The sequence below is a fragment of the Microcebus murinus genome, chromosome 2, assembly GCF_040939455.1.
Source record: "Microcebus murinus isolate Inina chromosome 2, M.murinus_Inina_mat1.0, whole genome shotgun sequence".
Classification (NCBI taxonomy): domain Eukaryota; kingdom Metazoa; phylum Chordata; class Mammalia; order Primates; family Cheirogaleidae; genus Microcebus; species Microcebus murinus.
In genome coordinates, this window is record NC_134105.1 from 77,806,149 (window position 1) to 77,950,327 (window position 144,179).

The 144,179-nt window shown below is 34.7% G+C and overlaps 1 protein-coding gene across 4 annotated transcripts; it reads left to right on the forward strand.

Annotated features, from left to right (window-relative positions):
• The first annotated feature begins 31,627 nt into the window (after window positions 1–31,627).
• PTBP2 (polypyrimidine tract binding protein 2) lies at window positions 31,628–108,229 on the forward strand. Of its 4 annotated transcripts, none has more exons than XM_012791007.2 (14): window positions 31,628–31,753; window positions 33,427–33,457; window positions 57,761–57,836; window positions 69,914–70,086; window positions 71,035–71,178; window positions 76,532–76,696; window positions 76,788–76,898; window positions 80,504–80,699; window positions 98,700–98,854; window positions 100,312–100,345; window positions 100,763–100,855; window positions 105,911–106,127; window positions 106,231–106,308; window positions 106,485–108,229. In XM_012791007.2, exons 1-14 carry the CDS (start codon window positions 31,746–31,748, stop codon window positions 106,615–106,617), a joined length of 1,614 nt encoding a protein of 537 aa, XP_012646461.1. In that variant the 5' UTR covers window positions 31,628–31,745; the 3' UTR covers window positions 106,618–108,229. The 4 variants fall into 4 exon arrangements, with proteins under 4 accessions (XP_012646461.1, XP_012646463.1, XP_012646464.1 ...); XM_012791009.2 differs by having other exon boundaries at window positions 31,653–31,753; window positions 106,488–108,229; XM_012791010.2 differs by having other exon boundaries at window positions 31,653–31,753; window positions 98,715–98,854.
• The last annotated feature ends 35,950 nt before the right edge of the window (window positions 108,230–144,179 follow it).

A 144,179-nucleotide genomic window follows, 5' to 3' on the forward strand; every position in this document is an offset into this window, starting at 1 on the left:
AGGAGCATCATAAATTGATTATAGGTAATAAAGAACACCTCGATTAATGATTTCATCATCATATCCCTAAATGAGATACACCTAAAGAAGAGAGAAAAATCTTTTAGGATAGTTTGAGAGAGGCACATCTAGACTAGTATCAGGTTTCTTTCATTTGACTGCCTTTTCGTGAGTCTCTATTATGTCCTAAGTGCCACAGAAGATACACAATAAATAAAGTACCAACTTTATTCTCAAAAAGTTTACAGTCTTCCAAGGAGCCTAAAATGCATGCAAATAGCTATAACATAAATGCTTGCATTAATAAGTATATCAGCAGTAAAAAGCCCTTGTCAGAGTTAGAGAAATGAAAGGCTATTTCTGATTAGGGACATAAAAGTATTTGTACTGGTGGGGGATGTTTTAGATAAGCACTAAAACAATGTTTTCCACTATTTGGAGAATAGTAATCCACAACTAGGTCAAGGAAACAATTTGATGGGATGAGACTATCATTTTCTTTTAATGAAATAAGATGGGAGTGAACAGAATACAATAAAGAAGAAAACATGAATGTACATAACACAAAGTAAGAGAAAATGTACTTTCATGAAAATTTTGTTCCATTTTAAAATTTATGTTTATGTGTATGTGTTAGGTTACAATGTAAAATATATTTCTTACAGTGGGTCTCAGTAAAACAGAACAAAAACCATTTGAAAGATACTATGTTAAAAGATGGAAAAGATTCCAAGAAGAAAAAGGAGGTAGGAGAATGAACACATTTTTGGCAAAGGAAGAGGTCAAATGATGAAAACATGTTGAAGGACAAAGTAGCTCACTATCTGAAAGAGAGAGTTCACTAGAGGAGGGACATAAGGCTAGAAAAGTAAGATGAGATGAGGAAAGTGGTGGACTATAGGGGACTTGAAATGCAAGCCAAGATTTCAGGTGTTCCAACACAGAGGGGAGACAATGAAGACTTTTGAACAGGGGAGTAACAACATCAGAGTTATGCACTAGGAATATTAATCTGTCAGTGATAGATGCAGGAAGTAGAAATTAGAATTGAGTGAGAGATTAGTGGCATATTATAATACTGACTGAGCAAGGATGATTTTTATTATTTCAAAAATAAAATATAAGGCCGGGCGCGGTGGCTCACGCCTGTAATCCTAGCTCTTGGGAGGCCGAGGCGGGCGGATTGCTCAAGGTCAGGAGTTCAAAACCACCCTGAGCAAGAGCGAGACCCCGTCTCTACTATAAATAGAAAGAACTTAATTGGCCAACTGATATATATATATATAAAATTAGCCGGGCATGGTGGCGCATGCCTGTAGTCCCAGCTACTCGGGAGGCTGAGGCAGGAGGATCGCTCGAGCCCAGGAGTTTGAGGTTGCTGTGAGCTAGGCTGACGCCACGGCACTCACTCTAGCCTGGACAACAAAGCGAGACTCTGTCTCAAAAAATAAATAAATAAATAAAATATATATATGAAAAATATAAACTTTCAAACACTAACATAGGATAAAGCATCATTACTCTAGTCCCAAATAGAGATGTGCTTTCTTATAAAGAAATAAGGTTATAAAAAACTTTCTCTTTGTGTTCTTTCAAATAGGAAGAATGAAAAATTACTCTATAGCAACACTATTCCATCACTACATACAAACGTAAAAATTGGAAATTAAATTTGTAGGCCTCTTTGCTGTTGTCTTAATATTAGCATTAGGCTTTTTTTTTTTAGTCATTTAAAAATAATAATTTTAAAGTTATTCACTCTCATAACTGTATACATATACAGTATACAGGTGGCATAGAGAACCAGCAGGCCCTGCTCAATAAGGAGTCATAAGACCTGAACCACAGTCTCTGATAAAACAGGCGGCAGTAGAGAAACCGGCCCACACCAGCTAGAACCAAAGTGGCCAATAAATGTCCTCACATTAACCTCACTGCTTATTATACCCTGCTTATAATGTATTAACATGCTAAAAGAAACTTCCACCAGCACCATGACAGTTTGTAGATGTCATGGCAACTCCTGGAAGTTACCCTACATGGTTTAAAAAAAGGGGGAACCCTTGGTTTTGGGAACTCCCCACTCCTTTTCCAAAAATCTTATGAATAATCCTCCCTCTGTTTAACATAAAATTAAATAGAAGGTATAAAATCAGTCTCCAGAAGCTCGCAAAGGGCTACTCTCTATTGCTCTGAGAGATAGCTGCCGCTCTGTCTATGGGGAAGCCACTTTTCTCTTTGTTTTTTTTTTCTTTCTGCCTCAATAAACTGGCTTTTCCTTATCTTGTCAGCAGACTCCTGAATTCTTTCCTGTGTGAAGCCAAGAAAAACTTGGCCTTCGGGCCAGACCCCAGTTTTGGGGTCCACTTTCTTGTATCACAGGCAGAATTTAAATTGCTAATATGTCTAAGAAAGACCATAACTCAAGCAGACCCCTCAAAGGCCAGAATCATGTCTGTGTCTCATTGTATTTCAGTCCCTAGCACAGCGTCTGATGTATAATAGATGAGGTTGCCATAATTGGCAAATGAAACTATAGGATTCCCACTGAAATTTGAATTTCAGAGAAACGATGTATATTTTTTGGTATAAATATGCCCCATTTCAGATCAACAGCAAATAATTTTAGCATACCTATGCCCCAAATATGACATGGGACATATTTACTCTAAAAAATTGTTTCTGAAATTCAAATTTCACTGAATATCCTATGTTTTATCCAGCAACCCTAATAGTAGATGTTCAGTAATGTTCAATGAATGAGTGAATGCTTATGTGTATGTGCGTGGTTTCTTATTGTGGTAAAATATATATAACAGAAAATTTAATACTTTCATCACTTTTAAGTGTACAATTCAGTGGCATTTATTAATAGTACAGTCACAATGTTGTACAACCATCATCACAATTCATCTCCAGACTTTTTCATGATCCCACACTGAAACTCCGCACCCATTAAAAAATTACTCCCCATTCCCTTTGGTAACCACTATTCTGTCTCTGTGACTTTGAGTATTCTATGTACCTCATATAAGTGGAATCATACAATATTTGCCTTATCATGTCTGGATTATTTCACTTAGCACAATGTTTTCAAAATTCACTAATATTGTATCATGTATCAGAATTTCATTCCTTTTTAAGGCTGAATATATATCTATCTGTTTTTATCACAGCATCTTATTAGCCTGCTGGCATAAGGACTCCTTGTATTCCTCACATAGCCTTTCAAGCTTTGCCCTAATCCCAGCCCTTTGTAGGCTGGAGCTGCAATCCTTCCTGTTGCCCATCTACAGGCCAACAGCTTTCCACCGCCTGTAAGGAACATAGAGGGATAAGAGGGCAACATTCTCTGCAATAGCATCATGCAACAAGCTCATCCCTTTGTCTGTCCTCAGGTGCTACTATATCCAGCTGCCACAGTTCCTCCATGTCCTGGACTCTTCCAGAGCCAGCCACCTGAGTCTTTTGGCTTTGGGAATTTCCTGAACTTCTAACACTTTGACCATAGAATCCTTCCAAAGCTTCCTTTCCAACTGTTGCCATGTGCTGGGGTGATAACCCATTACAGTATATTCAGTAACCAACTGCAGTAAATATTGGCTAAGATGAATTCAATTCTTTTAGGTAATTTTGAAAAATTTACAGTCACTGACACATGACTGGGCATTTTGAAATCATATTTGGTGACTGTACCTTTAAGTCCTTGGTAAAACTTTTAAAATATGTTTAAAATATGTATTTCTTTTGAAATATGTTTATGTAATAATATTTTGATATAGCTGAGATTTGTTTAATTCTTAGCTCTATTAAAGCAATTTTATACCATTCTCCATATATATGAGATAGTTGCTAAGGAACTACTCAATGTAAATATCAAGTAACTCAGTTTTGGGCTTCAAAGGGCAAAGATCTAAATTTGAGAGATCAGAGGAAGGTAACAGCAGTTTGTTTTCTTCTCTTTCTTTTTTCTTCCCCACTTGTAAATGCAGAGAGATATTCTAAAGTCTCCTTTGTTCCTGTGCAAGATGAGTCAACTATGGCACCCTGGACCTCACCCATCACAACACTCATCACATTTTATGGTGATTGTTTAACAGTTTTCCTCTGTGCTATGCCATGTACAGCGTGAGGACAGCCTTGTGTTCCCTCTTATTCTCTCTTCAGTTCCCTGATATAAATCCAGATCCACTGTATACTCTTTTTTTAGTTTTTTTTTTCTTTTTATGCCATCATATTATGGGGGTACAAATATTGTTAAGATTACATATATATCCTCCCCCCCCATGTCAGAGCTTCACGCGTGTCCATCCTCCAGGTGGTGCCCATCGCACTCATTATGTAAGTATACACCCATATCCTCCTCCCCCTCCCTCCTGCCCACCACTCGATAAAGGTTTTCTTTGTTTTGTTTTTGACAATTTGGTTACATTTTATATCTTTGCCTCTCCCTAAGAAGGGTTAGAGATTTTCCCTTCCTCTTCACAATGCTCACCACATCCCTAAGATGTGGGTCTCCCCTGCACGCCCCCATCCCTGGTGAGCACTACCACCATTTGAACACCATATTTTTAATCAGCCAGTACCAATTTGATGGCGAGTACATGTGGAGCCCATTTTCCTGATCTTGTGTCGCTTCACTTTGGATAATGGGCTTAAGCTTAATCCAGGGCCCAGGCGGCCTCAAACTACCGCCACAGGCCACACACAGGCTGCCTAGCACATTTATCCAGCCCTCCGGGTGTTTTTGCCACCGCTGCCTGTCCTGCTTAGCAGCCAACTCGTCCAGGGCCCACAGTGTGCACTCTCCAAAGGTCTGAGGGACAGTGAACTGTCCCCAATTTAAAAAGTTTGAGGACCCTAGAAATGGTGCTAGCTCACTGTCGTTTCTTAGAATTGAGTAATATTCCATTGTGAGCATATACCACATTTTGATTATCTACTCATGAATTGCCAGGCACTGTATACTCTTAATAAATATTTCTTGTTTAAGTGAATAGAGGGAAAAAATGGCTAGACAAACATAGTAGTGTCTTGGATTTTTCCCAACTTTGCTCCTATTTCTCTTTCTTCTAGAAGCAACACCTAGGTGTACAAATGATCTAATGCTGGCCAATCCAGGTAATCCATCCTTCTGACCTCACCCTAACAGTGATTAGCTCAGGAATGGGGCTATTATCCAAACCTGCACAATCAAAATCAATTTTGGATTTTTTGCTGGAGTTTGTGGGAAAAGGGAAGCTTTCTTTCTCTAGGGTTGCTAAACTAAGGGATGGTAAGCCTAGAGCTTCAAGGGGCCACTGTGTGAAGGGCAACACAGTGTAGAACAGAGCCGGCAGCTAGAATGACTGGTACTTCCTGACAAATCTTAAATCCATTAATCCAACTCTGCCTGACCTTTTCTATCTTTGTATTTTCAGTTTCATTAGCCAATGTATTCCCTTTCACTGTTTAAAAGAGTTTGAGTTTTCTGTTACTTGCAAATAAGAGTCTTCCCTGAAATAGCAAGTTTTAAACTAGATGACCTATTTGAAAAATCATAGTAATTCTGAGCAAAATTCCTCATTGTCAAGGTAATTTTAAATAACTCTCAAATTTGCCTGTTTTTCCTGTTTGTTGTTGTTGTTGTTGACTGCATAGTAGACATTGTTGGTTTCGTTCCCAGAAAATATTACATGGCTTCACCCTGTGAAGTTTTTTGTTTTTTGGTCCTCACTCTGTTACCTGAGTTAGAGGGCAGTGGCATCATCACAGCTCACTGCAACTTCTAACTCCTGGATGTACACAATCCTAATGCCTTAGCCTGCCTAGTAACTGGGATACAGGTGAACACTATCCTGCTTGGCTAAATTTTTTTTATATTTTGTAGAGATGAGGTCTTATTATGTTCCCCAGGCTGGTCTTGAATTCCTGGCCTCAAGCAATCCTCCTGCCTCTGCCTCCCAAAGTGCTAGGATCATATGTGTTTTAGCCACCATGCCCAGCCTAGCCATGCATTTTTAGTAGAAGTAATCTCACCCCCTACTCCTACTCATGTAAGCACATGGAATTCTTTGGCTACAGTGATTAGTTTGAGGATAGGCATGTGATCTTAGTTGGTTCAATCAGAAGCAAAAACCAGAATTTTCTTTCAATGATTGTGGGAAGAAAAACTGCCTCCCCTTCTAAATGATATGGTGTGCAGATATATGGCCTCGAGTTCCTGCAGCCATTTTGCTACCATGAAGAAAACCAGTCTGAGGACAGAGTTAACACATAGAGGAAGAAGAAGCTATGAAAATCGGAGAAAAGAAGAGTGTAATTTCTAATCAATCCTACTCTACCTTTGCGCTTTTTAGTTCTATGCACCGGCATGTTCTCTTTATTGGTGAAGCCAATTGAATTAAGTTTTCTGCTACTGGGGTTTGAAAGTATTCTATTACCATGTCTTAATTAAACCCCCAATCAGTCAACTAATAAAATAAACTCACCACAAAGTGTCTTATTTTGCTAAAATATCTCTTTTGCTGAGCCAAAGAATCAAGTACAGGGCATGGCACATAGTAAGTTCCCAATAAATGTTGATTGAATTAGAAATGAGTATCATTTTTAAGAATAGCTATCATTTATCAAGTTTTGCCAGGCTATGCTAAGAACTTGACATGCTTTTTTTTATTAAATCCTCACAGTTATAGTCTATTATTAATCCTCATTTTATAGAGGAAAAGACTAAGGATTCAAGAAGTAATTAGTCAAAGATATTCTGATTTCAGAGCACTTGTATTTAATTTTTAAGCTATTACATGCCATTTATAAAGGGCTTTTATGTTCTGAAGCTTGGCTGAGTAATACGAACTCATATTTGAACTATAAGAGCTTTGAAAGCCAAAGAGGGCATATAAATTGACCAATGCCATACAGCATATTTGACAAAGGGTCCAGATATTTTAATAAGTAGGATCTACTTTCATTTTCCCAAAGTCTTTAGACCACAAAGGAGAGGGAATTAAAGAGAAGGAGTTTACTGTCAAAGAAGTTCCTGAGTACAGTGGTAGTGAAATGTTACCAATTAAATCCCTATTGCTTTCCTCTTGCTCCTCCCCACTGAAGATTCTGGCAAACCCTAGACAAGCGGTTGTGGGCTGATTAGGTGAGAGGAAAAGAGACCTGGAGTGGAAAGTGGCATGGGATTTATACAGGCCAGTGTTAATAAAACAATAAATAAATAAGAAGCCTTGCTCCTAACATGCAACTTGGGAGCACCTTCAGAAAGCTCTAGCAGTTGCGGTATGTTTTCTGCTAGCTTAAACATGATGTATATAGGTTGCTGCTTTTCTTGTAATCTCACCTATCTTTGGTTACTGACTTTCTTTTATGGTTTTAGCCTCCTTCCCGACACTCATTCCTTTGGAAGGGAAAATAGTTGTCAAAGTACTAAACATCATTAGAGCATAGATATGGATGTACAAATTGTGGTAGACAGAATAATGCCCCTCACTCACTCAAAGATGTGCATGTCCTAATCTTTGGAACCTGTGAATATGTTGCCTCACATTGCAAAAGGGACTCTGTGCATTTGATTACGTTAAAAGTCTTGAGATAAGAAAATTATCCTAGATTATGAAGTTGGGCCCAATGTAATCACAAGGGCTTGTTTAAAAGAAATACAGGAGTTTTAGAGACATATAGGGCATGCGGGTGGAAGCAGAAGTTGGAGTGGGGTGCTTTGAAGATAGAGGAAGTGGCATAAGCCAAGGAATGCAGGCAGTCTCTAGAAGCTGGGAACAGCAAGGAAACATCCTCTCCTGAAGGCTCTAGAAGAAGCACAGCCCTTCCAACACCTTAGTGTTAGCCCTTCAAGACTCATTTTGAACTTCTGACCTCCAGAAATACAAGACAATAAATGTATGTTGTTTTAAGCCACTAAATATGTGGTAAGACATTAAGTTTGTAGTAATTTGTTATAGTAGCAATAGATGACGCCAACTAATCTTAATGGATGCTGATCATAAACATCGACAAGGCAGTAACAGTAGGTACTGGCTGAATAAAAGACTGTCTGGGGGAACACCAGTCCCTATTCCAGGAATGTGATTCATGCCTGAGCCAATGACCACATCAAACTCCAATAGCTGCAATGATTGTTTTGGGGATGGTCACGTGACCCAAGCCATGCAATCAGAGTGAATCTCAAAACATTTGCAGGAGCTATTGAAAAGAGGTTTGCCTTTTTTCCATTGGACTTGAAGTTATAACATGAGCCAGAATCATTTTCAAACACCTAATGAAGTTTCTGACTGAGAATGGGACTAATATGGAAGAATCAGAACTAAGAAATGAAACAAAGGAAAAGCAGATCTTAATGTAACTTTAAAGTTAAGGTGCACAAAGTTTTCAACTGTGCTATACCAGTTGTCTGCTGTGTAAAAACAACCTCAAAATGCTGTGGCTTAAAACAATAAGCATTTATTATTGCTCATGAATGTATGGGCCACCTGGGTAGTTCTGCCGATCTAGTCAGGCTGGCTCCTTTTGACCAGGCTTACTTAGATGTATGTGGTAATCTGGGATCTGAATGGTCTAGGTCTAGGATGATTTCATTTACATTAGTTGCCTGTAGGCTAGAACAAAGAGGACTACATTTGTTCTTTTATCGTCTAGCAGGCTAGCCTATGCTTGCTCACATGACAATGACAGTATTTCAAAAGAGATAGCAGAAGTATACAAGGACTGTTTATTCTTGTACAGGGATTCCCAGTTTTGCCAAATCCTATTGGCCAAAGCAAGTCACAAAGGAGGCCCAGATTAAAGTAGTGCTGAAATAGGCTCTGTGTCTTGATGCAAGGAGCTGCCAGGACATATTGGAAAGGGTGTGAATCTCTCCTTTAGGGAGAGATGAAGAACTGGGGAAAGTTTTTAAATCAGGCTACCACGTGAGCCTAAAGTGGGCTCTACTCTTAGATGTTTCAGCTATATGAGCTGATAAATTCACTTTTTAATTGAGCTTTAGTTTCCTATCTCTCATATCCACCAGAATTCTAACTGCTATAGCAATTTTCTGACCTCTGCTGCCAGATTTTGGGTTCCTATGGCTGAGGGTCATATATACATTTATGTCCCTCAAATTTATTATTGGGGCTGGGCATGGAGGCTCATGCTTATAATCCCAGAACTTTAGGAGGCCGAGGTAGAAAGATTTCTTGAGCTCAGGAGTTTGAGGTTACAGGTTACAGTGAGCTATGATAGTGCCACTGCACTCTAGTTTGGGCAACAAAGTGATACTCTTGTCTACAAAAAAAAAAATATATATAAAATAAAAAACAAAGTTACTCTTGGTTGGTGCTTGGAAATTTTAGAAATTTTACTGTTTTAAACTACTGTAATTAGAGAAGTATCATATCAGGACTGCCCAATAGTAGCCAGTAGTCACATGTAATTATTGGGTAGTAAAATATGCCTAATTTGTACAAAAAAATTCATAAAAGTGTTTAATTTTAATGAATTTAAATTTAAATAGTCACATGTGACTAATGGGTAGCCTGTTGGATAGCATATCTCTAGACTTTAAACTCACTTGTGTCCCTGGCTAGCTAAATGACTATGGGCTAGGTGTTTGAGATTTCTAGTCATAGTCATAAAATAAGTCTTATGACTTATTTTTTAGATGAGCTGATTAAACAAACTGTTACCTAAAAATTCTCCTAACTTTAATATTGTATGATTCTAAGGAATTTAGTAATTTTTGCTTTAAGTTCTTCAGGAAATTTGATATTTTGTGAGAATGTACAAAGGTATGAAAGATTTGTTTTCTTTTTTAAAGTAATATTCTAGTCCTTTTTCCTGCATTAAGAGTAGTATGTGCAGCCAGGCATGGTGGCACACATCTGTAGTCCTAGCTACTAGGGAGGCTGAGGTGGGAGGATCACTTGAACCCAAGAGTTGAAGGCTGCAATAAGCTATGATTATGCCACTGCACTGTAGCCTGGGTGACAGAGGGACACCCTGTATTTTTTAAAAAAGAAAAGTAGTATGTGATCATGCTATAGATTGAACATTTGTGTCCCCCCCAAAATTCATATATGAATATCATCACTGTGATGATATTAGGAGGTTAGGCTTTTGGGAGATGATGAGATCATAAGGGTGGAACCCTCATGAATGAGATTAGTGCCCTTCTAAATGAGATCCCAGAAAGCTCCTGTACTCCTTTTGCCATGTGAGAACACAGTGAGAAGATGGCCATCTATGAACCAGGAAGTAGTCTCTCTAGACACCAAATCTGTTGGCACCTTGATCTTGGATTTTCCAACCTCTAGAACTGTGAGAAATAAATTTATGTTATCTGTAAGACACCCAGTCTATGGTATTTTGTTATAGAAGCCCAAATGGACTAAGACAGAGCATTAGAGAAAATTGGCAATATAGGGAAGAAGAAAATAAAACTCACCTATAACTAGGATGACATTATTATTTATTGTCCAAACTGAAAACACTTTTGAGAGTGAAAAGGGCACTAATGACAATTACAGTGGGACAACTGGTGGAAACCAGAACTGTCCCAAACAAACAAGGGTACATGGTCTCTTTGCATAATGTACAATGTGCCTTAACATTAACTAACTGCATAACATGAGGCCAAGATGATGTGGTCTGGATGTATCTACTCACTGATGTCTGAATGGCATTGCTTTCAGTCAATTCTTAAAAATAACTATTTCCTCTGGCCAGAGCTTTGAAAGTTATTGAATAACAGTAAATTGAAGATTAAGACATCAGAAGAGTAACTCTGTTGAATATTACAGATTAAAAACAGACCCATGGGTTTTAACAGTCAGTCAGAGAGGGTAGGATTTGCATCTTCTAGCAATAGAATTAGCAATGTCTTGTGAAATATTTACTATCACTTTAATTATAGGAAAATAGAAAAAAGTAATCTCATTTTTGTGAATGATAATTTGCAATTTGCTTATGAATGAAGGTAGTTTAACTGTGACTTAATAAAATGGTGCTTTATATTGTTTCATTATAGCATTGAAAAACAATTTTACTTGAAAGATAAAATAGATTTTAAAACATTAAAACATTAGATTTTAAACAATAGATTTTAAAACATTAAAATATTATCATTTTTATGTAGCATTTCAACCAATAGTAACTACTTCCTTTTCTTTCTGTTCTGAACCTGTCAGTGTCTTTACATTTAAAGATTATTTAAATACAAACTGCTTATATACTGGTGAACATAATTGGTTCTGCTTTCTATCCAGACTGGTAATATCTTCCTTTTTTGGATTGTTTAGAGCATTAATATTTATTGTAAGTATTGATATAATTGGGTTTAAATCTATGACCTTACTTTTTTGTTACTATTTATCCCATTTGCTTCTTCACTTTTTATTATTATTTTCATTATTATTATTTTCTTGCTTTCTTTTGTATTGAGAATTTTTATGACACCATTGTGTCTTCTCTTTTGGCTTTTTGACATAACTCTTTATCTTTATAATGGTGGCTGTAGGTTTTACAGTATGCATCTGACTGATCACAATTTCCCTTTAAATAATATTATACTTCTTCACATATAATTTGAGACCCTTACAACATTATCTTGTCATTGATCCACTCCCTTTCCACATGTTATTGCTTTCATATATTATATCGACATACACTATATTTTTCACTATAACATTGGAAAACAAATTTGCTTTGAAAATGAAAATGAAGATGAAAATATCATGTTATCATTTTTATATAGCATTTCAACCAATATTAACTGCTTTTTTTCTTAAAACTTAATAAGTTGTTATTAATTTTTCTTTAAATGATCAATCATCTTTTGAAGAAATTTAAAAATGAAAAATAGTTTTTCAATATATCTGCATATTTTACTTTTTCCAGTACTCTTCTTTCCTTGATGAGGATACAATTTCCTATCTATATAATTTTCCTTTTACCTGAAGAACATTTTGCTTATGGTGAAGATCTTCTGATAAATTTCCTCAGCTCTTATTTATCTGAGAAACAATTTATTTTTTTCTTAATTTTTGAAAGATATTGTTTCTGAATATAGAATTCTGATTTAACAGGATTTTTTTCCCAACACTTTAAAGATGTCGCTACATGTCTTCCAGAATGCATTTTCTTTTTTCTGGTGAGAAGTCTGTATCATTCTTATTTTTACTTTCTTTAGTTGCAAATAAGGTTTTTTATTTTTTTTATCACTGATTTTCAGCAATTTGATTGTAGTGTAGCTTCGTGTAGTTTCCTTTGTGTTTATCATGCTTGATGTTAGGTTACGTTCTTGGATCTGTGGATTTAGAGTTTTCATGGAAAATTTCATCATTATTTTTTTCAAATTTTATTAACCCTTTTCTCCAACTCCAGAATTTCAATTAGAGATATTTGAGACAGTTTAATATTGTCCCATGGAGCATTGAGGCTCTGTTCATTATTTTCAATCTTTTTTTTTTCTTATATCAATTTAGTTTCTGATTGCTGTCTATAAGTTCATTGATTTTTTCTTTTGCTGTGTCTAAACTCTACTAAGTTCATCCAGCAAATTTTCCATTTCTGATATTGTTTTTCTCAGCTCTAGAATTCTCATATTCTTTTAATATTTTAGTTATATATGTATAATAAAATTGTATCTATAATAACATATCTTATATTTCTGTCCTCATTATGTTTATGTTTTTCCTTATATCCTTGAGCATATTTATAATATCTGCTTTAAAGGATCTGTTTAAACCCATCATCTCTATAATATAATTTCAGGATATATTGCTATGGATTGATATCTCTTTTAGTTGAGTATCATTTTTCTGCTCTTGTAATTTTGGATGTCTTGTAATTTTGTACTGAGTTCTGGACATTGCAAATGTTATGTTGTGTTTCTGTGTTTTCTTTTTTTATAAAGAGTATTGATTTTGTTTGGTAGGCATTTAAGTTACTTTTGGATCAGTCTGACTCTTTCAAGATTTGTTTTGTAGCTTACTCAGGGGAATCTTAACACTAGGACTACTTTAGCCCTACCATGAAGGTGTGGCTTTTCTGAGGTCTCTGCTGAATATCCAGGGAGATTAACAAGGACTCTCTACTAGGGCTTGTTGAAATTCAAAAACCTCCCAATCCTGTGTGAGCAATGGCAATTTCTCAGCTTACAGCTCCTCAATCACTTTTTACTATCCTTGTGGAGTTTCACCCTATACATGTGCAGTTCATTATTCACCAACAGACTCAAAGGTAATCCTTTTAACAGATTTCTGGAGCTCTTTTTTCACTCACATTCCCTTCCACTTCTTGGTACTTCAAATTTCAGGTCACTTAGCCTCCCCTAAATCTCACATCTGATATAACTCTGCTTTGCTTAATTCTCTCCTCACCATATTCCAGAAAGCGCCTCACCATATTCCAGAAAGCGCCTCACCATATTCCAGAAAGGTGGAGAGATCAAAGAACTCACCTCATTTTTTCCCTTTCTCTCAGTACTGCATTGTTTGTTGCCCAAAGTATGAAAACAATTGTTTTGTTACATTTTTTCAAGTTACCTAATGTTTTTAGTCTTAATGTTTGGAAGAAATTCTGATCCCAGTCACTCCCTAATGGCTAGTAACAGATTGTACAGTAGAGCAGATAGATTGCTCATTAGAGTCTAGCCCAGATTCCTTTCTGGGATCAACTTGTCCTAACTATTTAGTAGTAAAAATTCAATTTTTCCCTTTAGGTGCTGCCACCATATTAGTTGAGAACCCAGATTTCGCCATAAAGAAGTATGTTCAGTGTGATCTACTTCTGAGAGCTGGAGATAGGACATAGAGATCTTAGAAGAAAAAAAATATACAACAGCCTACTCCCTGTGACCATTATTTCTGCTCTAGCTCAAGGATCTTGTCCCTACCCGAGCTGGGCCAGATGCCCAGACTGTGGGGAGCCTTATTGCTACTAGGGACTCACTCAGGATCTTAGCCATTATTTTTTAACGTAGGTGGTATCAATTTAATTAATATTCTTTAAATATTTATATGTTGTACATATGAAATATTTCACAATAAAAATTAAGAGTTTTGCTTACAGGAAGGTTGAAATTTTGGAATTATGAAGTTCACATTTTGTATTTAAGCCTTTGCCAGGTGAATATATTCCTGTGGACACAGTGTTACCAGAAAACAAGAAGCAAGCAAACAAATAAACCAAGAAATAAAAATCTATTTGCCAACGTTTCATCAACAATAAAGACAAGATAGCCAGAGAAAATTATATTAATAATGCTATGAGGAACTTGATTCAATATATTTCAGTATTGCAATATAATAAAAATTTGGCTAATATAGGTGAATAAAGTGAAGTTTCTACACTCAAGGACCTACAAAGAATGTGTGGCAGCAGAGTCAAGAGATGCAGGGAAAGCACAGGCTTAAAGAGATAAATAGAAAATAACAAATGAGAATGAGCGATGGAGAACCACAGGATATTGTTACAGCACAAAGGGAAAGATTTTTAGGTAGAAGTGACACATTAACTGATTCCAATAAAGTAAGCAGAAATTAATTAGGCAAAAGGCATGTCTGATGTGGTGTGGTGTACTGCAGTATGGGAAAGTTGGAATGATCATAAACAAGGGCACTACAGCAAGAAATGAAATGGTGGGTGCAGGAACTATTGATGTTCTATTCACTGGAGCATAAAGTAAGTAAGAGACTGGGAGTGCCTAGAAATGAAGCTCAACAGTATAAAAAGTTTGCATACCTTGTTAACAGGCTTCAACTTTACCTATAGTGAAGGGGGGTCATTAAAATACTTTTAAAAAATTAGTCCCATAAACAGATGTGTGTTTTACATACAATGGAGTGTGAAGTTAATATGGACAGGAACAGGGGATAGAAGAGTCGAAAAATCATTATAATAATTGAGTTAAGAGATGGTGCCTGCCCCTAAGCAGTGGTTAAGGATAGAAGAGAGGGAGTAATTGATGGATAAAGGACACAGACTTGCTACTCAAGTATTACAAAAGCGATCCGTGTGATCAAAAACATTTGTACCCCATTAATATTTTGAATTTAAAAAATTAAATTGATTTTTTTTTAAAGGGACAGATTCTACACCACCAAGGAACTGAAAGAGGTACCACCTTTCATTTTCAAGACTAAAGGAAAGGAGTGTGAATGGTTTATTTTTCAGGTAAGAGATCTGCAAGTTAAGAGAGATTACTTAATAGCATCAGTATTCTCAATGAAAGCAGTCTGAAATAAGTGAAGCATTTGATGAGCTGTGTGCAGATTTAGAGTAGTAGTTGAGGGAGAGGACGCTAAGTACAAATCAAAGAATTAATGGAAGCTGAGGATACAGCTGAAGTTTGAAAATATGACTTTATGGTGGCAGCATTTCTAAGACCGGGAGATTTTTCAGTAGCGGCACTCGACTGCTCAGGTGTAGGAAAGAGAAGGTGACAGATTAAAGCCCTGATTGGGGGTTTTGCTGCTCTGAGTTGGAAGGACAAAGTTTCAGAGTTTCTCTGACAAGTAGTCAAAAGCTTTCTTTAGGCAATCAAAACCTACCTTTTAAAACTTATCTCCAATACTTTTGCAATGAGGGGGAAATTGTACTTTTCAGAGTTCCTCTTGGGAAGAACAATGTATAGTATTATTCGAAAGAATCATTTCTTGGAGTTGAGGGTGAACCCTTCAAAGGCATGTTGAAGGAAATAAATAATGTTCACTAAAATGAGATGCAAGGGGTGGGGGGTGTTGCTCAACAGAGAAGGGAAAGAGCACAAAATCAAGAAAAATAGAAGAGAAAGAAGGTGCAGAATTCTGACTCCTACACAGTATAACTCCTCATTGTCACCCCTGAGTATCTGGGGACAGCCTCATGAATACCTATATAAACCAATTTTTCATGTAAACTAGGCAAGGGACTGAATTTCACATGCAAGGTACACAGATGCAAGATACACAGATACAAGGGAAACCGTCTAAATGAAAAAGCAAATGTTAACCTCTGAAAATACAGACTTTGAATAGAAACACGGCTAACCACTAACCTGCCTGCCCTTTCACCCACTTTCTTGTAGTTATTTACAGCCTGCCCTTTAGCCCTTTTCCTTACAATTGCCTACTGCCTATAAGTCACATAGACCCTGTCACAAGGCACTAACTTACCTTCATCATTTCAATAACATCCCAAATGTTAAAAAACGTCAGGTTTCCCATTTGAGATATTTTCCAGATCCTGCATTCCAATGGGTCCACTGACACCAGCCAGTCTCAAGACTCCTGCCAAGGAACCTATTCAGCATAGGTATCTGGTTTCTTCATCTCCTTGTCCCATAGCTTCACCCCTCACCTCTTGTCCAATCAGCAATGCCCAACTCCTCACTCTTTTACCTGCCAAAATTCCCTTAAAAACCCCAGTTCAGGACTCCTGGGGGAAGGTGGATTTGAGGTTCCCTCCCACCTCTTCACTCGGTGGCCGATTGATTGTTAAACTCTCTGGTACAACATCTGCTGTTCCAGTGTATTGTTCTGTTACTGTGCGACGGGTAATCAAAGCTGGTGGTCCTGTAACACGGGAACTGGAGGCAGAGTGGATCCTGACAATTTAAGCCCCCGAGAGTGAACATTGATCATTCACACTAAGTTTATCTCCAATGGTAGGAAGGCCCCCACTACAGCTTCTCAAAAACAGGATTCAAACTGATAACTTTCTCAATCCCCTGGCCGCTTAGCATATGCCTTACACAAAGAAGCATTCAATAGATGAAGTCTATTTTGAGGCATCCTTTCAAGGATGCATGCTACCTTTTATAAGAGGAACTAAAGAAAAGAGTGACTGGATCTCTGACCTTTCACTGCCTCTGAATAAACAACTCAAAGCACAGCTCAGTACTGTCATTTTCATATAACAAGGGCATGACTTTTTCAAACATCAGAATGCTATGATAGCACATGAAAATTTTCCGAGTGAGATTGAATAACCGAAAAAATACGAGCATTCAGTAACTGTTGTACCCTCCTGTGGCTGGGCTACAAAGTCGAGTTACCCTAATAGCAGCTATATACCAAAAGCCATAGGCGTGTGTTCCTAAAAGTAAGCGTTGCCTCTCAGGTCTCTTCTGGCTGGTCCAGGAAGTTCATTGAAAAAAGTTTGTCAGGTTGGTAATTATATTGGCTAATGTTGGATTAATAACTAATCAGGCTAAATTTGTGCTTAGGATGCCAGCAAAGCGGAGCTGCCACATTTTTATTTTTCAATGAAAATTAGTCACCATAGGGAAATGTGTTGGGCAAGGAGAATTCTTTTGATTCAGGATTATTGTAACTGAGTCCAAACTCCTGCCACCCACTGCACCACAGTCAATAAATTGAGAAGACAAGGTGTTGGAGCTGGAAAAGTGACTTTTATTCAGAAATCCAGCAAACTGAGAAGATGGTGGACTAATGTCACAAAGAACCATCTTAAGTTACTTTGAACTTTAGGCTCCTTTTTACGTTAAGGGAAGGGGGAAGAGGTGGTGACCAAGGACTGCAGACATCTGGGCATCAGTGAGGGTCTGAGGACATTGTGAAACTTCTTTGTTCTTATTCAGTTAACTTTGGATGACGCAGGCCGGGTCATGATTTTCCCATAAATCTTTTTATAACATTGTTACTTGTGTACATACTTTCCTTATCTGCCCAGGAGTTAGTTTTGGGAAAGGGATGATTATCATTTTTCTTCTAAAGTTGAACTGCAGACTAAATTCCTTCTATAATTAGCCAGCCTATGTGCAGAGCTAAGCAGAAGGTTTTAACTTAAGGCATATTGCTGCCGAGGGTCAGAAGCAAATATGGAGTTAGTCATGCTAAGCCTCCCTTCTGCTATTACATTATATCAGGAGCTGGACTGATAGAAACTATACTTTTGTCTGTAATTATATCATCAAAAATTATTCTATGGCCTCTGTAGGTGGAGATTATCAGCAGACATAACAGTGTTGCATCCTAAGCAAAGAGATATGAAACAAGTTGAGACAGTCACTGAGGAGGAAAGGGGAAAATGTTCAAGTTCACCTGATGAGGATGAAGGGCAGAAAATATTTCACAATTTTGCCTTCCTCATTCAGCTATCCAGTCTTAAGCAACTCAAACTCTTAAAGCTAACAATATGTTGACTAATAGAAGTCCTTAGGGGACTGATTTAATGAATGGATAATAATTATTCATAAATTTATTGTAATTAGCATATCAATTGTATGTAAATCCACTACTTCTGAAGTACTTGACAGTGTTAAAGGTGCTTAGAAACACTTTATAGGCTGCATTATTTTAAACATTCTGCTTACAATTAAATTATGTTATCTGTAAGCAAAGAATTATTTTGGCAAAGATTAACTAGTCCAGGTGAACCTCAGAAATTGTAAATAATCATAAAATCTGAATATTTCAGAGTTTTTAAAAATGATTTTATTGTAGCTTTTAAATTTTCTTCTTCTTCCTCTTCCCCTTCCTACTCTTTTTCTCCTTGCTCTTCTATTGATATTGGGAAGAAAATCCAGAACATGTGCCTATGCTTAACATGAGTAAAAAATGGTCCAAAGATAATTTATAAAATTATAAATTATTAACATCTTATCTTAAAATATACCATAACTGGTCATTTTGCATTCCATATCAGAGTGGTTGGGCTGGTATTTTCTATTTAGCTATAGCCGTGTGACCAATGGGACAAGGTTCTGCTTGTTGATGCCAAAACCTAACAAACCTCTCTGTATTCAAGAAAAATATGAAAAAAAAGAGATAGCATTTGATGAGATATAAATAAGCTGTGTTTCTTATAAATATAAAAAAGTATTAATCCATTCTATTAACTAAGGTAAAGTTATTATAATAGTATTAACTTTTTTGTTTATTTGTTTTTGAGACAGGGTTTTGCTCCATTGCCTAGGCTAGAGTGCAGAGGCATCATCAGTGTTCACAGCAACCTCAAACTCCTGGGCTCAAGCCATCCTCCTGCCTCCACCTCCCAAATAGCTAGGACTATAGGCATGCACCATGCCTGGCTAAGTGTCAGCATTAATGTCAGTGGGGAAATATCCTATTGGCCTGTATAGAAACTTCGCACCAAAGATTGTTTCCGGGCCATACTAAGTATCCTTAAAGAGCAACTAACATAAATGTCTTGGAACTTAATAGTCTCTATTCTTATTGACATTAAAGAGAAATTCATTATACTGCACACCCCTTCTTCTGAGTGATCAAGTCTTAAGTAGCCAACTGTTTTATGAAATAGTCCTGTAATTTTAAAAAAAGTTAAAATCCCAAGTGTCTACTTTGAATCTCTACTTAAATATCTCGTATACCTCCTGTTGTCCTACTGCTTAAAATCCTCCAACAACTTCATATTGCATATTCTTTAGGATAAGGTTTAAATTTATTAGCATGACATATGCAGACAATTAAGGAACGGGTTTCCTGTTCATTCTCCATTCCTTACACCAAAATCTTCAACACCATGATTATCTCTCTATCTATGGATTCCAAGCACTTCATCCTCACTCATGACTCCCTGTCTTTTCAAATGCTGCTTTCTCTACCTGTAATGTTCTTCCCTGCCCCACCTACTGGCAACCTGACAGTTGATTCCACATCCATTCATCAAAACTGATCATGTATTCCCAACCTTCTCGAACTCGTATTCTGAAAAAATTGCATAAGTGTTCTCCTTTGTGCTTTTCCTGATTGTACTGGTGCTACACTGAATTACAATCATGGATTTTCTTATCTTTTCTCTTTACCAGAAGTTGAGTTACTTAAGGTTGAAGACAGAAGGGCTTGTTGTTGTTTCATCTTTGTAACTCTAGTACATCACACAGAGATTGCGATATGGTAGATTTTTAATAAGCATATGGTAACAAACTTAATTCTCAAAAATTTTGAATAGCTACAGTTGATTTATTTCCATATTTTTACCAGCCTGGATTATTACTTACCAGCCTGGATATTATTTACCAGCCTGTAGTCTCATACTATTTTCTTTATTTTTCATTAAGTCTCTGCTTAAATGCCACCTAGTCAGAATGGCCTTTCCCAGCCTTCCTATTGAAAAAACCATTCAATTCTCACTAAATTACCCTCTTTCTACCCTGTCTGGTTACTTTTATATATAGTAGTTATCATCTCCTAACATACACAAACTCATATATATTAAGATATATATTTTTTTCCTCCTGATTTTCCGTTTGGAATGTAAGATCCTTGAGAGCAGACAAGAGTCTTTGTTTTGTTCTCCGTTGTATCTCTAATTCCTAAAATAGTATTTGAAACACAAAAAGTATAAAGTTCATTCATTTAGGAAATATTTATTGAGATCCAGGTTCTGTTCCATGAGTTTGTGATACGCTGGTGAGCAAAGTAAGCACTTGCCCTGTGGAGTTTACATTAAGTGGCTGGAGTAGGGGAGTGATGAGAAAGGAAGATAGTAAAAAGTAACATAATAAATAAGGTAATTACGAACCATGTTGGAAGACATTGTGAAAAAAATGAAAGTAGGTGACGAGGAGCAAGTGTACTAAGGGGGCAGATTATATCATTAAATTGGGTCAAATAAATATTTAGGAATAAATAATGTTTGTTGAATAAATATTTATTATTTGTTTAATGAATGAATATGTCTCCTATTTGGCCAGTTATTTTATACATATATATATATATTTTTTTAACTTGAATTAAATAACATTGGATCACTAACAACAATATGAATGGAAACTTCTGGAATGCAAACTTAAGTTTTGTTTGAACTGGATATTTCAGGTTAGGTTAAAATAATTTGGAAATTTATATTCTTAAATAAGGTAACCTGATCATAGAACCAAGTTAGAGGTAACTTTGTATACCTCCTTGTGATGTCATATCATGTCATTTCTTTTAGTGAAGATAAGCTAAGTTTTGGGTATCACTCACTTTAGGCAGGTAGGAAAAGCCAACTCTCCAAAACTACCAATCTAGTGTTATATCAGTCTGATTCAAATCAAAACTTTCATAGCTGAGTTGACCTACTAGCCTTGTATAAAGGGAACACATGTTATGTCTTTAGTTAAAATCAATTAATTTTCTGTATTTCAGTCTCTACACTATAAAAAAGGATAAGGAAGAAAAGACTTGCCATCTGCTTTGCAGGCATGTCACCAGAAATAATGTTCCTAAGTGAACTTTCCTCCAACTCCCAACTTTAGCTCATTTGTCTTTATATCTAATTACTTATTTCATATATTCAAACATTTTTATTGAGTACCAATGCTGGCCCAGGAACTGTGCTAAGCAATGAGTCATAGAGATTACTAGGACTTGACAATTTCACAAATTATATTCATTAACTCATTCCATAATTATTTGTTGACTGTTTACTTTGTGCCAGGCATTGTTCTAGGTGTTGGAAGAAAAGCAAAGAATCAAAAATGCAGTCAATGCTTTCATGTAGCTTGTGTTTTGGGAGGTGAGAGGCAAGACAAATAATTATCAATTAAATATATACAATAATAACATGATGTTAAGCTGATAATTCCTAAGAAGAAAAATAAAGTAGGGAAGGGGATGGATAGTGATTGGATTGCTATTTTAAAAAGAACCATCAGGAAAGGCCTCTCTGAGGAGTCACTGGTGAGCAAGACCTGAATGAAATAAGGAAGAAAACCTTTCAAAAATGTGAAAGATGGGCATTCAAGGCAAAAAGTATAGCCAGAGGCTGACCTGCTTGGGCAGCATGTTCTAGACATAACAAGGTGGCCTATATGAGTGGTGTATTGGATCCAATTTGTATATACCCATGAGGGCCAATTTCGTGCACTTTTCCTAACTTCATGATTAGTCAAATTTGTGGCTGGAAATTGGCCATGGGGGGAGTATTTATATTATGCAAATAAGCAAACACAACAAATCAGTGCTTTTTTTCCGCAAAGAGGCAGTTGTTAAATTTTTACCAGCATACCACTGCCTCTGGTCCACTGCAGTGCAGCGGAGAGTAGAAGAGGTGAAATCATCTCCTTAGGAGCTAGGTCTGACTGCTGTGAGCTCAATTCACATGGTAGAGACCTGGTCAAATGGTTGTGTCTGTTTCCTCATGTATCCTTACAATATCCCACACACCAATACTTGAGGTTAACTTAGTAACTGCTCCTTGTAATTGGCAAATGGTGTCAAAGAAAAAGCTCTTCTTCTTCATTCCTAAACTTATGTGCCATTCCTGCTTTTTAAAAAATGTTTAATTATCACATTCTTAATATCACCAACATCTGAACTTGAAAGAATGAAAGGGCTAGGAAATGGCCAGGAAACAAAAGTACTAATACCCCCCAAAGTGAATAGGACATAATGATGGTTTTAAGCTATCCAAATAGAAATGTATATATGGTACATTCGTGAAATCCTCAAATACTCAACATTGTAGACTGTTATAATTTTTTTAGAACTTTGTGTTAGGTATTAGTATGATGTTAATGATGGTAAAGCAAGTAATGCATTGCAAGAATTATCATATGACATTTTTTTCAATTAATTTATGGTGTATGCAGTTACAATTAATGTGTAGAGATCTTATTTTTCCTCTTTTTATATACATGATAGAAGATTTCATTTATCAACTCAGATCCTTAAATAAAGATAAACAGAGGCTAAAAGCACAATAAAATGTTTCTTGGTTGTGACTTTTTGGTTGCAAGTAACAAATAACTTGACTGGCATAAGGAAAAGAGAGAGAGAGAGCAAAAAACAGAGACCGAGACAGTGAGACAGAGACTCAAGGGTAAGATTACCCCTGGGCCTTAGGAAATACTGGATCCAAGAACGGGAAAGCCATTATAGGTAGCCAGACAATATAGTCTCTGTTATGTAGTTTTGCTCTTTCTTTGTGTCAGCTTCATTGTTTTATTTCTCCTTTAGTTCTTTCCCCTCTTAGCCCACATTGTAGAGGAAGGCTGCCTATTACTTCTGAGGCAAGATGTTACCTTTTCAATCACAAAAGAAAACCAACTGAGGATCTTTTCTTTTATCTCTAAATTTCTGGGTGGCAGAATCTGACTGGTACACGTTGATAAACTACCCATTTCTGATATAATTAGCTATGACCTAAGGGATTGGGGTGACCTAGTACTAATATGGCTACTGAAAGCTCCTCCATGTGGAGAAGGTCAAAGAATCAGGAAAGAGATGATTCATACAGAAAGAGAATTTGTTTATGGGCTACGTCGATATCCCCTAAATAGCCACATCAAAGTACTTCATAACAGATTCTATAGTAGAAAGGGACTCAAAAAATTACCAAGCCCAGTCTATTGCCCAGTAAAATGATCTCTCCTGCCATCTAAGAGGAGCATTCAGCTTCTGCTTGAACACTCATAATGGCAGAGAGCTGACCAAAGCATCAGGCAGCTCATTCCAGAGTGAGGCGGTTTTATTGTTAGAAGGTTCATTCTCAAGCTGAGCTGAAATTTGCCTCTTTGTAATTTTAATGCATTCTGCTTTGTAGAACAATAAATAACATGCCTTATTCTCTTTTTATAAGACAGCTCTTTATTTATTTGAGGATAACATGTTCTTCACTGGTTTCCTCCACAGTAAACATTTCCAACTCCTTCAAACATTCTTTCTCTGATACTCCTTATCCTTCACTATTTTAGTATTTAGTTTGCTATCAATTGTCTAAAAACGATTTTCCTATTCTAGATGTATAAAGCATGAAGGAATCACCTTGGCTCACATCAGAGTCAATCTTCAGAAAGCGGATGATCCAGCAGCTCAGTTACTCATTCATCCTTTAGCAAAGGTGTAGGGAGCATCTGTGCCAGGTACTCATGCCAGACACTTCAGATACATCAGGGACAGAACAAACTGCCCAAAATTCTAGAGTTTATATTCCAGTGGAAGGAGACTGATAGTCAACGATAAATGTAAAAAAAGAAAGAAAACTCCAAACCCCAATTACATAGTATGTTAGAATATAATACATGCTTTGAAAAAAAGAGTAGAGCAAGGAAAGGGGGAGTTGAGATTGTCAGGAAGGAATAGCAAGTGGATTGTTAAATAGTACAATCAGGGTACCTGCCATTGAGAAGAGGAGCTTTAATAAATGCTTAAAAATGAGGGAGTTATCTGGGAGGAAATGGGAGCAGGGACATCTGAGGGAAGAGCCGAGAAAAAGCTTAAGCAAAGGCCCTAAGGTGCTACAGTGTCTGGCATGTTCTAGGAACAGCAAAGTAGGACAGCATGTTGGTGAGCAATTAGTGAAGGGGAGAGTCCTTAGGGATGAGGTCACAGAGATGACAGGGGACCAGATCACATAGAGCTTGTAAACCTTTGTAAATCATTTTAGGATTCTGAGCAGAAGAGTGATGTGATCTTACATTTTAAAAGGATTTCCCCGGCTCTTCCTATTAAGAATAGATTGTTGAGACACAAGAGTTTCTTTCTGTCTTTCTGCAGGCTTTCTGTTTAGGTAAGCTCCTTTTGCATTTTAGTGTGGCTGCCAGCATTGATCAGAGCTACATGCTTCCATTGAATACATCTGTGTCCATCATCAAACATAGATTTCATGCTTATTGACTCACCTCCTGGGTTCAAGGGAATGCCAAGCTTTGATTGACTTTAGGTCTGGATTAACTGAAACTATCCCTATGGAAGAGGATAATTACTTCAATTGTCTTACCCCTGGAGCTGGGAAAGAGGGTCAAACCTACCCAAATTGTACGACTGCTCCACAAAGAGAGAATAGAATGAACAACTAAGCTGCAAACCATAGTGCCCTCCACAATCATCCTGATATAAGGATTATTGTTTTCTTAATATTTATTTTAACTAAACAAGATCTGTGGTCAAAATTTGAGTACAATACAATGGGACTTTAATTGAACACTTTAATTTTATTGATAAAACCTAAGATTCTTTTGGGGTCAATGCCTCATAATTTCTTTAAAGAAACTGAGCTACACATCCCCTTATATGTAGAGTATTTATGCAGCTACATTTTTTTAGCATAAATGAGAAAATTTACATTTATATTCACCTTATACCCTTTGCAATATCATTTTGAATGCTGATTCTATTTTCCCAATATAAGCTGTCATTTACAAATTTGGTAAACATACTTCATTGTAAGTATTAAATAAGAACAAAATCACATTCCTTTCCCCTTTCTTAAAAGGATTCTCCCTCCCTCTCTCCCTGCCTCCTTCTCTCCCTTCTTTCCTCCCTTCCTTCTTTCCCCCCCCCCCTCTCTCTCTCTCTCTTTCTTTCAAAATGGGGGTCTTGCTGTGTCACCCAGGCTGGAGTGCAGTGGCTCACCCCATAGTAGTTCACTGCAGCCTCAAACTCCTGGGCTAAAAGAATCCTCATGCCTCAGTCTCCTGAGTGGCTGGTACCACAGGTGCACATCACCACTTCTGGCTAGTTTTTTCTTATTTTTTAGAGATGGGGTCTGGCTATGTTGACCAGTCTGGTCTCAAACTCCTGGCCTTGAGAGATCCTCTGCCCTCAGCATCTTAAGTCACTAAGATTACAGATGTAAGCCACTGTGCCCGACAGGATACTTTATTTCTATAATTGAAAATGAGTGTAGGGGGTGAGGGGATCATAGACTGAAGTGGCAATGCTCCAACAGATATCTATTGCAAAACAATTAAGAGAAATTAAATAAGAACTATTTTCAGCTCTCATTTTCCTTGATTTAAATTCTTCATTGCCATTGTTAAAGATTCAAACTATTTTGAACATTTTAGAAATATTTACAAATAATTCTTCAGTGAATATCTTTGTTTCTAAGCCATTTTCGACATGTGTGAATATCTGCTGGATAAATATATAAATAAAATTACTGGATATAATTTATTTTTAATTTTAAAAGATGCTATTAAATTACCTTTCATGGGGCTTGAGTCCCATGAAATATTAAAAGATTTGGAAAAGAATGACAACTTATATTTGTTATGTGGTTCCTTTCTTTGTGAAGTTATCAAATAATTTAATTTGGAAGAGTTACTCATTCCAGGTATGAGCTTAAAATCTGTATGTTGATTTAAACTACATAATTTGCAAGCCATTTGTCCTTAGTTTTCATTTATGTGTCTATTTGCCTAGGGCCACATACATTATGATGTGGATTTTATAACATTTTTATATTTCATATTTTGTAATATTATAAAGCAAAATGATATTGTTTCCTTTGTATTTAGCATTTTTTTCATCTTTTACTTTTCTGTGTATTTTTCTTTACTTTTCTCATTCTTTCCCCTAGTTTAGGTCTTTATGTATGATCATTCTAAAAACTGCTGATCCACTCAAACTATTGTGTTCTCTTCCAAGAATAATCTTTATTATGTGCACAGTATAGGAAGGACAGCCAGCTATGCTGAGCTTTTTTCAGTAAACATGTAGATAAGCAGTCACCATTGCTGAATACAAAAGAGGCAATGTTTGTGCTAAAACATTCTTTTGCTCACTGCCATCTAATCCCTTTTTAATATAAATCTTTTAATCTTTTTTAATATAAAATTTATTTTTATCAAAGTTAACATGCACATAGCTTAAAAAGTAAATAGTTCTGGAAGATTTATCATGACATAAACAAAACCCAAAACTGTACTCTTCTGTCTCATCCTTTCTTATCCTTCAGTACCATGCCCCAGAAGCAACCACTTCAAATTCTTCTCCCTGATTCTCTCGGTATTTACCTCCATGCTTCTAAACGATATGCTCATTTGCCATTTCCTCACCTATCAATTCTAGACATTATCTATTGACTTTCCTCTTTGGAAAAAGATGAGAATTTATAACCCTACCAAACACACGTGCACTCATCCATACTTCTATTCTCCTACAAAACTGTTTCACAATCTTAATTTTATTGATATTCAGTGCTTACATTATTATGAAGATGCAACTATTTTTACAACTGAACCACAAAGTATGTTATAATTATATTTCTTTACAACTTTTTATTTATCCTGGAGTTAATATTTTAAAAGATTTCCATGTATTTTTGATTAATTCTTTTCCTAAGCTTGCCAATAGCACCATAAACATCTGCTCAATATATTCAGACTTTTTAAAATGCATAAGTACCATATTTTTCTTGGTGAAATCTTTCCTGGAACCCTCTAGCCTCATATTCCATTGGCACTCTAGGCCTGCTGCATAGCTGTTGGCTTGGGGCTTTTGTCACCAACATTCAACTTCCTTCTCTATATTGGATCTCTCTCTGGTTTCCTGGATCCTATTTCTTCTTCTTTCCTGATGTATTCCCTCATTTGGAACTATGTCTTCCAGAAGATTCCAAAGAAAAAAATGCATAGGAAACAAAGGTTTTGACATTTAGTGTATATAGAAGTATCTTTATTCTACTTTCACATGTTATTGATAGCTTGGAAAGGAATCCTTTTTCTCAGTACTGTACATAGAAACTGTGCGCTGTCTGTTGGAGGGGGTGTTGACAGGTGAGCAAAAGTGTCTTAGAACAATTTTACCTTGAATTTCTGTGAAGTGAGGCTGAGCATATGTTTTTACTTTTCTGTGATCTGTTAATATTTGATTAATATATGCTTTATCCATTTTTCTATTTGGTTGTTGGCTTTTGACTTTTGTATTTGTAGGAACCCCTTTATTTTAAGCAGTGTCCTCCTTTTTTTAAATGATACGAATTGCTAATATTTTTCCCCAAGGACTCAAGCCCCATGAAAGGTAATATAATAGCATCTTTTAAAATTAAAAATAAATTCTGTCCAGTAATTTTATTTATATATTTATCCAGCAGATACTCATACATGTCGAAAATGGCTTAGAAACAAAGATATTTACTAAAGAATTATTTGTAAATAGCAAAATCATAGGCAACCTAAATGTCTATCAATATGATCTAATTAAATAAATCATGATCTACTTAGTGGACTACTATGCAGCCATATTTAAAGAATGAGGAAGTTCTAAATGTACTGAAAATCCCTAAGATATATGTTTTAAGTTAAAAATAAGTTGCAGGCTGGGTGCGGTGGCTCACGCCTGTAATCTTAGCATTCTGGGAGGCTGAGGTGGGCGGATTGCTCGAGGTCAGGAGTTTGAAACCAGCCTGAGCAAGAGCGAGACCCCATCTCTACTATAAATAGAAAGAAATTAATTGGCCAACTAATATATATAGAAAAAATTAGTCGGGCATGGTGGTGCATGCCTGTAGTCCCAGCTACTCGGAAGGCTGAGGCAGAAGGATTGTTTGAGCCCAGGAGTTTGAGGTTGCTGTGAGCTAGGTTGACACCATGGCACTCACTCTAGCCTGGGCAACAAAGCAAGACTCTATCTCAAAAATAAAATAAAATAAAAGTTGCAGAACAGTGTGTGTAGTAGGTCACCCGTTTTGAACCAAAAGAAAAACTATATATGTAATCAATATATGCGTCAGAACATCTCTGAACAAATCTGCAATAAACTGGTAAGATGGGTTGCCTCTGGAACATGGAACTTAGTAGCTAGGGAGCAGAAGTAGAAGATATATGATTTTTCTTTTGTAACAGCTTTATTGATATATAATTTACATACTCTGAAATTCCCCAGTATTGTTTAATTTGATGAATTTTGATATATTTACAAATATCACAATCTGGTTTTGAAACATTTTCATGATCCTAAAAAGAAACTTGTGCCCATTTATGGTTATTGCCCATTCCTACTCTCAGCCCTAGGCAAACACTTTTCTAGTTTCTATCTCTACATATTTGCCTGTTCGGGATACTTTGCTTTTACACTTTTTAAATTTTTTTTTTCTATTTTGAATTTTTATCACATATTCAATAATAGAATATTATCTAATTGATCCTATTATCATTCTCTCTTCTCATAAGAAGAAACTATAGCTTGAAAAAATTAAATGATGTGTTTGATACTATATGCAGACAAGAGGTGGGGTTAAGAATAAAATCACAATATTATGAACAAGATCCTATTTCCTATTTTTATCACATAAGTATTAGACCTCATTTTGGCTTAGCATACACTGAAATTTAGGTTTAATCATTGTTCATATAAGTGTAAATCTCTGTAAAAGGTCAAAACATTTGCCATTCAGATGAGAAAGAACCTAATCATTATACTGCAAAAAGATATTGGTATGAAAATAATACTGTACAGGCACTTCACTTTTTATTGCCTTATTTTGTTAGGAATCCATAAACACTAATATAATCTTGTCATATATTACACAGGTTGGCCATCTGCTAATGTTGAGATTAATAATCTACCCTATGGTTAACTCATAAAATCATACAAATTAAGATTTGTATGGGGCTTTAGAAATTTATCTATGACATTTTCCCAGATTTATTCCTCTAGATACCAGCCAATCTAATTACTTTAGTGACATGTTTAACCTTTGTGAAAATCTGTACATAGAATTATTTATATGAATATTGTTGGCTTTTAAAATTCAAGGGCCAAATTTGTGGCCTATTTTTTCTCAAATGAATAATAATAGTAATAACAAAAATAATAAGGATGATGATAGCACCCTTCATTAAGTATTTACTATGGCCAGTTAAGGAGGTACTTTACATACATTAAGGCATTTAGACCTCAGAGCAATCCAGGATGAAGGCCCTATCTTTAATCCTATTTTCAGTAAAGGGAACTTTTTCCAGGAAAGGTTAATGAATATGCCTAACTTCACACAGCTATTAAATGAAAGAGCTCAAATATGAACCCAAACTTGTATAAAATATTCCCTGTATCCCTCCAGTTGTGTATATATTGTTGCATTAGCCTCAATCCTGACTCATTTTATGCTTTGTCCTCTTGTTGTATTCTTATTTCACTTCATTTTTTAACCTAGGACTTTATGTGCCTTAACTTGTAAACTCCCTTACATCTTTTCTAGAAAGCGTTGGCTTACATAAACAAGCATAGTAACTATTGCATGTTTGTAGTCTCGTACTTTATTAGAAGAAAAAAAAATAAAGAAAAGTGTATTTTTGTAAACACTGTAATATCTTCTGCCACAGAAGGACAGGCTTCCCCCCTCATGGAACAGTTTGTCTTTGCCAAGATAGAATGAGAACCAATCAAAATCGATCAAGTGAATGTGAGGAATACAGAGAATTAATGCTATAGTTCCTGCCTTTTGGTAGCTTACATATTTGTTAAGTGAAAATACATGTACAAGCAGGGCTTGGCGGCTCACACCTGTAATCATAGCACTTTGGGAGGCCAAAGTAGGAAGAGGGCTTGAGCCCAGGACTTTGAAGTTAAAGCTATGATGATGCCACTGCACTCTAGCCTGAGTGACAGAGAGAGACCCTGTCTCAAAACCAAACCAAAACAAAAAAGTACAAAACCACAAATATGTGAGAAGTGATTACTAATGGCACTGAAAACAGGTCCTTTATGTATCAGAAGTCAATGGTGAAGGTGAAGGGGAGGTATTGTAGGAAGTTTGTTTGATTTCTTTTTAAGGACAGTCTGTGGGGCAAATCAAGAATTGTAAACATTTGGGTGCTTCGAAGAGTTCCATACCCAAGTATTTAGGCAAGATGCTCTTCAAGGTTTTGTTCAATTTAAAGTAATATTTTAAAAATTATACAGACACTACGATTTAGTATGGTGACTTTCCAATTAGTCAGGAGTAAGAGGTTTGTCTGAAGGAGATCTGGGAAAACAGAGTGGGTAACAAGAACAACTGGAGAGATACTGCGAATATTTGTAATTCCTCACGACTGGAAACACTTTTGTGTGTTGGGAGGTGGGTGAAAAGTGCATAAAGGAAGGGTGCTGGCAAAGAAATCACTCACTGAGCAAATTTTCCCAAAATGGTTGCCTTTTCAAATTTTGTTGAGACTCTAATAAAAATGTTAAAGGAAAATGTTCACTATGCTATTAAAATTAAAATTGAGACCGTGACACATTACAGAAAGGGAGTCAATTTCCGTAGCCCATTTTAATATTTCTACCCTCTCTCAGCAATGAAGACTCGATTGCCTCCACACCCACCCCCACTTTCCTTTTCAAGCCCCCACGTTAGCCTCTAATAGTTGGTTGTATTTTAACACATCGTTCAACCTCTCTGTCCGTTTCCACCCAGGGCAGTGTGCATATTTTCTACTGGTGCACAGTAATCATCAACTGAGGTGAGAAACCCATTTTTTTCTATTTGGTGTGGTACTACTACAGGTCCGGAAGCAAAAGCCTGTATTTCAGTCTGATGAGTTCTACCAGCATTAGAAAGTACTGTTTTTACTAAGCAGTGGTCTTGTTCCATCGGATAAAGATTTTTGTTTTTGTGGATGGAGTGGGTCTGCATAAAATATGGCATAGGAGGAAACCTATGACATTTTTTTCCTTGGCACACTTAGGTCGAAGGTAGCCAAGCTGGGACTTGGAGGGAAAAGAGGAGGCTGCCTGAGGGCAATCCTGTAGGGCCACCGTCCTGCGGTCCCAGGCAGACGGGAAACCCAGGACGCCACGCTCTGCAGCAGGAGCAGGCCAGGTCCCAGAGGGCGGAGGGAGCCAGGCGCACGGCGGCGCGGAGGAGGCGACGACGGCGGCGGCGGCGCCCACTCCCCCTCGTCCACGCGCCCAGCCGCTCGCCTCCCGCTGCTGGGCGCCGGCGCGCTCGGCTTTTTCCGTCGCTGCCGCTGCCGCGCGCTGCCCCGTGCGCCTCGGCACCTTCGGCAATTTCCGTCGGGCCCTGGCCGCCATTTTCTCGCCGCTTGTGTGGCTCGCTGGCTGCGTGGCTCGGTTCTTGTGAGGGAAGCTTTGTCCGGTTCGGCAATGGACGGGTATGTAATCGGGCCGGCGAAGAGGTGTGTGTGTGAGAGGAGTTGGACCGTCCTTCGGTCCCGTCCGGGATCGGGCAGAAACCCTCCAGCCGCCCCTCCCAGGGTTGGGCTGCCGTTACCCAACCCCCGCCCCATCGCACACACCCCTCCCTTGGCTTCCCCCGGCGAGCTGTGGCCGAGAAAATGAGGAGAAAGCGGGCTTGGAGGCAGGGGAGGCGCCGGGGCGATGGCGGGGTGGGACGACCCCGGAGAGGGAGCGGGCATCGGCTTGGTGGCGGGGGTGGGCTGGGAACCCCGGAGCGTCTCTCATGTCCCTGCCCCCCTCTCGGAGCCATTTCGATCCGTACCCTGGGACCCGAACCCTGGGGTGGCGGCGGCTGTGGGAGCGAGTGAGGTGGGCAGAGACAGGCCTGTGGCGGGGAGGCCCTCGGGGAGGAGGGGAGGCACCGGCCGTGGAGCCCAGCCATCCCCTAGCCTGCCGGGCCTCGCCCGGCCCGCCCCGGCCGGGAGAGATGCAGGTGGCGGGAGCTCCGGGGAAAGCCAAGTGGGAGCCGCTGGGAAGTGGGGGGAGGGCGTGCGGCGGCGGGAGGAAGGGGGAGGGCAGATGTCATACTCCTTTGTTTTCATTTGAGTCTGGTAGTGGGGGCGGGAGGCAGAAAAAAATGCCTTTTTGTGGGGCATGAGAACATTGGAGGCTTGGCAAAAGGGCCCAGGAATTAAATCATCTAAAAACCGAAGTGTTTGAGGTCCACATGAGTCACATGGGCAAAGGCCAACGGCCATGGCAAAAACAAGAGCAGATAGTCAACACAGGGCCATCTTTTTTAGCTACTTTGGCCAGTTTCTGGAAAAAGAGAAACTACAAAAGCGAGAACCATGCTGCATCTTTGAGAGCCTAAGAGTGAAGATAGAATGCTGAGGTGAGGCTAGGGCTCTGCGAAGTGATAGGGACCAACGTCTCCCTGGTGCTCACGCTCCACATCTGAACACACTCAGTAATTTAACTCATCCTTAGAAAGGGAGCAGTAAGCCCCTTTGGGGGTATACAAACAGTACCATTTAACAAGTACATTTATTAAAGTCAATGACGGTATTTGAAGAGTCAAAAGTAAAATGAGTTTATTTTGCTTAAGCGTTGAGTTTGGTGGTGTTTTTTTTTAAGATATTACATGAAGATCTTATAAAAGTAAACAGACTTAAGGACTTTAAATCTTCCTAGAGGTTATCTAGAGATTATTTTTTTGGTGACATAACTCCAGAGAAGTTGTGTATTCCTCCTTATCAACAGAGAAATTGATTACCCTGGAATTCATGTTTCCTGATTCCTAGATTCTATCCAGACTACTAAAGAGTTTAAGTGTTGAATTATTAATTTAAGTGTATTAGCATTGTAGAAAAGGCATTATAGTGTGTTGGGTTTTGTTCTTTTTGCTTTTGAAAGTGTCAAAAAAAGATAGCATGAATTTACTGAATTTCATTTCAGATTGAAAGTTATTTCTAGAAAGTCAGGTTGATAATAGTACTAAGAAGTGTCACTGACCATCTGTGTGGTTTTTTCCATCTGTGTTGTGTCTGAAGATTTATGAACGGTGAGAGCTACCTAAAAAGTTTTAGAGTCAAACAGTGATCAGTAAAAGAATAATGAGTTCAAACTATTTATTTTTTCTTTTCAGAATTGTCACTGAGGTTGCAGTTGGTGTGAAGGTAGGAAAAGATTATGTTTGAAACTAATGTGAAAACTGAATTGTTGGATCTACTCTTATAATTAATGGAAAATTTCAGTTAGCTTTTGAAAACTATAACGTAGCTAATAAACCCAAGTGTAAAATATTTCCTGTAATTTGTAAAGTTGCCTGTATAGTTAATAATCTACATAAACAACTAAGTTTCTCTAGAAGTAGTAATCTGTAAGAACATTTTAAGAAAAGTATGAATGGTGTTCAGTGAATTAACACTTTTCACACATGGCTTCTTGTGAACACAAAATGATGCCCTGGTTTTCTGAGTGGAAACAATGGATTTTGAATGGACAATAAGTGGTTTGACTTAAATCATATAATTTTGTTAGTCTAAGATTTTTTTTTTACTCTTTTGTTGTGAAAATGAAAAATATTTTTGTCAATAATAAGGCACATTAGAAACGAGTTGTCCTGACCCTTAAAAAGAAAAGAAAGTTGTTTAGGCAGTTACCTTCAAATTTGAGTCAGAATTTAAGAGTTGGTTTGTCTTTCTATCAATGAAAGGATAGACTTTATGGTAGAGATCCTTTGAAATCCTTCCTCACTCACTTTTTGGCTAGGAAAACTATTCATCCTTTAAACTTTAGTTATAATGCTTAGGTCTTTTGTTTTAACATCATTATATATTATAATTTTTTGTTTGCAAGCTTGTCTGCTCTAAGAGGCTGTGAGCTTAGTCCAGTGATGTTGTCCAGTGATGCTGACTGTTCAGAATATTTTTTGGAATTCTTAAAATTGCATTCATAGTGGTGTGATAATTCTTTAGAATACTTTTGGAGATATTATTGTGTTTTCTTGCTTATTTTCTGTCTTGCCATATAGTGAACTAAATACTTGTCCATCCTTTAATATTTAGCCTTGTTTTTGAGTTCATATTTTGCATACTGGGAGAGAAATAACAAACTCTGTTTTGGGGAAAGCATGTTTAGTTTTAGTTGGCAATTATATTTTCCAGGTTGGGATGGCTGTAGGATTAGAAATCAGGAATAGCTGAAGAGTACAAAATGTAGATGTTGTAGTTACCATCCAAACATTTCCTCTGTGAATTTTGTAAAAGAATAAATGATACAAGTCTAAGTTGTCCACTGTTAGTGGATAAGGAGAGAGAGAGTTTATAGACAAGACCTAGAATGAGTAGGCAGAAAAAAGTGAGGAGACTCCAAAGAGAATGTCCAGATACAATGATGTATTGGTTATACCAATTTTGTATATTAGTTCTTTGAGGGAAAAACACTAGAAAATGATAAAAAAAAATTGCTTACCATGTAAAAAATCCATTGTTAAAGAGTGTGAATAAGTTTTATTTAATTTTCTAGGATAATGATTAAGAATTTTTGCTGTGGTACAAGTAATTATAATTATACAGGCCTATATTCAAGTAATTGAGCTTGCTTTAAAAAAGTTTTTAATTTGGGGGAGGGGAGACAAGGGCAATGTATGCAACCTTAACGTTTGTACCCCCATAATATGCTGAAGTAAAAAAAAAAAAGAAAAAAAAAGTTTTTAATTTTCTTTAAAGAAAGTAATACATGTGTATATTTAAAAAAATTTGAAGTGAAAGATATTTCTCCCTGACTTTTTTTTATTTCTTAGGTATAGATAATTGTGTTAAAATTTTTTGTGCATTTTTTCTGAAATTATTGATTTATGTATTACCTCACATATAAACACCTTTGTTTACACAAAGGATTCTGACTATTTGTTCTGGCTCACATTTTGCCTTTTTAAAAAAATATCTTCACATAAACTACTCATTTAAAGTATATATTGTTTTGACATATGTACACATCCATCACCACAATCAAGGTAATGAACATCACTCCCAAAAATATCATCTTGCCCCTTTATAATTCCTCCCTTTTGACTTTCTTCCCCCAAACAACCACTGATCTGCTTTCTGTCAATATAGATTAGTTTGCATTTTGTAGAATTTTAAATAACTGTAATTATGATATATACCCTTTTTTTTGTCTAGGTTATTTCATGCAGTGTAATTATTTTGAAATTACACTGTGTATCTCTAGTCCATTCCTTTTTATTGCTTAATAATATTACACTGTATGGCTACATGGCAATTTGTTCAACTCTTGATGGATGTGTGTATTTTTTCCAGTTTTTGCCTATTAAAATATAGTTACTGTAAACAGTTTCGTGTAAGTCCTTTTGCGTATATATGCTTTCATTTCTTTTGGGGAGGCCTGTGATTAGAATGGCTGAATCATATGGTAGGCATATGTTTAACTTCTCAAGGAACTGCAAATTTTTTTTTAAGTGGTTGTACCGTTTTATATTGCCTTCGGCAGTGTATGAGATTTCCAGTCCCTCTACATTGTCTCCAGTGCCTGTTATTGTCTTGTTTATTTGGTTATAGACATTCTAGTGGGTATGAAGTGGTATCTTACTGTGGTTTTAATTTGCATTTGTTTGATATCTGTTATATTGGACAGCTTTTTTTGTGCTTTTGGTCAACTATTACCTTTGATGAAGTGTCTGTTTAAATTGCCCACTTTTTATGGGTTCTCTTTTCTTGAGTTTTGACAGGTCTTCATTGTGGTTACAAGTCCTGTGCCAGATAAATGGTTTGCAGATATTTTCTACCACTTGTCTTTTCTTTCTCAGCAGTGTCTTTTGAAGAGCAGCAGTTATTCTAATGGATTTTGGCTTACCAGTTTTTTCTTTTGTGGATTGTGCTTTTGGTGTCACATCTAAACTTTTTTTGCCTAACCTAATAAATTCACAAAGATTTTCTCCTTTGTTTTCTAACAGCAGTTTTATTTTTGATGTAACATTAGGTCTCAGTACCATTTTGAGTTAATATTTTGGCTATGGTACAAGGGGTCAAACGTTTTTGGTTTGGGATGTGGACATTTAGTGTTTCCAGCATCATTTGGTGAAAAGACTATCTTTTCTCCATTAAATTGTCTTTGCAACTTTGTCAAAGATCAATTCCCTGTACATATTATTGTATTTTTATACTCTACTCTTTTTCCATTGACTCATTTTTCTTTACCTAGATGTCAAAAACATACTGTCTTATTCACTGTAGCTTTATATTGAGTCTCCCCCCCCCCCTTTTTTTTTTTAGTCCCAGATGTTACTACTGATACATTGAGTCTTGAAACCAGTAGATTTTGGTCCTCCAATTTAGTTCTTTTTCATAGTTGTTTTGACTGTTCTGAGACCTTTGTATTTTCTTATGAGTCAGTTTTTAGAAAAACTGTTGGGATTTTATTGGATTTGACTTGAATCTTCAGAGCAATTTGGGGAAAATTGACATCTTAACAATGTTGAGTCTTATCCATGAACAGTTTATCTCCATTTACTTAAGTGTTCTTTAATTTCTTTAAGCAATGTTTTTAGTTTTCAGCGTATAGATTTTGTACATTTTTTTGGTCAGATTTAACCTTGGGTATGTGGTGTCTTTTAATATTGTATATAGTGTTTAAACAAATTCAAGTTCTGATTATTTGGTACTAATGTATAGAAATAAATGATTTTTGCATATTGCTCTTGTATTCTGCATCCTGGCTAAACTCATTTAGTAGAGCTAATAGATTTTTTAAATATAATCTATTGGATTTTCTACATAGACAGTTTATATCCAGTTGTCTTTAGACAGTTTCCTATCTGGATGCCATTTTTTTCTTTTTCTTGCCTGTGGCATCTAGTAGTACAATGTTGAATAGAAGCGATGAGAGTAGGTATCTTTACATTGTTCCTGATTATTATTATTTTTTTTTTTAGGGTGAACACTCAAAATGGTATTTATTATTTCTTCCTTAGTTGTTTGGTACAATTCACCAGTGAAGCCATGTGAGCCTGATATTTGTTTTCTTTGTGGGGAGGTTTTAAACTACATATTTAATTTATGTAGTAGATACAGGGCCATTCAGGTTATCTATTTCTTCTTGGGTGAGCTTTGGTAATTTGTGTCCTTTGTAGAATAAGTCCATTTCTTCTGAGTTGCCAAATTTATTTGCACAGAGTTGTTCATGATACTACCTTTTTGCACTTTTGATACCTATAGTGATATCAACTCTCATTCCTGATATTGATAACTTGTTTAATCTTTTTTTCTTGTCATTCTGGATAGAAGTTTGTTGATTTTTATTAATGTCTAAACGGTGAGCTTTTGGTTTTATTGAGTTTTCTCTTTTGTTTTTTGTTTCCAATTTTATTGATTTCTATTTTTATTTTTTTCTGCTTTGTGTTTAGTTTGCTCTTCTATTTCCACTTAGTGTCATTGACATGTTAACCTTTTCTTATAGAGGGGTTTGGTGTTATATATTTCCCTATTAAGTATTGCTTTCATGGCATCCCTCACATTTTGATGTGTGCATTTTCATTCAGTTCAAAATACTTTCTAATCTTTGCTTTTATTTCTTTGACCTATCAGTTATTGGGATGTATGTAATTTAATAATGCTTGGAATTTTTCTCAAATCTTTTTGTTGTGCATTTTAATTTTAATTACATTCTGATCAGAGAACATATTTTGTAAGACTCAAATCTTTGTAAATAAGAGATTTGTTTTATGGTCCAAATATAGTATGTCTTGTTAAATGTTTTAGGTGCCTTTGATAAGGGTATGTAGTCTCTTGTTGGGTGGTGGTCTATAAATACCATTTAGGTCATGTTTATTGATAGTGTTGTCCTCTGTCCTTATTGACTTTTGGTTTATTGTTATATCAGTTGAAGAGACTATATTAAAATTTCTGCCTATACTGTGGATTTGTCTATTTTTCATTGCAGTTTTACCAGTTTTTGATTTATGTATTTTGAATTTTTATTATTAGTACATAAATGTTTAGGATTACTATATCTCCTTGATGCATTTATCATCTTTAATATTGCAGTGACAATATTTATCCCTGAAATATTCTTTGCTTTAAAATCTACTTTTTCTAATATTAATACAGCTATCTCTGCCTTATTTTGAATAGGAGATGTCTATTTCCATTCTTTTATTTTAAACTTAGTTTTATCTTTAAAGTATGTTTCTTGTAGGCAGCATAAAGTTGGAAATTGCTTTTTTCCTACATGTTAGGAACTCTTTTTTTGGTTAAGACCGTTTACATGTAGTGTTGTTACTACTATGGTTAATTTTAAAACTACCACTTTGCTATTTTTTATTTGTTCTTGGTGTTCTTTGTTCCCTTTTTCCTCCTTTTCTGCTTTCTTTTGTATTGAACATATTTTATTCTGTTTTTTCTCTTGTTAGCTGATTAGCTATAACTTTTTGTTATTTTGGTAGCTGCTTCAGGATTTATAGCATACATCTGTAATCGTATCACAATCTTCCCTCAATGGACATTTATACCACTTTCTATATATGTGTGTGTGTGTGTCTATATATATATATACACACACACACCCACACACACTATCTGTTTATTATAATAGTATGTTGTGTTATTTACTTCTATTCTCTTGGCCTTAGTGCTATTGTTATACATTTTATTTCTGTGTATGTTATAAATTACACACTACATTCTTTTTGTTTGAATAGCCAATTATCTTTTAAAAAGATATAAACAATAAATGTACTTTCTACATTATCTGTAATACATACAGTTACCCACATTCACTGAATACTGGGGTGATCCTCTGTTGATTTCTGGAGTTCTCTGTGCAACTCTTTTTTGCTGGTACTTTGACGTGCAAACGCTGGTTGGTTTAGTGTTCTTGAACTCTTGGTTCTTTCTCAGTTCAAGGAGTGTTCAAGGCTCAGCTTGATTTCCTTATAGCTTTGCTATGGCCTGGACACTCCAGGGAATAAGCTAAGGTATACATGGATTCACCTTATTTGTTTTGTGACTTTCAGGGATCATTGTTTATCATTGCCTGATGTCCAGCGTCTTGAAAACCTATTGTTCTATATGTTTGCTTGTTTTTTTAGTTGTTTCAACAGGGCAAATCTAGTTTATATTACTCTGTCTTGACTGAAAGTAGAAGTCCACCTTTTAAAAAAAAAAAAAGATTTGCATAATATGGTCTCAGCCATTGTAGTAGACGTCTACTTCATACTTTGTTAATGATAACAGAATACTCTTGTGTGTATTCTACACTGTAACACAGTGTAGTTACTGGACATAACACAGTTTAGTTCCTATGTTGGATATTTTGGGTTGATTTCCATTTGTGGTTATAAAGTGTGTTTTCTTAATTTGTTTTCTTAATTTAGTTCTAGGCATACTACATTAGGGGATAAGGTGTTGAAGTAATATTTTTACTTTTAAAGTAATAAGGTGTCACAAATGTTAGAATAAAAGTAAATATGCTACATCAAATGAAATTTATACTTAAAAAGTTACTTAAAAACCATAATTCCATAACACTCATTTGTTTTCCATAACTGTGTATGGGAATGCCTGTTTTTCCATACCCTTGCCAATTCTAGGTTTTATCAAAATTTAGAATATTAGCTAATTTTAGATTTAAAAAAGTATTTTGTAATTTATATTGTGAAATGAGTGAGATTTTTTAAAATTTGGCTTTTTGTTTTATTTTCTATGAACTGCTTCTGTATACTGAACCTATTTCAATGGTAATCTTTATTTGTCCTAGCTCTTTGTATAAGACAATTGATTTCATATGCATTGTAGGTGTTTTTCATTTAGTTTTCATATTTTTTTTACATTCTTTGTTAATCTTCAGCATGATACATACTTTTGAATTACTATAATTTTTAAAAAATCTATTTGATACGTAAACATTTTTAGCTTCAGTTTCTTCATCTTTAAAATGGGGTTTTAGTAATTATGAAGGTTAAATGTGATTATACATAAAAAGTATTTTCCTAAGTTAATGTACACTACATATAAAATATGCAGTTTATGGCTTTAGGATATGTTGAAATTTCATATTTAATTTTTTAAAAATAAAGTTGTACTTATTCAACTCTTATTGTTTTAGACTCTCTTAGCTTAGTGAGACTAAGTAAGGAAGTTGAGTTTTTAATATGAGATGAGTTGCTTTTCTTTAAAATGGCTTTTTCTTTGTAATTTGTAAATTTAGGGGGTTCGTTTCTGTACTTTTATTCATTTTGCTAATGTGAAATCCTTGCAAAATAATGGGCCTATTGGTAAGATGGAAATGCATGAAATGATTGCGGAATAATACACGGGTACCCAATATGGTAAAATGTTAACATTTTAGATGCAGATTTTAAGTATGGTGAAATTTGTAGCAATTCTCTTTAGCAAGTTAACTAAGTCAAGATGTTTTATCTGGACAACTAATAAAGGACCTATTTGTTAAAATAAGTTAGCTTTTTCCAAGTTGGGCTTTATTAATATTCTGAAAGCAGTGGTTGTGAATGAGTGAACTCACAATTTAAATTGTAATATGGCTATTGAATTTAGTGTCATTGGCTTGCTTAGATAATTGCAATTAAGTATTGCTAAACATAGCTTTTTGTAATAGAATAACTGGTTTGTTATAGTAGATATGTTACTCAGAACTTTGTGTTGTTTGGGTTTTTATTTATTCATTTACTTGCTTGAACCCCCTTTCAAGAAAAATGGGTTTTTAGATTTTGATTTTTCTTAAAATGCTTTTCTTAAATGGTACATAGTGCTTGCTAGGGTATTTTCATTAGAATTTCAGTTTAGACATTTTATAATGTCTACTAAGTGACAGCACTGTGTTAGAAATTGATTCCAAAACACTCAAGACAGAATATATGCTTCTGGAGGTCAGTGATCCTACTTAATTAATATTTAATGACTAGAAGTGTCATGGCCTTCCATATGAGCCATTTAGCAACAAAGATAAATGCCAATTTTATTGTACAACATTCCTTTTGCTGGAGATCCAAAAGAGTTTGTCTTTTAAGACTTACCTAGCTGGAAAGATAAGGACCCAAGGTTTTAAGTACCATATTTCTATAGTAGGAGAGATTAGTTTCAGTCGATAGGATCAGAGTAGGTTTTATTAAAGCAGTGGGCTGTGATGGGTGCTTTGTAGCTAGGTTGGGGGATGTGGAGTGGGAGTGGAGGGCAATGCACATTGAGAGAATGACATGACCAAAGTTGTATCTATAGGCTGGTACAAATTCACAGCCATTGAGCAGTGAGTTGAATAATTTGACTTTTATGGCTAAGGGTTTGTATAAGGCTACAAGAAGAAAGGATGGCAGATTATAGTAGACCTCAATTACAGGTTATGACGTTTGTGCTTCATCTAGTAGGTGCTATTCTGTATACCTGTAAGTATACAGAATACATAAAAGTAGCTCATTGTTCTACTGTCTTCAGAATATGGAGATAGCTCCATAAAAGATTGATTTTGGTATTACATGGAATGCTGTGACTTATAATAATGAATTTCTGTAATTTTTAATTGTTTTAGTCTCTTGGTCTGTTTGTGTTAAATTGTAATAGCTTTCTTAATTTAGTTCTAGGCATACTACATTAGGGGATAAGGTGTTGAAGTAATATTTTTACTTTTAAAGTAATAAGGTGTCACAAATGTTATAAGAAATATTTTTTGAACAACAGTTCTGTTTATAAGTATTGTGGTCAATTTAGACATAGTAGTATCACAATGGACACCATTCATTGTGTATCTATCACTCTCAGCAATCAACAACCCACAGCTAAAGCTATGCTATCCACACTCTACTTTTCTCCTTCTGTTATTTAAATAAATTCCAGATAGCCATATTGCTTAATCTATAAATGTTTCATATGTATCTATGAAAGATAAGGACTCTCTTTCTCTTTTTTTAAAATATAACCACAATACCGTTAGGACACTGAAAAAATTAACAATTACTTAATATTATCAAATGTTAAATTTGTGTTAAAATTTCTAATTGTCTCCTAAAACTCAGTGTTTATAGGGTTTTTTAGTGGGGAGGGGATCGAGATGATAAGACAAGATCAACACATTTTTTTAGGTTGATATTATGTCTTAAAAATATCTTTTAATATTTAAATTCTCCCTCTACCCATTTTCTTTTTTCTTTTTTTTTTTTTTTGCCATTGTTGCATTTTTATTTGTTGAAGAACACTGGTTGTTGGTTGTATAGAGTTGGCCATAGTCTGCGTTTACTGATTGTGTGCTGATGTTATAATTTAGTATGTTCTCTATAATTATGGTTAATTGGTTGTTGGATCTAGAGACTTCCTCAGATTCTCTCTCTCTCTCTCTCTTTTTTTTTTTTTTTTGGTAATACTATTTTTAAGTGGTAGTGCATTTTTCCATTAGAGGACATGGTATCTGATTTTTTTGTGTATGTGATGTTATTCTCAAGAAAATTTCTTACACTTTTCCTTCACCTTGTTTGTTCTAGGCATAGTCTGTTCTCAAATAATATTGATCAGTATTCTTAAAGGATATCTACAAAGAAATGTGTCTTAAGGTTCACTTAATTCATATAATAGAAATACTGTACAATATTAAAATACAATGTAAATTGGAACTATTGATGGTGGAAAGTTTGTTTTTTTTTTTAATTAAAGGTCTTGTCAAGTTAAGAACATGTGGTTTAGGATTAACAGACTAGGGTTTGACCTCTAACTTCAACAAGTTAACTTTGGAGCCTCAGTTTTACACATTTTTAAATGGGCTTAATTCTACCTACCTTCAAAGTTATTTTGCAGATTAGATAATGTGCAAAAAAAATACAGCACAGTGTATGACTTATAAGTGCTCAAGTGATGGTTATTATTGTAGTTCTTTGTTTTGTAAATCTGAATATGGAAGAAGCACTTTAATGGAAATCAAGTATGATAAATTAATTTCTAAGAGGTCTTGGAATTCATATTAAAAATAGCTGCCAGGCAGCACTAAGGAGAATTAGTGAACTAAAAAATAAAAATAACTCAGAATTTACCACAAAGTAATAAAGAGATGAAAATAGCAGAAGGGTTAAAAGATGAGAAAAGGAAGAGAAGTTCTAATGAACTAATTACAGTTACAGACAGAAAAATTAAAGATACAGTAGAGAGGCAAAATTTGAAATGCTAAAGGCTGATAATTTTCTAGAATTGATCAGCTTCATGAATTCTTAGATTTAGGAGGCATGAGAAAACCTAGACACATCAGAGTGAAAGAGCAGAACACCAAAGACACAGAGATCTTTAAAGAAGTCAGAGAAAAATCAGATTCCTAAGAAGGAATAAGAACTGTTAATAGAAAGATACAATATGCTTCATCAGCAGTGTGGGGGATCCAGAAGATAGTGGAATAAATTCTTCAAAGTGTTGATTGAAAATAATCATCTATTTATAGTCAGCTAAATTATCATATAAGGATAAAAACAAAATAAAGATGTTTTCTGAAACACTCCATTCTCCCTCCAAAAAAGCAATTGAAGAAATTTGTCAACAGACCCACTGAAGGAATTACTAGAGGTTGTACTTCAGGAAGAAGGCCAATGACCCCAGAAGGAGGTCTGAAGTAGAAGTAAGGCTAACCAAGAAATTGATAAGCCTCTGGGTAAATCTAATTACTAAATGGTGTAAGAATGTAATAGCAGAGATTGATGGGGTTTTAAAAAGTAGAACTAAAAATATTTAAGCATAGCAACATGTAGAGTTAGTAGAGTGACTAGAGTCTTAGTTCCAATGATCTAATGTTGATTGGAGCTGTGTCATCCATTACAGTAGCTACTAGTCATGTGGTTGAGCACTTGAGCACTTGACATGTGTCTAGTCTAAATTGATCTCCTTTAGTTAAAAAATGTACACAGATTTCTAAGGCTTAGTATAAAAGAAGAATGTAAAATATGTCAATTTTTTTATATTGGTTACGTGTTGAACTGATAAAATTTTGGTATTCTGGGCTAAAATATGTGTTTTTACTTTTTAAGTTACAGTGAATAGAAATTTATGAGATTATATGTGTGGCTCATATTACATTTCTTTTGGAAAGTGCCAGTCTGGAGGGTAGAGATTTAAAGTTCAAAGTGATAGATAATACATTTGCATTTTAAAATTGTAAGGGTGAACATAGTGAAAATAGAGATGGAGTATATAACTTCTAAAATAATGGAGAGTATGTGACTAAAATTAATGATGTGTGATCCTAAAGAAAGCAGAAAAAGAAAAAGAAAGAATAAGACACAAAGTGAGCTCGTATTTTAATGGTGTCAAAAGGCTCTATGAATGATTTCTTTTAACCTTTAAAAGTAGAATTTTCTGGTTGTCAGGTTAGGAGCAAGAGTGGAATCATTCTTTGTTCATTTCAGGTAGAGAAAGCTACAATAACAAAAGCAATGAGAAGGAAAAGGGACATACAGAGGAAGTAAGTAGTTTGTTTGTAATGTAGGTTGCATTAGAGTAGTAGTAGACAAATTTAAATAGTTTTTGGTAATATTATGGAAAGCTTTGAATACAAGGTATTTGCAGTTGAGGACCTTTGAAAATTTGAACTGCTTTCTATTTAGTATCAGTATTTATGTTTAAATAAACTTAATTCTTGAGTATCATTACATATAGTAGTAGTTTTTTGGGTTTTTTTACTAACCTTTAAGTCCACCCTGTTGATTAAATATTTATGAGCTATTTTAAGGCCTCTAGTCATCATTTTTGGTGAACTTTTGCAGAGTGAGATTTTATAAATGTCAAACTTCCTTTAATAGTTCTACTTTTCTTCTCAGAAAGATACTTTGCAGTAGTCAAACTATTTGTCTAGTCAAAGTATTTCCAGTGATTTATGTAAGATGCAAGTATTTATTGGCTGTTTTATTAAGAGAAATATCCCCTTATTTATTTAAATTGTAGCAGACATATACTACACCTATTTCTACTTGTTTGTTGTAATAGTTGCACTATTGTAAAAAGGAATGGTATGTAAACTCTTGCTTGACTTTTGAGTGAATTTATAAGGTAGTTTTAAAAAACACTTTGTTTTACATTGGTTGCGTTTGAGCCCTTGTTTCTTCGTGTGATTATGAACAAATCATTTATTCTCTGAACCTGTCCTCATTTGTAGTATAAGGATAATAATTCCAAACTCACATGATTGTTGTGAAGATTAAATAAGACAATAATGTAAGTAGAAGCATTTTATAATCTTTCTCGTGGGCAATGCAAATATATTGGGGGTTTAAATAGCAAAATGCCACTTTAAAAAAAAATCTAGACTGAAACGGACACTTCTGATACAAGAGTAGTATTTAGAAACACATAAACTATATAATGTCTTATAACTTGATAGTATAATGGACATTGAAGTCTTTTATAGCTTAGTGAGATTTGGGGACTTTCAAATGGTCTGGTTTATTTTTGATTTTTTATTAGGTTTTCACAATGCATTTCTGCAGTGAAACACTCAATTTGAGATTGTTGTTTTATCAATAGACCTTTATGTGCTTTAGAAAAGAATGTTTTGTTTCATATTTTTGTCACAGTCTTTTATGTCTTGTAAGGAAAAGATGATCAGATAAATGTACACGACCTTTTCTTTGTGAGCCACCATCTTGCTTTGTGCCTCACATGACCTTTTGTTTGTGAGCACTCTGAGGGTGAGGGTAACAAGCTCTCTGATGTTTCCTCTTATAAGGATATTAATCCCATCATGACTGCCCCACTATCATGATCTCACGAAACCCTAATTACCTTCCAAAGGCCTCCATCTCTAACTATTGTCACATTAGGGGTTAATGCTTCAACACATTCAGTCCATGACACCCTGCATATACTTTACCCCTACTTTTAACCCAGTAACAACCATCTGAAGTTTGGTGTTTACCATTCCTATAAATTTTTCTTTCACTACATTTGTTTGTGTGCTTTTATCTCAAGCAACATATGGCTTTGTTTTGCGTGTTTGAACTATGTAAATGTACTCTCCTGCCAAATGTATTCTGTACCTTGCTATTTTTGTTTTTTTAATTCATATGTAGCTCTTGATTAATTTTCATTGGCATATATATTATATCATTACCCTACTGACAAGTATACCCTACTGACAAATCAAGGTTGTCAATATTTGACAAAGTTTATTTGCCAAATATTTCTAATTTTTTCCCTTAAAAGCTACTGCTCTAAACATTCTTATGCATATTCCAACATATATTAATATTAGAGTTTCTCTAGAAGTATAACTGCTGGGTTAAAGGGTGTATCTGTTTTCAAGTCAGTCAAATATTGGCATGTTGCTTTCCTAGGTGGTTGTGCTAATTTATTCTCTGTTAGTGGTAGATGTGAATTCCTATTTCTTTCTACACATGTTTTCTGAAAATTGGCATTGTTGGACTTTTTAAATGTTGGCAATCTAATATGCATGGGAATCATATTTTGTGAGCTTAATTCGAATTCTCTATTGATATATTTTAATGATGTTTTACTAGTTTATTGGCCATTAATGGTTCTCCTCCATTAAAAATGCCTGTTTATAAATTTTGTCCATTTTGGTTTTTTATGTGGTTTTTATCTTTTTTAAAAAATTGATTCCTAGGAGATTTTATGTACTGTAGATACTAATTGTTAGTTATATGTCCTACAGATAATTCCTTCCTCTCTGTGGTTTTTTTACATTGATGAATAGAAGTTGCAAATATTAATGTAACATTTTTCTTTTAAAATTTTTTTCTTTAACTCAAGGTCTTACATGTAGGCTTGTGGATTTTATTTTATTTAAAAATTTTGATTTTCACACTTAGGCCCTCAGTCTACCTGGAATTTAGTTTTTTGTGTAGTGTGTGGTATAGGTTTATTTTTCCTATATGGATAACAATTTTAGTACCCACTCAGTTAACTAGTTCATCTTTTTTCCAATAAGCTGCATTCTCAGCGCTTCAAGCGTATATTCATGGAACCATTTCTGGTATATGTATTCTGTTTTATTATTTGTCTATTTCTGTACCAGTATCACAGTGTCTTAATTATTATGGTGTTAGAATAGATCTTGGAATCTTCTAGAGTGAATTTCAAAACTTTGTTCTTTAAAACTGGGCCTTTTCTTTACTACATGTATTTTAAGATCAGTTGGCTGAGTTCTGTGAGGACTTTCTGGATTTTGTTTATAATTGTATATAATTTGGTAGTTCAGTTAACTAATTGGGAGACCATTGTATTTGCATTATCAATTAAAAAAATGGCAATGTTTGAGCTAAAAGACAGAGAACTATAATATTTCTTTTAACTTTTTTTCACTTCTATACAATATTTTCTCTAATGATAAAAGACATGCTTAATGCAGAAAACTTAATTTAGACAAAGAGGAAAATAAATCACCAATAGTCCTATCTACCACCAAAGCTAGTCAGTCATCTCTGAATGTACTTCCCATTATTTTCTGTATATATTACAATGATTTTACATACCTTATATGTAAGGGAGGAGGAAACTGGGATATTTTCACAAGTAGTTCAGCTTTTCCTGAATGTATTAGTTTATTCAATTATTCAGTACTATTCTAGACATTTATCTGTTTTATTGAGAACTTCAAATTTCCCAAAATTGTATAATATTTTTAATTTTTTATTATTAACAGTGAGCATTTATGGTTTCTCCTATTTTTTGATTTGTCATGCCACAAAACTTACTTTACTGGTCTTTTCAAATAACCGGCTTTTGTGCTTCTTTTTGTTTCATAATTCACTAATTTTTTTTTTTTTTTTTTTTGAGACAGCATCTCACTCTTTTGCTAGGGCTAGAGTGCCATGGCATCAGCCTAGATTGAGCAAACCTCAAACTCCTGGGCTCAAACAATCCTTCTGCCTCAGCCTCCTGAGTAGCTGGGACTACAGGCACGTGCCACCATGCCCAGCTAATATATATATATATATGTATATGTATATACTTTTTTTTTTTTTTAGTTGTCCAGCTAATTTCTTTCTATTTTTTTAGTAGAGACAGGGTCTTGCCCTTGGTCAGGGTGGTCTTGAACTCCTGAACTCAAACCATCTGCCCACCTTGGCCTCCCAGAGTGCTAGGATTACAGGTGTGAGCCACCACGCCCAGCCTCATAATTCACTAATTTTTGTTTTTATCTTTTTCTCCCTTATACTGGATTTATTTTGCTGTGTTTTGTACACTTTAAGTTGATCCTAGACTCCTTTATTTTCTTGTTTTAAAAATGCATTCATGGTTCAAGATGGATCAGTTGATTGCTTTGGCAATATGTGACTTTTAGAGTTCTCTTTTTCAAATTTTTAAAACCTTATAAAAGTTTCAAAATATACAAAAGTAGAGGGAATGGTATAATAACAATTTTTTCCTTTTTCTGTTGGAGAATATTAAATAGCAAATCTCAGATAATTTCATATCGCCAGATACATCAGTATGTATCTCTTAACAAATATCTCTCTCAAAGGTGATGTTGATACTATTAATATACTTAGTAAAATTTAAAATAATTTCTTAATATCATCTTATCTCCAACAGTATTCAAAATACTTTTTTTCCTTTCATTTTCCTTGACTATTCTTAGAGAAACTGAGTCATTGGTACAGTTTCTACTTTCTGGATTTAGGTGATTATACCTCCATATTGTCATTTCATGCATTCCCCATGTCCTCTGAATTTCCTATAAAGTTGTAGTTAGATGAGGTGTGATGTGATTTGGGTTTAATTTTTAACAAGAATATTTTGTAGATGTACTCTGTGTAATTCCTATTGTATTTATCACACTAAGAGGAACAGAATGTTATCTCTTTGTGATGTTAACATTTATCAGTAGGTTGAAGTGTCAGCTTTGATGCATCTATTATAGAGAGCTGCATCATCCTTTCAACTAATAGTTTTTAGTAACTAATGATTGCATAATTTTATTGGGTACTGCAAAAATGACGATATTCTTTTTTTTTGCATGTATTAGTTAAAATTCATCTATTAAGAACTTTATCAACTGTTTGGTCACATTATACCCTGTTTATAAGAAAAGCAGGATAGATTTTTGACTTTTTAAAAACTTTTCTTGAGGAGTTGTACGGTAGCAACCTCCACATAGCCAATATGAGTTCCTTTTTGTTGTTAGTATCATTATAAAAGCAAAGATTTTAACATTTACTTTTCATTCTGTTGCAGTGATCATTGTTTTTTAAGTGCTTAAATTGTTTCATCTTGGGTCTGCAAGAGCTCAGAACACCAATAACTTTGATACTTGCTTAAAGTATCATCTTTTTGCTCCAGACCTTTAATCAGGTATTTCTTTAAAAAGTCCTGGTTCCTATGGGTAGCGAATGGTCCTTAGAAACCACAATAATACGAGTACCAAGATGGTAATTGCTTTTAGGTTGTTGTTATTTCAAGGCCCTTTCAGTGGACAGTTAGTTTTTTTAAAGATAGAAATACATTATAAGCTCATTTGTAATTTTCAATTCATATTTAAGGTTACACAGTCTTTACTTCCATCATTAGTAGATTTTGTATTTTATATTTCTATCTCTGTACACTGAAATATCTTGCTAGCATTGACATTTTTACATATATAAACAAATAACTAGTTTTTTAAAAAGCAACATCAATATTATACTAACATTGTAATTATTGAATATAGTTTAAAATTTTTTGCAGTCACTTTTGTCCTTAAATTATATTCCACAAAGAGTATACAGTATAGTACAATTACAGAATTTTAAAATTTATTGAAATAATTCTCTGTGTGGTTCTACTGCCAACTTGGTAGTTAGGTTTGTTTTCATTTTGTTTTTAATTTTGAGGGATTTTTTAGTTTTACTTTAAAATAAATTTTGCAAAGTCAAAATTATAGTACAAGCTATAGTTTCTCCGACAAGCTTTGTAATACGCTGTTTTTTACAGAGAAATCTAACCTTCCACTCCTGTCTAGTCTACTTGTTTTTTCTCTGCCTTTATTGGTATCTGTTTTTATAAATTTTTGGTTTATCCCTCTTTTATTCAATACAGTGTGAATTTCTTCCTACTCTCTCCCTCCCGCAACATTAGGTAAACCGTGGCACAGTATACAGAATGTTTTATAGCTTGGTTTTTTTACTTAATGATAAATATATCCTGGAAATCACTCCATGGCAGTATATGGAAAATTTTCTCATTTCTTCCTGCTGCATAGTTCTTTTTAGACTGTTCTTTTCCCAGTCTCTTACTATTACAAATTATGTTATAGTGAATAGCTTTGTGCATATGTAATTTTGCTGGTATAAAAAATTGCCAGTATGTCTTTCAGATATACTCTTTGAAGTGAAATTGCTGGGTCAGTGTGTACATACATACTTTCAGTAGCTATTGCTGAGTTCTTTTTGTTGTAGGAATTGTATTTGCTATCACAACAGGTAAGTTTGATTGCCTATTTCCTAATAGCCTATCAGAGTACATTGTCAAAAGTTTGGGGTTTTGCCAGGCAGATAGGTGGGACAACATCTACATGTAGTATTAATTTTCATTGTCTTAATGTGAGAAAGATTAAACAGCTTTCCAATTTAAAAATAATTTCTGTTTCCTATACTGAAAGCTATTCTTATCTCTTACCTGGTTTTCTGTAGGATAACTGGTCATCTTTTTCTACATTTTTGTAAGTCTGTATTTGAAGTTTAGGTTCCCTTTTTGGTCCAGTGCTTTAGGGATTATTTCAAAATTTTATCTGATTAAATTGAAACACTTGATGATTGTTCTGTTTTTTTCTCTGTTCTTTTCATTAAAGTGTCTTACTGTAGTTGACCAGATATTATAGTCTATACTTCTTTATGGAATTCATTGACATATTCATTATATAGTATATAATTTTCTTTTGTGATTTCTCACGGACATTTAAATAGAACGGGTAAAGTGCACGTAACTGAAATGTACATCAATAGGGGATTTTAAACTATGATATACCAACATAGTAGAATGCTGTGCAGCTGTTGAAAGGATAAAACAGATTTGTACATGATGATTTTAAAAATTCTAAGCTGTTTTCTTAATTGAAAAGAATGTTAAATAGTTTTTATCATGTGATTTTTTTATGTGAATATTAAAAACATGTACATATGTCAGTTTGGGGGGAAGGAAGTGTATGAAACTTAAGGATAATTCATTTTGGGGTGGAAGGGAACTTCCATTTTTCATTTTTTACCTTTTTGAATTTTCTGAGTTAATTGAATTTGTTTTAACTTTTAAAATGTTAACAGGGGTTATATGGGCAGAAAGATTATGGTCCATGTTTTTTCTTTTTGCATATATGCCTGTATTTAAAACACGCAATAAATATTATTTTTTAAAAGTCTCCTTCCATAACTAGAAGAAATGATCAGAATATGAGACAGAATTCTTTGATTACCTCTTCAGGTCTCATATGTTGTCACTGAAGATTAGAAAACAAAACTACTAAAGCTATGTGGGAAATGTCATGTAGTTTGTTATGTACCAATAAATATTAAGTCATTGTAAAGTCTTAAAAGAGTATATAATCTTTTTTTGTAGGTAATAACATTGGCTATCCATTTCTTAAGTTTCTTAAATTATTTTTTCTATACATTGCTTATGAAATAATGTTATATCTTAATCTACCATTTTGAGTACAGTTTGATTAAATTTATTTACTGTTTCCACTTGATAGTGGAGCCTTTGTACTTACTAAATTTTGGTAAATATGAATATTATAACACGTCTGGTTTTAGGTGAATGTCTTATTTAAACTTTCTTATTGCCATTTCTTTCTTAGGTTTCTTATTGTCATGGTTTACATCTATTTTCAGGTGTAATTGTTCTTCACATAAATGTCCCTTTTTCGGGTGATTAAATAGTCGCCTTATCCTTATTGTTTTCTTTCTAGAATCTTTTGTTATAGCCCACAAGATATATTTGTGAGGATACTGTGAAATAAAATGAACACCATGTATCTGCTACCCAAATAAAAACTTGAATGTTACCAGTATTATTGTATATATCATATGTACCTTTTTATCCCCCCTGCCTTCTTACCCTACCATGGGTAGAAGACTGCCATAAATTTCTTATTCTTTCCAGTATGGTTTTATTATGCAAATGATAAAAAATACATTTAATTTTTTTGAGCTGCATGAAAGTGGTATACTCATATGTTTTCTGTGACTTGTGTTTTAATTCATAATGATTCTAATAGCTACCCATATTTTTTTGTGTGTAATTATGTAATACTCAATACTTGTCTATGAAAATGCTCAATTTATTTCTTTTCCTGGACATTTCGGTTGGTGGACATTTGGCTATTTAAAGTTTTTGACTTTAAGAACAATACTGCTGTTCACATTTTTGTATTTGTTTCCTGGTGCATTTATGCAAAAGTTTTTTTAGCTTATATAGCTAAGTGTATGTATTGCTAGGATGTGGAGTATGTTAAACTTTACAAGACAGATTGTTTTCCAGTATGTAGTTCCAATTTATGTTCTCACCAGTGGTGCTTAAGAATTCTTGTTATCCTCACTAGTACTTGGTTAAATATTTAATTTCTTAATTTTTGCCAGTCTGGTGTGTAGTACTTCCTTTGGTCTGTCTTCATCTTTCCCTGATTATTAAGGAGGTGTTACATCTTTTCCCCCCCACATTTGTGACCACTGGTGTTTCTCTTTTGTGAAATTTTATGAAATGTCTTTTTGTGTATTTATCTTCATAAAAATTTCAATTTATTATTTAACTGATTTTGTAGTTTCTAAAACTGTGTTATGATTGCTGATTTTCTGCTGATTGTATGTTTTGCTGTTACCTTCTCCCAGTTTGTAGCTTGCATTGTTACTTCTCTGTGCTGTCTTTTAATGAATGGAAGTTATTAATTTTAATGTATAGAGTTTTAATATGGCCACAAATTCCCTTTGCATCTTGGATAAAAATCATTTATGTGATCCCATCTTCATGTTAATTGTTGGAAGTCTTTAAAGCAGTCCCTAACAATAGTTTTTAGGTTTTCAACTGCTGTTGCAATACAGTTTCTTACATGGAGATTATGTAGCTATTTTGTAGTATAATTTATCCATATTTTCTTTCATGTTTAATTTTCTGGTGTCTTAATATAAAAAGTCCTTACATACTCAGTGTTCATAAAGATATTTTCATACATTCTAAAATTTTTTAAAATTTTGCTTTTTACATTTGTCTTTATCAGAAAGTTATTTTTTGTGTTTTGTATTAGGTTAGGGATGCAGTTTCATTTTTTTGCCATTCTAGAGATAGGCTACTAAATTGAAATCTGCAGTGCCATTTTTTCCCTCCACATTATAGGTATATATATCTTAGGGTAAAGGCTGAGTTACTATAACTATTAATAAATGCAGAGCATAGTAGCATAAACAGACTAGAAGCTTATTTCTTTCTCATAGCAAAATCTTTCTCATGGTTTAAGAAAATGTTGTCAATGTGCTCCATAAGATTATTCACTGGGCCAAGTTACTTTCATCTTGTTGACTAATCTCTAGGTTTTTGTCATTGCTGTGGGATCTGTTTATGTATAATTGTGCTGTCCTAATTTTTTTTTTTTATCTCCTTGTAGGTTTGTCTATTTTGTTGTCTTTTTTTTTCTTTTAAAGTTAGCTTTTGGTTTATACTAAGCAGATAAGACATATATTCTTCAGTGTATTACTGTTTTCTGTATTTTTATTGGTTGTGTGAGTTAGTGTTTTCCCAGCCTTTAATAGGTAGGTAGCACTCAGTTTATCTGTTCATTTCCTTGGTAGCACCTCTATGTTTAAGGAGTCCAGGATAATCATGTTGGTGCATATCTTCCTTCCTCTTGGAGAATATGGTTTTCCTTAGGAACTTGATACTCATGTCCTTGCCCATGTTTTTCTGTTGTGGTTCCTTAGGTTGACATCTCCAGAGGAGAACATGTTTGGTCAGCTCTCAGTCCTGAACCCTAGCAGAGCCCGAGGACTCTTGTCAACCTCAGCCATCAGTTGCTTACCTTCCTGGCAGCCCTAGCAGCTTTTCCACTTGGAAATGATAGCTGGTAGTTGGACTAGATTATTATGATGAAAAGAATATTCAGTAACCATGAGAAGAAAAAATAAGACATTTGTATCATTGGAATGAATGCCAAATGGCCTTTAATCTGAACTTTTGCACTTTTAAAAAAAGTCATTTCTTTGACTTATTGACCTACAACTTGTATCTTCCTGTGTCAGCATTTTCCTAATTTCTCTGGGACACTGACTTCTCCAAATGGTCATTGATATTATACAGGAAGAAAAGTTTCTGTGATTAGATTTAACAAGAGACATCAATGCCAATCTAAACATTTAATTTCTTTTTTTAGGTTGAATTCAAGATCAATTGACATTTATCTTAGATGAATTAAAATTTTTAAAAAATATATATTCTTAGTACAAATTTTGATTCTGAGTTTAAGTACCATTAATTTGATTTGTTTCAATAGTCACTAATGTGGAACAGCCCATCAATCACTACCACTGATCATTCATTTTATATATTTTCCAAGTTAAACAACTAGGCTGAGATAATTCAAGTGAAATTGTTCCATCAGTCAGTGTGGTAATGTTAACATTTATCAATAGTGCAGAATCACTTCTTTTGGGCGCAATAATGGAAGGTTTTTACTCAATGGAAAAGCAAACACAGTTGGTTTTGTATAAATGTAATTTATAAAAAATTTACTGAGTAATTTTGATAAAATCTTAAAATGACAAATAATTTGATATTCTTCTGATGCACTTACGAAGGCTATTAGATCTACTCTTAAGAGCAGATATGAAATCATTTGAAGAAGAAAAAAGACCACAAATACAAAATTCAAAGAAAAAATTAAACACTTTGCCATGTGTAAAGAAGTATTGCAGGAAGGAAGAAGAGAGCATCTTGCACACTACAAGTCAGAATTAGAGGTTTTGTTTTATACTTGAGTAGACCCAAGATTCCCCACCTATCATCTTCCAGAATTATTTGTGATCCACTGTAATCACAAGTATTATTACAGGGAAGTATGTATTACAGTAGACGTATGGAAAGATTTTGATTCTGCAAACATTTAAAAAATAAACTGATAATATACATTCGAAAAGAGGTCAGATGTACTTTTGAAAACTAGAGGAATTAAAAGTATTTTTGAAAACTAAGGAGATAAGAAATTAAAAATATTTTGAATAGTTACAAATTTTGTGCGGGTGACTAAAACATTAAGGACCTCTTTACGGTTTTATTTGGTTTTTACTTTTAGCATATCTGATCTGGAGTTCTGTTGACTTACAGAAGGGCTGATTTTATTTACTTCCTCATCCTGTGGTGGGGGCTGACTTTGCTTCTGTATGTGGAGTAACTTGAGTCACAGTTTTTTGATCAAAGAACAAAGACCAAAAAATATGTAGCAGTTGTTATTAATCAGCATTGGTTAACTTATTTAGTCAGTAAATATGTGTAGAAATTGTATTTGATTGACACTTGGGAATATTATAGTGAACACTATGATGTGGGCCAGGTACTTTGCCAGGCAATCCCTATTCATGTATTATCACATTTAATCCTAAGGGCTGTGATGTAGGTAGATATTACCCAGTATTACAAATGAAGAATAGTTTGGTTTAGAATGGTTAAGTACTGTTAAATAGCTGATAGTGGAAGCTGAGCTCCAGAGCAGTTTTACTTAAAACCATATTGTATATTTGTCATGAAAACATAGAACCTAGGCAACATTTTCTGTTGTGTATAGTGGACCAATATAATATATATCAGTGGTCTTAAATGTTAGCATACATCAGAAGCAGCAAGAGGATTTGTTAAAATTTGAGTTATTGGACCCCACCCTCAGTTTCTTATTCAGTAGGTCTAGGATGGACCTGAGAACATGTATTGCCAACAGATTTCCAGGTCTGTTGCTGCTTTAGGTCTCACTACACTTTGAGAATCACTAAAATATCTAATTCTGCTCATTATGTCCTTATACAACTAAGCATGGCATGCCAAATCTTCCATATCTTGATTAGAAATTGGATGTGCAAATATGGTATTAATATGGTATGAAACTATGCTTTGATTTTTCTGATACTAGTATTTCTCTGAACATTTGATGCTGATGAGCAGAAAGCTTTTAAAACATTTAAGTGAGATGGCCTAGAATATGTTTACCATTTTCATATTTGTTGTAATATGAAAGCTTATTAATTATGAGTTTAACATAAATTAGCATAAGGCTTATGGTTAGTTTGGATTTTCTTTGACTTTCTGAAATGCTTCAATAAATTATGTCTTTTATACATTTTTTTCATTTTGATGGTTGCATTCCACTTTTTTATGCTGATTGGTTGTTTTAGATCAGCCAGTATTGATTTAGCTATTTTAAATATTAATACCCATGTATGTAAATATATACATACTTAAAGTAGGCAAAAGAGTTGATTTAGCTAGTTTAAATATTAGTCTACTCACACATATTTTTTTAAATACACAGATTTGCAAAATAACTAAAGCATCACTGGTTTGAACAACTGTGCAGTTCTAAAACGTACATTTTTAACCTTTTCTTTAAAAGATGGTAGGGTATGATGCTATCTCTTTTTATTCTAACAGAAAGAAATTTCTCATTCCGTATTTTGCTTTTGCTTTCAATGGTGTAGCCCTATATACCTGTTTTATTTTTTTTTTTTTTATTTTTTATTTTTTTTTTTGAGACAGAGTTTCGCTTTGTTGTCCAGGCTAGAGTGAGTGCCGTGGCGTCAGCCTAGCTCACAGCAACCTCAAACTCCTGGGCTCAAGCGATCCTCCTGCCTCAGCCTCCCGAGTAGCTGGGACTACAGGCATGTGCCACCATGCCCGGCTAATTTTTTTATATATATATCAGTTGGCCAATTAATTTCTTTCTATTTATAGTAGAGACGGGGTCTCACTCTTGCTCAGGCTGGTTTTGAACTCCTGACCTTGAGCAATCCGCCCGCCTCGGCCTCCCAAGAGCTAGGATTACAGGCGTGAGCCACAGCGCCCGGCCTATACCTGTTTTATTTTAATAAAGATGATGTTGTCCAACTCACCAATATGAAATTCTCATTTTCTTAAGACTTGAGTTATCTCAATGAACAAAGGGATCTGAAGAGGCTCTTGGGATGGAGGATTGTATGGCATTAGAATTTGCTTTTCCTTTCTTTTTTTTTTTTTTTGGTAAAAAAGCTACCTTTGGAAAGGTAGCTTTCCAAAGGTTTTAATTATGGAAGCTAATGATCTTTCCTATTTATTGCATTTTGGACTTGAGTGACAGGAGGGAACACTTGCCTTTGTGGGACAGGGAGACAGATAGATGAGAGAGTAGAGGGATGAAGTTAATTTTTTATTTTATTCCCAATAATGTAACATTTTATATTTGTTTAAGTGCATAAATAGGCTTTCAGATTAATATTTTTAAATTTTAAGATAACTTACGCTAATTTGTTTTTGTTTTTATAGAGAGGATCTGACGAACTACTCTCAGGCAGTGTTCTCAGTAGTCCAAATTCTAATATGAGCAGCATGGTAGTTACAGGTAAGTATTACTCTCAACAGTTTGTCACTATTTGCCATTTTATGGGGCAGAATGTTAAAACAAAAATTTATTCTCAGAGTATCCTTTCTTTTTAAATGCTATGTTGAAACATTTTAGAGGAAATTTTTACTAGTGTATAAATGAGTCCAGTGGAAAAATCTTGAAGTTGGTGACTTGTGGGCAAGTAACTCATAAGTCTGACTGCCCTTTTTTTTTTTTTGGATCACAAAGAGACAGTCCTTTCTCTTTCATGTTATAATCCCCTCACTCACCCCTTTTGTGTGTGTTTTTTTTTTTTTTAGGTTTTTTAAATCATAGAATATTTTGCTTTAAGTATTTCTTTATGCCCATAAATCCTAAAACCCAAACTTTAAATAAAAACCAAAAAATTCAACTACATAATTGTTTTCTTTCAATGGTTTGAACCTTTCTCTTTGCTGTAACAATTTGTTTACATTGTCAACTTGCAAATTTAAGATGATTTGTTTAACTTTCAAAGATAGAGTTTTTCTTAAATTATATATGTCTGAAATAATGTTGGTTGTTTGTAGTGTCTATAAACAAATACAGATTAATTTTAGACCTTAATTTTATGGCTGATGAACCAAATTTTGAATCTGATTATTGTTGAATGAATTTACCTATAATTCTACATTTCACATTATTTACTTCAAACCGAAGTTCCTTTTTTCTATTATTTTTTCTTGAATTACTTGTTTGAGGAATTAATTATATTGGGCAATAAAAGGATCTTAAAAGGCTAGAAGACATTTTGATTTCCTTCAGATAGCCATTACTTATACATACATATGCATCCCTTCCAGTTTAGTTAACTAAAAATTACAAGGACATACTTAACAAACATAGTCATAATGATGTGAAGAGGGATTTGTCAACATCATTATTACTGATTTTTCTATGTAGTGATTACAAAGTAAAATCACGAGGCTATGATTTTGATAGTCAAAGTACCATGTGCAAATAATTGACCTAATAGGCTCAAGTGTCTTTAACTCTGCTTTGTCAGCTTCTCTTTTTAATAATATATATTATGGATTGATAATGGAAATGTTTTTTAAAATTAATATTTAGGGCTATGACAGAGTAATTGGTCACAGCTTTTTCCCCTTTTCCAATCTCCCCAGTCAAAAACTGTATAAATGAATAAAATATATGAAACAACTGTTGTCTGGAATTGATGAGCAAACAATACAAGATCATGATCTTTGAGAGAAGGGAAACATGAGGTGAACCTCATGATCACTTTGGCTTTCTGCTTTGGGCTACCTTACTGCTATAGCACAGGGAAGTGGAGCTCAAGCAGAGCATACAGGTCTTACTGAGCCGAAGAGACTAAGAGTGTAATTCAGAGCTGTTCAAACATTGAATTTGTGGGAAAGGGCCCTGGAGAAAAGGAAATTGTCTAGAGGTTTATACATAGAGTAGGGGCAATTTGGTGTATAGATTCACTTCATTCAGAATTTTGGATAATGGCTGCTCTGTGTGTGTGTGCGCAGATTGAGACTTTGCAAAGTCTGTCAGAAGTCACCTGCTCTGGGGCTGAGAGCTAAATGGTAGTTCCATATGTTGAGCAGTGCTCTAAGTCATTGCAGTTGTGGGAAGTCAGACATTAAGAGTTCTGGAAAGTCAGAATGCAGACATCTTGCAGAGTACCTCAGACATTCCATTAGACTACGAAAGCTCGGTCCTTAAAGGATCACTCTTTATAGTAAGAGCCATCAATAAGATTAGTTAAATTGAAAATCTAATCTGACAGAAATTTAAAGGATTCGCCAGTAATTTAATTGCCTGCCAAAACAAAAACACTACCCCCTAAGGCAGACAGCATGATTCAGTGTTCCTGTAACTATTCTCAATAATAACTAGCATACCATCAAAAATTACAAGTCATGTGAAGAAGCAGGAAAATAACCTGTAAACTACCAAGAAGCATTCAATAGGAGAAGACTTAAAAATTATCTAGATTAATAGAGTTAGCAAAGATGATAAATATGTTAAACTATAAAGGAGAAGACTGACATAATGATTGAACAGATACAGGAATATGTTAAGAGAGAAAGAACTGTAAAGACTAACAACAAATTCTATACTTAATGGGGAAATGTTGAATATTTTCTCCTTAAACACAGGAATTAGGCAAGGGTGTCTGTTTCACAATTTTTTTTTTGTAGCTTTCTATCTATATCAGGCAAGTGAAATAAAAGGTATAAAGATTGCAAAGGAGAAGTAGTATCAACATGTTTATTTTAAAATAGAAAACCTAAAAGGATCCACAAAAGATTTCGTAGAACTAATAAGTGAATTTAGAATGATTCCAGGGTATAAGTTCTATATATAAAAGTATATTGTTTCCTTATACTAGCAGCAAATTACTGGAAAATGAAATTTTAAGAAATCCACTTACAAGAGCATCAGTAAGACAAGATATCAGGAATAAATTTGACAAAAGATGTGTAAGACTTCTATACCAATAACTTTAAGATGCTACCAGAAGTTTAAACAGACCTAAAAAAAGAGAGAGAAAGACCATGTTCATGAATTAGAAGGCTCAATATATTAACATGTAAATTCTTTCCAAATTGGGATGGCATTAGTCTGTAATTAATCAAACCCAGTAGGCTTTTAAGTTGAAATTAATGAGTAGATTCTAAAATTTATGTGGAAATAAAATGAACTAAAACCATTTTGGAAAAGGAAAAGTTGCAACACACTGACTTTAAGATTGACTGTAAACCTATAGTTAATTAAAGCAGTATTAGCTTGGTTAGTGCCACAGGATAGTGCTCAGAAATAAGCTCACATTTAAGGTCAATTGATTATTTACAAAGTTGCCTTGGTCACTCAATGGGGAAAGAGAAGTCTCTTCAACAAATAGTGCCAGAACAGCTCGAAACACATTAAAAATAGAAAAAGAAACTCAAACCCTACATCATACCATACAGAAAAATGAGATTAATTATATACTAAACTGTAAAAACTATGTAAAGCTTTTAGGAAAAAAATCACAGGATAAACTCATAAACCTTGGGGTAAATGATTTCTTAGCACAGATGCAAATAATCATAAAGTAATTAGAAACTTGATCAAAAGGGGAAATTTGCTCATCAAAAGACATCAAGACAGTAAAAAGGCAAGACTGTGGACAGAATAATATTAACATATCAATGCATATATCTGACAAAGGGCTTGTATCCTAAAGTATCTGTAAAGGACTCTTATACTTTGATAAATATGAACAGCCCAATTTTTAAAAATGGGCAAAAGAAGTTATAAGAGTGGGTAATAAGTATATAAAAGATACATTAGTTATGAAGTAAACACAAGTTAAAACTATTATGAGATAGCATTTACACCAACTAGAACACCTAAAATTAAACAGATTGGCAACACCAAATGTTGATGAAGATATGAAACTATCTTATTGCTGTTGAGGGTATAAAATAGTTGGGAAGATAGTTTGGCATTTTCTTATGCCAAACTAACTTATGTACTACTTCTACTTTGAGTTTTTTATCCAGTGACAGTGTACAAGACCTGCACAATATGTGTATCAAGAACTTTCTTTTTCTTTTTTTTTATTTCAGTGTATTATGGGGGTACAAATGTTAAGTTTACGTATACTGCCCATGCCCCTCCTCCCCCATCGAGTCAGAGCTTCAAACGTGACCATCCCCCAAAAGTTGCACATCTCACTCATTATGTTTGTATATACCTATCCCCTCTCTCCCTTCCTACCTGCCCGACACCTGATAAATGTTATTCCTACATGTCCACTTAGTTGTTGATCCTTTAATACCAATTTTATGGTGAGTATATGTGGTACTTGTTTTTCCATTCTTGAGATACTTCACTTAGTAGAATGGTTTCCAGCTCTATCCAGGAAAATACAATATCACTATTGTTTCTTAAAGCTGAATAGTACTCCATGGTATACATATACCACATTTTATTAATCCACTCATATATTGATGGGCATTTGGGTTGTTTCCACAACTTTGCAATTGTGAAGTGTGCTGCTATAGATGATCCCAAACTTGAAATAACCCAAATGTCTAACAGGACAATGGATAAAATGTGGTATAGTCAGATAGTACACTGCTACTCATTACTATTAAAAAGAATGGTTACTAATACATGCAATAACATGGGCGAATACTAAACGTTAAATGGAATAAAAGAAGCCAGACATAAGAGTAGGTAACTGTGAGATTCTATAATACTTCTATGAAGGTAAAGAGCAAATAATTGGTTTTTAGTTTAGAAACTAGAATGATGGATGGCTGTGGATGTTGGGAGCTTAACAGGAAATAGAAAGGGATTTTCTGGGGTGATGGAAATGTTCTATATCAATTAAGTTGTAAAACATCCAAAATTTGTTGAAAACAAATCTTTGGGAACAAGTGGTTTTGTTGGAATATGAAATGTTAAAAATGTGTGTGTATGTGTGTGTATTGCTTGAACTTTACCAGATTTACATTATACAAAAGAGTTTTGTTGCATTTGTATTTCAGGGAGCCGGGGTCAGTAATGTATATAGGGGAGAGTAGTCAAAAACTTTATAATAATTTACTCTAGGGAAAGCAAAGTCCTGAATTCTAGAGTCTTGGAAGTAGAATATGCAAGAAATAATGTTTCAAGAAATTACAACTCAGTTATTTGGAAGAAGATGAGTTTGGGGGAAATACTAGTTTTAGAATCACATGTTTAATGATGGTACCATTAACAAAGGGGGAAAAGTGGAAAAGAAGATTTTTGGTGGAAAGAATGAATCTATGACTCTTAATTTTTTAAAGTATGTTTAGGAATGATACATAATGTGATATATGACCAAAGAATCAGTGTAATTGTTTTGTAGTGATGGAATGAAATTCCTTAAAGCCTTGTTTTAACATAAGAAATTTATAGGTAGTCAATTTATTTAACCCCTCTATGTACAGCGAAAACACTGAGTTTTAAGATTTTTCTGTTTTTTTCTAACAAAGAAAGATGAAAGTCTGCATATGTTCTAACACACCAATTTGAATACTGTTACTCATAAAAGCAGATAGCATAAAAGACCTTTAAAAACTGGTGGTTATATTTGCCTGGAAAAATATTCCCTATGGTTCAGATGACTCAAAAGGACTTTTGCTGACAATGTTACAAGGACACTTCATGGTTATCAAATATGGAACAGGATTTCATTTTTATTTTCCAGCGGCCAGCATTATCCAACATGTTTCTTCTAATTGATTTTACTATAGAATTCTGTTCCCAAAACTATCTCTCAACAGCCTTTCCCTTATCTGTCTAGATTTTCCTTCTCGGTGCCTATTGAATAAATACTTTATGTCAAAGAAAAAATTAACTTTAGAAGTGAGAAATAGTATCAGAAACTTAGTCTCAGGTAAATATCTCATAAGTTGATACAATAAGAATATTTTGTAATAAAGTAGTTCCTTCAGGAGAAATAGAAAAATATTTAAAAAATACAACTTGCCCCATCTAGTATTGGAATTATTGGAATTATTGAAAGGAATTTGTAACTCTTTGGCAGTGGGAGGAGGCTTGACATTTGGAAGGTACAGTCTCTTTAATTATTCAGTCATTTCTTTATAACTATGGGAATGGACTATCTCTTTAGGTATACATATTTCTGCTAGTACTGATTGTTACTCTGTAATAGCAGGATTTATTTACTACTGCTAAAAGCGTGACTTTTACTTTAAGTGAAAGCAGTAAAATCATCCCATAGATTTTGGTACATGTTACTGAGAACTCTGAGTTTTTTAATTTTTACAGACATTTTGTATGTGATGCCATTTCATTTTGTTATAATGCTTTTTGAGAGTATTCCAAACAGATTATTTCACACTTTGAATGTTTATGAGGGTTCTAACATGTCTTCTTGCATATAGAGGTAATGAGAGCCTTCCTTTAGGTGCCTTCTATATTTTTCTAGCTCATGCCTAAGGTACTTTTGGCACCTAGGCTTTGCAGCTACTTGGAAATGCCTAGAGTTACAGCCATCTTTTTACATAAGCCTAGTGAAGCTTTTTATGTGGTGGGTGTTGGAGTTAACTATACCACCAGCAGAATAGTAGAAGTACCATCTATCTGTATGTATCTATTCTTTTTTTTCTGGTTAATTCTTTGGAATTTCTGTTTCTTGTATAAGAATGAATATTGGCATTCATTTTTCTTAAAGTCTTTTTATTTTATTTTGTTTTCCTAAAGCCAGCTGCTCTATAACACCGTGCTGCTTTGCCTTTAAGTCTAATTAAAACTGCTTAGAATTAAAACTGCTTTGCCTCTCAGTATCATATTTGGTAATAAAAGGATTTACGAAAACTTTTATAAATGCATGAGTCTGAAAGTCTTGGAGAATAAAGATGTACTTATTATAATTTGTCAAATAGTTTTCTCTGTACAGATGAAGTGTAAAGTTTTGAACTGATGCACTTTATGTAGGTATGCAGTTGAAAGTATATTAGTGAATGAGTGGGACTGAAATAATAGATTTACAAATTAAATAAGTTGATTGTAAAATCCAGGTTCTGGAGTGTTTATAATGATTAGGTAAAGATAAGAAGGCCCTGGGGCCAAAACAGCTTGGAAAACTAACAATTTTGAGGAATGAATGAGTAGGCAGAAAGTTCAAAGCAGTTTTCAAATGTGTCAGGGGAAGTAAGAAAAGTAGAAGTAGAAATTGTTAGAAGTGCTATGAGAACAGAGAAATTCAGTAAGGAAGAGAGGGTTCACATTTCCTTGGTCATTGATGGATGTGGTGATTTTTAAAATTACCCATGATCTTGGTAAGACCCATTTATTTGAAAATTGCAAGTAAAAGCTGGTGGAGAACAAAGATCAGTCAGGAGGAGAAAAGTGATGGACTGCTCAGAGGTGAAGATGATTGACTTTAAAATTGATACAGAAATCCAATTTTGAATTTGGAAGGAAGTGTTTAAGTAGAAACAGTTTTAAAATTTTGTTTTTAATTTATGAGTAGCTGAACATCCTCCTTAAGCAAAAGGCTTTTCTGAATAAGGTATAGAAAATGATATGTACTTAAAGATTCCTACCTTTAGTACATGCCTTGTTAATTGAACATAAAGTCCTAAAATTATTCGAATTATTACTAGTTTTACGTACCCAAACAAAAGTTTCTGGGTTTATTGGGGGAATGGAAGGAAAGGATCATGGGAAGAAATTCATATTATTCTGTTGTCTTCTACCCTAATAGACCCAATTCTACTTACTTCTCTGATAGGGTGATAAACGAATGGCCTACATGTTTTTTTTTTTTTTTTTTTTTTTTTTTTTTTTTTTTTTTATTTTGGCATATTATGGGGGTACAGATTTTAAGGTTTCAATAAATGCCCATTCCCCCCCTCCCCCCAAAAGTCTGAGTCTCCATCATGACCATCCCCCAGATGGTGCACATCTCACTCACTATGTATGTATATACCCGCCCCCCTCCCCCCTCCCACCTGCCCAATACCCTATTACTGTAGCACCTATGTGTCTACTTAGGTGCTACTCAGTTAATACCAGTTTGCTGGAGAATATATCTGGTGCTTGTTTTTCCATTCTTGGGATACTTCACTTAGTAGTATGGGTTCCAGCTCTAACCAGGAAAATATAAGGTGTGCTATATCACCATTGTTTCTTAGAGCTGAATAGTACTCCATGGTGTACATATACCACATTTTATTAATCCATTCTTTGATTGATGGGCACTTGGGCTGTTTCCACAGCCTTGCAATTATGAATTGTGCTGCTATAAACATTCGAGTGCAGGTGTCTTTTTTGTAGAGTGTCACTGGATCATTTGGGTAGATGCCCAGCAATGGGATTGCTGGATCAAATGGTAGATTCACTTGTATCGCTTTAAGGTATCTCCATATTGCTTTCCACAGAGGTTGAACCAGTTTGCAGTCCCACCAGCAGTGTAGGAGTGTTCCTCTCTCTCCGCAACCACGCCAGCATTTATTGTTTGGAGATTTTTTGATAAAGGCCATTCTCACTGGGGTTAAGTGATATCTCATTGTGGTTTTGATTTGCATTTCCCTGATGATTAGAGATGTTGAGCATTTCTTCATATGTTTGTTGGCCATTCTTCTGTCTTCTTTAGAAAAATTTCTGTTCAAGTCCCTTGCCCACTTTTTAATGGGGTTATTTGATTTTTTCTTCCTAATTTTCGTGAGTTCTAAGTATATTCTAGTTATCAGTCCCTTATCGGATGCATAGGATGCAAAAATTTTCTCCCATTCTGTAGGCTGTCTGTTTACTTTCATGACTATTTCTTTGGCTGTGCAGAAGCTTTGTAGTTTGATCATGTCCCATTTATTTATTTTTGTTGCTGCTGTGATTGCTGAGTGCCACCCTTTCTCTTTGCCCCACACCTTATTTTTCTTGGCTTGGGATTTTTTTTATATTAAAATAGGCTTGGTTATGATTAAACGAGTCCCATTTCCTACTTGTACATTCTCATAGTATCAATTATTTGAAGTGAGGACTTTCATAATATTTAGTACTAGAATAAGAATACTTAGTAGCCACCTTCTTGAAGCTATTAAGTAACTGAAACAGTATCAGGTAGTATAAATTTTGGTAGTTACACAGTAGCTGGCTTGGTCTTTGGGAGCAGAAGACAGACCTTTTTTGGGCCACCCATGTATGATGTGAAGTTTGTCTTTGTGATCTTTTTCTAGTGTAGTGGTTTGAGAGCACAGGCCAGGCAAGGCATGGTGGCTAACACCTGTAATCCTAGCACTTTGGGAAGTTGAAGGAGGATTGCTTGAGGCCAGGAGTTCAAGACCAGCCAGAACAACATGGGAGAGCATGTCTCTACAAAAAATAGAAAAATTAGATGGGTGTGGTGGCACACATCTGTAGTCCCAGCTACTCAGGAAGCTGAGGCAGGAGGAGGATTGCTTGAGCCCCGGAGTTTGAGGTTGCAGTGACCTGTGATGACTCCACTGCACACTACCCGAGGCAATAGAATGAGACCCTGTCTCTAAAATGTGAAAGAAAACTTCCACAGGCTGTGGAGTCACACTCCCTAAGTTTTAATCCTTTTTCTATTCCTCTCCCTCTCTCCCCCACCCCCCCTTTCTTGCCTTGTCTTCCCTTTTCCTTTTCCCTTTCCTTCTTTTCCTCCCTTCGCTCCATTGTCTTCCTTCCTTCCTTCCTTCCTTCCTTCCTTCCTTCCTTCCTTCCTTCCTTCCTTCCTTCCTTCCTTCCTTCCTTCCTTCCTTCCTTCCTTCCTTCCTTCCTCCCTCCCTCCCTCCCTCCCTCCCTCCCTCCCTCCCTCCCTCCCCTACCTTCCCTTTCTTTCTTTTTTTCTTTCTTTCTACCACTTAGTAACTGTCTGACCTGGCTTTGGAAATTTAACTAGCTCTTACCTATAAATGACATTAATAGATCATGATAGTGATCTTAGAGTTGTCAGTTGCCTGGCATGTAGTTGACTTTCAGTAAATGTTAAATATTAATGCAAAATTAAATTATATTTTCTATATTTTTCTAAGAAACCCAGAGGTTTATCTTAATTCTTGATTCTTAAAAGTATACCACCTTCTTTCCTTGTTATTTAGCTGTTTGACTTCTGCCCGCCATGCATCATCCAGAAAGTATCCAATACAAATCCAAAGTAATAAACTATTCTCTTAATAATAGGTTTAGGTGGGCTTTTGCATTTTGGAGATTATATTCTGAAAATCATGTGAAAAAGCTTTTTTTCCCCCTTATAGGTACAGTGTTAGGTAGTATCTTTATTTTGGCGGCTTTTTTCTTACCTTTCTCTCAGAAAGAAGGAAAGACCATATTAGAAGAGCTGAAATTCGCTGTTTTGAGTATCCTAATACCATAACTATAACACATGGGGCTCTAGGTTGGATTAGGAAATATTTGTCCTTGTTATTCAGACTAATGAGCAAGAACAAACTATCAGATTTCTGAACTCAGACTGTTTTGGCCAAGAAAAGGTCTTTGTCCTACATTAGAAGAGTATACATGTATGCCAGTTACATGTTTTAAGTTTCGTATGTATTTTTTCATTCTCTGTTTTAACTTACATTTTCAGTGAACAAACCCAATGATGATTTTGTTAAATAAGATACCACAAAATAGAAAGTTTAGCCTCTTTCTTCTCTTTGACAAGTTCAGGTGCCTGTGCATATACAAACCTTCCTCAGTAATGAAAGGAGGTATGGAAAGCTTCCTATAGTTTTTCTTATTTTTGGAGTGATGCAGAGCTAGCCAGCCAAGATTTTCAGGGCAGTATGTTCAGAAGCCATAGTTTACTCCTTTTCTGTACAAAGGCAAACCTAAGGGGATTTTTTAAAAAATGCATTGGCTGGCCATTCAAGTATATAAGTGTAAGTGAAACTCTTAGAGTAAAGTATGACTTCAGTATAGTTTGACAGGTAAATTATCAAGTGAGTTCACACACTATCACCTAGAGACAACTTCTCTGGTTATACAATGAAGTCATTACCACCACTCTCTCCCAGTCAATGGCAAATTCACTTTTAATCATATCACTTCTCTCCACCTCTCCCACTAGACTATGAGCATCAGGAATCATATTTATCTTGTTCATTGTTTTATCTCCAGATCTTAAAAACAGTTCTAGGCATATCCTTGATACTCAATAAATGTTTAAAGAATTTATGAGTGAATGAATTTTGAAAATACATAAAGAAGATCAAGATGATCTTAGAGTTTTATAGATATTGTTGAATATACACACTATATTGTTTGTAGATTACATTGAATGTTTTGGCAAGTACTATAAAGTACCTAAGATTTTATTCAAAATGGAGTATCTATGTATATTTCTGAATGTTTAAGGATCCTTCATTTTAGTTAGAGTCTCAGAAATATGCTTGAGTTCATAGAAGATTAAGATCCATTAATCTGACGTAGTGAATAGACTATAAGTTCTTTAAACAATTCTACATAAAACACCACCTATTTTATAGGCATCTTTAATATTTTTGCTTTTAGTGAAGGTTTGGAATGAAGGCAGGTAACTAATTTGTTGATTGAAATATATTAGTTTACTTTAGAGCTCAGGGTAACAGAATAAGGTAATTAATTTCATGAGTGATTCATAGTATATTGATGTTAATAGCACAAAATATTGAAGTAGATAGATTAAGCAGTAATATTAACATATTAGGAAAGGCTCAGTGTAGATAAACCATAATGTGGACTGACTACATAATCATTTTTATAGTATTGCTTTCTTTGATCCCACTTTTGAGTACAACATTTTTGAAATTGAATAATTTATAACTTTTTGGGGTAAAATTATAATCTTTGTATTTTTTGCCAACTCAATTTTTTCATTTTTTTCTTTTGGTATTTCTGTTAGTCTGTCATAAGATGATTAAATTGCAGGATACAGTCATGCTTCACTTAATGATGAGGTTATGTTCTGAGAAATGTTTTTTGTTAGGAGATTTTGTCGTTGTGCAAACATCATAGAATGTGCTTACACAAACCTAGATGGTATAGCTTAGTGCATACTTAGGTGATGTGGTGTAGTCTATTGTGCCTAGGCTACAAACCTTTATGGCATGTTAACTACTGAATACTAAAGGCAGTTGTAACACAGTGTTAAGTATGTATGTATTTTAACAATATCTAGATATAGAAAAGGTACAGTAAAAACATAATCCTGTGGCATTACCATTGTATATGTGGCCCATTGTTGACCAAAATGTAATTGTGTGGTACATAGCTGTAATTGTATTCTTTAGTCATTGTACAGTTTCTTTGAGATTGCATTTTAATGTTTTGGCTTATCACTGCTCTTTACATATACTGTTCATAAACATTTAATGACAGTCTTAACTAATTGATACTCATTCAGTAATAAGTGATGGATATGATTTTCTTTATTCCTTTGAAAGCTCAGTTTTTTTAATTTTTAGGAATTATTCAGGTATACCCAGGTATGTTTTTAAGGTTTTTTAAAAATTTGTTTTGTAGTTTTTTACACAAATAAGGAAAATTACTATATTCTTTCATTGTTAATATATAGATTTTTTTTTAATGTCTTTCAGCCAATGGTAATGATAGTAAAAAATTTAAAGGAGAAGATAAAATGGATGGTGCACCTTCTCGTGTACTTCATATTCGAAAATTACCTGGAGAAGTGACAGAAACTGAAGTTATTGCTTTAGGCTTACCTTTTGGTAAGGTGACCAACATCCTTATGCTGAAAGGAAAAAATCAGGTACAGTTCTTTTAGGATTTATGAAATGTTAAACTCCAAACTTTAACCTAATTAACCCAACAGGTATGAATTAAGTGTCACCCTTAATAAAAGGGTGGAAAATGGGTTAATTTTCTGGAAGAATGTAACAGAAGTCTTACTTAAACTTTTCTTGGGAGATGTCTGTGGGAAACTAATGCTAGATAGCCATACTGAATGAGTCACCATAGTGTTGAGATTTTGCTTTTGAATTCACTTTATGCCTCTATCGGAACAGTATTCTAAATTTAACAAGGACTTGTTATAATGAAACTGTGGGATATACAAATTAAGTATTTCTTTTATTGAGGCTCTGTTCTTTGTGATATCAGAAATCAGTAATGATATCTGGTAGCATTAGCAGAAATTAAGGAGTAATTCTGGATATTCTTCTTTTAATAGGTGTAACTATATCATTAGGGCCAAGGTATATTAAATATGAAATTTTATTTAAAAAATTTTTAATGCTATCATTTAAAAGAATTTAATAAAGTTTAATAACATTCCTGTAATTATAGTTAATCTGACATTTAATTTTTAATTTTTTTCTTTGTATATAATTATACTGCTTATCGAATGACTTTTGAGATCTCATATTCTCTAGGGTAAAAGTAGTAAAATTCTGATGCTACATTTTATCTAGCTTTTGTTGGGGGAAATAGATTTTTGTAGGATGTGGAAGATCATAGGTGGAAGGCAGAAGTACCAGGTACTCAATTGTCTTCTGAGGTTAGGTTTAATTATATACCAAAACTTCAATAAGAGATTTTTAATTCTACTTATCAGAACATTTAAATGTAACTTGAAAGGTTATATTCTAGATAATTGATTTTTTAAGTCAGCTTAAACTTAAATATCTGTGTAATAGATTACACAGATAATGAAATTTATTTGAATTTAATGTATATTATAATTTTTATTATTTTTCAGGCATTTTTGGAACTAGCAACAGAGGAAGCAGCTATTACTATGGTTAATTACTATTCTGCTGTGACACCTCATCTTCGTAACCAACCGATTTATATCCAGTATTCCAATCACAAAGAGCTAAAGACAGATAATACATTAAACCAAGTGAGTATGTGTAGGTACATTATTAAAATGGCCTAGAATATATTAAGAATCTTATAAACATAGTAATGGGAAATAAAATGTTTAACCACTCAGAAAATGTTTATGTAGGCATTTTCTTATTTTTATGATATTTTCATATAGATTGTCCCTAAGTATTACATATCATGGAATTTTGAATTCCTTTAAAGCCCTGGTCAAAAATGTTCTTTTTCTTATTGCAAGTTAAAATTTTTGTGTCAAAAGTATTTAAGAGGTAGGACTTACTAGCATGAATGATTTATATAATTCTTCTACTTGGTTGGACTTTAAGGTACAACATTCAGTGCCTTTGGTTATTTGACTCATTAGAGGTCTTAATTTCTTATGGAAAAATTCTTTTGAAGATGTGTTAATTGATTTTCCTGGAGAAAACATCTTATGGATGAAAAATATAGGAATGTATTGATGTTTTAAAAATACAGTGTGAAAGATATTTAAAATTAATATATTAAAAATAAGATAAGAATGTTTTCAGACATATAGTAGGACTACTATAATTGTCTGAAGATTTTTAGCTCTTTTAATATCATTTTTATACTAATTATGTCTTTCTGTTTCAGTAAAATATAAACTGTCTTAATGAAAATTTAATGGAAAGTAATTTCTTTTAGATTTTTGTCTCTTTATAAAAAGTGACTTGAAATCATTTTGATAATTTATGAAAAATAAGCTTGTAAATTTTTGCCTAAAAGATAGAGCTTTCCGTGTCTGCTCCTCCCTCCCTGTTCCTAGCCTCTAGGAACCAGAACGAATTAATTAATATGAATTCAACTTTTTTTAGGTTCTATGTATAAGTGAGATCATGTAGTATTTGTCTCTCTATGCCTGGCTTATTTCACTTAGCACAGTGCCCTCTTAAAATGGCGTTTGATATCCCAATTTTATTTATTATTTTTATTAACGTAATTTATGAACACATTTTCATTTTAAAAGGTTAAGTGAAAGGAACATGTTGAGAATAAAGATAGTGCATCTATAGATAGATGTCTGTGTGAGAGGGGGACTTGTAATTTTAAATAGGATGACCAGTGCAAGTCCCATTGAGAAGGGATATTTGAATAATGAACTTCAAAGGGATGAAGGAATAAGCAAGCCATTTATTTCAGACAGAAGGAATAATCAAAGTAAAAGTTGTTTCTGTTGGAGAAAAAATTTTTGTAATCATATTTTTAATTTTCAAAAGCCCTTCAGTCTTCTTTGATAATCCTTTTTACATTGTTTTTCGTCATATCTTAGGGACTTCACAGTTCTCTGAGGATACTAATTATAGTATTTTAAAAATACCTCATGATGAATTATATTTTCTTCAGTGTTAGCTTTTGTGTTTGTCTTGTTCTCACTCTCCTTTCCCCTTATTTTGTCTGTTCATATTTCATAATGGACAATTAGGGTTTATTGGACTTGCATGCATTCCTCTAGCATAAAGTAATGAATTGGATAGTAAGCTGGTATATCCACCCCCAGCCCCACCCACCCCCAAATGCCAAAGAGGCCTTTCTTCCTGACCAAGAAACTCACTGTAGAATTTCTGGTTCCTTTGAGGTAGGGCTTTTTAATTGTTATTTTTGTTTTTTTAATGGTTAAGGGGCAAGTTGATCTAGAGGTGATGGCGAAGAGGCATTTAACTTTTTTTTTCATTAGCTACACTTTCCATTTATCCTTTTGTTTTCTCCCTCTCCCTTCTGTGAACCTGCTAATTTCCGGTCTGGTTCCTGTGTTAAACCAGTGTAACCCCTGTTGGCTATGTATTCACTGTGTCTTCTGTCTCTGGTTCCATTCATTTTCTGTGTTCTAAAAATCTGATAAAATTATTTTCAACTAATGGTGACCTTTGCTCTTTTCAGTGTTTTTGTTTATTTCATTTTATATTCATTCACTTATAGGCATTTTAATAGGATTTCATAACAAAAGAGTGGCAAATGAATATGTGTGTTAACCATGAATTCTTCCACAACCTTTCATAAAATCCCCAAGATCTATCAGTTTACTCACCTTAATTATCTGCCTAGTTGTCTTTATCTCTCCTACTCTGTTTGTCTTGCATAGTCAACTCTCTTGGCTCTGTTATTACAACAGTTCTCTTACTAATCTGCTTTCTTAATTTTCCCTCTTGAATTCTTTTCCCCTACTGCAGCCAGTATATATCTTTCTGAAATCTAAGTTATCTCCCTGCTGTAGGTCCTTTTTATGTTCAGGATAAAGGCCCTTTCTCAGATCACTACTATATCTGTTTTTTGTCTTATGGCTAGTCCTGCCCTATTTGCTTGTGCTTCTGTCCCAAAAGTAATGGTGGATCCTCAAACTTGGCATGCTTTCTCTTGATTTCAGTCTTTTGCTGCCATTATGTCACTGTGTTCTCACATGTGGAATATTGTGGCTTGCCTGCCTGCCGTTGCGTCACTCTTCCACCCCCCCACCTTACATAGCTAGTTGCTAAATATCTTTAGGTCTTCCTTCAGCTATTTTTTCCTTTAGAAAGCCATCCTGATACACAAAGAGTGGATTAGAGTTGGATTGAGGTCCTTAAATGCAAATTAAAATCACAAGGGGTTACTACCATGCATATATACCATACTGACTAAAAAGAGAAGTAGCATCAAATATTGGTGACAGTGTAAAGAAACTTGAATTCTCATATATAAGTGATAGGCATGTAATTGGTAGAACCATTTTTGAAAACTTGAAATATCTACTAAAGTTGAGCATATATGTGTTCTTTGACTTAGCAATTATCTACTTCTTAGTTACATGCTGAGAAAACGTGCGCACGCACGTGTTGTGTGTGTATGCATATCAAAAGATATATATGAGGTAGTTTTTGAAACACTATAGTAGTAGTTCAAAGCTGGAAATGATCCAAATGTTTAGGAGCCGTAGAATATTTTGTGGTATATTCATTCAGTGAAATACTGTATGGCAATAGGAATGAACAAGTGAGTGGTACCTGTGATATATGTGTGTGCCTCATAAAATGATTATTGAGGCCGGGCGCTGTGGCTCACGCCTGTAATCCTAGCTCTTGGGAGGCCGAGGCGGGCGGATTGCTCAAGGTCAGGAGTTCAAAACCAGCCTGAGCAAGAGCAAGACCCCGTCTCTACTATAAATAGAAAGAAATTAATTGGCCAACTGATATATATATATATAAAAAAATTAGCCGGGCATGGTGGCGCATGCCTGTAGTCCCAGCTACCCGGGAGGCTGAGGCAGAAGGATCACTCGAGCCCAGGAGTTTGAGGTTGCTGTGAGCTAGGCTGACGCCACGGCATTCACTCTAGCCTGGGCAACAAAGCGAGACTCTGTCTCAAAAAAAAAAAAAAAAAAAAAATGATTATTGAAAGAAGCTAGACCAAAGTAGAAGGTATGATAGAATCTGATAGGATTCCATTTATATAACTTGGAGGAAGCATGAATTTGGCTTCTGGAGTATTGATAATGTTTTTATTTGGGTAGTTATTTCACAGAGATGTCCACTTTGTGATATTTTATTGAGTTCTATACACTTAGGATTTGTGTCCTTTACTGTGTATGAGCAATATTTTGATAGGTTAATTAAAATTTAGGTTGGCAAGCCAACTGTAATCCATGAATTAGAAAAAGACATGTATGAAGTCATTTGTTACTGATATGGAGCACATAATTAAGCTAAAAAAGGAAGATGGAGAACAATCGTACAAAAAAAAGTACATAATAGATACATACATGTATGCTTGTATATGTAGATGGTATTTCTGGAAAGATACCCAAGATAATACTAGTGAGGGTTTGGTAAGGGAAAGACTGAGTGACAGAGTTGCTGTGATCAGATGATTCCTATTTTAAAAACACATATTTTTGTTATTTGAAATAGTAGATGTTAGTGTTTTTCTACTTGTGATAGTTCATACTTCTTATATAGATAATATATTTGTAAGAACATGTTCAATAATGAAGAAAGTAAAACTGCAATGAGCTAGTTAAAATATTTTATTTAAATATATCCAAACATTTAAATAGGTAAATGTTGCTCTAGAAATTTGATTTTACCTATTTTGTTAATAACTTTTTCCATAGTAGTATAAAAGTGTCTATTAACTGTCATGTTTCAGAATGTTGGGTTTAAATTAACGAGTCACAGTCACTTCAGGTTATTATTTTAATAGCATTTAAATGATGTTTTTCTAGATGAATATGTGGACTCTGAGTCTCAAGCTATGTGATCCCTGGTTATATAATATTTCAGTAAAATGGCTGTTATTGTTTATTCCCATAAATGCCCTAATTCTTTTGTATTCTCTTTCCCTTTTATTTATCACTGTGTAGTTGTTATTCCTATTTTTCTGCTAATATAGGTTTTTCAAACTTATTAAAGCAATGTAGAGGTATTTGTCATTGTTATATTTAACTATTTTATGTATGTTTTCTGATCCCAGATAAGGTAGAAATTATTTTCTTATCAGAGAACATGTCACAATAATAATAAAGGCATAATAGTGATAAAAGCTTTCTTCTAGAGCATTTAATATTTGATTTGCTTGACAGATTTCCTAAAAATACTGTATTTATTTAATTTTATATGTTTATTTTTCACATTTTAAAATCTCGTAAATCAAGATGTATCGTACAGCGGTTGATCCATCAGAGTTTAATTGGCAATATCTTAGTCACACATAAAATAATAGTGCATTTTACAATTAATGATATATTTGATACCATGAAATTTATGGGAAATATCCTTCATATTAAGAAAGTTTTCCTGAAAATGTTCTGGTTTTGTACAAAGTACACATCAGTCTTTGTTCTAAAAAGTTTGGTGTCAGAAGTTAATAATAGTATTCAGAAAGACTTATTTGTATCCTAAGATTCCTTTTTAAAGATTATATTAGAAGTAATAAGCTTTATAGGAGGACTTTTGAATAATCCAGTAATCTCCTTGTTGAGATTTACCATGTAACTGTTTTCTGTAGTGAATAATATTAGATTAATTAAAGTTTTATTGTTCTCTACAAGTTTCTATTTAAAACATTTCCTGGTTATGTACGTCTGCCAAACTAAATTTTGTTCTTTTGAGAATAAATTACATTGCCTGTTTTTGCCTGTTGAACGTTGATCCCAAAACCTGATAATTTTTTTAAATTAACACTAGTAGAATATTTGAATTATGAACAGACAATACCTACCTCATAGCAGGTACTCAAAAATATTTATTGAGTGGGCATTAAATTTTGTTTAATCTATGTATGTTCTAGAAAAGAAGTGAATAATAGTGTAGTAAGTATGTAGCAAAGTATGTGATAATAATGGGTGTGTTTCTAAACTACTTAATCTTAATTTTCAGCGTGCTCAAGCAGTTCTTCAAGCTGTGACAGCTGTCCAGACAGCAAACACTCCTCTTAGTGGCACCACAGTTAGTGAGAGTGCAGTGACTCCAGCTCAGAGTCCAGTACTTAGAATAATTATTGACAATATGTACTACCCTGTAACACTTGATGTTCTTCACCAAGTAAGTTTAATTTAATTTGCATACTTACCTATAAATTAGAGAAATAATAATATAGTAGATAAATAATGTTTTGATTTTAATGTTTTAACAGATATTTTCTAAATTTGGTGCTGTATTGAAGATAATCACATTTACAAAAAATAACCAATTTCAAGCTTTGCTTCAGTATGGTGATCCAGTAAATGCTCAACAAGCAAAATTAGTAAGTCTAGAGCTTCTTTTGCCATAGTGGTATTTTTTTCATTTAGATATATATTTTTTTATATATTAATATGTCAGTATAGCTGATTTTATTAATCCTGTCATAATTTAGTATATGGTATAGCATTATAGATGGTAGAAATTGGTGACATTAAAATAATATTAGGAAACCATAGTATTTTTCATAAAAAAGAAATGTTTATTTTTAAACTAATGATAGCTGTAGTTATCCATAACATAGACTTGCATAAAGTTTACATTTCTGTTTGGTGTAGGTACAATGAAAGTTTTGTGCTCTTAAGAAGACAGCAGGATTATATTGTGCATGCATATGTGTATAAGATTTTAGTTGGCTTCCAGAGGAAGTTTTAAAATAATAAATTTGGTTTTTAAGATAGTTTGGCTGAAATATATCAATACAGATGTGGCTCAGATGCTGTGATGTGGCTCAGTTTATATTTAGGACTATATCATATATTCTTTTTAAAGGTATTTAGAAAGCAGATTTTCTGAGTAGATTCCTAGTCTACTTTTTATTCCCATCATTTGTCTTTTTTCTTATGTATGAAGGGTGAGAGACAATTAAAAGAAGTAAAATTTTCCCATGTCATGGCTACCGTTGAAAACTGCATAGCACATCTTTACTTCCAAATGCTTTAATCCTCTGTTTGTATATCTTATTTAAATCTACTTTGCTCTATCTTTTTAACTTTTTGTGCCATATATCTCATTATCATTATTCCATTATTAAGCCATTAAAAATTCATTATTAAACCATTATTAGGAAACCATTAAATCAACTGTCTTTACTTACATTTGTCTTACCTGTTTTTCTCCTTTTCAGTCTTTCTTTTACTTTCAGACTAATTATGGTCTCTAATACTTTAGTGCTTCCTTCAGATATAGATTACTTCTGTGGAACCCAGAACATTTTTTATTTCTGTTTCATTGCATTTCTATCCTCAGAATCTCATTTGGGAAGCAAAAATAGCTTTAGGTAGCAGAAAGGCTGTGTAAGTAATAATACAATTGTAATAGTTTACAAAGTGCTATAATCCCGTTTTTTTTTTCTGACCACTGCTTTATAATGTAAGCAGAACAGGTTTTCCTTCCTCTGTTACAAGGGGATATTAAGATTTTTAGAGGTGAATAATTTATCATAATGCACACTATCTGTAAGGTAGACATTTTTTCAATCTACCTTTCAGATAGCCTTTCTCTCTAGTGTGTTGGTACTCACTGGTTCTCAGGTTATATAATCTAATCTTACTATGATTGCCTTTTCAGGCATAAGTTTCTCTGAACATCTGTTAAATCTGATCCCTAACAATCTCTTCAAAAAATTAAGTTATTTAAATAGAAAGTAAACATTGAGATAAAATGGAAAAGTTTTATTGTGGCTTTTCGTATTTTCAGTCCGTATTCAATGTTTCATTATGCTGTTTTAACTATCTACTTTATGTCTTATATCTTTCATGTGTTTTGATTATCATGTTTTAGCTATAGACTTTAAATTTACATGAAAATATTTTTCCTGATTGTTTTTGCTTACTGTCTAAATTTCCACTGTGAGTAGGCACATTTAAAAGGTCTTTCTGCAAATTATCTTGAGCTTTTACTGTCAGAAATCTTTGCGCCAGCAAGATTACTGCATTCCTGATTGCTGAACCACTGGACTGGTTTGTGTGCTACTGTTATTTTCTGGATTTTACAAATATATGAGCATGAATTGAACTTGCATATATACTTTAATTTGATTTTTATTCCTTACCTTATTGTGGTCTCCTTACTTTAGCTGGCTGTTAAAAATGCCTGGATTCCTGTTTTCGTGCATCCTCAGCTTTGGTTTCTCTCTTTTGCTAACAGGTGGTTTTAATGTACATCTTGTTTGCTTATTTCTCTAGCTCTTATACCTTAAGCATACTTGTGTGTCTCCCATCTACATAAAAATGTTTTTTAAAATGTTGAAAGGGGAAATATCCATTTCTGGAGGGCTTTCTCACGATTGGCATATTCATTGTAGATAATTTGGCAGTCTGCTTCAGTATTGCTTGGGAAGAACTCAGCCCCTAAAAAAGTTTACTTAGTGAGAATTTGGTAATTTTGTTATCAGTACTGTACTTTTAGCATTAACATAAATAGTATGGTTCGAAGCCATATTGTTTCTCATAAGATATCATTCTTTCTTTGATAATAGTGAAGTGGTCACCTAAGAGTCAATTATGCTACTCATCTTTTGATAATCGTATGCTGTATAGAAACATGAATTCTATTACTTTTCTCGTATTTTCCCTATAAGAATGCTACATGAGTAAATTAATACCTATTTACCCTTTACAAATAAAGGCTTTGTTTGCCTTTACAGCAGGGTACGGAATTAATAGTTATTTTATTCTGGCTGATAAAATTGATACTTGGCTTCCACTTTTATGTGATGTTAAGTGCTTTGCCTAACCTAAATGTAATTCAGACCCTGATGTGTATGAAGAGAGTTTTTACCAGTACTGTATTGAAGTGGATAAACTATGTTGAATTATTTTTTAGGTTAGTTTTTAGATTGGTAAATATAGTCACATAAAACTTAATTTTGTATATTAAGGAAAAAGGTTTTATATTTCCAGAGAGTAAGAATATTTGAATTAAATGCTTTATATATTTAAGTAACTATAGAGGTTTATTTTATCCATAGCAGGATGTGTTTATTCTTCTGAAAAATTAACAATATATTTCCCCATTCTCTAGTTTGTCCCCAGTTACCTAAATGTACTAGAAATTGTAATTACACAGGAGCAGGAAAAAAACAAGATAATCATAACAGCAGCATAGTCCCATATAATGCACAGCATACTTTCGTATATATGATCTTTTATTTAGTCTTAATAACTCTGTGAGGAATCATAGCAGCCATTATCATCTCTGTTTTCCAGATTAAGAAGTTGAGATTCAGGGAGGTTAAGTTGCTCAAGATAACCTAATTGAGTCTAGGCTTTTAAGCCTAGACCTGACACTCTTCTGTTTTAAAACTTTCCTGTATAATGTACATTGAATTTGCTAATTTTATCAAGGTATTCTGACTCAGGTCGAACACTTCAAGTTAATTAAGAGTGATACTAGTTTTTTCACCGTTTCATGGGAATTGCTATTATACTCCATAGTGAGGCAACCCTATGTAATGTGGCATCAAACAGCAATTACCTTTGAAAACTATACCAATTCATATTAAGTACTGTCATACAGCAATAAATATATATAAAGTTAACTTTATTATGCATATTGGTATGGTACTACTTTAGTAGGACTGACTATATTTGACTCTTACTAATTTTTTAAATTATTTATTTTTTATACTTAAAAATATTAGCATGGTTCTTAGTTGGTTGTAGTTTAGATTTAAGTAGCATTTTTTATTTAAAGAAGATAGTTTCAGGTGGAAACTAATACATGTACAGCTGGAACAGCACAGTATGGTGTATGAAATTTGAATCCCTTTTCCTGATAGCTTTTATGTGCAGGTTTTCATTAATTGAGTTTTATTGTCAAAATCATACTTTTGCTAATTTTTATTCTTTATTTTAGATTGCTAATACACTTCATTCACTTTTACAGGCCCTAGATGGTCAGAATATTTATAATGCTTGCTGTACCTTAAGGATTGATTTTTCCAAACTTGTGAATTTGAATGTAAAATACAACAATGATAAAAGTAGGGATTATACTCGACCTGATCTTCCATCTGGGGATGGACAACCTGCATTGGACCCAGCTATTGCTGCAGCATTTGCCAAGGAGACATCCCTCTTAGGTATGATTTTTATTGCCTATACCACTTTTTTCCCATTTTGCCAAATGGGAAAGTGCCTGATAAATTCCAGTAAGTATAATGAATCCTCCATTTTGTACCTTAACAAATTGTTAGGTTTTATGAGTTTGTTTTTCTCAGGTGAAAAAGCATATGTATGCTTTTAGAAAAAACCTAAAATGTCCTTCATAAGTATAATTAAAATTATATTAGTTTTATTCCTATATTACTTTTACCACCCTTCACCCTTGCCTTCTCTTTTACTCCATTCCCAAAATAAAAGAACAGAAGTTCTAATGAAGAAATACTATTGAATTCTTAGTGAAATATTTACACTTTAACCTTGTCGTCATACTCTCTAGGTCTAAGGCCCTGTGCCTGTTCTTTAGGGCTAATCTGATTGTTTAAGTTTAGTGCTGCATGGAAATAGTGAAATGTTATTAGACAAAACATATGTAATGAGAATGGGCATACAGGTGTCTTCAAAGCATATTTTAGCCACTTTAAAAAATAATTTAAACTAGAAATTTTCTATGAAATTTATTTTGCTATTTATTTGTATTTTGTCTTAATCATTTCACTTTGTCCCACAATGGATTTGAGCCACTTAATAAAAATTCATTCAGTAATACGCAGCTAATAGTTGATGGAGTCAAGATGAAGGGGGAAAAACGGGAAAATGTTAATTTGTAAGTAAAATGAACAAAGTGATTTATGTTAAGGTGGAATTTTAGTTTTATTTGATGTGTTTGGGAAATTGTTTCTTGATTTGTGGTGTTTGTATAGTTATCTTTAAGTTAGGATTTTAATCTCTATGGAACCCATAATTGGTGGTTCCTACACTAGCTCTTACAGTTAAGTTTATATACATCATTTAAAAAAGTATTATAATGAAGTAATTCTTAGAAATATTTATTTAATGTGGATATATAACACTCATCCTATTCTCTTGTAAGTATGACATCTAAGTGACACAAATGTGGAGAGAGACACTAATGCACAAGAGAGACAGTTGATATTTGAAATTAATTCTGATGACTTCAAACAAAACTGACTCTTTATTATAATTTTCCTGATGTATCTGGCATAAGCCTTAGCTCTTTATCGTGACTCTAGTAGATGCTTTGGGTTGCTTACCCTTTTTCCTGACAGAATCTCTATCACTGTGTAGGCCTATTGTAAGTCTTAATTCTCTCAATTCTCCTTGCAAATTAATAAGATTGACTGTTTCATAGTGTGCAGTTTTTAAAGGCAAAGTCAAGAATGAGACAGTGATAAGTAAAACATAGCCCTTGCTTATAATTATTACTATAGATTATTAAACTCTTATTGATGGAGATTATATTACAGAAAAGAGTCAACATATATCAAGTAGCTTCTAGGTCCTAGGCATTCTGCTAAGCACTTGGCAGATACATTATTTAAAATACTCAGATATAAGTAGATGATGGCGTCAAGATTTTACTAATAGTTTCTCAGAAGTTGAAAAATTAACATGCAGCTCATTCAAGAAACCATTTAAAGATAAAATACCAAGAAACTCGAGCTAGCATCAACAAAAGACTACAATCACTTCCTTAGATCCTAAGGAGCCATGTGCATTTGCCCATCTGGGTATGTTTAGATGGAGAGGGATCCCAGGTGGAGGCATGGTTAGAAGACACCTGGATTCTTCTCATGTGGAATTCATCACTGTTTCCTTATGATCTCATGACCTTGGTAAACTTTTTAAAAATGTAATAATAAAGTATTTTTCATAAAAGATTATGAAGCCCTAACACAAGTAACTTCTGTCTCTATAATTTTAATCATTTTTAAGTGTTCTACATTTTTGCATTAAAAACATTAAGTTCCTCAGTTCTTAATAAATTGTCTAGTGTCTTCTTCCAGCTCTGTGTTGAATTTTTTTAGTATAATGTATTTTTGTTTCTACATCTCTCTCTCATAAGAAAAAGGAAAATGTTTTGTGGTAAAAATATGAATTTCTCTTCCTAAGTGATTTCATTTTTTGCCTGTTTTAATGCTTTTGCATCTTGTTATAACTGGGCTTTTAAAGTATTTTCAAATAGTTTTTGAAAGTAAATGAGTTATAAGTTTTAAAAATCAAATATTAAACTCTCTAGTTTTAATAATTCAAAAGATATAACCATTTACTTTTATATATTCTCTTTTTTGATGTAAATACATATTTTTATACAAATTAAAATTATACTGTATTTACAGCTTTATATGTATTATAATTGATATTTTATTTGGAATTTTTTTAAAAGATAGTTTTAATACTTGTATATTATGCTAATAGATATATTATACTTTTGAAAGTGGACCATTTAATCTATTTCTATACTAACACCCTTGCATACATAACTTTTTTGCCTCATATTATTTTCTTAGACTAGATTCCTAGAACTAGAATTATTGGATCAAAGAAAATGTTAAAGCCTGGTGATATTAAACTAACATAAATGGTATATGAGGCTGGCTGTTCTCCTTCCCCCTACCAGCATTGGAGTATTTTAAAATTTCATAAGATACTAATTTGATAGGAAAATGTCTATTATTTTCTTTTATAATCTAGTTTGCAGTTAAGTGCTTATTTACAGTATTTATAATTCTTGCAGTATTGACAATCCTTTAAATTGGTTATTTGCATTCCTTCTATTGGGATGTATAATAATTCTTGTAAAATGCTTATAAATGATAATATGTTCACATTTGGTATGAGCTTTATTCACCTATTTTACTCTGGTCAGTTTTTGGAAAACTATTTTAAAATAATTTATCTCTTTAATGAATTGATCTCAATCCAAAAGTATCCATTTGCAGGACATGAAGGTAATTTTTTTTCACATATTTGGTGGATATTATATGATCTTTAGTAGGAATTCCTTAACTGTTTTGCTCTTTATGTGATTTTCACACACCCTTTACAGCAACATCCAATATTGTATTAGTAAAGTCATGCCTTTTGGAATAAGTAAATCTTTTCCATGTTTCTTTCTCTACAATAATATTTGATCAGGTGACTTCAAAGTACAACCAAACTACTGTTGATGGGACTCATTGCCTGCTCAGTATTCCTCAGACAGTTCTTGTTCCAAATGAAATAACTGATAGAGTACCCCTTTATTTCAAAGATTTTGTAAGAACACAAATAAAAGGTGATAGTCTTCTAAATATTTGAGGGGTTTCACTTTATAATGATTTTTGTGTTATGTCTGGCCACTTGATTGAATTTAATTATTTTAGAATCAATAGTATAAATTTTAACTTATTTTGAATACTAATTTTTTAAGACTAGCATTTATGTTTGGCTTCTTTGGCTTCTTTAGTGCTAGAGATCATAGTACCTCAGAAAATTTAATTTATTCAGAGAAGGGAGACCTATAGTGCTTTGTAAGTAGTTAAAAATCTGACCTCTAAACACATAATCACAAATCTGGTCGACTATTAGTCATTCACATATTCTGTTTTAAAGAACAAGATGATCTTGTTCTTTATTATCTCCTTATTTGTAATCCTTGAGATTATAAATTGAGACACTATAATGATCATTTTATCATGTTAAGAAATGTAGTTAATTTATTAAGGGATACTTCACTTTTAGAAAAATTGCTAGGAGTAATTATTCATGATCATGTTGTCTATGTTTTAAAAATTAGGGCAGATAATGCATGCAAAGAATAGTTATTTTAGAACTTTACATATATTTTAAGTTGAATGAAGTAATAGGCATTCTCATCATACTTTTTTTTTTTTTTTTTTTGAGACAGAGTCTCACTCTGTTGCTCCAGCTAGAGTACCAAGGCGTCAGCCTAACTCACAATAACCTCACACGCCTGGGCTCAAGCAATCCTACTGCCTCAGCCTCCCGAGTAGCTGGGACTACAGACATGTGCCACCATGCTCGGCTAATTTTTTCTATATATTTTTAGTTAGCCAATCAATTTCTTTCTTTTTTTCCCCCCAAACTGACCAGTTTTATTATTTAATTGGCATGACAAGGAAGTTCCTTCTGCCTTTAATCCTTATAACAAAAGTAACCTTAAGTAACCTGATGTTAACCAATCAGTTATTTCTCTCGTTTCCCTGTTCTCACCTTAGAGGGAAAGTAACTTTTTTTGTTTTGTTTTTCTTTTTTATTACATCATATTATGGGGGTACAAATGTTAAGGTTACGTATGTTGCCCATTCCCCCCTGCCCCCTCGAGTCAGGTTCTTTCTATTTTTAGTAGAAAAGTGTCTCACTCTTACTCAGGCTGGTTTCAAACTCCTGACCTTGAGCCATCCGCCCTCCTTGGCCTCCCTTAGTGCTAGGATTACAGGCATGAGCCACCGTGCCTGGCCTCATCATAAGGTCTTAAAAGAAAAGCAAACTTTTTATAAGAAATCTATTGACATAAAAATATTTTAAATTGTCAGCAGATTAGCAAACATTTATTTACAAAGATAAATATTTAGCCCTTACAGAGCAGTGGTTTTCAAACTTTTACTGCACGTTGAAGTTACTGGGCCCTAACCCAGACTGTGAATCAGTGGGAGTGAGTCACTGGCATTTATATATTTTTTAAGATCCCTAAATGATTTTACTTGGTAGTGAGAGTTGAGAATTACTCCTGTAGAAAAAAGTTTGTAATTGAATTCATGTCATTTAAATCTATCCTGGTACATTTCTGTTGGTGCAATATTGTTTAACTGTTAAAATGAATTTACTTTATTTTTTCTTTGTGTTTGTGATACATAAAATTAACAAACTTATTTTTAAATGATTTCTGAAAGCTTTGATTTTCTTTACTTTTGAAGGGGTCATTCACATAGGAATATTAATATTTTTATTATCAAAGATTTCAGTTGTATACTAATATAATTAATTCCACGTACCCATTATCTTGGTTCAGTAGTGCCTACACTTGTTTTTATCTATTCATTTTTTTCTGTTGTATTTTAGAACAAATCCTTGACATGACATGTCTTCTCAAATATTACTCATAGTATCTCTTTTAGAGAGATAATTACCTTTTCTTATCAAACAATAATATGATTTTCACACCAAAATTGACAGTGACAATTCTTAATATCATTAAATACCCAACTTATTAAAATTTCCCTATTTACCTCACAAATGTTTTTTAGAATTTGATTTATTCAAAATAGGATCCTGTCAGGGGCCCGCCCCATATGGCAATTTGGTGGTTATGTCTTCTAAGTCTCTTTCAGTCTTATTACATTCCTTTCTCTTTACTCCAACCCCATTTCCATTTACTTAATGAAGAGACCTAGTAATTCTTTTACAAAGTTTCACAGATTAGATTGGTCTGGCTGTTTCCTTTATAGTGTCATTTTAACTTGATAAAATTTACAGTCTGGGTTCTTTTGGTTTTTTTAAGCAATACTATATAGGTGTTCTTTGTGCTTCATCTAGTTATCTCACTTTTAGTGATTTTAGTGATGCTTTAAGACTGGTTGTGGTTTTAATGATTTAATATCCACTAAAGATTGCTGCCTTAATTTATTTCACGGAGGAGTGGTTACAGATACTGCCCCCCCACTCACATATTCCATCTGTATTAATTAGATGAAAATATTTATAAAGTAGAAATTTTCATTATCAGAGCTGTCTGCTTTTATTTGTACAGAACAGTTAATGATATTCTTGCTTTTATTTGCTAATTTTACATGGAAAAAGTAGATGCCCAGCTTTTGTTTGGAAGTAAGTACTTAAAGCAGTTTCTGAATGGGTACAACATAGACTCTTCTCAACATGTGCTTGAAACTTTAGAAACTGTTGGTTGCTTGCAGGTTCTAGTAGCCACAGAGTGGTTTGAAATGGTGACCTTAGCTTAGAGGTGAGCGTTTTATATATGTAATTATTTAATTTGTCCTTGCCCAGTGACCCAAAAAAGGAAAAGGAGGATGAATAAGGACTAAACAAAGTTAAAATGTAGGTATCTTCCTCTCAAAAGGAATTTGTCCCCATAAAATAAAAGAACCAGGAAGAATTAATATTTTCTCAATAAATAACAATAGATCTAAGTCACTTCTCTCTTATAGTTAATTGTGAGGTAAAAATAATATCCAGCTACAAGTGTGAGTTACCTATTCAGTTGAAGGATTAACATCCCTTAGGTGTTTTTGTTGTTACGTATATCTGTATGTGTAGTCAGTGCTGTGTCTGTTTATTCTTTTTGAGTAGGAGTCCATAAGATGTGCAGTAAAAGCAGACATTTTTTTGTGGAACAATATGTTATGTATGTTATTAATTCAGCACAGTGATGAAGGGAAGAACTACAAAGCTAGATAAATTGGAAATAGTATTGTAGCGGTGGGGTAATAGAGCAGTCACCCATATATTTTGTTACAATATGTATAGATAATGCTGTGTTTTTTTCCTTGTGTGTGTGTATGTGTTTTAAAGGAAACAAGATTCATTGTCTTTTGATATTATTTAATACATTATGGATGTTCAGAGTTTCAGTCTCCTCCAGAGATGAATGCTGTTTCAAAGTTTTGGAGTTTTTCAGTAGCCTCAGAGCTTAAAAAGCACAAATATGTTGCTTGGTATACTCACGAATTAGTATGGTTACCTTTGTTAATTATTGTGATGTAGGCCATTAAAGTAGACTTTTTAAAAAAGAAACCCCAGTGAAAGGGGGTTTCAAAGGTCCCCATACCAGTTTCTAAGAAGTGAGGGTTTTGGGGGGGATTATTAGTATTAATCGAAGGGATTTGCTGTTTTTCTACTGTCATTGGATCTCCATATATAAATCTGACCCCACTATGAGAATGCCTACATAAATCCCTTTGCAGTAGTTCCTCCCTGGGAATAACTATAAAATTATTAATTTAAGAACAGTTACTTAGATTCCATCTTTGTTGCTTAGAGTTCTTCATGTCATTATTTTGTGGCAAAAACATTCAAGATATAATACTGTAGTTTAGAATGGAAATTCATTTAATTCCAGGAATGAAAAGTTGGTTTGATGCATAGGAATGTTAATAATGGCTGTTGTTATGTATTGTGTGCCAGCTACTATTCTTAGCCCTTTACATTTGAGTTAATCCTGGCATCTCCAAACACAGTTACCATTATTGCCCCTATTTTGCAGATTTGGAAACTAGGGCACAGAGAGCAGTTTGTTCAGATTCTCATAACTGGTCAGTGGCTGAGTTTATTGCAGCCAGATCATCTGGCTGCAAAGTCCATGCTCCTAAGTAATCAACATTAGAATAAAATGTATTATAGGTTAGCTTGACCTTTTAGCTTGTCTTCTTTCCCCCTGTGAAATAGTTATCTAGAATAATGTCATACATGTAGTAAAAATGTAAGTCCCATAGTTTTTAATTTTCTTTTTTCATATACTAAGATATTTTTTGTTTCCAAGTCCATTCATTATTTAACCTGGTTATCTTATGATTACAAAACCAAAAGTGAGTATTGTTCTTATATAGCCATTCAAAATTGTGTATAAGATAGGGATAGATACGTAACATGCACATCAAAATACAATAAACTAAATTTATATTTTTATTTTTTCACAAATTATACATTAAAATTTATATGCCAAAATCTCAATTTTCATAAAACTCTATAATATTCCTTTAGGAAGACTAATTATAGCAAAGAAAATAATGGCTATAACATCAAACCAAATAACTCATCTACTGCAGAGACATTTTTGAAAGTTATTTTCCAAGAAAGACTAAAATAATCACATATGCACAAGTATTCTAGAAATATGTCCTAGAAGTGTTAAAATATATAGATTTTTTTTTTTTTTTTTGAGACAGTCTCACTTTGTTGCCCAGGCTAGAGTGAGTTCCGTGGCATCAGCCTGGCTCACAGCAACCTCAATCTCCTGGGCTCAGCGATCCTACTGCCTCAGCCTCCTGATTAGCTGGGACTACAGGCATGCGCCACCATGCCCGGTTCAACTTTTTGTATATATATTTTTAGTTGGTCAATTAATTTTTCTATTTTTGGTAGAGACGGGGTCTCGCTCAGGCTGGTTTCGAACTCCTGACCTTGAGCGATCTGCCCGCCTCGGCCTCCCAAAGTGCTAGGATTACAGGCGTGAACCACCGCGCCCGGCCCAAAATACATAGATTTTTAAAACACATCAATCTGCATGCCATAGTAACACCAAAATAAATATATAAATTAAAAACTCATATTTTATCATGTCCGGTGTAAATCAGAAATGTTTTTCTCAACTGTCCTGTAACTTTGATTCTTATTTTGTGTCTGTCTTAATACCTAAGAAGTAAACTATAGTTGGAGCATACCTTCTGTATGTGTGCAGTCTCAGAAAATGATGTTGAGTTTTTAGATTATTGAACTGTCCTCTACTTTGTTGTAGCTGAATTTTTAAAATTTTAATTTTTAAATCTTAAGATGTCTCTTAGGAAAGTTGGAAGAGCTGAGGTAGGTAAAATTATTCATTTTGAAATTTTTATCAGTAGATAAAATTTTAACTTTTGAGTCACAAATTAATTTGAAACTATATCCTTTAGAGAGTTTATTCAACTTTGATTCCATTTTAAATAATCTTTGAATGAATGTTTTAAATCTGGAATGATTTTTATCTTCTGATCAATGGAAATATTTTTGGTGGTAGTTGAGTACTTTGAAGATATTAGGGGTTACATATGTGATATAAACATTAGAAAAAACATGTTATTACATCACTTCATAGTTATTTCCTGACCAGCAGTCTCAATGGAATAAGCTTGTTTTATAGGACTAAAGTGTTATGAATAAGCCTTCTTTAACTGTTCAAGGCAGAATTTTTATTTAATGGATGATCACAGTCTTGCTTAAACTGATCTATTATGATTATCCATCAGATTGTTCTCAGCTGTAGTTTTAAGGAATTTCTTTCACTATTAATCGTTTACTTACCTTCCGTTACCTTCCCCTTTTCTGTGACAGTCTGTCAGGTTAGACCTCTCTTGTATCCATCCTAGAGTAAATATTTTAAAGGGCATACAGCCTGGATTCTATCTATGATAATCAATTCCTGCCTTTGGATAATGAAAATTTTCTATATAAAGATAGATTTAAATCAAATCAAACCATAGGTTTTATTTTTAAAAAATTTTGTTTTTAAGAGTTAATGGTTATATATATGATATGACCAAAATAAAAGCCTTCTAAAAAAGTATATTACTGCTATTCCTGCAATTAGTGAAAGAAAAGTGTGTGTTTGTGACCATAGTATAGAATGTGCCTCTTTCTGAGGAGGTAAAAATCATGCAAATTTCGTTAGCAACTCTAAAATGCATTAGATACATATAGAGCATTTCATTTAGATTCTTTCTTGATCTACACTTCTCCTGAGTTATTTCTAACTTTGTACTATTTTATATTCCTGTTGATTTTGATTTAAAAGTGAAATCCTCTTTCTCTCTGAATCTACCCTTATTTGTCTCTATTTTCTAGATTTTTATGCTATTCTTCTTAATTGCCATGGGCATGTCATATTCCTAGAAGGGTACTGCCTCACTTCAGTGTTATCCTAGTTTATTAATTTATCGCATTATTCAGCAGTCACTATAGGAACTCAGAAGAATAATAAGGTTTCTGTCTTCATAAAGCTTACATTCTTGTGGAGGCAGCAAACCTGAGTAGCTCTAATTGGATGCAACTTGAAATATTTAATAGAGTCAGTGTGGTATTAGTACATAATGGAATGAGTAATTCATCAAGAAAAGGAGAAATTGGGAGGGTTTTGTGGACCAAAAATACAGCATGAGCAAATGTAATAAAGTATATACCATGTTTTAGGAGTGACAAATTTTCACTTATGAGTGACATATAAGGTAATTGGGAAAATATGAAATGTAATGATGCCAGAAAGAACTATTAGAAGACAAGATCTTAGAATTGCTATTCTCCAAGGAGTGTGAATTTTACGCAGGCGTTCTTAGACTGCTTTAGGATAAAAGATGAACTTCAAAGTATCTGTAACCGTCTCATATTGTGGACTAAGTTTTACGTGTTTTAGGCTTTCATCAGATCATCAAAGGAGTGAGTTAAGAACCATTACTGTGAAGGATTCATCAGTTATTTTTAACTAGTTGCATAAGAATGACCAGATTAGTTTTAAGAAATTAACTGTGGCTCCAGACCATGCTAGAGAGGTTAAAAGGGAGACTAGGAATACCAGATAGGAGACTGTCAATCTAAGATAGATATAATTGTAAATCTAAACTAGGAACATGAAATGAGAATGCAAAGTAAGAAATATGGGGAAAATTATACATTAAGTAATAGAACTTGGCATCTTAGTGATATGATTGCTTATGTAAGATGAAGCATGTAGAGGAGTCCACTAGAGAGTAGGAAATTCAGCCTAGGACTTGGGCAGGAGTTCTGTGGGGTTGTGAATTCACAGAACAGAGGCCTGATAATTTAAAACATTGGCTTAAGCTTTTCCAGTTATAAGAGAGCAAGAGGATTAAAGCATTGACATTAAAATTTAAGCAGTGCACTTTCATATTGTGGATAAAATAAATAAGAAATTGAGGATTGAATAAGTAAAATTAGAAATGGCTCTTCAGTCCATTGGTTAACATTATTCATGAGAATAGGTATAAATCAAATTACAGGGAATTGGGGATATAAATCTGGTAAGAACACACTTCTGCTCTTTGAAGAAGTGTGCCATGGAAAGGAAGAAGAAATGGGATCGTAGTTTAGGAGTAAAGTAGGACTGAAGACAGAATGTTTTCAGTAAAGCAGTATGTGTAATCATTAAGAGGATAGGCTTCAAATCTTTTCATTATGTCCATTACATTTGTAATGGACATAATGATGATAATACCTATCATCTAAGGCTCTTGTGAGAATTAAATATGTTCATATGTGGAGAACTTTGCACAGTGCCTGGCATATAATGAACCCTTGCTACATGTTAACTTGTATTTATTTCTAAGGCTGAGTCCTAGAATTGATTATGATGGATTGGATCAAGAGTATGGTGGAAATGTTGGGGCTTGGGAAATATAGTGATAGTTTTAGGGCCATTATGAGGACTAGAAGGGAGTTTTATCAAGTTCACATAGAAATTGAGGTGCAGAGTTGAAGCCAGAACTGAAATCATCAGCTTTACAGTCTTTATTCATTCTTTTCACCATATTAGTTGAAAAAATTTGAGAGAGTTCTGATCTGAATATTATAAGATTTGCTGAACATACGGAGGTTGAAAGTAGGATAAAGGACTTAAGACTACTGAATTTGTTCGGAACTCTCTGGAAAATGGTGTAGGAAATCAGCTAAAAATAGATAACAAAATATCTGTAGAATTAGCCTTGGGGGTGTGTGTGTTTTCACTCTAATTCTTAAGCATAGACATACATAAGATTGGATTTGTCTAAATATGGAATTACAGTGTTAAAGGAATAATCATAGCACATGCACAGAGTATTGGGCCAAAAGGCTTAGACTGTATGGTAAAGTCAAGCCAAAGGAGAATGGAAAGGGAGCTGATCACTATAAAGGCCAAAAAGTGGGTTCAGTGGTTTTGTGGTAATAGAAGGATCAATAAGAATGAAGTCAGAAAGGGGATTCAAAGGCTAAATGAATGGCCATTAAAAGAGAAAAGAAAAATCAAAGATGTAGCAAAAGAAATTGCCAAAATGTATTGATACAGTAAAATCCATCAAAGTAAAAGTTTTTAAGAAATCATGAGACCGTAGTATTGGAAAGATCACACAGGATTATGTAGCTAGGGACTAAGGGAGTGGAAGGAAATAAAGCCAGATGCTAAAGGCTTTATGTAATGAGAGAAAGTGTTCCAGTGACCCAATGGCTATTTTGATGAGAAAGAGTGTGGTATGATTAGATGGCATTGACATCGAAAGTTGCCCCCATTGATGATGGTAGAGCAGTAGTCTGAAAGTAACATTGGGTGGTGAGGTAGAATGATGAATAATGCATACTTTTTCTTCCCTTTGGGAAAGATTTAGGGAGATAAAAATGACTTTCTGAGAGGGTTGTAGAAGTAGTTTCATTAGAACAGAAGTAAGCTTTTAATTAAAAAGTTTCTCTAAGGAACAAGCTGAATAAAAATGCAGTTGTTAATGGTAGAAAAGAGAATGGATTCTACACGGGAAAATTGGAATTGGAATTGAAGGAAAGCTTGGTGGAAGAGGAAGATTGGATTGTTGAGGAAAGAATAGCAGTTGTCATTCTTGTCAAAAGTAAACTTTTTATTTTCAGATCAGGAAATAAAGTGTAAAAAATGCTGTCCCCATCCAGGACCCCATACAAATATCCCCTCAATATCCATGGGATATTGGTTCTAGGAACTCCCCTGCCTTCCGTGTATACCAGAAACCAGGGATGCTCAAGCTCCTTTTATAAAATGGTATAGTGTTTGCATATCACCTATGTACCACCTTCTGTATATACTTTAAATCATCTTTACATGTAATACCTAGTACAATGTAAATCCTGTGTAAATAATTGTTACACTGTATTGTTTATGGAATAATGACAAGAAAAAGTATGTGTATGTGTTCAATACAGATACAACCATAATTTTTTTCCCCTGAATGTTTTTGATCTGAGGTTGGTTGAATTTCACAGATACAGAATCCAGGGATATGGAGGACCACTGTACTTTGAGAATTAGAAAAAGTCTTAGAGTCCCAACACCAATCCTCTTATTCATTAGTACACAAGATCGATAACTACCAGATGTCTTGAAGATGGAAAAGAAGACCAAAAGAGAAATAATGTATATGACTTTGGATAGAAGTTTTAGAATGGGAAATGGAAGGATAAAACAAGTTCTACATCCTTAAAAATAAGATTAAACTGTCACAGTTTTAAGGGCACCTAAGGATAGATGATGACTAAATGTACTATGAGATCCTGGAATAAACAAAGGAAATTAGGTACAAACTAAAGGAAAGCTGAATAAAGAATGAATTTGAGTTAACAAAGGACATTAGGTGCAAACTAAGGAAAGCTAAATAAAGAGTGAACTTGACTTAATATTATATCAATACTGGTTAATTAATTGCAACACCATACTAATGTCTTAATAATGGAAGAAATGGGGTGCTCAGGTTATAAAAGAAGGCTGTAAAGTCTTCAGTTTTTCTGTAAATCTAAAACTGTTCTAAAATAGAAAGTTAATTAAAAATTATAAAATTTGTAAATGATTTAAAATAAATTAATAAGAAGTATAATTCTTTAGTTGAATTGGGCAAAGTTAGGGATGCCTATGTGTTTCGGTGAAATATGACCTTGAATAGGGTTGGGTACGTAATTTATATCATTTCTTCCCTCTGGACTTTGGGTCTCTATTATATACATGGCTAGGTGTCCAATAGTTTCAGTGGATGAAGGGTTAGTGATAATACAGTATCAGAACTAATATGAGAATTTATAAAATTACTTATACTCAAGATATCTGGTTGGCCCAGCTGATGGGGATCATTGCACGTGAAAAAGATCCCTGCAACACCTTCTTCAACATCTGACAGTGACAAAACTGTTTTACATTATTTTATCCTTATAACAATCTTGGGAGTAAAACAGGCATTTTTATCCCTCCTCATCAATGTGCTTTTTTTTCCAGTATACTTGCTGCCTTAGCTAAAGATTTAAATAATAAAAGTAATAACTTTTTTATAGCTAAAAATAATCTATTAGAGTCAGTATATATAATGTATATAACATATTTTATTTAACTTTTACAAAGGGAGCATGATAAATTTATTGTCTCTAATAGCTGAAAGTTAATATCTATATGAAAAATACAATGCAGAATTCTTTTCCACAATTTATCATTATTGTATAAATAGTGCATCGTGAAATATTTTGTAGGTTTATGTGTTTATTGCAGCCAACAACATTTAGATTAAACTTAAGAAAACATTATACCTGATTGACAAAGTAATTTTTCAGAGAAGAGTATACTGAGGAAAACTGTGGAATTTATTCTCAGAGGCATTAAAAGTCCAGTAAAAACTTAAGACTACTCCAGTTATTTAGAACTGTGTAAAGGCAGCGTAAGTAGTTTTTCTAGGATATCAGCCCCAGGGGAGGAAATATGGTAGAGAACTACATACTAGTGACATATGGGATAGATGGTAACTGCCCCTTATTTCTTAAAGCACTCTTGCACTATACTATGGGCTGTGTAAAAACTACTACCTGACTTAGTAGTACAGTAGCCCAGAATGGTGGAAGTAAATTGGACAAGTGAGACTAAGAATTAGCATTCAGTAGGAAGGACATTGGAGGGGCCTTACAGCTTACATTCTACTTTTTGGTAAGATTTCCATTATCTACTTACTATAGAGAGGTAAATTGCATCTATTTTGAACCCAAATTTTTCTGACTAGAAAATTAGTAGTCATAATTTCACTAAAGCACCATATTGTTTATTAAAATATAGCATTCTCTGGCCTTTTTTTAAAATGTCTCTTGGGACTACCACACTAAAAAAGGGCTTTATCCTAGATTTTTAATTCTAAACTACCATTTTAAATTCATTTTAATTATTTTTAAAATTCTCACTTACCATTTTTCCATAATAAGGCTTGATGGTAAATAATATGACACCAAGTCATCTCCATTGTATAGAACCCTGATTTCAAGAAAAAAATGTATTTTAAAAACAATTGCCTTAATATTTAAGGTTTTTTTAAGTTTTTCACCACTTTTAAACTTTTTGGTGAGTAATTTTTATTGGATTGTTTAATTGCATGTTGGTCTCATGGTAAAAATATCTCAGAAAAAATTTTTTTAAAAAATGAAGTATTAACCTTAGGCTTGTATGTTTATATAGATATTGAATTTAAGTAGATTGATAACTTTGTATATATTTTATGAATTAGTAATTTTTCCTGTGATGTCAACAGGGAAAATGAGTAATAGGTGACTTGGAACTATAAATTTTAGAAGTGTCAGTATGTAATTTAACTTAGCATTCTTTTTTAAAAGTTAATATTAATATAAATATACATTGTATATTATGTTGTATAATATATAAATACATATATATTATATAAATATAAAATGTAATATAAATATATAAATTTTGGAAGTGTCAGTAGTGTGTACTTTAACTCAGCATTTTATTTTTTACTGTATGTCATATATTACAGTATTTTCTTTGAAGTAAGTAAATGTATCTTTTAAATTCTTACGTATTTGTTTGAGCACTCCATATATACAAAGCATATGTCTATATAATAGAGGCTTACAAAATATTTTCCAGAGATCCTTAAGAGTTCCTGAGACCTCAGTGGGGTCTACAAAGTCAGAACTTTTAGGATAATACTAAAATGTTTTTTGTCTTTTTGACTCTCATTCTCTTTGTGCAGTGGTGTTCCTCATATCATTCTGAAGACTATGTGTGATTTTGTGCCTTAAGAAGTTCTTGGTTTTAATTTCTCAAGTGGTAAATAGCAATAGATAGATACAGCCCACATAAGCAAAAACTCTTTGTGGTCCTCAGTAATTTTAAAAGTGTAAAAAGGGTCCTGAGACCAAAAAGTTTGACAAGTTTTTCACTGTGGGATACAAAGTTCAAGACAATTCTAGTAGATAAATAGGAGATACAGAGTATTTTAATAAACAGTAGACTGTGTCAACAGATGTACCAGAGAAATGCTTGTGATCAGATTTTTGAGATTATTTTGATTTTGGTAACTAACTACAATTAGTTTCTCAATTGTTTCTGGCTTAGTGGGCCCTGAGAATCACTTCTTGCCTATTAGAAATGAAAAGAAACCAGAAATTAAACTGGTTTAATTTTTTATTGTGGGAAAGAGTAGGTCATATATCTTTGGATTTTTTTATTTTAAGAAAGTCTTTATTGTTAAAAGGGAACATGAGGCTTGGTGCTGAACGTTTTTCTTCTGTATGCCATGTATTGCAGTTGGTAGTTTTTGCCTTTTTTTTTTGGCCATCAACTGGATCTCATAAAGACTATAGAATTTAACAAAATCTCAAGTAACTTTTTCTGCTAAAAGGTAGCTAATTAAAGGCAGGAAAACAAGAGGATGATTTGACAATATAATCACTACATCTTGCATTTCCACTATTAAATAATTGTGGTGGTGTTGACTTATGTTAAATGTTCTGTGCGTTCAGGCAAAGCTATCTGAAAATACTGAAGAACAATGTTAAAAATTAAGTGTGGGGAGGTCACTTTCTAAGAGTATGCAGGTTACAGTGTATGTGAGTGTGTGCCTAGGAATTAGGAGTATATCTTTATATTTGATAACGAACGAACTTAGCCATTAAATGTTAAATGGAAACGACCTATGAAGTGTAATGAGAGCTGTAGTATTTAACATGGAAAAGTTAGTAATGCAGTAGAATAGTTGATTGAAAAGATTCACACTGGTGTATCCGAAGAGGCATTGAAGACTACTGTGCATTAGTAAATATTAGACTTGAGACTTTTCTATTTTAAAGTTAGATCCTTACTTATGAGATTTACTTTAAAAATAAAATGAGTGAGTGGATGAAACAAGATTGGCCGTAAATTGTTAATTGTTAAACCTGTGTGATGGGTACATGGGGGTTCATTAGTCTAGTCTTTTTACTTTTATATATGTTAGAAACTTTCCAAAGCAAAAAGTCCTATCAAAAAAAGAAAAGTAGAGAAATAAGAAAAAAAGGAGCTCCTAATAAATGATATGGGCAAAAAGCCTGTAAGATAAACTCATCCAAAGCAATAATATTAAATGAGAACCATATCATTCCATTGATACAGTACTTGGAGAGAAGGGATAAAGGCTGAATTATAAAAGGATATTGGAGGAGAAAACAAATGTAAGCGAAAAACTTAGGTTAAGGATTGTGAATATTAAAGACTGCCAGTATTAAGACCACCAATGAAAGGTCATAAAAAAGGTCAAAAACTTAACTAAAAGATTAAGATCTCTGAAACCAAAGGTAACAGCAGATGCTTATGAAATGCTCAAGAAGGCTGGAAAGAGAGAAGAAATAAAATGTGAACTTATGGAACGACAGTGGTAAGGGCCAGGTATGTCACGAAATCAACTTCATTTAGTTTGGATGTTGTTCCTTTATAATGGGAAGGTAAAAGAATAAAGAACATAGAATTAATTTCTTTAATGACCTAACATTTGTTGAAAAATAAACTGGTATGTAAGAATTTAAGAGATGAAAGTATTCTGAGTTCATTTGTAATTGAAAAGTGGATAAAGGGTACTAAGACAAAAGAGAATTCCATCTATAATAAATGACTTAAGGTATGCAAGACTTAAAGATAATAGGACAACAATAAGACAGGAAACTAGAAAAATATTAATAGAAATAAGAAAGAAATGGTGAAACACATTGGCAAAGGATAGGAAAATACTAAAATAGAAAGTCTGTTGTATAGCGAGGGTTTCTCTTGCTTTCTACTTAGAGGGTATTGTACTGGAGACACTTAATGTTTATTGTAACTATTCAAGTGTAGAATTAAGGCAAACACATTTTGCTAAGATTTTCTTTAGGTTATTTGCATGAATTAGATAATGTTCAGAGTGACTTGTCTCTAGGAACTGAAGGGTTTTCCTGTATTTGTTTCATAGGTGTGATTATTTGATTTCAAGTGTGAGTTTATGAAGAAGATAGCACTTGTAGAAAAAAGTATGAATTACTGTTGTGTTGAAGGTGATTTTTTTACATTTGGCTTCTCACTATAAACCATGGAAGTGAATTTTCTGAGTCTCTGACTTGGAAATATATTCTTTGTGCTTTGTTTGCTTTTCCTTAGGAAATGGAGAAATGCATATTTAATTTTTAACATAATACAGGTATGTATCTTAGCTGAAATAATGATTTTGTTAAAATAAATTGTCTTTCTCTACTACACATCAGCAAATAATTTTTATAAACATAAAAATTAACTTTCAGGAACCATTTGGAATGGTCAGCCGTAAGCCATGCAGCCATCGTGCTTAAATTGGTTTTTGTAAACGACTTGTGTGTGTTTCGTAAAATATACTTTATTTTAAAATTAGGGCTTCCTGTTGCAGCTGTTCCAGGAGCTCTGAGTCCTTTGGCTATTCCAAATGCTGCTGCAGCAGCTGCTGCAGCTGCTGCTGGCCGAGTGGGTATGCCTGGAGTCTCAGCTGGTGGCAATACAGTCCTGTTGGTTAGCAATTTAAATGAAGAGGTTAGTAAAATAATTTCTAATGTTTATTCTTTAACTCCATTTCATTTGTGAAAGTTTTTCATGTTTATTTCATTTTGCACTTGCCTTTCTTTTTATGTACATTCATTAGTCAGAGTATTTTCTGTATGTTTCTACTTCTGAATAAAATCTACATACTTGTTTAAGTAATACTTTATTTCCTTAGACAGTCATATCTTTATATCTATATATGTATATTTTTTAACCTAACTACCTATTTTTCCTAAGAAAAATATGGTGAAGTACTGTAGTTTGGCTTTTTATCTTTTTGTTGTTTTCAAAGGCAAATGTGATCTAATTTGCAAATTTAACTGTAAAACAATTTTGCTCTTTGCCTTTTCTAATTATTTGCTTGTTCATTTCATGCTTATGTGTCATTGCATTTTTTTTAAATCTTATTTTATGTGAACGACTCTAATACATTTTTCTTTGAAGGTTCTTCCAAAGATCTTGACGAGGCACTCTTCCAGTCTTTCTTAGTAATTTTTTCTTTGCAGTTATTAGTCATTGTCTTCTAAAAATATTTTTCTACTTTATTCCCCTTCCCCTCCCCGTTGAGTAAAATTTATCGCTAAGTTATTTTATTTAGTTGTACATTTTATGTCTGGTATATTTTATTTTGATTGCTATGAAAGCTGGTATGAAATGTGGGAAGCTCAATGTATCAGTTTATGATGTCTAATTTGAATATTTGTTTCATTTTTAATTGGCCTCTGTTAATATGAACATTAAGCTTATTTTATCATTTAATACTATTATCATTCACAGTTCTGCATGCTAAAATGTTTGAATCAGAGTGTCTTTGTTTTTATTTTAAGACTTTTGCCTGCATTTCATAACCAGCCATGCTTATGCAGTTAAAGTTCAAAGTTTAAAATTCCTATGCATGCTTTCCTTCCCTATGTTGAGATGAAATGCTGTAATTTACTCTTTGATATAGATGTACTTTACCCATATTTGTCTTGGATGACTACATTTTACTCAGTTTTTCTTGTACAGTACATAAACCAACCATTTTCTGACCAAATTCCTGCATTTCCTATGTACTGACCTATATTTTATTTTTTTTTTTGTTCCCCAATTCCTTATTTTTTTCTTCTGCATTGCTGTTTCCCTTCCCCATTTCATCCTTTTCCCTGTGTGTTCACCTTCCCTTTCCTTGTCTTTTCCCAAATACCCATTCCCTTCCCTGTCTTATCCTTTATTTTCCTTGTCCTTGTCTTCATTCCCTGTCTCCATTCCCTATGTTCATGCTTCTGTGCTTGAACAAATGTTCCTCGGACCAACTTGCCCCAATTAACCGCCTTGAACCATGATCCATGACCACCTCACCATTCTGCGGGAACCACCCTTCGTTATGGATGATCTGTTCATCTCCGCTCTTCCTCGACTCTTCTCTCTTCTTGTCTTACGCTGCTTGCTCTTCTCTCCTTCTAAAGATGGTTACGCCCCAAAGTCTGTTTACCCTCTTCGGTATGTTATTGTTAGCACTATACTTTTATTATTGATTTGATTTTTGTTTCACCTTAATTCTTATTTGTAGCTAGCACTTTGGCTTAAAGTTGAATAGTAAATCTTTTGCTATTTTTCTTTGCTATTTAAAACTCTCCATAGACACAAAATTTGTTTTAATGCATGCTGATTTATTTTGCATGGTCTTTAATTTAATATCATTCACATAGCTTTGAGGGTTTATCAAAAATTATTCTTTTCAAAATTCACTGTTCAAAATCTTGATCTTCTTTATTCATTTGTGAGAATGATGAGATTGAATGAGTGATCATGTTGATGTCTGAATGTTTCATTGATATGTCAGAAAGATAATCTTTAGCTGACTTGCACATAAAATTAATTCCATTTTTGGATTACCTCTCTGTGACTCCAAAAAAGGTGTTTATGGAGATGTGCAGCGTGTGAAGATTTTGTACAATAAGAAAGACAGTGCTCTAATACAGATGGCTGATGGAAACCAATCACAACTTGGTAAGACTAAACATATATGTTTGTTACCTATACATCTTCAGTTCTGATTTCAAATACGTAGTCCATAGAATCCTGATTAATGTACATTATTTTAATTCTTCTAAAGTCATTTATTGTAAGTATTTGGCTGAACTTAGTAATGGAAAGGGTCACGTGGAAGAAGTCTTTTAGAGATACCAAGTTATTACAGAATGAAAAACCTATGCGAAAGCACTGTTCTTAATCCCTTTGGGAAAGTACTAAAGATGTACTTTAGTCAAGTTATACTTAAATCATTACTTGGTAAATAATTGATGATTTTAATTAAACTTACATCTCATTTGACTTTATACACAGTCATGTCACATAAATCTGGAATATAACTGCATACAGTAGTGATTGACTATAAATATTAGTATGTTCGTAGCTTGTAATTCTGTTCATTGAGATTCAGGGATGATGGTGCCTTAAACTGATTGTATTTACATTGTTAATTTTGAAATTTGCCATTTTTGATGTAAGAACTAGTATATTTTTGTTGTTATATTCATATGAAACTCAGATGAACAACATGATATACTAGACCAACTTTGGCCTTGGGAATCAGAAAAGTTGGAATTTCAAACAGTAAGTTTAAACTTTAGTGTTCTTGGCAATGATCTTAGCTCAGACAAGGCATGAAACTATCCATCTGGTTCTCCATTTTTATAATGGTACCTATTTTAAATGAAAGATATGTAAGAGTGGTGGTATTTCATATACATTGTAAGTAACCATTTGACAGAACGTCATAGTCAACAGAACATTCTTAAATATGTCATTTTTTTCTTGTCACCATTTTAAGAAGTAAATTTTCATCTTAAAAACAGTATGCTGATATCCAGAGATTAAGTTCTGACAAAATAGTAGTTTCTTTAGAGTAAAAATAATTGTCTGCTTTCTTCAAATTATGTTTTTACCAACTGCTTATAAAATATCTCTATTTTTAATTAAATGTATAGCTGCCAGTCTCAAAAGTTAAACTTACTTAGTTCTTGTTCATAACCTTTACCTACTAAAAGATATCTATCAAAGTGTTCTAAAAATGAATAGAAATCATATTACTCTAGTGTTATGGTATTTGAGAAGTTTTTAAGTGTGTGTATGTATTCACTTTTAAGTATGTGTATATATTACTGTCATGAGTAATTAGTAGTAAGTCACACTTTGAGGCATTGTTGGTCTCACAAAAAAGAGATCTTAAGAGCTCTTTCCCCTCAAAACAAAGAAGGGAAGGAGATGAAAACAGCAAATGAAATTATGATAGAATCAAGACCTGATGCATCAATAATAATGACAAATGTAAAGGAATACATCAATTAAAATATTGTCAGATTTGATTTTTGAAAAGTTCTCTATATGCTCTTTGCAACAGACGTATGAAACTCAAGGATGTGGAAAGATTGAAAGCAAAGGGATGTAAAGAGATGTATTGGGCAGGTAGTAAGTCAAAGAAAACTCACATGACTTTGTTAATTTAAGACGAAAGGTATTGATAAAAGATTTAGTTCACCAGGAAGATACAATAGTTTTATGTATATGTATGTCTAGTGAAATAACTTCAAAAAGTATAAATCATACATGAATAAAGCTGCAGGTAGAATTGAGCAAATCCATTATAGTGGTGGCTTTCAAGCCACCTCTCTGAATTAATGTCCAACAGACCAAAAAAAAAATGAAAGATATAAAATAATACAACACAATTCTCTATTAATACATCCAACAGTTATGCTTCTAGTACATTTTTTAAAGCATATATGGAACATTTTAAAAAATTGATCATATACTAAGCCATAAAGCAAGCGTCAGTTAATTTCAAAGAGGAAGTATCATACAGACCTCATTCTCTATTGAACAATTAGAGTTAATAACAGAAAAATACATTTAAAATCTCCATGTACCTGAAATTTTAAAAATAAGTCCCAGTGTTTCATGGGTCGAAGAGGTTGTTTTAATGGGAGTTTAAAAATACTTAAAACTAGGTAATGGAAGTACTAAATATAAATTAAATATATGTGGTACAGTAAAAGAGAAGAGGTCTTTTGAAAGAATGTTTTAACTTTAGAGAAACAGCATAAACTCAAGGGAAGGAGATATTAAAGACTAGAAATTAGTGGTATAAAAGACAAACAGTTGAAAGCAAAAACAAAGCCAAAACTTTAGTTCTTTGAAAAAGGCTAGTAATAAAATAGATAAGTATCTGTAAAGATTTAAGAAATGAGAGTATGGTACAAATAATATTTTGAATTATAAAGGGGAGAACCCTTGATATAGCTCCAGTTCCACTTTATATAAATTTCTGTATCTGCCAACTTCTTGCTGTCTTTTTAATTTTCATAATTCATTAATATCTTCTTCAGAGGTGGAATATGGTAAAGCTAAAAAATTATGTTCAACCAAAAATGCTATTTCCACTGTGCAACACTGACTTTTTCCTCCTTTATTATTGTTTTGTCCATTTATGCCATATTTATTGGAATAGATTTCTCAAGTATAAGATTCTCATTGTTTTAAAAAGCGATTCATTTAAAATTAGTGATTAAGATATTTCTGCTTTATTTTGTTTAATCTTTGTGTACTTCAATTTTCGGCAAAGTTTTTTTTTTTTTTTTAACTTAAAAATTTTGATATTCTAATTGCCACTCTCTCCTCTCCTCTCCTCCTTTAAATCACTTCAGATCTTTGTGTTAGCAATCAGGTGACTTGAATCTTTCTTAATACCTGGCAACTTCCTGAGGTAGCTAGCTGTTTAATTATTTTGCTTTATTTTAATCCCATTCCTTTATTATCAGTCTCTTCTTTATACAATTACTATGCATAAGACTTTCTATTGTTATCTTATTACTACCCTTCATTATCTCAAAGCTCAGCTGTTTGTGCAGCCTTTTCATTGAGACTGCTTTCTTATGGCAACCTTAGTCTCCTTTATTCCCCAAACTCATACTTTATAATATGTTTTATCTGAGGTATAGCACTTTATCATAGAAGCTTGTTCACTTAAAACAATAGAATTATAGGACTATTTAAATGTTTTATAATTCAATGAGATTATAAAAGGATTTTATGTATTATCATTGTAGATAATTGAAAATTTGTTTTATAAATGTGAGTGTAAATTTATAAGTGTATGTGAAATGTACTGTAAGTGAGAGAAGATTCAGGCCTGAGAGATGAATTTTTTTTTTTTTTTTTTTGTTAGCCTCAGTTGAAAATAGAAAAACTGTTACAGATATATAACATTGTAGTGACACTCAGGAAGAGTAATCTTGTTTTTACAAATTAGGAAAGTTGTAAGTAAAAAGGAATTTGCTTTTTTTTTGAATGGTACCTTATACTTTCATAGCATTATCCTTTTCAGTTGTTTTACTTTTTAATTGGTTTATTTTATACATGTAAGTATGACAAGATTCATGGATTTAACAAATTCTTGGTATCTTCTGTGTGAAGATGTGTACCGTAGTGTACTAATTATATTAGAAACTCTTGGAGAGTAGATTCTATTGTCAATTTCCTGCTCTTCCATATTCTTTACTGCTCTGCTGCTAATACTTTAATGCTTTTATCCAGTTTCATATAATCATTTAGACCTTCAATTTAGCCAAAAGTGTATGACTTATTAAAAATGGTCTTTTTTAGTTGTGACTGATAAATAAAACAAAACTGTTTCTAACATCAGATCAGTTCATTTAGTTTAAAAATAACTCAACACTACCTCAAAAAATAATCATGTAATGTTCTGTGTTCATGCACTGCACTATGTGCTGGAGTAGAGACAGTAATTCCTTTCTCCGTGTACTTTATAGTCTGAAGGAGAATATTATAGATAATGACAATAAATTGTGATGATGAACTTATAAAATGGTATAGGATACATCTAGTGATATTCTGAACCTTTCCAGAGAATAAAGAAAGGGCTTCCTGGAGAATTGACTTCAAAGGATGAGTAGACTAAAAAGAAAAGGAAAGGACATAGGAAATTGTTATAGATGGAAGATCATGTAAACAAAAATAAAAATAAGAGAAACTAGCACTTAGTGTCAGGATATGTGTTTTGTATAGCTGGAGCATAAAGTGCAAGGTATACAGTACTAAGATACCATAAATTCCATGACGGCTGGGATGGTGTCTTGTCTTATTACCACTTTATTCCTAGCACTAGCACAGTGGTTGATATTGCACATCATTGATAAACATATGCTCAAAGAAGCTGGAAGTTATATACAGATTGAGTATCGCTTATCCAAAATGATATGGTCCAGAAGTGTTTCAGAGTTCACATTTTTTTCAGATTTTGGAATATTTGCATTATACCAATTGAGCATCCCAAATATGAAAATTCAAAATCGGAAATGCTCTAGTGGGCACTCAAAAAGTTTTAAATCTTAGGGAATTTTGGATTTTGAATTAGGGATATTCAACCTGTATAAGGGTCAGACTGGGAAAAGTGTAAGCCATTTTAAGGAATAATAAACTTTGTCCCTAAGGTTTTAAGCAGGTAATGGCATGATTAAATTTATAATTTGCAAAGGTCATCAAGCTGGTATGTATGGAATGGATTGAAAAAAAATATAGAGAAATATCTAATACGAAGACAAATGAGGATACTGATTCAGTTATCCAGAAAAAATACAGTAAAAAGTAGAGAAATGGAGAGAATATGAATTTGAGAGACAAGTAGGAGAAGGACTATTATAGGACATAGTAATTAGGATGTGTAGCGGAAGGAAAAAAAAAAGAGAGTTGACTACTAAGTTTCTTTCTTGGGTAGCTAAACATGATTTATTGGCAGGATTATTGAGGAAGATAGATATTCATAATCTGGGTTTTCTGTGAAAGAAGCTGGCTTTTTTACCAGAATATCTTACCTACTACAAGTGAAAATCTAATAGAAGTCTTGTCACTAATGGCTATGCTAAAGTCATGATTTATTTTCAAATCATCAGAAAATCAGATTTTAAACTATTATTTTTAAAATAAGAATTATTTTTGTTTTAAATTTCAGTATTGTTTATTAATAAGCATTCTGTCTTTTTGTAGCCATGAACCATCTTAATGGACAGAAAATGTATGGAAAAATTATTCGTGTTACTCTTTCTAAACATCAGACTGTACAACTACCTCGAGAGGGACTTGATGATCAAGGGCTAACAAAAGATTTTGGTAATTCCCCATTGCATCGTTTTAAGAAACCTGGATCCAAAAATTTTCAGAACATTTTTCCTCCTTCTGCAACCCTTCACCTGTCTAATATCCCGTAAGTATTTAAGCTGGACTTTATTAAGGATATACGTTTTATTTTAATAAAATATAAAATTTATTATTAATCTTTGCTTTTTTTTCCTATCCAATTTTCCTAGTCCTTCAGTAGCAGAAGAGGATCTACGAACACTGTTTGCTAACACTGGGGGCACTGTGAAAGCATTTAAGTTTTTTCAGTAAGCAAGCTTCCTTGTCTTTAAATTAATGACTTGATAGAAATAAATGTTTTCTTCAAGTAGTTTTTATTCTTTTTGTTTGTAGAAATTTTTGATTCTGGAATGGGCAAAATTCAAGTATTTAATGAGCCCTTCCGAGTTTTTATGAAGTATCTAATTTCATAATTTTGTTTCAGAAGAGATCACAAAATGGCTCTTCTTCAGATGGCAACAGTGGAAGAAGCTATCCAGGCCTTGATTGATCTTCATAATTATAACCTTGGTGAAAACCATCATCTGAGAGTGTCTTTCTCCAAGTCAACAATTTAAAAAGTGGGAGATGAAGATTGGGGTGAATCACATTGTTTGGTGTCATCACCTATTGACTGTTCAGAAAAGTGGGGACCAGAGTTTGATTTTATTTGTTATTTTTTTTCCTTTTTTCCCATGCTGTTATCATTCCTTGGTTATGAAATGAAATGGCATATGTAAAGGCAGAGTTATTAACTGCTGTATTTCATCTGTTCTATAGGGACGCCATTTTTGTCTGTTTAAAATTTCAGTTTAATTTTGCTTTCTTTTTTCAACTTAGTTGACATACGTGCCTTAAAAAGGAAAACTAGTGTTGCTATTGTGCATTTACTAGAAAAAAGGAATTGGTTGTCTAGGGCACATTGTTATATGGGAATTAAAATATGTTTAGGCAGGGGTGTGTAAAAAGGTTAAGTTTTTGTTTCTCCTGCTTGGAACTTATTTTGAATTATTGACTTGTCACATTATTTTCTATTTAATCAAATAAGGTACATGCTACTGAAAGAATAAAGCAGCATTTTTAGGTTTCACTACCTTAGGCTTTATTGCTTTAAAAAAACATTGGCCTTTTGTATCTCACAATTCTGGTCTAGATTCAGTTACGAATGTAGGCATTAGTTAAAATTAACAAGATGCAGAGTATTAATTTCTTAAGACAACAAAGTGATTTCTGTAAGTTTGAGCCCTATGTGGAAAGCATTGTGGAATCTTAACCTTTTTGTACACACTCTTGTGGGACGTATCATATAAATGTCAGCACTAAGTAATGTCTTGTTTGTGGCTGAATATTTTTCGTAGATGTTTTTGAAGTTGACATGACTTATGTGCATTTAAATATATATTGCCATCCTTAGTTTGTAATTAAGATTTGGAATATGGTTGTGGATTTCTGAGCATGTGCAGACTGGTCTAGCTAGTTCAGAAACTGGTGCATGTATTTTTCAAAGATAAAGAAAGTGTACTGCGGAATTTGCAGGAAGATTAATTTTGTGGCAGTTTTCTAAAACTGACAACCAGGTGGGACCAAAGTTTATGTGCCTTTAGTCTTAATTTACCTTGCATTGTAATATTCAGTTTTAATAAATCTTCAAAATATTTTGTATTTAGGAATAGATCTGACTTTAATAAAAACATGGCTCAGAATCTACAGGTCAAATTAATTTGAACAGTTCTTGTCAATCTGAATTGTTGATTCTGTTTAAATGACCAATACTTTTTGAAATTGATGTACTTAGTTTCAAGATTCATAGATTCTGTTATCTATGTAGACAGAATGGTCATGTATATTTTCTATTAGTTGAGTTTTTACATCTTTAGAAATGTAAAATTCAGTATAGTTTGAAAGCGGCACAATTAAAAATTAATTTTCTAACAAAGTTGGGAGGTTTGATGGTTGTTTAATTTCATTTTGTGTGTACTCTGCTTACCTCTGTAGCATGCTCAATAAACACTTCTGTAGCTCTGTATTCACCTTTTCTGTCTTTCTCTGCTGCCTTTTTCTCTCTCCTCTTCTTTGTTTTCACTCCACTGTGCTTCTGAATTCATGTTTATTCTCTGCCAGGGTGGGAAAGGAGTAATAATACAATTCTATGGCTTTATACCATAAATAAATCTAGATGCTGTGAAAATATACCAGCTGGTTTTTTTTAATTTAAAAGATAGTAACTGCTTTTCAAGAGGACACATATTAAACATTTCCCACCCTGTTATAATCTACTGCTTTAAAGACATAACTTTTATTGTAGCTTGTTAATTCTTTCTATCTCTTTTGTTGTTTTTTTTCCAGTAGATTTATGCACTAATAGATCTTTTGGATTTGCCATGCTCTCTTGCTGCAGTTTCATCTTTCATCTTTTGTGTCTGCTAAAGATTTCCTACTAATCTTAGAATACCTTGATAGTTAGCAAAGAATACTTGATGTTGGGAAGAAAAAGTAGCATATCATCTGCTTTTGTCTTGGGTGGAAAACATGGTATATATTCAGGCATTTAAAAATGAGGGTAATTTGCATTTAACAACTGGAAATGTTACTATTTTCACTTTTAAAACAGTTACGACTAGGGTGCTATTCAAAATATTTTGGGCCACTTTTTCTAAATAGGTATACTGGTGTCAAATATCTTTGAAGTTATATATATTCCTTAGATTGGTTCTGTTATATCTCACAATTACACAAGACTTACACATTAGGATAATAAAAAATAAATGAAGGAGCATAGGGTGTGTTTAAATGCACTACACTTAATACACTAATTTAATCACCTACAAGAAAGGAAGAGCATAATGTAAAATTTTAATTAGAGTCAACAATTTGAAATGATTTGGAAGCTAGATGATTGCCCATGTTTTTTCTTAAAATAACATGATACAGAGTCTAGCAACATCAAATATGTGTAAAGTCCATAAAAAACCAGTACTATGATTAATGAATGGTAATTGAAGAAAGCTTTTTCAAGTGGGTTTTTCTCAGTAATGGGTGGTGGTCATAATACTTGAAAGTAGGTTCTCTCCCCTTTTCAGGTAGTTCCTTGTGGGTGAGATTGGCTTGCAAGGAGAAATAAAGTTCTGAGCTGCATGTGGGAACTGCAGTTCTCCAGTCGCTAAGCTGGTGAGAGTTTCCAGTATCTCCCAATGGGAAGTAACCAGAAATTAAATTCTTCCTGTCTGAGGACTACAGCAGATTTTACAGTCTCTTACAGTATACTCCAATACAGCCTTCCTTCCAAAGCACCAAGTCAGTGAGAATGGGGATTTTGACATTTTAGATTATTTTAAATTCCATACATTAAATAAACCTACGTCTTTGGCATATAGTGAATTGCTTATTAAATGTTAGATAAAAATAATACTAGCTCTGTCATTATTGCTACTCTATCCCTCAGAATCTTATCTCTTACAATGAACTAGCTAACAGTGAAATATTCTTAAGACTTAGCTGCTTTGTTAGTAGAGCCCTTACCTTGAGTATTTAGAGAGAAGTAACTTAATTTTTTTTCTGTAACTGAGAGAGAGAAAAACTGATTTTTTGACATTAAATAAGATTTATTTTGGATGTGAGTTTCAAAGTATCTACTTAAGGGATAGATTCATATGGTTCATATTTAATGTTAGAAACCTATTTTAGCATTTGAAAGCAAATAAGAAAATCCTTGCTTAACCAGAAAAAGTAATGATTAGTTATATGGGAACACATTTTAGGCACATTTGAGGCAAACACTAACTCATTTGAGGCATTTTAGCTTCAAAATTTAAGCTTAGTATAGTCAAATTAATTGAAATAATTTACTTAATGTGTTCATGTATTTCTATTTGGATCACCATATATTTACTAGGGAAAGGACAAATCCCTTTTCTGAGTCTCATTATCCTTATTTGCAAAAAATTCTCTTCTGCTCACCTCACAGGGTTATTGTGAAGCTGTAAGTGAAGGAATGCTATGCAGTTTTTAAACTGATACTTCAATAAAAGATTACAATGCCAGAGTTCCCAGACTGTTAGATTTGCCCATAGTAAACTTAGTTATTCAAACTAAATAACTATCCTAATGTCTCTTTTACCACAAAGAAATATTTATGTTTTGAAATGCATTTAAATGTTAGTCTGGTAAAGCAAAAAGATGTAAAATGCAGTTATATATTGCATCCCAAAACCAAATGAAAAGAGACTGTGGATTTAGTCTTATATTTTCAGTTTAAAATATTTGATAGCCCAATAATAAAGCTTACTTATTTAGTTATACAACTTTAATTATAGAGTCCACTAAAGAGTGAGATTTCATACGTATAACCCTTTAAAAGTTGCTGTGAAACTTGGAAGTAATTCTAACACTGAAGGACTTCCAAAGCTAGGAAAGACATATTCTGAGTAACACAGGACTTCAAACAGGATTTTCTGGCTGCCTTAGTATATTAAAATGGAGCATAAATCTGAAAACATTCTTTTCATTCAGAAGATGGTACAGAATTTTTAAGTGAAATTAAATACACATAGATTTCTATTTTAGCCAAATAGTGGTTTCTAGACATCTGATGGTAAGAATTAAATAGAAAATGTAAAGCCACGATATTAGAATATATTTACTAATTATTAAAAAATCTTGATTTTATACTTATTCTTTGTTATTTTGAATATATTCTTAATTATCTTTTTTAGTTCCAGATTTTGCAAATAAAAGTATAAATTTTGATGTTGAGTATCATACACTAAAAACAAAATACAGTGTTCAAATATGCAGAAACATGTAAAAAACCACAACGAACGCCTGTGTGCTTACCACTCAACTGTATCACCATCTAACAGTTTCCATATTTTAAATGTAGTTTTTATGTATGACTTGAAAGAAAGGAAACATTACAGATTGAACTGAAACCCCATGTGTACCTCTTCTTGATCTTAGTCACTACTTCATTGTTTCCCCAGAAGTTATCATTACCTTGAATTTAGTGTTTTATTATTTAGCGGTTGCTTTTCAAGGGGAAATTGTCTTATATTCTATAGCCTAAATTTCTTTTTCTGCCTAGTTAAAAAAATACTGCAAATATTCTAATACTCAAGATATTTAAAAAGTATAATTTTTTTTGTCCAGCACACTTCATAATTTTTTAACATTAAAATGTTTGAACATTGATACTCCCCTTATCAAACCTCATGATATTTAACCAGTTTTTTTTTTTTTTTTTTTTTTTGAGACAGAGTCTCACTTTGTTGTCCAGGCTAGAGTGAGTGCCGTGGCGTCAGCCTAGCTCACAGCAACCTCAAACTCCTGGGCTTGAGTGATCCTTCTGCCTCAGCCTCCCGAGTAGCTGGGACTACAGGCATGCGCCACCATGCCCGGCTAATTTTTTTATATATATATATCAGTTGGCCAATTAATTTCTTTTCTATTTATAGTAGAGACGGGGTCTCGCTCTTGCTCAGGCTGGTTCCGAACTCCTGACCTTGAGCAATCCGCCCGCCTCGGCCTCCCAAGAGCTAGGGCTACAGGCGTGAGCCACAGCGCCCGGCCGATTTAACCAGTTTTTAAAGGAAGTTTTAAAATCCTGTTCAATAAATACTGAGTTGTTTGGGTCTGAAGTTTCTCTTAAATATTTAAAAAGTAAACAAGGTGCTGTTGGTATTTTAAAAGCTTAGATTATGTGTAATATCTTTAAATACAAACATGCCCTTTTCTAGCTTCACAAAGCCACCTTTCTTGCAACTTTTTTAGTCCTCTCCTTCCTTTCTCCCTTGCTCCCATTTCAGTGGACAGAAAGAGTATTTGACATCTCTGTTTTCATTCAGTTGATGTTAATGGTGGTGTGTAGAGTTTTGAGTCAAGGAATTTTAACTTTTTATTATGAGATTTCAAACATATAAAAAAGAATATAATAAACCCCTATCACTCAGCTTCAGTTACTAACTTACACCTTTGTTTCCTCAACCCACTTCTCGACTCCTGTATTAATGCAAATCCCAGACATTTCGTCATGAAACTTTGTGACATGTTTTCGTTATGATATTTTATTCCTGGTCATAGTTAATATTCTCTAGTAATATCTGGACTAGCCTAGCTTGTCAATATCACATTTCTTAAAATCCTAGAACCTTGCTACTCAAAATGCAGTTATCAGATCAGTGGTAAGTAATATCACCTGGGAGCTTATTAATATAAATTCAGAATATCTGGCCCTATAACTGACCTGCTGACTCTACGTTTTTACAAGATTGGCAGGTGATCCAGTTTGACCTACAGGTTTGAGAAGCACGCTAGTAGAACATGTTTTCTCAGTTCTCTGAAAATCAGCTTCAAAGTGTTTTTCCCCCAAGTGTGAAAATTGTATTTCATTGGTAATTTTAAGTTATTCAGAGATATTTTTAGTAACACTAAGGAATAATTGTAGAACTGCAAAAGACTCCAGATATCTAGTTGTAACCTTTTTTTTTGTTTGTTTTAGAGGTAAACACTTCTAGAGAGGGCAAATAGTTCAGCAACATATATAGAGTAATTTATCTGTAATTAGAATACAAGTCCCTGGGTTTCCAGTCCAGCCTTCCAGTGTATTATAGTGATTAAAGGAAATGGAGGCCCACTGTTATTCGTAAGTTGAAACTGTTATGTACAAGTTGATAGCCAATAATAGAAATCAATATGGGTTTTTATTTAGTACTAAATGTCAGATTTAGCCTGACAGAAGAAATTTCTGTGTAAATTGATTTTTTTAAATGGCTGCAAATTAACATTCTTAAGCCCTGACTCATTTATTATATCATGCAGTATAATAATACCCTTGGGTAGTAAATAGACAGCTTTTCTATACACTTAATGCTTCTTCAGTCTGTTTCCCCCCTCCAACTGGATAGCACAGTCTTCTAGTTGAAATGCTTCAACCTTACTGAAGGATGACTCTGATGTTTTCTCTCAGAGCTATAGCTATACTATAAAAATATATTTAGCTTTGCAATAGTATGCCTTCAGGGACTATTTCCCATAACTTTAGCAGTTTCTTAATATTATTATGGCTAGCAACTTTCTCTATTGTCATGTCTTGCCTAAGTATTTCCTGCTTGCCACCCCCATTTCTATCTCTAAACCTTGTTGCTGCTTTAGCTGTCCACTTATGCTGTTTATTTCTCCATTTTTCTTCCATCATTCCTCTCTTCTCTTCTTTGCAATTAAGTTTTTTGCTCCTGTGACTCATTTTTTATAGCCATAACCAACCAATTAGATGATTTTATTTCTGGTTAATGAATTGAAAAACGATAGTGCATTGTATGTAATATTCAGATGTTTTGCTATTAGTATTTTTGTCTGGTTTAGCTTAAACCCTCCCCATCCCCCACCTTTTTTTTTTCCCTTTTAACCTCTGGGGTTGTAACATTTCCAGATGGTTGAAATCACTGTAAGTCTCTAGAAACTTGAAGCATTCATGTATTTATCACTAGTGTATTCAACTCTAATCGAAGGGTGAGTTGGTCAAAGAATTGTGTGGCTAAAGAGCTCCTTTAAGACCTGTAGAATTCTAAAACGTGATTCCAATTCATACAGTCATGATTCCTAGAAATTAGCTGCAGAAAGCATAATAACATCGCTGTAGTTGTTTTTTCCCTAAGTTGGGAATTTTATGGTGTAAAATGTATGATATACTTAATTATAAATTCATTTTTACTCTGGAAAAAGCATAGACATTGACATAAGACTAAATTTGTATTCAAATCCTATTCTACCTAGTAGCTATGAGACCTTTAAAAGCCATAATTTTCTGATCTGTGAAATGGAGATATCCATTTCATATGTTCACTTGGGAAGATTATGTGAAATACATTTCCATTCCATTGGTAGCTTTCCTTGCCCTCTGCTTGAGGGGGGAAATTTTTTGCATTACATTTTCAGAATTTTTCCTAGAAACTAATTCTGACCTCTTAAGTATTCAAAAGACATTTATTGGACACTTGCTACGTGCATTGTAGGGAATACAATGTTAAATAGAACCCCACAGTACAGTCAGTTCTATAACACTTTGAAAATACAGATTTGTTCCAGCATATTTAATATATTAGGGAATAATTTAAGCATAACGTGAATTTCATGTTTGTTTACTTGTGATTTAATCATGAGAAAAACTAGATGAGAGCAAAATCGGCACCCCACTGAGCTGGGCCATGTAAAAATATACAGAATGCACATCTGCACACACCTCAGATGTCTATTGTCTCCCTCAGTTCCCCACATGTGAAGAGCCATACTCATCCACATCTGTCGTTAACAGCTTTCCATCCGATTTCAGATAACACTCTTTCCAACACTTCACAGTAACTCACAAGTTGCAACCCTACCAACACCCTCTTCCTCAAGAAAACTTGATCTTTTTTAAAGACTAAATGTTTTATAGTAGTACTCCTATATTTCTTAACCATTTAACATATGTAAAACTGTGCTGCCAGGTATTTTTAAGTTTTTGGGTTTTTTTTTTTTTTTGGTATCACTGATGAAGATTTTAATGTTGTGCCCCTACTCTTAACCATTTTTCCCAGAAGTCTTATGGTCTTCATTGTGCAATTTTGTATACTGTGGCAATTTTTGGAAATGTTTATGTTGTTACAGTAGAATTGACTTTCTACTTTTCAAGGAGCTTTAGTCTGATTCACATTATGACAGTGTAGCAAAATGATGCAGCATTGGACATCAGGAAATAGGCTTGCTATATCACCATTTAATAATCATGGTAGCTTCAACAAGGTACTTTAGTTATCTGAGCCCATTTGCTCATCTTGTAAAACAGAGCTGATGATGATCTATGTCCATTCTTTCTTACTGGGTTATTGTTAGCTCCAAACAAGATATTTTATGTAAACAGATTATAAAATGTCAAATGTTGTAGAAATACAGGGTTGGGTCTATAGTGGTATAAAAATCACCTTTTAGACAAATTTTAAGGTGAAATTATTATAAAACATTTTTCCAAGCAAATGGAGATATTTTTTGACCTGAAATACTGTGCTTTTTTTTCTCTGTACATCACAGGGAATAAGTGTGTATACATAGATTGTGATTAATTTATTACTTTGACTTTGCAATTTTATTTTCTAAAGTAACTGAATTTAATTATTTGTATCTATTTATAAAATTACTGCAAGAGTGCACCAGAAGAGGTCCATTTCAGTTTTAAAGATTGTATGTCAGTGTAAAGCATCCAGTATAATGCTTTCAAATGAAGTAGCCCCTAAAAATACAGATTTTTTTTACCAGCTAGCAACAGAAGTCGTGACTTTGAAACTAGATTTTAGTCTTTATTTGCTAACATCTACTTTTAACCTCTTTAGAATCTTTCATTCAACAAATATTCATTACCCCCTAACTATGTGCCAGCTTAGATATTATGGATAAAACAGCAATTCAAACAAGATTTTATTCTATGATGGAGCTTTCAGTATGGTGTGAGATAAGTAAACAAAGAATTACATGTTTTGATACATTTTATGGAGAAACTACTGGGTTCTCCGCATGCTCAACCATTAGCAGTTAGGAAAGGATTCTTGGAGGTAGTTACATTTAAGAGTTACCTGGTATAGAGGGAGGGGTAAAAGGGGTGCAAGTGTTAGAATAGTTTATTTAAAAATAAAATAAAGACCAGAATCAAGGATATAGCACCCAGGAGAAACTAAAAGTTCGGCATGGCTAGGTCATATATTATGACAAGAAACAAATTAGTATGTTTGGATAGAAAGAGGTCAGATCTTTCACATTATGGGCCAGGCTAAGGTGTTTGGATTCCATTTTAAAACCAGTGGATGTCTATCCAAACTAAGGTTTTTAAACACAATTATTGGTAAAATAGATTTAAGAGAAGGGACAGGGTTGGGTTGACTTGAAAAGACTGGTGAATTTATCATGTTCATTAAAGTATCCCTTTTGAATTGGTTTAGGTTTCTGTTTTCTAATACTAAAAAAAACCCCACACAAATAAATTTAAACCTTTCTATCTAAAAAACTGCAAACAAAATTTGATACTAAATTCTTTTTAAAAATACAAAATTAAGCCGGGCGTGGTGGCTCACGCCTGTAATCCTAGCTCTCTGGGAGGCCGAGGCGGGCGGATTGCTCGAGGTCAGGAGTTCGAAACCAGCCTGAGCAAGAGCGAGACCCCGTCTCTACTATAAATAGAAAGAAATTAATTGGCCAACTAATATATATACAAAAAATTAGCCGGGCATGGTGGCGAATGCCTGTAGTCCCAGCTACTTGGGAGGCTGAGGCAGGAGGACTGCTTGAGCCAGGAGTTTGAGGTTGCTGTGAGCTAGGCTGACGCCACGGCACTCACTCTAGCCTGGGCAACAAAGCGAGACTCTGTCTCAAAAAAAAAAAAAAAAAAAAAAAAAATACAAAATTAAGACTTCCAAAAGAATCTTGTTGAAAGGAAGACCCTTACTCAGTAAGGCTGCATTTTCCTCTGATAGTTAATACCCTTTGACCATGCTCCTCTTAACTGTGACAAGGATTAGACAAAGCCATGAAACAAGCATACATGGTTTTGTGTTGTCTTCTTATGGTAATTTAAAACATTTTCCCATTAAAACATCTTAAGAAGAATGCAAACAAAGCTTTTAAGTTATAAGATTTAAAATGAAATTTTTTTTTTTTTTTTTTTTTTTTTTTTTTTTTTTTTTTTTTTTTGAGACAGAGTCTCACTTTTGTTGCCCAGGCTAGAGTGAGTGCCGTGGCGTCAGCCTAACTCACAGCAACCTCAAACTCCTGGGCTCAAGCGATCCTCCTGCCTCAGCCTCCCGAGTAGCTGGGACTACAGGCATGTACCACCATGCCCGGCTAATTTTTTGTATATATACTTTTAGTTGGTCAATTAATTTCTTTCTATTTTTAGTAGAGACGGGGTCTCGCTCAGGCTGGTTTCGAACTCCCAACCTCGAGCAATCCGCCCGCCTCGGCCTCCCAGAGTGCTAGGATTACAGGCGTGAGCCACCGCGCCCGGCCTAAAATGAAATTTCAAAGCCATTTCAGCTACTGTCCTTTTAGGGCCACTTTAAGCTATGCTTCAAGGCTCACTGGGAATACTAGTTTACTCTCATGCTGTTCCTGCTGCTTAGAATCACAAAGTAATATAAAAATTTTAAAACTGAAATGTCAATGATTTTTTTGAGTCAAAAGAATGTAGATGATCAAAAAACCCTTTATAAAAATGTTTTACCATTTAAGAAAATTGAATCCTCACAGTAGATTAAATATTATTTGTACAAGTACCTGTTAACCATCATCTGTTATAACAGTTAAGTCAAGTAGAATTGTACTTGGATTTATGACCACACAAAAAAACAGTTTAATGATTGAAAATTCAACATACTTTTCTACCTGTGCCTCTCCACTTGCTGTCTACCTCATCTTATCATTGTGTATATAAAAGTCATATATAATTGAGTTTAATGAAAATTAATTGAAATCAAGTGGACAAAGTGTTTATGGGAATATCAAGCTTTACAATAGATAAACAAGTTTTCCAAAAATATTTATGTTAGCATTTGCTTTTTTCTGATGGCTGAATCACTACACTTAACCTAGAAATCCAGGTTACCAATATCATATTCTCTCTTAAGTATTTTTCTCTTTCTGTGTCTTTTTATTAATCATTCATAACAGGGATGATGTATGGAGTTGATATCTAGGTCAAATCCTAATTTAGAAACTCCAAAAGACTCAAATTTTGACACACACCTTAAATGAATTGTTATTGAGTAGATGTAATTTAGTTGTAATTAGTTTAATAGTGTTTGACCTATCCAAGCAAATCAAAGAACCCTTATTTTATTCATTCTATATTTAATATATTTACTGCATAAATCTCAGGCCATCTTGGCTAATACATGGTCCTAATAAATGCAAAAGCAGTGGCAAAATTAATTCAAATTTTGTTTTCGTATTCTTTTCACTAAATTCTATCCAAACACAATATATACAAACATTCATATACTAATAAACAAGAATTTTCTATTTAACATTTTTCGAGAGCAAGTAGAATGTTGTTTTCTGTTGAAGTTGGACAGCTGAAATATGTGATTCCTTATATTTAATAGATGAGTTGAAGTAAAGGATAGGAAACAATTCTGATTATAAAACAAGACACAAGAAAGCAATGTTATTTAACATGTAACAAGATTTTTAAAAGAACACAAACATGGCGAGGTGTGTCTTTTTCTTCTGGTATGTATCTACGCTAAACAATTCTTGCATTGGGATCTGGAATCATGGTGAACTCTTTTTTTTTTTTTTTTTTTCCTGTTTTCCTTTAAAAATAAATTACTTTCTAAGAAGCCACAATAGTAGCTGTTTGACAACTTGTTGAAAATTTGAGGTTCAGCATGAGAAGCCAAATTTATACTGTTTCATTTGCTTTGATAAAGGCATGACTAAAATCAGTTACAGTATCCCTGCCCATAGACCTAATGTAGCTTTGTAGATTTGCAGTGCAAAAGCAACCCATCCAACTGGGAGCCCCTCAGTGAAAGGAAGATGAAAAAAATGTTCTTGAATCTTACTCATCTTGGTCTTTGTCCCTTATTTATATAAGTCTTATCTCTGACACAATTTTATATTAACATTTCTTCTGTCATTTAGATATAAATCTTACACATTTTTATTATAAGATTTAAATGCATTTTTGCACTATAAGAGTCAGAACTTTCAGCTGTCCTCCTTGTTTGTCCTGGAGTATGAGCATGAGAATATCTGTTTCCCTTTTTCAGATATTGGGGGTTTAGTAAAGCTTCAGGAAATGACACACTTTTGCTGAAGTATGGGCAACAGGAAAATCTGATGTCCAGTAGGTCTGGTTTTATAGGTGTGGTCCTGTAGTAAGGAATAGCTAAAGCTTAGTATTTTCTAGCAACACTTACTATACTAAACGCTATATGCATTTGCTGATTTCATTCCTGTGTGAATTTAATCCCTGGCAACAGTGTGAGACAAATACTATACTTCCATATTAGAGAAAACAAGGCTCAGTAAATGTTACCACCAAGGCTGTATAGCAAATGGTTAAGCCTGAGCCCGTCCGTGTTTTAAGTACTAATCCTCCCACTATCCTCCCAGCCAACAGACTTGTAGTGATCATATTCATAATCATATGCCTCCATAAATATGCATAATTTTCTTTTGACACATTTATTCTTTATCCTGTCTCATTGCACTGCCTACCTCAGGCTGTAGGGTTCAGAGTCAAGTAATGGGACAAATAACAAACACAAAGCTAGGCTAACTTTCCAGTTGGGGGAGTTAGGTTTTTGTTTGTGTTTCTCTGTCCCCTCAGCTTTTTTCTATTAGCTCTCCAATGTCTATGTATCTTCCTAGTGCCATCATTAAAATCACCTCTCCTCTATTTTAAAGCCATTTCTGATGTTTAGACACCACATGGATTTCTGTCTGTACTATTTAGTTGACCACTTTATTCATTCAAAACAGACCTCTTATCACTGACCTCTGATTGTGAGGAATACATCTGTAATTATGGCCTAAATGTATGCTTCTCTTAACTGTGGCCCCTGGACCCGCATCAGCAGTACTTGAGAACTTGTATAAATGCATATTCTTAAGACACACCCTAGATCTACTGAATTAGAAACTAAGAGGGATGGGGCCCAGCAATCTGTTTTTTAACAAGCCCTCCAGATGGCTGATGTACACTGAAGTTTGAGAACCATTGGCCTAAAATACAAGGCCACTGATCATCCCTATACTTGTGCCTGTGCTGGCCACTAGGCCTTTGATCACCTAGTATTGCTCTTTCCATTTACTTCAATGTAGTGAGGCCTCAGACCACTCTGAGCATTTCAGTGTGCTGGCCTCCATTTCCACCAGGAACCTATTCTTGGTACTATTAATAATCTCAACTTCTACAGGCCTCTGATTTCCCAGGGCTTCTGCCTACATCAGCTTATAAAACAGGCCTCCAGTGAGATTACCTCCATTCCACTTCCAACTTCCTTGGACCTTAGCACATTAATAAGAGCAACTATCTGAGAACCGTGTGCAAGATACACAAAGTACTTAATACAGTTTTCAAAGTCCCAGAGTCTATCAGTGGTAAAGCTGGTGGGAAGTCTGTGTGTAGAGCCTGCTCTCATCTGCTGCACTATGCTCTTTGTAACATGAATCAGCCAAGGCCACTCTTAGATCACTACCCACAAAGTAAGTTCCTCAAGTTTATCATCTTCTACCTTACATTCACCCCCATACTTTTCTGTGGAACCATCACTTCTCACTCTATGGTAAACAAAATACTCTATATCCTTAGTGTTCATGTCATGCCTATTCAGCTGTCTTGTCTTAAACCTGGATTTTCTTAATTTATGTGTATTTCACAGGATCAGAAAGCAGTACATGCTTTTTTCTCTCAACAGCTACTTCTCTCCACCCTCTGCTTTCAAGTAAAAATTATTACTTCAATGAAACTTTTGCATCTGACTATGCCCTCTTCTACCCATTTTCATCTCTACAGTCTAGTAATGTCCTTCACATTCATTGAAGAATTTTTCACCTGGCTTTTTTTCCTTATTATCCAAGTCCTGATGGTCCTGATTGATTTCTTGTTTATGTTTATGACTTAAACATATCTTGTGGAATATGTTCTCCTTATAGTTTCTTGTCCTAAACTCCAAGGACCCAGACCTCCACAACACTTCAGGCATCCCTTCCCAGAGCAACAATAATCTTTGTATTTTTCAGAACCACTTTACCTCTGAAAACTTGAACATCAACAAACATGTTGGGGATTTTTGTCTTTTTTTCTTTGCTGTATCCCCAGTTCCTAAAACAGTATTTGACACATAGTAAGTGTTCAATAAATACCTATTAGATCCATGAATTACAACTTTCAATTTCTCTGTCCCTGTATATCTGATTTTTGAAAACATAGCCTGTGTTCCTTGATTCCTCCTGGTTCTTCTACATAGTCTGGAACCAAGAACTGGTCATCTGAACCACTCACTTAAATCTTCATTTTCCTTGTACTTGTCTACTTATGCCACACCTGCCCAACAAATTCCAACCCAGATCGGTATCAAAATCGATATCCTTTGCTTGAATTGCTAAGTACATTTGAATAAAATCTTACATCATTACAGATCAACTCAATGCATCTGAGTCTTTAGCAACATCTTTAATCATTTTAAGGATCAATTCAATTCCCTTTTCCTATTTTCCTTAGCCTATATATACATATTTCCAACTTTACCAGTAGCAAATACTTACAGATCCCTAAACATAACTTTTTTGTACATATTCATCCTTCTGCCTGGAATGTTTTTTCTCTTTCCTAGCCTACTAACATATACTTACCCCTAAGACTGAATTGTGTTATTTCAATCCTTCCCTGATTTCTCAGTCTAGACTTGGTAAAGTGTGCACTGCTAACAAACTCTATTTATTTCTGTATCATGGCACTTGCCAAATTTGTTTAAGCAATAATTGAAAAAGTGACCTACAGTCTAGCAAAGAAAACATAAAACAACTATATCGCTATGGTTGTAAAATATATATATGGATATATGTATGGATATATACATATATATTTGTATGAGAGCACATGGGAAGGATGATTAATGGCACAGAGGAAGTGACATTTGACTGGGGTATTAAAAGGCTATGTAAACATTTGCCAGAAGAATAAATGGAAGAAGAACACATCTTAGATACAGTGAAAAATATGCAGAGGTTCAGAATATGTTCAGCTCTCATGAATAGTTCAATATTGTTGGTAGACTGGGAGTGGCAAGAGATAAGACTAGAAAAGTTGAAAGGTCTTATGTGCCATGCTGGGGATTTTAGTCTTCCTTCCCTATAGATAGAAATAGTGAATATTTAAATAAGGGCTTTACCTGATCAGATTTGTATTGGAAGGGTAACTGGTAGGAATGATGAGGATGGATTGCAGTGAAGAGAGCCTGGAATGGTGGAGATCAGTCAGAGAAACTCTTGGAGTAGTGCAGGCCAAAGATTATGCTATGAGCTCAGGCAGTGGAATGGAGAGAATTTGAAGAGCATTTCATAGATAGGCTGGGGAATGGACTAAAGGAGACCACGTGAAGAAGGAAGAGTTGATGACCAGATGGTTAAATTATTTGTATTAGGAGGAAAAAATTAGGAAAAATAGTTCTTCTAGTATGGTGTAAGAATGTGGAAGACAGGGAATTATACATTAGTTTAAATTGTCGAAACATCCACTTGGGTTGTAAAAGCATATGTGAATCATAGAAAAGAGGTGGGAGTGGAGATAGTATTTGGAGAGTCTTTGGCTATACCACAAATCTGTAGATATTTCTATTTTTATCTATTTCATGTTCTATCAATGTCCTCTGCCCAAGTAGACTGTGTGCTCATTGAGGGCTGGGATTGAGTCAAATTTTGTATCCCTCTAAAAGCACAGCAGCAGAAAATGATACTTTCAACATGAATGGGTATTTGCTTAAGAAGTTTTTTCCCTCTTTGCTCTTTTATGTTTAAAGCACTTTTATTTCTTTGCTTTTTGCACTCTCTGTTCAATTCAGCACAGAGAATAATTTAGAAAGTAATTTCTGGCAAGGTGCATAATATAATGAAATTCCACCACAGGGAAAAATTTGAATGCTCTGTGGAACTTACTGTGTAACTCTAGATACAGTTTCTTTTTACCTTAGAGAATTTTAAAGAACATAGAAAAGTCACTTTTTTTTTGGAAAGTGATGTTGATGATGTATTATAACTTCTATTGTTCTGCTTTGAAGCTTAAATATATGCTAATCAGAAAGGATACCACATATAAATAGGGTACTATATGATTTTCACCAAATATATGAAAAAAGGGCATAGAATATCACCGCTTATTCTATAATGGTATAAATTACTTACACATATACTATCAGATAAATTACACAATTCTATATTTGTATATACACTATGTCAATAGGCTGAATCTGCATATTTGTACATATTAAAATTTTATCCTTTTACATTTGGCATTTTTAATTTATATTTTTCTCCATTTGGCTTAGTGAGGGTTTTTTTTTTCCTCTTTCCTTTATTCCCCCACACTCTCCTTGTTCCATTAAAATATCAGAGTTAAATAAGCAATTTTCTAAGGTGTCCTTGTCAGGCGACATTATGGAAATTATTTGAATATCATTGCTAAGCCAGGTGAGCCATTTAAAAATGTAAATAATTTGCAATACCATGAATCTAGCTGATGAAGAGCAACCTTAATGCTGATTGATTTATTAGAATCTTTTCCTGATTAGTAATTGCTTCAAAAAAGTAATTGCTTCTTTTCTATGGTTCAGTTTATCATTTTAGTGCCAGATCCTAATATATAGCTGTATAACTATCAAATTTCTGTAATAAACATTTACGTCATTTTAGTTACCCCATACTTTTCCAGCCAATAATACAGGGACAATAACTATACATTTCTTACAGCTATTTACTTCTCACATTTAGTGCATCATTGACATTATAAATGATCTGATTTATAGATATTTGAAAGCTTTGTACTGGTCCTACTCAGCACTATGTTTTTTCCAGAGTGTTCTATTTTTAAATATAGATTATAGCAACAAAACAACATTCAGGTCACAAACTTTCAGGCTTTCATCCATTCTTTAACTTTTAAAGTAAAGATATAAAAAATCATGACCTTGAAGCATTTTGAGTTTGAGCTTTGCTTGAAATTCACAAATATGATTATAATTTCAAGCAGCACTGTCTTAAAGTTGTCTTATTGCTGTAATTAAGCTGCTAGAAATTTCATTTATTCTCAAGTTAAATCTCAGGAAACCTATTTTATCAGAGGAAATCAGTCAGTGCTAAAATACTGCTTTGACTCTGGAGTTCAAACTTACTCACATAACTCCTGAGAAATGCCTATCAGTCAATCACAGAAATTTTATTACCTATTATATTTATTTTTAATATACATTTCAATTTAGCATTCTCTGAGGGTAAGTATTCTGCATATTGCTACTTTTATCATGTATCTTCATTTATTTAGCTATAGATACATCAGGAAGTTTGCCCTATTCTACATGTCACAGAATGTGGTTGTGTAGTGATAGTAGGGTTTAAGAACAATACATATTAACTCAAAAATCTGGGGCTATGGCTGATTTTCAGTCATCTATCGATATTTAACAGAGAGATAAGAGATGTATTATGTGCTATATAAGAATATTTTCCACTTTCTAATTCACATGACTGTGAAGCTTTTTGGCAGTTATTATCATAACCATGATTTACTGCTGCCAAGTTTAATACTTGCTATATTCCTGAAAATGTTAGGACAAATCATTTACTAATATAAGGACCAATACATGTCTCTTTTAAAATGTTCACTAGTAGCTCAACATCTTACGTATTGTTCTTAAAATATCCTTTTATGAAACAAAAACTCTTAATTTTTATGAATATCTGAAAATGTGACTACTTTTCTTAAACAAAGCATAGTTATATAAACAATATATGTGCTATCATCTATTACTTTTAAAGTGATTGATTTTATTCTCAAAGAATCTAAGATGTTTCAAAAATCAGAAGTTAATATAAAGCACACAATTGCAGATAAAATATGATTTCTCTTTGTGTACTCATCTAAATGTTAAAGTTGTTTTTGCACCTAGAGGCTTGTGTTTTATTTGTTAAATACTATACCCTTCTATATGAAGTATAGATTAGTTTCATTCCATTTATGTTTGATTTGGCAAGAATTTGTGAAGCCTAAATAGCCTACTTGTTTGAAATAATATGGTTTTAGAATATAAAATGAACATATTATTTCTGAAGTCAGTAGGAGTGAAAGGACAAACTGAAAGGATCCTATACCTAAGAGTAAAAATTTAGAGCATCTTTTTCCCCCCAGATAATTGTGTTAAGCTGAGCTTTCTTTTTTCTTTCAATTGATTAGATAAGATGTAGCTCAAAACTGGTTAATTGGAACTTAAAAGTAAATAAGCACTTCTTAAAAAGTTGCCTATCTATTTATTTATTTTGCTCATAGGAAAGCCTATTTGAACAACCTAAAGATTTTGTTGTCTCTGATCCATTACATTTATTTAGTATGATTATATTTTCCATTGAGAAAATGTTCAATTTATCATGAAAAATTCTTTGTTTCGAAACTAAAACTCATATAAGGGAACACATTAAAAAGTCCAGGCAAGTGAGCCAGTATTGAAACTGACCTTGAATAAATTGTTTAACCGTTTAGTAGATAATACTGTCTCATGAATAGATTTACTATACTTAATTGATGTTTTAGAAAAACTGAAATATATTTCCATATAGGAAAAATGTCTTTCCATTTCCAAGGGAATGCTACACATTTTTTAATAATGCTGACAACAAATAATGTTTCCAGTTAAATGGAAATTTGATCTCCAGTGAAAGAAAAAATTCGCAGTATAGTTGGAAAAACACTGATGTAGATGAAAAGAGCTGGGTTCCTAAATAGGCTCCACCCTTAAGTAGCTGAAGGCCTCTGAGCACTGGTGCTCTTATCTTGAAAATCGTGCTTGGCCTAGAAGATCTCTACAGGACTTTTAAAATCTAACATCTATAGTTTAAGATCATCATAGGCTTAGAATATGTTAAGTATGAAATGATCAAGGAGTGCTCCTTGGAACAGTTGCATTAGAGGGAGGGGACCCTTTAAAGAATACATCAGGAGGGATCAGAATGGCAAGTTTCTCTAAAACTTACCGTAAATATCAGTTGTTTGGTAGGTAGCATGTTTTGCCTACACTGTCTTATAATCAGACTTCTCTATTTATATATCTGAGCTATTATTTCAAAGGTGAAGATAGGCTCATAGCTATCAGATTGAAGCCATCACAACTTTAGGCTTTTCAGTCCTACTTGGTCCTCAATGATCCGTATCAGACATGTTAAGTGACCTTGATAAACTCCTACTCCCCTTCTCCTCAGCACCTTACTCAAGCCGCCTATTTAATAACCATGCACACACACACCCTAATACATCATACACATGTGGTGCCTCTCAGTAAATGATCCTTTGATAATTCTCTCCTCTTCCTGCTCCATGTTTATGATCCAAATAGAAACTGTCAAGTGAGAACTCTCAGTTTCTCTCTGCCAACATAACCATCCCATGTGCACCTTCTCTGCAGTTTCAGAGAATGAGCCCATCCTCTTCAAGGATGATTCCTGTCAATGCCCTTCTTCTTACCCTGTTAAGAACTCCTTTTTTAGTTACTCCCTTTCCTCCATCCCTAGATGGTCCCCTTGAATCCTGTCTCAGCCTATAAACATGTTCAAGTTGTCTAGAATAATCACACACACAAAATATACACACACCTTCTTTGATCTTATGTCCCCTTCTAAATACCATTTAATTGCACCTTCCCTTCTCATTCAAACCCTTTACAGGTGTAATCTATACTCAATATTTCAATCTTTCCTCCTTGTTTAGTCAAATGCAATCTGACTTCTAATACCAACACTCTACAGAAATTGCTGTCACCAAATTACTAATGACCTTCTAGTTACCAAGTTTACTATGCAAATGGTTTACATGTATCACTGCATTTAATCCTCTAATATTATGTGCATATTATTATCCTGGTATTGCAGACTAAGAACTTCACTTCCTCATAACTCCTGAAGTTCTAGAAGTTATCCTGTCGGGATTAGCTTAAGCCATGTGCTAATTCTTGAAGTTATCCCATGGCCAGAAATAGAAATTCTCTGATTCTTTAAGTTTGGGTTATGTGTCTGCTCTGAATCACCCACAATAGCCAGGGGAATTTGATACTTGATGGGCCAATATTATATCCTTGTGCCACTTCTGGAATCCTAAACACATAAACTAATAGGTAAAAGGTGCTTCCCCCAAAGGAAATCCTTTCCACCACCTTATTTCTGTTGTGATTTTCTTTCTACCAAAAAGCAATTTTCTTCCCCTTTAATGGTAGCATATTTTCTGTAAAAATAAGTTTCCCTTAATTCAATACATTTATTAAACTATTAGGCATTGCACGAGGTCCTAGGGGTACCATATACAAACAAGATATATACATAGCCCTTATTAGAAAAGAACCTATGGTGTACAACTATGGTCTTCAGTATTTTTTGCTCATGTACCTCCTAAAAGACTTTTTAAAAAGTATGTATCCCTTAATATATATGTAAAGCTGATACCTGAATACTCTCATTATTAATTTGATCATCATAAATGATTTAATTTCCAGAGTATTATAAATATTTTTAGCATAAAGCTGTTGATTTCTTTTAAATAAAATGAATGGAATTTTGAATTCATAATAATTTGATACCATCTTCCATTTAAAATCTATTTGTAAAAATTTTTCTTTGACATTAAAAAATTTTACACTTTTCTCTTTGATCCTTCACCTTGAATTTTCATTCATCTTTTCCAAATAATTGTACCTTTTTATTGGTTACTCTTACATGCAATGAGAATCTTTATAAAAATTGAAATATCAACTTTGTTTTCTATTGCTGTGTAAAATATTACCACAAGCTTAGCAGCTTAAAACAACACATATTTATTATCTCACAGTTTCCATGAGCCAAGAGTCCAGGCATGACTTAGTTAGGCTCTCTGCTTAGAGTCTCACAAGGATGCAATTAAGGTATGGGTCAAAACATGTTCTCATCTGAAGGCTCAACCAGGGAAGGATCTGCTTCCAAGCTCATCCAGGTTGTTGGCAGAAATCAGTTCCTTGTAGCCATATGCCTGAAAGTCCCAGCTTTCTGGTGGCTTTTGGCAGAGGCCCCTTGCAGGTCCTAGATGCTGCCCACAGATTCTAGAGGCCGCCCAGAGTTCATTGCCATGTGTGTTTTCTAAACATGGTGGCTTATTTTATCAAGTCAGCAGAGAGAATCTCTCCCTACAGTTAGCTAAGGAGAATGTAGCCATGGGAGCAACATGGATCACCTTTGCTTGAAGCAAGTCACAAGTTGTGCCCACACTAAAGGGATAGGGATTATACAAAGATGTGGACACCAGGAAGAACAAAACCAGATGGGGGGCCACCTTCGGGTCTGTCTGCCACCATCAGCATTTCACTATGTCTTAGCAATGCTCTTTTCTGCTGTGTTCCCTTGGTTCCTTTCCCCTTTCTATGACAATCCTAGATCCAGGATATCCCAACACGGGCAAAAAAAAAAAAAAAACACAAAAAAAACATTTCTAATGCAAGCTTTATCCTTAATAATAATATATAATGATAGGAAAATATAAACATTTTTGTGGGTCTATGCCATTTTGATTAGTCATTGAAAGGTATATTTCCCCCCATTTTGGCAATATGGAGGATTTCAAACTTCCATCACAGTAAAATGACTATGTGGGAGAGATCAGCCCTAGTTGGTAAAGGGAAGAAGGTCTATCGTGAACCCAGGCAGGTGCTCAGGCAAAAGAGGCTTTAAAAGGATACTATGGAAGCTGAGGATCTGGAGGCTGATTCCTTAGGATAATGCATGCTCATTTCCCCTGGAACACGTTGGCATACTTGAATTCCATTGGTCTAGTTAAAGATCTTGTATCCCACTTATGTGGAGAAGGCATAGAGAATACTGTGTTGGGAAGGAATCTATGGGCTCATTGAGAGAAATGCTGTGATTATCATTGTCTGTGAAGGAAAGGAGGGCATCACAAATGCATATTTATGAACTTGCTAGTAGATCTGTGTTTCACAACATCAATAGCTTCTTGTTTCTGATATTCTTCCCTTCTCCTTTACATATCATTGTTAACATACTCTGCTTCATTCTGTTTATTATTTTACTCTCTTTCATATGGCAATTAAAAGGATAGCATAAGTTCATCTACATAGGCTTCAGAAATCTTATGAAATTTACTCATAAAAGGCTGTTAGAATTGGAAGCTCTTTTTGGCCGTGATGGTTTGATTAGGCATACATAGACTTTGACCCAGAATTTCATGTAGATATATGTACAGTGATGTTTATCACATTATAGTTTATAATATTAAAATGGAAACTTAAATGTCCTCAACAGGAGACTGATTCAGTTATGGGACATATGGTACATATTGTAAAATGATGGAATACTGTGTAGCTGTTAAAAATGACACGTGTCTGCTCAAGCCTTAAAACAATCTTTGTACCCCTATACATTCTAGCAGGAAGCAGGTTGCTTACTCCCCAAATCACCATCCAATCTAGGATTTTTGTAAAGAAAAAAAATAAACATATTTTGTACTGAGACACTGATATTTCAGGAGGTATCTGCTCCAATAGTCTAGCATTAGTCTTAACTAATATATATTGCATTATTCATATAGTGGTTTCCGCTCCATGGGCCCTTTTGTTGCTGGATCAGCCTTTAAATCCTTTCTCCTTTTACAGGGGGTCCTGCTAAAACTGCTGCCTTTGCCACTCCATTTATTTCCCAAGTCTCACATACACATAAGAGATTGTCCTACCCTGAGCACTAAGTTAAAGTTCTAAATTAATTTCCCATAGAAAATTCCACTGGGAACTTCAATATACCAATGTATTCAATAGTTATTCTCTGAATATGCTTAAATAGAACCAGAGCCTTGCTCTTCTGACAAGACTATACATTCCTACAAAATTCCTCCGATCTTTTTGAGTTTGGGACCTTTCATTATGTCAAAAACAATCATGATTTCATAAAAACTCTTTGATTGAGAGAGTACATAGCAGTGGAAAACTATGATTTTAAATATAGATCTGCTACTTTATGAATTACACATAATTAAAAATATTTCAGTCTGGCCTCAGCCAGTGCTTGTACACTGTCAACGTGTTCAGGCTGCCCCTTGTGATAACCATCAGGACTCTATAGGACAAAGAGTGGGAAACACTGGTTTTTATCATGTCCACTCCCAGAAGGATTTGAGGTAAACGAGCTATGCAGTTTGGGTTATTATTATCAGAAAAGAGCACATTGTGTTTATTTATTTATGTTTACTTCATCTCATTCCAGAGAGGTTTAAAGGCAGTGTATAGGGATATATAACATAAAGGGTAGCATAAGTAAAAGTGCAGGAAAGTAAAACCAATGATGAGGACAAAATGGAAACAGGATGAAAGGCCACGTTGTCCATTTACATATCTCCAGCCCTTATTTTTCATACAGAAATCCTCATGCACACAAATGCAAAGCCCCATGTCTAGCTTTTCTGGGATCTGGATTTATTTCTTGATATAGACTTATATTAATTTTCTTCTCTGATTGTCCCACTGACTGCTTCAAAATTTCCCCTTTTGAGCTTTCCCTTCTCGCAGCATCCCTCACCCTCTCAGGTGGCTTCTGTAACATTCATTTGGGAACATATTACCCAGTTTAACGTTCTTTCTTTTTTTAATCCTAGACCTTTCACCCATTTGCACGTCTGTGCCTCTCTCCTGTCACGAGATACTTCTGTGCAGTGAGCATAGGTGAGGAAGCGCGCTGGCAATCGTAACACACTATATAGATGCAAGGGAGGTCCTTTACCCCAGTCATTTTAAGAGGACGTGCTACTGTGACTATTTCCAAATGGGAGCCACTCTCTGTGATATATGACATTAAACTCACACGATATCTTCAGCCGCAGGTTTAATGTATCTTTGGCTGTACCTCTTTGAGAACCACGGCAAGATTCCCTCTTGCCGTGGTTCAATTCACACTAATTTTTTCCAGGCCGAACCACACACTGCTGACTTTGTTGAACCGTCAGTCTATCACTATTCAGGTTCCAATCTTGAAGAAAATGAGCAGAAAGCAGAGCATCAAGGTGTTGTTATCTCAAAACTCCTACCTGCCCCCATTCTTCTGATACTATCCAAAGAACAAATTTCTCTTCAGGTCTAAAGCTCACACCTAAGTTCTTCCTTCGGTTTGAATGGCAGGAGACCTACCTGGTGACGCCACCCTTATTGGGTTAGTGAGGGAAAGGCTCACTCCCTTGGGTTAGCAGGGGCTCCTGTCCCACTCTGAGCAGAGCCCTGGTGGTCTCAGTACATCCCCCCTGGGGTCCACTGTGGGGCTGCTGTGTGCCCTTCCCTTTTTCTGCTGCCCTTCTCCCCAGGAGCCATGTTATAATAAACATCAGTAATATTTTGAAACAATAGCTGATATTTCCTCCTCCTGGAACATCCTTTTATTGTCTGTACTTTCTCCCAGTTGGACAAATGAGCCACATTTTCCTCAAGAAGAATAGAGAAGAGAGTCAAATTCTTTGCATGTCTTAAAGCTGAAATACAAGAAGGAAAGAATAGGTTTGAAAGAAAATGTCATTTGTCAAAGTCAGCTTTTTCTTGTCTCCAAGACTTTACGTGGGGAGAAATGGTTAAAGGGAAAAGCAAAGAGATTAGAACATAGGAAGGACTGAGGAGGAGTTATATTTCCTGACCTCAAAAGTGGAGGCAGTGGAGTCTTGGGGGAAAGTGAACAAATCTCAATACATTTGTGGGTCCAAAGAGAAGAAGATCTTTTATTCTTTTATTTCCTAGGAAAGTTTAGGGCAGGAGTCAGCAAACACTGGCTAGTACATATACCAGCTGCCTGTTCTTGTAAATACATGCTCATTCATTTATGTATTGTCTATAGCTGTTTTATATTACAATGGCCGAGCTGAATAGTTGCAACAGACACCTTATGTTTGCATAGCCTAAAATATCTACTATCTAGCCCTTTACAGAAACACTGGCCTAGGGCATTGGGAAATTCCAGTTCCCCAAGCTGCCATTATATAATAGTAGAAGAAATGGCTACTGTGCTTAGGTAGATGGACTTGAAACCAGTATAGTACATAATAGTCAAAGGACTTGCCATGCATTCAAAGTGGAAAAAGATGGAGAAAAGCCTAAGACAGCCTGGTGAGTTTTTTATAGCTTATGTATGGCATGGCAGCAGCAGAATGATGACTGTACACAAATAACCAAGAATGACATCAGGGCTCGCAGGAGCCAGCACAGACAAGACCAAAGGAATCACTCAGCAGCATCCGTCATGAGCCAATGGCCAAAGACCTAAAGAGGTGACCAATGTTATAACAGATACCAGTCTAGACCAAGAACCTACACCACAGACCAGAGCTTTCCACTCACTATGCCAATGCACAAACTACCTTTGATGAGCTACAGGGACAAGTGGAGACCCTCTTCTACCCATTCGTTTGTTCATTCTCTCATTCAACAAATACAGAGCAGGAGGGGGGGGCGGAGCAAGATGGCAGACGAATAACACCGCCAGACAGAGGGTCTCTGAAGAAAAGACAGATTCTAGCAGAAACTAGAGGAAAGAAGCAAGAAGACGAGCATACAGCGGACAAGGGCCAGAAGGAGGGGTACCTGAGACCCTGGGAGACTCCTCGGGAGGAGGCTGCAGGGGAGAACTGGAGGCTGAGAACACCGGAGCAGCCCGGAGACCAGCGGCAAGGGTAGGTGGATCTGCTGTTTCCCCTCCCCTGCATTCGGGACTGCTGGTGGGCTCCCCAGCGGGTGGAGAGACCTGCGGACGCCAGCCCAGAGACTGCCGCCGCCTGCCAACAGTGAGCCTGTAGCAGACATGGCACCAGGTTCCCAACTTCCTCCGGGCACCTCTGTGTGCACGGACCCGAGCCGCGCGGCAGACGCCATATTGCCTCCTCCTCCCCTCCGCCGACCCTACCCGCGGCTGCCCAGAGAGACAATACAGCCACCAGCCGGAGGCACCTCCAGGGAACGGGACCTTCCCGTTTGGGACCCCGCCCGCCCTCCCAGGTGCTGCTGGCACCATGTTCCCAGGAAAATGGTGCCGACTCAGAGGCTGAGAGACATAGACCCAGCTTGGGCTCCCTGTGGGTGAATTAGGACCGGAAATCCTCTCCCTGGTGGGCATACAGTTTGAACTCTGGGACCCAGAGGTCGGACCTGCAGACCAGATCCCCTGCACCGAGGGCTAGCATTGCCCGGGGCACAGAAGGGTTATACGTGAACAGCCTACTGAGGTCTGTGTGCCTCCAGGGGCGGATCGGCGTCCTAGAGGGCAACCCTCCTCCCAGGAGGAGGCCGTGCGCCCAACCCAGGTGGCGTTCCTGTGCAGGGAACCTCCCCGCCGGCATCACAGTCCGGGGAGGCCTGGTGGCTTCTGGTCTGGCCTGCTGGCAGAGGCCCAGGAGTAGCTGCGGAGGTGGGGAGGGTGGAAAGAAGCGAGGCCTGCTGCAGACTGCGGATCTCAGACAGCCCCACCCCCACACCCAGACTTTCTGGCTGAGCGGGACCATTCCAGCCCCGCCCTGACAGCAGAGAACAGAACTTTGACCCCTGCTAACGGCCTGAGGGCAGGCTTACCCAACCCAGCTCCGCCCAGAAGGAGAGCTGATAACAGGACTCAAAATCAACACCATAGCCTATTCCTCCAAGCAAACACCACCTACTGACAGGGACGGCATCTTGCGCAGCCTTTCCACGGCACCCACTGACTCAATATACAGGGAGTGGTCCAATTTCACCCACAGGCACCACCTAACGCCTCAGAAACTAAACAAGGTGTGTGAATACCCAAACAATAACCTAAGGAAAGAAACAACAACTGATCGACATGGGAAGAAATCAGCGAAAGAACTCAGGAAATATGAAGAACCAAACAGAAAACACACCCCCAAAGAGGAGCACCAGCCCCCTAGAAACGGACACGGACCAAAATCAGGCAACCAATATGACAGAAGAGGAATTTCGTATGTGGAACATAAGAACACTCACCCAGCTGCAACAACAACTCAATAACCAACACCAAGAAACCACAAAAAGTCTCCAGGATATGAGAAAAGAAATAGACACATTGAAGAAAAGTGTAACCGAACTCCTGGAAATGAAGAATCAATTCAAGGAACTACAAAATACAGTGGAAAGTCTCAAGAACAGGGTAGATGAAACAGAAGAAAGAATCTCAGAGCTTGAAGATAATACCCTCCAATTAAATAAATCAGTCACAGAAATAGAGCAGAGAAACAAGAGAAAAGAGCAAAGCCTACAAGAGATGTGGGATTATGTGAAGAAACCTAATGTGAGGGTCATAGGGTTGCAGGAAGGGGAAGAAGACAACACTCAAGGGTTGGACAAGCTGTTTGAAGATATAATAGAGGAAAATTTCCCAGGCCTTGCTCAAAATCTTGATATACAAGTTCAAGAAGCTCAGAGGACCCCTGGGAGATTCAATGCAAACAGGAAGACGTCACGACATGCAGTCATCAGACTAACCAAAGTATCAACTAAAGAGGCCCTTCTAAGAGCTGTAAGACAAAAGAAGCAAGTAACATACAAGGGAAAGCCAATTCGAATAACATCAGACTTCTCTAATGAGACTTTACAAGCAAGGAGGGACTGGGGCCCCATTCTCACTCTTTTGAAACAAAACAATGCCCAGCCTAGAATATTATTCCCTGCAAAACTAAGCTTCGTATATGAAGGAGAAATAAAAACATTCTCAGACAAGCAAAGGCTCAGAGAATTCACCAAGACAAGACCAGCCCTACAAGAAGTACTTAAAACAGCGTTATGCACGGAACATCATAATAATAACCCACGAATATAAAAACAACCAAAACCCAAAGATATTAAAGGCCAGATATTACAATGGCTCAAGACAGAAATCATAGCAACAACATCCAACCCAACAGAATGATCAGTAATCTACCTTACCTATCAGTTCTCTCAATAAATGTGAATGGCTTAAACTCTCCACTCAAGAGACACAGACTGGCTGAATGGATAAGAAAATACAGGCCAAGTATATGCTGTCTTCAGGAAACACATCTAACCTGCAAGGATGCATATAGACTAAAAATCAAAGGGTGGAGATCAATATTCCAAGCAAATAGAAGCCAAAAGAAGGCTGGTGTGGCAGTTCTAATTTCAGACGATTTAGTTTTTAAACCAACAAAAGTAGTGAAAGACAAAGAGGGTCATTATATAATGGTGAAGGGCACAGTCCAACAAGAAGAGATAACAATTTTAAATATATATGCACCCAACTTAGGTGCACCCAGTTTCATAAAGCAAACCTTACTGGAGCTAAGCAAATGGATTAATAGCAACTCCATAATCGCCAGAGATTTCAACACCCCACTGACGGCACGAGACAGATCCTCCAAACAGAAAATTAATAAAGAAATAATGGACTTAAACAAAACTCTAGAACAATTGGGTCTGGCAGACATCTACAGAACATTCTACCCAAAATCCACTGAATATACGTTCTTCTCATCAGCTCACGGGACATTCTCTAAGATTGACCATATCCTAGGACACAAAGAAAATCTCAAGAAATTTAAAAAAATAGAAATCATACCATGTACCTTCTCAGATCACAGTGGAATAAAACTAGAAATCAACCCTAACAGAAACACACATTTCTACACAAAAATGTGGAAATTAAACAACCTCCTACTAAATGATTACTTCGTAAATGAAGAAATCAAGACGGAAATAAAAAAGTTCTATGAAGAAAACGACAATGGAGAGACAAGTTATCAACTCCTCTGGGACACAGCTAAAGCAGTTCTGAGAGGAAAGTTTATCTCCATAAAGGCCTATAACCAAAAGACAAGAAGATCACAAATAGACAATCTAATGAAACGACTCAAAGAGCTGGAAAAAGAAGAACAGACCAACCCCAAACCCAGCAGAAGAAGTGAAATCAACAAGATCAAATCAGAACTAAATGAAATTGAAAACAGGAAAGCTATTCAGGAGATTAATAAAACAAAAAGCTGGTTCTTTGAAAAAATAAACAAAATTGACACACCATTGGCTAAGCTAACGAAAAGCAGAAAAGAGAAATCTCTAATAAGCTCCATCAGGAATAAAAAAGGAGATATCACAACTGATCCCAAAGAGATACAAGATAAAATTTATGAATACTACAAAAATCTTTATGCACACAAACTGGAAAATGTGGAGGAAATAGACAAATTTCTAGAAACACACAGCCTCCCTAGGCTCAACCAGGAAGAAATAGATTCCCTGAACAGACCAATCTCAACAGCTGAAATAGAAACAGCAATTAAAAATCTCCCTAAAAAGAAAAGTCCCGGTCCAGATGGCTTCACACCTGAATTTTACCATACTTACAAAGAAGAACTTGTACCTATCTTGCAGAAACTATTCCACAACATCGAGAAGAACTGAAACCTCCCCGACACCTTTTATGAAGCGAATATTACTCTGATACCAAAACCAGGAAAGGATGCAACAAAAAAAGAAAACTACAGACCAATATCCCTAATGAATATAGATGCAAAAATTTTCAACAAAATCTTAGCTAACCGAATCCAGACGCTTATCAAAAAAATAATCCACCACGACCAAGTGGGCTTCATCCCAGGGATGCAGGGATGGTTCAACATACGTAAATCTATAAATGCAATTCACCACATAAACAGAAGCAAAAACAAAGACCACATGATTCTTTCAATAGATGCAGAAAAAGCTTTTGACAAAATTCAACACCCTTTCATGATACGAACACTTAAGAAAATCGGCATAGAAGGGACATACCTAAAAATGATACAAGCCATATATGACAGACCCATAGCCAACATCATACTGAATGGGGAAAGATTGAAATCATTCCCACTTAGAACTGGAACCAGACAAGGCTGCCCACTATCTCCACTTCTGTTCAACATAGTGCTGGAAGTCTTGGCTACAGCAATCAGACAGGAAAATGGAATCAAAGGTATCCAAATAGGGGCAGAAGAGATCAAACTTTCACTGTTTGCTGATGATATGATATTGTATCTAGAAAACCCCAAGGATTCAACCAAGAAACTCCTGGAACTGATCAATGAATTTAGTAAAGTCTCAGGATACAAAATCAATACACAGAAATCAGAGGCATTCATATACGCCAACAACAATCTCATTGAGAACCAAATCAAAGACTCAATTCCCTTCACAATAGCAACAAAGAAATTAAAGTACCTAGGAATATATTTAACCAAAGAGGTAAAAGACCTCTACAGGGAGAACTATGAAACACTGAGGAAGGAAATAGCAGAGGATGTAAACAGATGGAAATCCATACCATGCTCGTGGATCGGCAGACTCAATATCATCAAAATGTCTATACTACCCAAACTGATCTACAGATTCAATGCAATACCTATTAAAATCCCATCAGCATTCTTCACAGATATAGAAAAAATAATTTTACGCTTCGTATGGAACCAAAGAAGACCCCGAATATCAAGAGCAATTCTAGGCAACAAAAACAAAATGGGAGGCATTAATATGCCAGATATCAAACTATACTACAAAGCTGTAGTAATTAAAACAATATGGTATTGGCACAAAAACAGGAATATTGACCAGTGGAACAGATGTGAGAATCCTGATATAAAACCATCCTCATATAGCCATCTAATCTTTGACAAAGCAGACAAAAACATACGCTGGGGAAAAGAATCTCTCTTCAATAAATGGTGCTGGGAAAACTGGATAGCCACCTGTAGAAGGCTAAAACAGGACCCACACCTCTCACCTCTCACAAAAACCAACTCACGCTGGATAACAGACTTAAACCTAAGATATGAAACTATTAGAACTCTAGAGGAAAAAGTTGGAAACACTCTCCTAGACATCGGCCTGGGCAAAGAGTTTATGAAGAAGTCCCCAAAGGCAATCACAGCAGCAACAAAAATAAATAAATGGGACATGATCAAACTACAAAGCTTCTGCACAGCCAAAGAAATAGTCATGAAAGTAAACAGACAACCTACAGAATGGGAGAAAATTTTTGCATCCTATGCATCCGATAAGGGACTGATAACTAGAATATACTTAGAACTCACGAAAATTAGGAAGAAAAAATCAAATAACCCCATTAAAAAGTGGGCAAAGGACTTGAACAGAAATTTTTCTAAAGAAGACAGAAGAATGGCCAACAAACATATGAAGAAATGCTCAACATCTTTAATCATCAGGGAAATGCAAATCAAAACCACAATGAGATATCACTTAACCCCAGTGAGAATGGCCTTTATCAAAAAATCTCCAAACAATAAATGCTGGCGTGGTTGCGGAGAGAGAGGAACACTCCTACACTGCTGGTGGGACTGCAAACTAGTTCAACCTCTGTGGAAAGCAATATGGAGATACCTTAAAGCGATACAAGTGAATCTACCATTTGATCCAGCAATCCCATTGCTGGGCATCTACCCAAATGATCCAGTGACACTCTACAAAAAAGACACCTGCACTCGAATGTTTATAGCAGCACAATTCATAATTGCAAGGCTGTGGAAACAGCCCAAGTGCCAATCAATCCAAGAATGGATTAATAAAATGTGGTATATGTATACCATGGAGTACTATTCAGCTCTAGGAAACAATGGTGATATAGCACATCTTATATTTTCCTGGTTAGAGCTGGAACCCATACTACTAAGTGAAGTATCCCAAGAATGGAAAAGCAAGCACCAGATATGTTCTCCAGCAAACTGGTATTAACTGAGTAGCACCTAAGTGGACACATAGGTGCTACAGTAATAGGGTATTGGGCAGGTGGGAGGGGGGAGGGGGGAGGGGGGCGGGTATATACATACATAGTGAGTGAGATGTGCACCATCTGGGGGATGGTCATGATGGAGACTCAGACTTTTGGGGGGAGGGGGGGAAATGGGCATTTATTGAAACCTTAAAATCTGTACCCCCATAATATGCCAAAATAAAAAAAAAATTAAAAAAAAAAATACAGAGCACTGGCAAACTTCCTAGCATTGGAAGGGAAACATTCCTAGGAATGGGAAACACAGCATTACACAAAAACAATTTTGCTTAATTGTGTTCAATGTTAAAGACAGCATAAGAAGTTTAAACAGGCCAGGCGCGGTGGCTCACACCTGTAATCCTAGCACTCTGGGAGGCCGAGGCGGGCGGATTGCTTGAGGTCAGGAGTTCAAAACCAGCCTGAGCAAGAGCGAGACCCCGTCTCTACTATAAACAGAAAGAAATTAATTTGCCAACTAATATATATAGAAAAAATTAGCCGGGCATGGTGGTGCATGCCAGTAGTCCCAGCTACTCGGGAGGCTGAGGCAGCAGGATTGCTTGAGCCCAGGAGTTTGAGGTTGCTATGAGCTAGGCTGACGCCACGGCACTCACTCTAGCCTGGGCAACAAAGTGAGATTCTGTCTCAAAAAAAAAAAGAAGAAGTTTGAACAATGTTGAACTTCCTGAAAATATCACCAGACAACCTGTTAATCAAACACAGGTATATTTATTAGAACTGCAATAAAAGAGGACATCACCTGACAGAATTGTAAGAGTGTCTCAGAAGGAAGAAATCAAAAATAAAATGTTATTTGACTTTGGGGTGTGAGTTCAAGTAGTTTAAGGTGGATCTTTAAAAGTGAACAACTAAATGGAATGGAACAGAAATTGTAATATAATCTTTCAGGACTGGCAAAAACAGAGACGTGAGGGTCTTAGTGAGTCTTGATAGGTAAACTGTGATTGATGAACAAACTGTTTGTCAAGGAGAGCAGTTCCTTGTCTCTGATAAATTATTCTTTGGAGATTTCCTAAAAAAACAATGAAGTTATTTATTTTCTTACAGCCTTGCCTTTTCTAGGCAAAGGTTTTCTGGAACAAACAGTTCATGCTGACATAGGGGGTCGACTGTCATCTAAGTCATATTAACACGGATGCTCTCAACTCCTGTCAAAGTCCTCATGGAGCTTCCACTCTAGTGGGGGATGTCAGACAATAAGCAAATTATACTTATGCCTATAAATAGGCATCTAAATCTATCTATCATCTATCTACATTTATCATCTCAAATAGTGACAAGTGCAATGGACAAAAACAAAAAAGCAGAACAAGGTGGAAAGAGATTGAAATAGAGTTGAGGGGTGCTATGCTATATGATGTGATTAGTAGAGGCTTCATTGATAAGGGAATTTTTTAAAAAAATTTATTTTTAAAGATGGAATCTCCCTATGTTGCCCAGGCTGGCCTTGAACTCCCAGGCTCAAGCAATCCTCCTGCTTCAGCCTCCCAAGTAGCTGAGACTACAGGATAAGGAAACATTTAGGCAGCATCATGTGAGACAGCCACAAAGACTAGGGTAGGAATTGCTTGAGGGTATCTCAATCACTTTAGAAATAAGGGCTCCACAATTAGTTTAATCAAAGAAAAATATAGTTGCATTTCTTTCTCATCTGATACTGAAATTCGTACCTGCTCTACCAATAAAATAAGCAACCTGCCTATTTTCCTCTTTTCCTGCCCTTCTTGCTTTAGCCTCCTATCATCCTTTTTCAATTGTTGATCTTTTTTCTGAGTATATCATACCTCTCCCAGCTGTAGGAAACGTACTTGGACTTGCAGATTTCCAAGTTTCTCTTCCCATTTCACTATGCTCCACTCTCCTCTTCCCTGCTTGCTGAGTTTCCCGCAGGCTCTGCTGGGCAGGAAATTCTCCTCTTTCCCAGGGCACATGTAACCCCCTGGCCTGTGCAGACCACCAGGGGAGGCTGGGGAAGTCAAGGCACTCTGGAGAGAAGTTTTGCTGAAGAGAAGACTGAGGCACAGTTTGGTGAAAGAATTTGCCTAGAAGACAACATTAGGGCTCTAAGATGCAGCTGAACTTTCCTGACACCTAGTTATGATCTGTTGAACCAAGAAGCCTCTCCTTACATTGCCTGGGATATCTCAGATTCCTACGTCTACATTCTTTATTTAACATAATTATAACTTACACTCATGTAGCACTTTGTAGTTTGCAGTGCATTTTCCTACATTCATTTGGGCTTCACGCCAAACTCTCAAAGGTAGTCCAGACAATGACGAAGACCACGATGATGATGATGTTGATGTTGACGACAATGATAGCAGCTGTAATTTAATGGATCGCTAAATAAGAATCCCTGTCAGCTCTAAGTGGTTTACATATGTTATCATTTCAACCTTGTGAAGTCCCCTGTGATTACCATTCCTGCTCTACTGGTTAGAAAACTGAGTTAAGTAACTCATCCCAAGTGTGTTAGAAGGAGATGATTTTACAAAGATGGAAACAGAGGTTTCAATATTAACGTTCAATGGTGGCACTAGAAGTATAACCCTTTACTTTACACTCTTGCCACCTCATAAAACCTCAGTTTGAGCCTGCAGATAAGTCTTTTTTGTACACTCAAAATGGAACCCATTGGAAGCAACTTTGTTTAACCTGGAGGAGGGGATGAAAAATGGACTTGGAATAAACATTATTTTTCACTATTAAAGACAGCATGAGAAGTTCCAGACTTCCCAATCTACCCTCTTTCATCTTCCCACAGCCTGTGGTAACGGGTCCTTGCTCACATAAACTACCGCATTACATGAGCTTGATGTGAGGCCCCAAAGTCCCTTGAAGAAAGACCAGGTCTCTGTGCAGTCTTGTCAAAATATTTAAAAACTCCATTCTCGCAGACTGAACATGAACAATAATATTTTCCCTTGAGGACGGCTTGCTCTATGACACTTAAAATCCTTAATTTCTGCAGTTTCTCTTTTTCTGACATGTAAACAGTTTGCCACCAGAAGTCAAAGCAAGAAAAGCCGAGATGGATCTCTTTAATAGGATCCATCTGGGCATTAGTGGCAGTTTGAAATAAACAGCTTCTCGGTGAACAAGTTTATTTTTAGAGGATTCTGTTTTATTCTCTTGAATATTCTGTTTCTCACCATGGTCTAGGAGTGCACGTACTTAATATGCAGCGCCCCGAGTCTCCGAAACAGAGCGAATGCAAAGTGCATAGAATGATGGCGGGGTGCGATTCCAGGCCTCTCCACGCCCTCTCTGCTGAGGCCTTTTGCTCACAGGCAGAAGCACTAAATTTGCCTGTTCTCATCTTCAAAGATTTTTTCCAAGACAGTCGGTGATTAATCTTTATAACCCTCTTTAGAACCGTTTTCATTTTCTCTCTTTTAGGGGTGAAGAAACTGAGGTAGAAAAGTCGGGACATTAAGACACTTGCCAAAAGCCAAGGAAGGTGTTTTACGAGAGCTGAGATGGGGATGAGACCAGATCTTTGCCTCCAGTTCTGTGCTCACAGCTCTCCGGCTTCATGAAAAATACATGCCATTTAAATATTTACATTTTCCTAACAGTAGCAGAAATAATGTTAATTAAGCAGCCAGAAGATGATTAAAACCCTGGTACTGGCCTCCCCAGCAAGAATAAATCTGTTAAGATTTTATTCTCGACTCTCGGATGCCGCGCTGTGTTCTGCCTCCATGAGCTGAAACAAAACAAAATTTCTGATCAAAGGGATTTGTCTCAGGAGGGATCAACTTTGCCAGTAGATACTCATCACGCGGCTGGTGGGGAGTGGATGCTTATCTTAGGGCAGCCAGAAATGGCAGCGTGACTCTGAGAAAGGGTTTGTAGTCAGAAGCAGTAACTCTCTGGGGTATCAGATGGGAACTAGGGCTGCCCAGCACCTCCCTGTTATCTGCTTCTACTATTTCTTGAACAAAGGGCCCTCTCTACTCCCTGCTTCAGTAGAGGAGGCCCCTCTCGCTACAGGAAGTGTATGTTCCTTACCCAGCCCCACTGCCTACATGCACACGTTGCCAGGTGAGCTTGAGCTTGTGTGCAGGGGCAAGGAAGGGGGGTGTTAATTTTACTTTTCTTTCTCCCCTCATCCAGCAAGTTCTTTCTCTGCCAAGTTAGGGACTGGCTTCATTGCCTTCGTTAAGCACAGAGGCAGGCTGGGTACACTCAGTTTCCTGGCCAGGAGTTGTTTTTCCACCCTTTTGTTTGCATTCCAGTATGTTAATAAAGGCCTCTTTGCTGTCCTGCTTTCTCCTGCCCTCCATGGCAAAGGAGCTCTTTCTTTTGTCTTTAAAGCAACTCTTGTGGACATTGCTGGAGGAGGCCCTCTTGATTAGCCAAGCTCTTCCCCAACTCTGGGTTCTTTCGCTCTCTCTTTTAATTTTCTTTTTTCATTATAGCCCTTTCTCTGTGGCCTTGTCACTGTCTCTGAGAATTTAGGTCTGTATTTGGTAGGTGGGAGGCCCCGGTTCTCATGCCCACTGTTGATTTACAGCCCGGTTTTCTAGCACCTTCTGAGGCCACAGACTCTTGTCATTAAAGAAAGGAGAGATTTTCTAAAAGAAAAGATTTCAGTTCCAAGCAAGAATTTATAGTAAGAGAAGACTCCTAAAACAAGAAACACCTCGTTCCTTCAGTCTAAAGATACTCTCCTGGGTTTGGGGATTACAGAGCCACGATGCCTGCCCTAAAGGAGCTCGTGAGATAATGCGGGAGACACAAAGTAATCAGTGTTCCACCCAGTGAGAGAAGTACTTTGGCAAATGTAGACATATAGAGCTAATACAAGGGGCTCCAAAATTAGGCCATTGTGTTAAGGAGGCCTGCATGGAGGAAGGGATGCTGAAGTTTGAGTTGTGAAAGATCAAGAGTAAAGGTAGATGAGACTGTGCCGAGAAGGCTAGGACAGTCATCAGGTGAGATGGTAATTCAAGTGGGAAGATTACAACAACTTAGTAGAAGGAATATACAGGACTTGGAGAGAAAGCGGAGTTTGTAGTGAGGAAGGTGGAAAACGTAGGAACAGCTACCAGATTTCTCTTTTGGGTGTCTTAGTGATTGGAGGTTCCAGACATTAAGATGGAAATGCAGGAAGGGGATTGGGTTTGTCAGGGAGGAAATGAGTTTGATTTTCGACATGCTGCCTTTGAGGTGCTTGTAGGCCATTCAAGTGAAGGTGTTGTTCTGTTTGCTTAAGTGCATCACAGACTCACCTGTTGGTCGAAGGAAGGCATTGCACACATTGCCAGGCCCCAGCAGGGTGATGTCCAATCAGCAGGCAGCCTTAGCATTTTTTGAGTAGCTGAAGACTTTTCCAAGCTCTTTATGGATGCATAGACTTTCAGAACTGGAAGCACCCTTAGAGAACAACTACTAGCCTCTTTTTGAGGCTTTGGGTGCCATTAGTTAAAATAAGTGCTACAGTTGGCTGCTATAGGAAGGATGAAAAAGGCTAAAGAAGGATTTCTGCTGCCCTCAACACAGAATGCTAGCAATGATGAGGCCCTTCTCTGCCCTAATTCTAAGGCTACATTATTCA

Excerpts from the sequence above, each read along its gene's own strand:
- PTBP2 (XM_012791007.2), top strand. Across the intron at positions 76,697-76,787 it reads CACTTGATGTTCTTCACCAA|ATATTTTCTAAATTTGGTGC; the intron begins GTAAGTTTAATT and ends ATGTTTTAACAG. Across the intron at positions 98,855-100,311 it reads TTAGCAATTTAAATGAAGAG|ATGGTTACGCCCCAAAGTCT; the intron begins GTTAGTAAAATA and ends CTCCTTCTAAAG.